Source organism: Centroberyx affinis, unplaced genomic scaffold, assembly GCF_046629955.1.
Source record: "Centroberyx affinis isolate AG114_WGS23_722 - 3 ecotype Tasmania unplaced genomic scaffold, CSIRO-AGI_Caff_v1 ptg001103l_1, whole genome shotgun sequence".
NCBI lineage: Eukaryota > Metazoa > Chordata > Actinopteri > Beryciformes > Berycidae > Centroberyx > Centroberyx affinis.
The window spans coordinates 373,040-517,218 of NW_027279646.1; the positions used below are offsets into that span (position 1 = coordinate 373,040).

The 144,179-nt window shown below is 39.7% G+C and overlaps 4 protein-coding genes across 5 annotated transcripts; 1 reads left to right on the plus strand and 3 right to left on the minus strand.

Annotated features, from left to right (window-relative positions):
* Positions 1–10,341: 10,341 nt before the first annotated feature.
* sntg1 (syntrophin, gamma 1) lies at positions 10,342–24,002 on the plus strand. The gene is made up of 17 exons (XM_071523681.1): positions 10,342–10,368; positions 11,837–11,971; positions 13,045–13,101; positions 13,314–13,371; positions 13,456–13,499; positions 13,905–13,946; positions 14,263–14,365; positions 14,992–15,074; positions 15,362–15,492; positions 17,324–17,453; positions 19,870–19,908; positions 20,638–20,754; positions 21,356–21,427; positions 22,009–22,161; positions 22,345–22,437; positions 23,584–23,694; positions 23,820–24,002. Exons 1-17 carry the CDS (start codon positions 10,342–10,344, stop codon positions 24,000–24,002), a joined length of 1,578 nt encoding a protein of 525 aa, XP_071379782.1.
* Positions 24,003–26,809: 2,807 nt separating this feature from the next.
* On the minus strand, positions 26,810–34,687 carry pcmtd1 (protein-L-isoaspartate (D-aspartate) O-methyltransferase domain containing 1). Its single transcript, XM_071523663.1, has 6 exons — positions 34,496–34,687; positions 31,397–31,862; positions 31,078–31,180; positions 30,617–30,788; positions 29,925–30,048; positions 26,810–29,561 (listed from the first exon to the last, which is right to left on the minus strand). Exons 2-6 carry the CDS (start codon positions 31,701–31,703, stop codon positions 29,188–29,190), a joined length of 1,080 nt encoding a protein of 359 aa, XP_071379764.1. The 5' UTR covers positions 31,704–31,862; positions 34,496–34,687; the 3' UTR covers positions 26,810–29,187.
* A 4,726-nt stretch (positions 34,688–39,413) lies between these two features.
* st18 (ST18 C2H2C-type zinc finger transcription factor) lies at positions 39,414–80,509 on the minus strand. Its single transcript, XM_071523672.1, has 24 exons — positions 80,471–80,509; positions 79,299–79,458; positions 60,645–60,760; positions 57,813–57,864; positions 56,924–56,954; positions 56,383–56,570; positions 51,420–52,136; positions 50,412–50,546; positions 49,429–49,519; positions 49,242–49,334; positions 48,910–48,942; positions 48,423–48,664; positions 47,822–48,021; positions 45,553–45,798; positions 44,441–44,553; positions 43,694–43,756; positions 43,296–43,364; positions 42,984–43,046; positions 42,180–42,260; positions 40,466–40,687; positions 40,226–40,314; positions 39,945–40,048; positions 39,705–39,851; positions 39,414–39,554 (listed from the first exon to the last, which is right to left on the minus strand). Exons 1-24 carry the CDS (start codon positions 80,507–80,509, stop codon positions 39,414–39,416), a joined length of 3,435 nt encoding a protein of 1,144 aa, XP_071379773.1.
* A 6,301-nt stretch (positions 80,510–86,810) lies between these two features.
* rb1cc1 (RB1-inducible coiled-coil 1) lies at positions 86,811–106,252 on the minus strand. Of its 2 annotated transcripts, XM_071523665.1 has the most exons (23): positions 105,907–106,252; positions 104,654–104,786; positions 104,429–104,555; positions 104,120–104,290; positions 103,670–103,872; positions 102,977–103,391; positions 102,697–102,867; positions 102,406–102,590; positions 102,010–102,196; positions 101,520–101,601; positions 101,321–101,385; positions 101,103–101,206; positions 100,547–100,673; positions 97,834–99,770; positions 95,765–95,951; positions 91,216–91,324; positions 90,614–90,923; positions 89,432–89,483; positions 89,258–89,305; positions 88,711–88,769; positions 88,366–88,493; positions 87,963–88,033; positions 86,811–87,743 (listed from the first exon to the last, which is right to left on the minus strand). In XM_071523665.1, exons 2-23 carry the CDS (start codon positions 104,722–104,724, stop codon positions 87,666–87,668), a joined length of 4,887 nt encoding a protein of 1,628 aa, XP_071379766.1. In that variant the 5' UTR covers positions 104,725–104,786; positions 105,907–106,252; the 3' UTR covers positions 86,811–87,665. The 2 variants fall into 2 exon arrangements, with proteins under 2 accessions (XP_071379766.1, XP_071379767.1); XM_071523666.1 differs by lacking the exon at positions 89,258–89,305.
* Positions 106,253–144,179: the final 37,927 nt, after the last annotated feature.

Below are 144,179 nucleotides of genomic sequence, written 5' to 3' on the forward strand. Positions count from 1 at the left end.
AGTTGAGGAGAGAGATAAGGGTTTTTTCATCACCAATGCAATCACTGGAATGTACAAGTTGTTGTTGATGATTGTTGTGTTGCAAACCTCTGGAGACGTGTGTAGCCTATGGGTGGCATATTTAACTTGGAGAACAGCAAAACAAAAACATCAGACAAGTTGACAATACTACTACCACTAATAATAAATGTGGTGGCAGTGGTGATGATTGGCGGAGATGAGTAAAGTTTATTTTCTATGTAGGCTATATACATATTTTAATATCCATTTATCCAAATATATTGCATAGACAAATCTGTGCCTTCACTGGTGCAATGCTCAAACCAGGAATTGGACTGAAATGCATCCTGCCATCCACATTGTTATTCTGTTTGCTTGCCAGAGAACGGGGTTTCCTAATGCAGTAGCGTATGGTGGAAACCACACGTTTCCTTGCCAATAATGCAATAAGGTATTCCTCCTTGAAATGTAAATCTAAGTGTAGTTGTCTCAAGGTCAGACTTGATAGCATAATCTCATTTACCACTGCTGCTGAACTGAATGAGGAGAGGCAAACTTAGCAGTCTACGCCCCCTTGTGTTCAACTCACTTGAATGGGAGAGGTGTAGGTTATATATCTAAATTAACAAGGCAAAGGAAAAAAAAAACAAAGGCAAGGCTTAGCTGGGAATATTGAAAAGCAGCTCCTGGAGCAGTTGGATTGGCTAGGTCAGCAGATATGAAAAGCTCCTTATGTCTGGGGCAAGCTTTAAGTTAATTGTGAACTGCTTATCTTATCTATAAAACATAATTGCAGATCATGAATAGTTTCCCTTTGTGCCTGGTTGGATTATAAAGGGAAGGGAAGGTTATCTCTGCATAATAACTCTTGCCTACTGTCACACACACATAACGCTCCATAGAATGAGCGTGGCATAACATGGCAAATAGGTTGCGTGAGCAACAGTGATGTTTTGTGGTAAGCCTTGTGCACTGAATGAGATATTATTTTGTAATCAATGTAGCGTACCCAGCAAACCATATCAAAGGGAAGCAGAGCATGCATGGCCAGGTAAAAACGGGCTTCTCTGCACTTCGCATGCCACTGAATTCAATACTGCACTCTGCATTCAGAGCACAAGGATACTGCAAGACTGACAATAATGAAGGCAAGTAATAATTTGGTGTGCTGACTCAAATCATATCACTGATTCTAAATAGCATAAGTAGTTGATTAAGACCATAATTCCTTAACAGAGAGGAGGTCTTGCATCCTTGGCCCTGTATTGTGGCACGGTAGCGTACTCAGGGACTTCATTTAGCTACACAAATTCACCTGAAACCCCAACTCTTTTAATTATCTGGTCAAGAACAGGTAAGAAGTTTTGTTGGACACAGCATGAATTGCTCAGTAGAATATCCAGCTGTCTGTATGGGGATGTCAGGTTGGAGAAGGGTGCAGTGAGGTCAAGTCCCGCTTGTTCACCAGTGGGTGTGTGACTCAAGTGTGTAATAGTATTACGAAGCCTTTGCTGAGACCTGGCAACACCTCAAAGAGATATTAGATCCATTATAGGGGCGTACATTAGCCATGGTTTGATAACCACAGTTAAGCCATTATGGAACAACAGGACTGGAAAGCCTTGCTCCGAAAAGAAATACAGAAGGATTACTGTAGTTTAGTGATGTGTGAAGTCACTGAGCATGCCCATATATTATCTCAAAATCACAGCATTCCCCTTGGCGTGGCCCATCAGACGGACCTATTACCTATCCAATGTAGGACAGCAGATCACCCTGAAAACAGCTGTAGGCTGCTGGGACATCAGGATTCAGAGAGCAGAGGTACTGATCCTGCTGTTGGTTTTGACCCTTATTATCAAGCCTCTCACAATAACAGTGTTGATCTGGGTTGATTTCCAGACTGTGAATAAGCTGATGAGAGGAGCATGTGCGCTTACTTATCCCGGATAGGTTTATGAATAAGCTGTGGCTCAAGGACTTTCTCTGACGTTCATCTCAGGCGGCTATCACAGAAGATCCAATAGGGAAACGGTGGGAATCTTAGCTGGCATGATAACAGAATAGAAAATGAGCTGCACCTGCTCAACCTGCGCAGCTGCTCACGCAAGGGCCTCAGGGAAGACTCTCCATACACTGAATGCATCTGTAGCCTAATGTGTTGAGGATCTGCAAGTGTGTGGCTGTTCAGTGACTACACAAACTGAGTCATGAGAGCCTGACTGTGCAACAATGGGAAAATTAACCCGTGCTTTAATACCATTTAGCCCAGGAAAGTTAAGCCTTCGAGCAAACACGCCGTTGTCCTCTATGCATAACTTTGAAATATCCGTTTAGGGGAAGATAAGGTGAAACAAACTCTTCTCAGTTTTCCTTTGCAGTAACCTTTTGTCACATTTGCTCTGCATGCTGACAAACCTGGGTAGGACTCCCGAATGAATTCATAGGACCGCAGTGCACGCAAATATAATTGGCCTCAAACCACGCTTTGTAAAATGTATCATTGTGTGTTTAGCACGGATATAATGTAGGACATAGCAGATGTCCCTAAAATACAAAAAAAGTAAATTCATCTAATATTTATGGGTACAGAGTTGCGCGGGTGCCCTGGGTAAATGCATAACTGAGTCGATTGACGCGTGCGTTGAAACAAATCGCATGTGATTTCCAGCTTCAGTCATTTTGGCAGCACGATGCAAGAGAGACATGAAACTGGAGCCAGTGCCGGGGATGTCGACGGAGAGGAACCGCTGAAATCGTTGCTGCCGAGGAAATATGGAAAAATCTTGTTTTCCATGTAAGTGCGGGGTGTTTGTCGGTTTCTGCACATTGCTACAGTGGTAGTGGACCAGGATGCCGTGTGGGCGATGCTGCCACAAGGGATACATTGTGATTTTGCAGAGATGTTTTAGCAACCGTTGCATAAATTAAATAAGAAACCATCTCATGAGGGATTGATGTTCCGAGTCTGAAGGGATCTAATAACACATCACCACCTGTTACTAGAAAATCAGGTAAGCTTCACAGACCTTTTCGCTCTTACATTTACAGTGCTTCATAATACAGTGCAGTTCGCACGTAGGTGGTTAATTATTATGAGCATATATAAATAAAACGAAACATTATTCCATTTACGATTTACTTTTTTGGTAATGTAATTTGCCTCCATACTGCGCATCAAGATTTACGTACCAATAACCTACAATGATCCGGTGAATAATAAAGCCTTACAACCTATAATAATCACGTTTGTGCAATGCACTGTGGGGAACAGTTCACTTATGATGGGCCTGATGATGAAAGACCGTTTCATTATTGTATGATTTGCATGAAATGTGTGCTTGCAGAAACCTATACATTGCCTCAGTACTGGAATAATATAGGCACCCGCAGTTCCTCCAGCCAGCGCCGTGGCAGCCCTCTTTTCATCCATAGGGATATTCAGCAACGTTAAAGTAGCCTATACTGTAGCTGCACTGCCAGTAATCCTGAACACACTTTATACATGGGCTATTTTAAATCTTAGTGAACTGGCACGCGCCGCTGATAGCCCACTAGATCAGTCCAGTTCCTTGTTTCTCGATCCTCCGCAGCTTCTTGGAATAGTAACCATTAAGGCAACGTCCATCTATGGCAACCTGAGGAGTATTTCACAGCCCACTGTTCCAGTGTGTTTTATAAGCCTTGCAGAAAGCTCCTGAATTCCCAATGGCTTCACAAAATTTATGTTGGTTCTGTAACTATAAACTGGGGTTCAGTTGTGGCAGGGCTGCATGTTTCTTTTCATTGTGGGCTGAAGGTGAAATAGGCTATCAGTGCAGTTTGTATTTAAGAAATGTTCTGCCCACTGAGAAATAGGAGTCAGACTGGCAGTGCCTAATATCTCCTCATTCTTTCATCATCATTATTTCAGGTGTATTTCTTCAGCAGTGCTCCAGCATAGCAAGTAGTGTTCGTATACTGTGCGAAGAATATTGAGCTGAGCTGAGCTGAGCGGGTCCATTCAATGGTCATAGGTCAGGAGCAATCTGTTTGATGTACTGGAGGTCCCACTTCCTACAGAATGAAAGACGTTGACATGTCATTGACAATTTTATGCCCCCAGCGCCCAACCCTTCCCCCATTCAGTTTATGTCCTAAATCAAAGAGCAGTTTGGCCAAGTGACAAAGGTCCTTTGTCAGAAAATCGTGCCTGAGTGAAATGTGTCAGTTGTGTCTGGTCAGTGTGTCAGGCGGGGAGGGAACCAGGCGTAACTTGTTTGACTCCAACTTCTTCTGGCACATGTACAGTATCTGGATCAGCTGATATTGGAGACAACAGTGAAGGAAACTGTCAGGAAGTTTTACCTTCTGTCGTCTTGATCGATTGAGATACATGGTGATGACAAGAAACAGTGACTACACTATTCAACAATACACAGTTCCCCCCCCTCTACCTTCCCTACTTAGGTAATTACTTATCTGCTGCTTCTGCTGCAAGTGAATCCCATTGGATTGTTTAAAAATGCTGACTAGATAAATATCTTAAAATATCCAATTGGGATAGATTACCCTAAGGCATCTTTAGAAACGGTGAATGTACACATTGACATTAATTATGTATGTTAACACGTTCCAAGTGCTGTTATGCTCCCCGATGTCACCCAGCAGCTCGATCTATAGAGCTGTCATCAATATCCATAGAGTACGCTGATGTTTCAATCTCAATATTCAGCCTGAAGCATCAGTACAGTTTTTTTCACTGGCATGTGCCCTATTCAGTGACCTATTTTGGCCATAGTTTGAAGTGCTGCGCTCAAGGCAATGCTCGCAGAACTATTCCTTAACAATGGTGGCAGAAAAGCATTGAGAAGTGGCATGAGCAAACAGAAAGTAACAGAAAAAACTGAAAGCAGGATCACACAAATATCATATTTTGAAAATGCATGCTTGCTGCATGCTGCAAGAGCTTTTCTTATATTTAATGAAAACAGTTAGCACCCTGAAACAGAGCTCTGTAACATTTTCCTCCAGCTACTGTTCCATCTAAAGGGCAGCTGGGAGAGTCTATAGTATGTCACTGTAACGCTGGCCACAGACATCTTCATTACAGTCCAGCCCCAGAGCCAGGCAGCGGAGAGACAACCATATCACACCTCATATTTCAGTGGGTGTTTTTTAGAGGAATTGGTTTGGTCCATCATCCATGCAAACTGTTCCAGATGTTGAACGGAATTCATTGAGGAGGTGCCATATGTTTTCGTTGCCGTTTTAATTAAGCAACAATTGCACACATAAAAGCGACTGTAAACATTTCACTCAAAGTGCAGCAAAGTATTGGTGGTTTTTGCCACAAAGTCACTGTCATGCAGAAGGAAAACCGTTAGTCGTCTGGCTTAGCGGAGGCTGATGGCTAATGAAGCGAGTACACACCAACTCTCATGGCGGGGAAGACACGACTCTCATTTATATGCCCCTCATATAGCAGCCCATCTGATTTAGAGGTTCAGGACTGCAACACAGACCGAGGCAGTGAAAGCCACACGTCGGTTATTGCTGACCAGAGAAAAGCAATAAGGGGTTAAATGATACATAGTGGTTTATGTATCATTTAAAGATTAGCTTCTACCTCCACCACTGGATTTCAGTCAAGGGAAAGCAGTATTTCCTGGATGCTTTACAGTCTGTAAGCAGCCAGGCTGGACAATTTTAGGTCACATTTGATTAATGTGGATAGTCTGTTTATTCGTTAAGCACTGCTACCTTGACAGCCAACTACAGTAGCTGCCTATTAATTTTTGCTCAACCTTGATGGCAGACAGTCTTATTCACCATAAATTGCAATATTGTGTTTCTTTGGAACATTTGCAATTCATGCAATCTCTGTATTGTAAATAGCTCCCAGCAGTAATTAACCCAGTTCCCAATTTTGCTTATGATGGTAAAACAAACTGTATGACCATCACAGTGTTTGTTTACTTAAAAAACAGTTTCTCTTGTGAAATTGTCAAGACTTGGGAGCATTTATAAAGCGTTACGTATTCATATTTTGAAGGCGATTTTCCAATATATAGCTGCATTTTGTCCCTGGAAACAACTGACCTCCCCATACAGATTTAACTCAAATTCAATTTAAGTGTTACTTCCTTATTATTTAATAAAAAAAAAAAGCAGTTTTAAGCCCAAGATTTTCAGAACTTACTGTATATCCCTTTGATAGTAATTTGTTTCTTGTCAAGCAATTTGAATTCATAAATAGTTTGTCCTAGCATCTCAGATATTTTAAGAGTTCTATATTTCCCTACTTTATATTTAGTCAATGAACAGATTGTGTCCCCTGTGTAGCATCATTTCAATCTAGCCTACCCTTCCAGCAATATGCTGAGGTTTTTAATCTTTTCATGTATTCCATGCACAGCATGATGCCATTTCCAGGCCCCAAAGTCTTCCTCAATCAGGCTATTTAAGCCTAGTTGGGTGCACTGCAAAAATGACAATATTTATTTTTTTCCATGCTACTGCACCTTGTGCTATTTTCTGCTGTAAAAATCAATTAAGAGAATGAATGTTGTGATTCAAGGTAATGTAATGACGTGGCGTTCATTCACTGAGCCTAATTAAGACGCTCATGTACGATAGCATGCTTCGCTTGCCCAAGCCATTAGCATAAGACTTAATGCCAATATATCATATGTTAAGGAAATAAAATTAATTGGACCCAATTAAGGAACCAGTCACCAGGAAAAAAAAGCACTGTAAGGTTAGCTGAACTCTAAATTAATCTTAACAGCTTTTTAACTATAGTGTATCTCTACAATACACTGCTTACACCGATCTCTGTTCCTCGAGATCCAGTGATATAATAGGGAAACTGTTTGTGAAATGATTCTCTCAGATTTAAGCTGGCACCCACCTGATATCTGGTGGCACTCTGTTGCCAGAAAACATACATCACAATCAGGAAGGTCAGGAGCCTGCTCTATAAATGTGTCAGTCACTAATTTACTTCTGTACCTATCATTCATGAGCATCTGGCATGGAGAGCAGCACTGGCTGTCACTGGGTCTCAGGTATTGACTGAGAGGTAATAAAAGGCTTATATACGATTTTTGACAAATGCTTTAAAAGAATGCAAAACTTGATATTCTTGAGTCTTGCCAGGATGATTGCTTGCTAGAATAAGTACAGAAGAAGAAGAAGCAGTTCTGGATGTACACAAATGAGGCCCTGTTGGATGGAAGATGTGCTTGGTAAATACGATGCTGTGCAAACAGTTGCGTCCTGAGATGAGCTCATCCAATGCAGCGCGAAGATCAAGTGTTAAGTTTGTTAATCTGTCATACAAATTGCCAGGTGAAAAGGAACGTGCATGTCACACAAGTGTAAACACTATTTTTCAAAATGAAGCCGTGTGACGAGGAGTAGGAGTAGCATAAATTGATAACAATAGAGGAGGTTGTCAGCCCTCAACAACAGAATTTTAGAGTTCATTATGTTCTCACACATGCATTTGGCAGATCCTATGAATTTCTGTCAGCGTAATGGAGTTTATACTGAACATGAATCGTTTTGAATGCAGGGATATTTAAATACTAACATTACAATATCAACTACCATCACTTGTCAAATTAAAAGCTATACTCCAAGGCACCATGTGTTCCAGGTCACAGAACAAATGTAACATAAGTGAAACCCATCTCAATTTTAAAGTAGTAAAACTACATTTGCTGCGGCACACTCTGCAGGCAGCTGCTCCACCTGCTAGGCAAAATGGCCATCCATCATCCTGTATGGGCCACAGCTGTCCTCAGGTCTAAGAGATGGAGATGTCACCATCACAATCTACACATCATCCAGGCAATCTAACTCCGCTGCTCTCTTTCACTTCCCTGCCATTGTGTCAAAGACGAGAACATTATTTGAAAAAACATCGCCAGGCGAATTGGTAGCTGTGAAAATATCTGATGGCGTAGCAGTGTTGCGCTGACTCAACTTAAAAGGTACAAAAGGTTCAGCCTAGTTAATCTTGGATTCTTGCAGAAAAGGGAGCTGCTCGCATTTGTCAGGATGTACATGAGGGCACCTGCTAGGACAAAGTGCTCATCTTAGAGCCGCAGACACATTTTTCAGCTGACCACATGTAGACATTCATTTTTAAATAGGGTCCACAAATGGTGCGAAGATTACTCTCACATCCATCAAGGAGAGGTGGCTTGTCTCAGACAGGGCTCGCCCTAAGCATAGACTGTAGGGTGGGTGGAAAAATGATTAAGATAAAATTGTCTCCACGTCAAACTGAATTTCCAAGTCAATTCAAACTCAATTTTGAAGTCCTAAAGTCAGTTTAATGATGTTTGATATCATTGGTGTAAAACAACCAGAAGACTTTTTGGACTTTTAGCATCGACTTTAACATATTGTTTCACCTGACTCCTAATGGTTAGGCAAAGACTTGAAACTTTTGAGTATTTTAACTATTTTAATTTTGTTTTTGTGCTTTTGAAGACGTGGTGAATCACTTGCCCTGGTTCCTTGCCCTGGTTCCAGATGGGATGCCTCCCTAGTGCCTAGGCAAATACATTTGCAAATTTCATTAGGGCTACTCTTACTGTATAATCAGAAGTCAATGATTTATGCATGAAATTTTGCTTCAAATGCATATAAGTTTTTAATCCACTAGAACAATGATCATAGTGGCAACACATGCCACTGCGGCTCAACAAAAAGGTGGCCTTCAGCCAACAATGCATACTAACAAGGAGAGTTTCTCAAGGGTGTTCTATTGAAACTTAACAAACACTTTGGAAATCATTTGTGGTTGGCATACAAAACGCAAGAAAACTGAAGAATATAAGTTGTCTTTTGGCATTCAAACACGAGGATCCACTGGTTTTTAGAACTGAGGTATCTGAGAGGATCCTTCATCATGGGCTGAGCGATGAAATTCACGCTCCCTTATTCACTTTTGAATCTCTTGTTTTTGTACTAGGTTCTTATTTGTGAAGTCAAAGCTTTGAATTGCTTCTGATTCAACATCCCACATAGTTATGTTGACATCACACATACCACTGTTTTCTAGGATACATCTTTTGAATCATAGTCAGGAGCATTTAATCACCAATATCAGTATATTACATGTAATACTATGCTCTGTTATTACACTTTGTTTTTATTTTGGTAAAAAAGAAATAATGTAAATGTTGTGTTGTTTGTTTTTCAGCTCTTGCTGGATCTCAGCAGCTCCTCTCCTGCTAATGGATCCCGCCCTTAACCAAATTTAGGATTGGAATAATACCTGAGCTGCATCCTCATATTGCGGCAGCACAGCCACCGATCAGGGACTGTCAGGAGTAAAACCTCACTACAGGATAGCCTCATTCTGCTCTTCAGCACCGGCTCCACTGGGAATAATCCTTGCCCCGTACCCCTGCAACAGCCACAGCCAGCTAGGAGAGTTGACAGCACTGCTCTCCCCCCAATCTGACAGCCATGATCTGGGAAGGTCCTCTGCTGCGGGTTGGATCAGGGATCAACTCACTACTAGATGGCTAGACCTCTCTAAAGGAAGAGCTGGGGGCTTTTCTATTGAGGTAAGACTCTGACTCCCTCTCCATCACATGTTCTGTTATTCAAGTGTGAGCCATTTTCGTCCTACATCCTCTTTACTCTTTTTATAGAGTCAAGGGGCAGTCATGTCTGATTGCAACTGAGTGGAACTGGTTTATGTAAACTAGGTATGTGCGGCTCCTCTCACATAATATTGCTTGCGACTAGCCATCTGTGAAGAGTAAGTGAAACGATTTGAAATGTGTGTGTGTGTGGTGCTTATCATTCTAGTTTCCCTAATGTTTTACAACCATACTACCAGGCCTGTTGCACCTTTACCATGGCTTGCTCTCCACAGCTTCGCCTAGTTTGACTGAGAGTTTTAATGTGCTTCCAGACAAGGTATCAGATATGGTAACGCAGTTCATTTCTGGGAGCAATGGATTCTATATTGAAAGATTTATTAGGATACCTGGGTTCTCACCTTTGCTAATGAATTATTTATTACCATTTAATGGTCTCTAGTTTTCTCCCGAGATTGCTCAATGGGGATTTTTGTGCACCGAGTTGAGTTAAGAAGAAGCACATTCCAATGAAAAATCTATTTCTCTGCCTTCGCTAAGTTCCTATAAGAAGGGGATTACTATAATGAAAATAGGCATACTGCTAACAGTGGTGTTTATGTTTATATCAGTTCTACAGTTTTGCTGCAAAAAGTCAGAGCCATGTCACTGCTAAGTGCTTGCTTCCACACGCTAACTCAATCCTCCCCTTTTTTTTTTCCCCTTGGCAGTTTCCCTCACTGCATAGTAGCACATGGATTTCAAGACTTCAAATGAAGAGGTAGGATTCAATAGATTCCTTTTGTCACCACAAGTATGACATTGCCATGTCATGTTCAGGTGGCGGTACGTGTGGGTGCTTGGACAGCATTAAGTGTCATTGAATGAGATTTGATATCTGAAGGCAAGTGGTTAGAAAGAGATGTCCTTGTTGCAAATACGGCGCTGTCGGCAGTGTGAATTGTCATGCACGCAGTATCTGATTGGAGCTGATGATGTAGATAATAATGGAGGGGATTAGGAAGGGGGAGTAATAGTAAAACATAAAATGGGATCAGAGATAAGGCCAATTATGTACAGTACAAGCACTACAACAGGTCAAACAATGCTCAACCACATGAGACGTGGTCTGACCCGGCAATGTACAGTTATGGCACTACTGCCCTGATTTTGCTTGGCTAATGACTCTCAGATGCACACGCTCTTTCTTTTTCCCTCTCTCTCTCTCTTTCCCTCTCTCTTTCTCTCTCACAGACACACACACACACATACAGGCACACACACATACACGCTTCTTCAAATAATGTGAATTAATGCTGGTGTTATTTCATTTCTCATGGTGCAGCTGCAGGCGTAGGCTCATTTCTTAACCCGAATAAGATGCCTTCACACGTTCCTCACTAAGGGTGAATGATAACGTGTTCTGTCGACTGACTTTGATTTAAGTTTCACCTGAAATTTGAGATATTCTTTCTAAGAATAGCAACCATGCAACTGTCTTGTTAAGTGATGACTAATGTGTCCTAGGTGACAAGGATGCTGACATTGGTGCTTCTTTCTATTAGTAATCTTGTCAGGTGAAGGTGGTTCTTTTATTTAGACCTTTCTAAGTCAAGGGCAGGACAGGCATTGCAATTAGCTAGGGAAGAAAAGGCTACGCAGAATGCAAATGTATGCGGATTAGCATGTTTTAAATGGATCATGGGAAACGTACATTTCTCACACTTACTTGCTTGATGCTGGGAAATTCAAATATAGAGTGTACATGATCCCAATCACTTAATTTCACAGGTTCTTAATTTGGCATCATCCTCAGATGTACACTTTGAATAAATGAGGTGATGAGCAATCCATATCCCTAATCCTTTTTTCCTCAGTGTGGAGCTCTATAGGCTTGATAAATATGAAGCACACCTTGGGCACAAATGTTAGCACTATACACATAGATAACCGCTTGTTTGAGAGCGAATTAGTCATAATTTGAAACCATAAATCATTCATTTTCAGGTGTTTGTGTCAGAGTATGTGTGTAGTATTCAGAGCCGTGAATAGGAGTATTTGTTTCAACATTAGCATTAACAAGCCAAGAACCCCCCCAAAAAAATGGAATAACACTCATCACCAAAGTCTGTATCGTAATTTCCATGTTCATCATGCAACGAGTATCTTCAATGACATTTCATTTCATGGCCAGTTAATTCAAGTCATGATGGAATGATGAATGATTTCATCTTTTTGATTACTCGCAGACAAAGACTGGGATTTATTTGCTGCAAGAAGGTAATGAGGAGCCGTTCAATATTCGACTGCACTTGGCCAAAGACATTCTGACCATTCAAGAGCAAGATGTCATCTGTGTGTCAGGAGAGCCTTTTTATTCCAGTGTGAGTAACCCAATCTGTCCAATAAATACTCAAGGCTGATGTCATATACTTCTCTCTCGCTCTCTCTCTCTCTCTCTCACACACACACACACACACACACACACATTGAAATCAATAACAGACTATACAAAGATATTGATGATGTCTGTGTGTGCATGACCAACCTACTTCAGATAATCTATAGCTTGTGATTCAGTCTTAGTTATTAAATAGCGTTTCACTTACTGGAACGTGACTGATACTGTAGTTTGCAATGCTTGGCAACAAGTCTCACTACTGATAGCACTTTTTTCTTCACATTAATAAACGCCCTGTTTCTCAGATGAACCCCACGGAGTTCCCAGTGCGTGACCTTTCCCAAAATGGTAGTATTCATCATGTTACAGGGTAAAAATCTCCAAAGACAAACGGCGTAGCCCTTGCGTCCGCTGAAACATGATTAGCAATTAACGAAAAGGGCGAAGACATGCTCATACAACCTTAGCATGTGATTACATCCCTGTTTGTCCTTGTGCATTCTGGGCAAAAATGTTCAATTTCAGTGACCATTTTTAGCCTGCTTTTACTCACCACTGCTAGTTATTTTAAAAAGTGGGTAAAATGTCATCTTACATGTTTTCTTAAAGTAGTGAAACTCTAGTGAGAAACAATTTTGTTTGCTTTTTGTCTGGCGGATAAGAATAATAGTCTGCAGTGATGCTCACCATTCACTGATTGATAGTGTTGATGAATAGCTGTTATCAGCAACATAGGCTGCTGTGTATTGATTCTTTTAAATGTGCTTATAGAAACAAAGAATGTGTAACTTTTCATTGTTCACATTTTTGTGTAAAACCGATGCAAGAGGTCAAATTTGCCTGTTGGTAGTGTCATGGGTAATTCGAATATTTGTGATAGTAGTGCTATTGAGAGAAAATATTATTTTTAAAATCTATTCGGTGTGCAGCAACACAGCTAATTTCAAGTGATGCTGTCTATCATTTTAATATGTTTGACAAAATGACCTTTTCCCACTCGTCGTTGAGCATCACCCTGAACTCATTACTTTGTTATTCTACCTGAATCTCTTACAGGAGAGAACTGTAACGATCAGAAGGCAGACGATCGGAGGGTTTGGCCTGAGCATCAAGGTAATTTAGATCTCAACTGATTAGGCTGCTCCTCACAACTTTTTTTTAAATTCACTGTCACCTAAGGTTATTGATTCTTTTTTTTTCTTTCTGTCCAACTGCAATAATAGCAATAGCTGGGGGGATTCAGTGAAAATAGAATTGCTCTCCAGTATCTTTGTTTCTCTCTGTGTTCGTGATTCCTTGGTAACTCAATTTCATTTCTTTCCCAGGGTGGAGCAGAGCATAAAATCCCCGTTGTGATATCAAAAATATCAAAAGAGCAAAAAGGTAAACTCGCATTTTTTGTAAAAGTTTTTCTTACCACTTCTACCCCTTTGTGTGTTTTTTACCAAAGTGATTTTCTCTTGCCAGCTGAACTCTCTGGGCTGCTTTTCATTGGAGATGGCATCCTTCAGGTAAACTGATCAAAAATACCAAAAGTCACTTAACTGCTTGTTTACACATCTCATCCTACTCTGTAATGTGATACATAATATTTCATGTGACATACAGTATATCAGCAGAATTGTGTTGAAAAACTAGGCAGCTCTATAGGTAAATGTCAAGTCCTTTATTTGTTGCATACATCTTGCAGAAAAAACCCATCTCATCTCACTCAGCCATGCACTGCTGCAGTCTGAAACATTTACAAGCTAGCATTAGACACAGAAACTGTGGATGTCACTCTGTTGTTTACAACGTTTAGTGCAGATAACATAACAGCTATTGTGCTTGCCTCATTAATCATCATTCTGAAGATAGAACTAACAGTATGATGCCAACGGTATTATTTTGAGTAACCCCATTACTGTTGTTTCTAGATAAATGGAATAAATGTTAGAAGCTATCGCCATGAGGAAGTGGTAAGCTGTCATCTGATATCTCATATTTTACTTACACTGCAACAGCTCTCCCAACAGCTTATCTTGACTCGCTTTCTGATTCCTATCTGTTGGACATGTAAAACCAATATTTTCTGTTTTATCCCTTTTTAAATGTAACAGCTCCAAAAATGTGTAAGGAGCATAACTCCAAGTCTCTGTAAATCCCTTATCTGGGCTTTCCATTCTTAGCTAGGAACTGGCACACCATGTCTCATCCAATACATCACAGCAAACAATCAGCAGAAATCCTTGCTGTTTTAAGCTGCAAATATTTTTCCATGTTTATCCATTCCAGGTCCAGGTTTTGAGAAATGCTGGCGAAGAAGTGACACTTACTGTTTCTTTCCTAAAGAAGACTCCAGCTTTTCTTAAATTGCCCCTCTGCGAGGATTGCACATGTAAGAAACCTCAAATACTGACTCCAGTATTAAAGGAGTTTATGAGCTTCAGACCTGTGTCATTCATCATTACTGCTGTGTCAAATAATTTTTAGTTTATAAATAGTTTTTATAATGTCTATTATTATCCATCGAGGTTTGGTTGTCGTGGTGACCATAAACTGCATCCTGCACAGCCACATGGAAACACAGAAATCTAAATTCAGTGGCTATGTTGTTGGACTTAGAAAGATGGTAATTGCTAATGACAGAAAAACAGAGGAAAAACACACAGCTTCACAAAAGGTGCTATCTAGAAACGGAGACTGAACTGGACAAAACAGACATGCTGCATTGTGGTGCAATTGATTACCCTTGCATGTGAGGTCATCAGCCCCTCATCAGACATAAAAGCTTTTATAAAACCCAGCCATACCCACATATAGGCCAGACTGACTGGCCATTTAACCAGTCAACTGCATTCAAATAGAGCTAGAGGAATACAGTGCAGCAGGACAAAGTAACACAGTTTGGTTGATGACTGTAATTCACCGCAGGTACTAATCATGAAATAGATTTATGGAGAAGTTGCTCTGGGTTTTGAGGATTTATTGGAGATGTGGCTTTTTGTGTGTCCCTACTTTCAGGCATTCCCAGTGACCAGAGCAGTGGGACGTCCTCTCCTCTGTGTGATAGCGGCCTACACTTGAACTACCATCCCAACAACACGGTAGGCTCTCTGTGCTTCATGCATTAGGCTGCTCTTGACTGACTGACTCTATAACTGTCCTGTAAATATGCAGCAGCATTCCCAACGCCAGGAAGTTGTTTCTATGCGACTGATAATCGAGGATGCTCTATCTTTATCTTTATCAGCTTCCTCTGCAGCGCGCTCTCTCCCTGCCTGTGCACCTGCAGCAACAGGACTCAGCTCCTGACATGTGTCAACTGTTTTGAAATGTGTGAGGTGAGAAGTGATGAGCTCTTCTTCTAAACTGCCTTCCCGCTCTCCTCCAGGACACGCTGTCCTGCTCGTCCTGGCCCACGTCCCCGGGGCTCCGCTGGGAGAAGAGATGGGTGGACCTGCGCCTTATTCCTCTGCTCCACTCGCGCCTGTCGCAGCACGTCCCGGGCTCTGACGTCTGCAGGTGAGCCGGGGGACCTCATCTTTGTCAAAACGTGGCTCTGGGGTCCATTTTCCTGCACTGTCACTTCTGGTGAAGGGTCACTGGCCTCCGTTCCCCCCTGTGAGGCTCTTCAGGGCAGCGGTGCTAAGATCACTTACCTTCTTAATACTGAAGTCTTTTTTAAATGGAGCGGTCTGCCTCTTATAGCAGACCACGATGCTGCCTGTGTGTAAATACTGTATTTGGAGCTATTTACTATATGCCGTTTCAAAATAAGAAAAAAATGTAAACAATTCTGCTGTAAAACTTGGTAAAGTGATCAAACTGAATAATATAACATCTTGAAAAAGGAATAAGAAAGGAGCACTTCTTGGATCTGAGGTAGTAGAAGACAGTAAAAACTGGTGCTTTGTGGTTAGTGGGTACAATATCTAAAAAATATATACTAGGGATATTTCTTGCCAGTCACGTAAGGCACATACACATTTTCTTTGGGGAATTCATGTCTTTATTTCCTCAAGAGTACCTTACGTGACTGGCAAGGAATATCTCTAGTATATATTTTTCATGAATTATGTAACAGTTTTGGATAATGTGAAGATGGACTGTGAGTATCAGACAAACTGGTCACTTATTTTACTTTTTTTTTTTACAAAAGTTCTGTTCATCTACCATAGGACAGGCCTATTTAATGCTAACTGATTAAAGTAATAACTCATGACATTTTCATATAAATACATTTCTCAAGTCAAGTGGAAGTGTTTGCGCTCTTAACAGAAAGGCTTACCAAAAATGTAAGTCAGGTGCGTAGGACAAGCAAATGATCAATGGAAGCCCGCACACTGCCAAAAAATACACAAGAGGCTCCTCAGATGTGAAAAAAGGGAAAATATTTATTTACATTACACAATACAATACCATACACCATTTTTGTTGGGCACTATGTAAATATATATTTTCCCTTTTTTCTCATCGAAGGAGCCGCTTCTGTAATTTTGTCAGTGTGCGGGCTACTTCCTTCAACCCATTGGTCATATAAATAAATTTGACACATTAATGTAATACAATACAAAAGCTTTTTCATATGCTTTTCTAAACAGGCCCGGTAGCTGTTTCTCAATGTTATACCAAAATTTGTTTCCCCTAAAAAATGTGTTTCCGTGTGATTTCAGACCAGTGTAGAAAATAACCTTTTAAAAAATTTTTGTACATTGTTAACCTATCGCTGGCTTTTTTAAACAGCAGTACAAAGTTGTTAAAAACATTTCACAAGATTATAAAGAATGACTGAAATGAAATGACTGAAAGTAACCTACCAATTTGTCTCATAATGAATGGAGCTCACACTTGTTTGTGATCTCGTTATCTCAAACCACAAGTGTCCATTGATTCTGTAAGAAAGTTGTCAGGCAATACTTTAGTCTACTTGTCATTTATTAAGAGCATTTCCCCATGATAATTTCCTTAGGGTACACAAATTTTGGCACAGCGGTGGGAAAAATACTCTGGTGTACAGGAAATGATGCATTATGTATTATCAGCAGCAGCAACAGAGGTTTGTTTTGATTAAATAGAAGAAGAACTGGGTAGTTAGCATGAGCAGCGATAGGCACCATGGCTGAACAGACAAAGCAACTTCAACAGAAAATCCAATGAAAAAGACGTCACAGTACTGGACACACTGTTCGATTGACAGGTGATCTCTGGGCAGTGCAGTGCAGAAACACCACAGCAAAGACCACTTGTCACTAAACATGTCACCCAAAAAAAAAAAACAAAAAAAAAAGAGAATCTTGTGGATTACCACTTAAATCACTTTTCCTAATCTTTTGATTTGTCCTGATTCTTTTAGGAAAAATGCTTTTCAAGTCATAGCTGTGGATGGGGTTTGCAGTGGGGTCATTCAATGCCTCACCGCTGAAGAATGCTTGGACTGGCTTCAAGCAATAGCAAGCAACATATCCAGTCTCACCAAGCACAATGTAAGTATGAAACAAAATAGTACCTGACCTGTTAGGTCTAAGACCCACGTGTGAACTAATGAGTTACTGGGTTGGGTGTTAACGTAATAGAATTTCAATTTACGGATCGTCTAACTATACCATTGCAAATGTCACCACATTAAGCCCATGCAAACGAAGGTCTTTTCACACTATGAGTAAAGCACACACTTACTTCTAAGAGCCTGGGGTCACAATAACAGTGTTAGCACTTGCGCTGTACAACATTTACTCCCTCAAGCTAAACCCATGCACTTGTATTATCTATAATTCATCATAATATATTATATAATAATGATACCAAGAGGCAGCAGGCAAAAAAAAACTTATATTGTATATTCTCTTTGTGTAATTTCTCTGTGTGAACATATCTCAAAGCTCTACCAGAGTTTGTTGGGCACAAGTTGTTCTTGTTTCCAGATGGGTGGTGCTCAACAAGGGGGCAAAATGCAGAGATTGCTTACAAACTGTATCTTGTTTAGTGGCCCATACGATAGTCAAGAAAATCGGCACATTTAGCCACATTTATTGGCATGTGTGGGCGTATTGCTTTTCTTTCCTAAGCAACTTTTATGTCACTATTAGATACACTTACAGAGAGTTTTAAGAAAGCTAATTCTGTTGTTAAGCCACCCTCCGGAAAGATGTAATCAACAGTCTCTTTTGTCGGCGTACCACATGATATGAACATGGCACAGGGCAACCAGCAGTTAGAAACAGAGAGCTGTAATTATAATCCGGCCATTGGGGGTGGCTGTGTGTGTGAGGGCTGTGAGAGTGTCTCCAGGGGGTAATGGAGCTATGGCTAATTCGAGTGGACAAAGTGAGGGACATACTAAGCATAACACTGATGACTCATTGCCAGAATGGCGTGAACAATTCAGAGGTTATTTCTCACAATGGCGTTGGCATTTACCAAGGTGTGTGACCGAGCTTGCGACCTAGATGGAATTAGGATATCTGGATTTCTAAAGAGAAGGACAGATTTCGGAAAGTAGGTAGTCTGACTTTTTAAATGGCTGAAACATCAGTGAATTTCTTATCTATTAAACCTGCAATAAGCGATGTCAGACCATACGTTAACCAATCCTGAAACTAATGTGTGCTATGTGGAGATTTCATTGAGACGTAATGATATAAACCAATATCCACACAGCAGCCAGCTGTGTTGCTGTTTTCACCTGTTTTGTAAAGCTTGTTGTCAGATTCCGAAGCTGCTCCCGGTCCATTCAGTAGCTTTTAAATTTTGTTGTTTAAAAGCAGCCCTCACCCACTCCCATCCCTGAATAAAATGATCTTAATGGTGCAATCGGTGAAGAGAGCAAATAACCTTGTTAAACTAGTAAACTTGCTACCTACCTCTTTACTGGTCATTGTAGGACATGTAACCTTCTGCAGGAAGTGCAGAAAGTTCTGGAGAAAGTTCTGGCAACGTGAGGCTGGTAAACGGCGAGACTTCTCTGTAGGTACGTTTAGCTTAGCTATTAGCATTTATGCACGGTGCTTTGTAGTGTTTGTCCTTAGTAGGTCTCCGTAGTCCAGTGGCTTTGCTGTGCCTTATTTACAAACGTGTTGCGGTTTCCATCACCCTCTAGTGGTCAGAAAATTATTGCAGCTTTAAACAGGAAAGCAGGCAAATTATATATATATATATATATATATATATATACATTTTTTTATTTTTTTTTTGTGGTAGACAGCCAGTCACACCGACTTTAAGTCAGTGTGACTGCTCACAACAACCTATAGCTGAAACTGTACAAACCCGCTGTCATGTGTCCAGTAATTCTCCCAATCCACCTCATATCCTGACAGTAGTCAGGCTATTTCATTTTCAGGTACTCCACTGAAAAGCATCTTGTTTCCTCCCTGGGCCCACAGTGACATTTCAAAATAAGGAGCTGTGAATTGTTCTTGCTTCTATAGGAGGACAGGAGCTGGTTTGGAGGATCTAATTTGGTGTCGTGTTCCTGAGAAAGAGAGTTATATTGATGGTATGGTGTGGATTAGGAGGGACTGATACCTGTGATCTGAGCAGAATGTTTTAATTTAAAGCCTCACTGCTCTCTCAGTAGTTTCCCTGCTTTTATTACCACAGAGAGAAATGGATTTTTTAGGAAGAGCCTCAGGTCCTTGTGGAAATGACTCTATCTATCCCATTTTGTAATTTGCATACATTGAATAAATGAAGTAGTTTTAACAGTATTCCTTCAGCACTGTGGGGGAATACGGACATGTTGGATGGGCAGTGTCGCATAGTTTATTTGTCCTTAGAAGGATTGTCAGCCTGATTGTGTGTCCTAATGGGTCCAAAGTCTAAATTGCGCCAGTAATTTGTGTCTATTTGTCAGGGGGATATATTTTAATGTGTTATTGATGTTCTTGTTACATTTAACAGGTGAAGAAGATAAATCGAAATTTTCCAGTTAACCAGCAGGTAAGTTGTTGTTTCAACAAATAGCTGAGCTCCTGCTGCTTCTTTTGCTTTTCATTTTCAGTTGGATGCTACAGTATGCTTTCATTTGTGTATTTGTATAAAAGCTTTGCTGTCTTTCATGAATGCGCTCCCTAACATGGAAATCAGTCTAACCGGGTCAATCAGTCAAAGAAAGGACTGCATCTTGCAACTATTGCAAAAGAGGGAGAATGTTTGCATCACGAAAGTCCATCCACTGAGAAATCATCGGAAAGCAACTTAAGCTCCTTCACTCAGTTAACTGGCAATGTCTTCCCTCAGTCTAGACATGGAGAGCCAATTTGGTGTTTTTAAAATTAATTCAGCCGCTGCTTTCTGCCGCATGACAAAAGTGTGAATTCACTTGACATTTCATTTTAGCAATTAAACTGCGTTAGAACTGACTGCTTGTCCTGAATCTTTCACTCACTGGGTTTGTCATCCATCAAAATGTCCACACAGGAAAGCAAGCAAACGTTTTACTCGAGAGGCGATCACCCTGACTGTAACAAGTAGCGATTTTGCGATATGCTTGATGCCTAGAATGTTAGTTATGGACACATTGCTCTCTTTCTCTCTACATCTCCCACTCCCTCTCCGCTCCCTCTTTTTTTTCACATGGCTGTTTACTTTCTACCTTCTTAACCCCTTTTTATTACATGGCACATCTCTCTTATGTTTTCGTCTTTCTCTCTTTTTGCCATTTGACAGATTATCTACATGGGCTGGGTAGACGAGAAGGAGCAGGACTCCGTTCAGGACCGAATGTATTCACCAAAGTTCCTCGCTTTGAGGGGTTCTTCACTCTTCAAATTTTCGGCACCTCCTGTAGGTTTTCACTTGATCTTTATTGGTTTCACACCAACTTTTAATCATAAAAGTTCTGTGTTTGAATTGATATTGCCCGGCCCTGCAGGGGTTTCTCACACAAGTGATGTTCCCTGTTGATGGACAAAATGTTTTCCAGCTAGCAAATGGATGCGGTTCACACAAAACCATTTGTGCTGCATTGATCTTTCTCTTGATTGATGATGATCATTAAATCTGTTTACATTTTGCCAGCCATTTAAGTGATTGTGACAAGAGGGTTAAGCTATCAATGTTCCTGAATTAGAGATGGGAAATGATTGATTGATAAGTGAGATTGTCTGTGCAACTTGAATGTGCCTGTGGTGAATATAAATGGATATGGAAGTAGGAGACTTTACAGTGTGAGGATGAAAGTTAAGGCAATTCAACAATCATTCATCAATAATTATTTGTTTTAAAACTAATATTTCCAAATGAGACAACTGTACAAATAGATACAACAGACCAAATATTAGTTTCAGGCCAGTTCTGCTGCTTTATTTCCTTTTTAGCATCAAAGCAAAGCTATTCAGTAATATATTTACCAAATGTATTAAATCACAGACCAACATTTTTTCAGGTGACAACATGGGACTGGACCAGAGCAGAGAAAAGCTTTACTGTGTATGAGATAATGTGCAAGGTTTTAAAGGTAAGGCCAGCCATTTTTTTGCCCCAGGCATCCTTTTAAAATTTAGGGGAGAAAATATCAGTCTGGGTGTCTTTAGAGAATGATATAAAATAGAAACTGAATTTGAAGAACTCATATTTTTATGCATTCCTCTCCAATCCCACAGAGAAGATTGTATTCTTCATTCTTTGCAGGTTCTAGGTCATTTTGAATTTGATTGTGAAAAGTGAATTTCACTGCAATTTATTATCTAGGAGTCCCCTTATGGCAAATTTCATTCATATAGATTCAGACAGTAAATCAGATACAAGTTGACCTTAGAGAGCCGTGCCTTTTACACTGCGCCATTTGGCTTTAGGAAAGCTACAGTATAGCTGCAGTAAAAGATTGTCTGGTTCTGCATATGCATTATCTTCATACAAGTGTTGAGGATGTACAAGTATACAAATAAAAGTGTGCTGAAATGTTGAAGCTTTAGTCTGCAGGCTTATCCTGAACTCTGAGCACAACAACAAACTGCATTGCTGTCGTTTTGCCTTATCTCCGAGTCGCTCTGCTCATCTGTACTTGATCAGCATGGCAGCCTTACTGTGTTATCTTAGGATAATGACCTTCTGGACAAGAGGAAGCACTGCTTCAGCGTCCAGACGGAGAGCGGGGAGGACATGTTCTTCAGCGTGGAGCTGGAGTGTGAGCTGCTGATCTGGGAAAAGGCTTTTCAGATGGCCACTTTCCTGGAGGTGGAGAGGATACAGGTCCGTACCTGAACAGTGGGTAATGTGAGGGTAATTGTGAGGGTTTTAATCTGCCATGTGGTTCCAGCCCAGTCGTTTTAGTACAGAGATTGATTTTTCTCATGTGACATGTTCAGTAGAGCGAAAGAGGCCTTCCTGTCCACGTACCTCTGGTGGGTAACGTCTTGTTCTCCGATTCTACAGTGTAAAACATATGCCTGTATTATGGAGAGCCACCTTATGGGACTTACCATTGACTTCAGCATGGGATTTGTGTGCTTTGATGCTGCCTCAAAGGTGAGTGGAGGACTTGTTTATTGTCAATAAAAATATGGAAAATATGGATCCTTTCAGGGACAAAATTCATACCATGAAAACAGTATTGTACATAGTCTGATGAAACTAATCATGACGCTCCAGCATTCTTTTTTTTTTTCTTTTTTGGTGCTACTAACTTATTCTGCACTGTGTGCATTTTGGGAATATGAGCACATTTGTTTTGACGGCTGGTTCCCTCCAGCTCAAACCTCTCACTCCTGCCTGCAGTTCATTTTGGCCTTTCCCCAAGTCTGAGAGCCATGCAGACTACTCCACTGGTACACATTATGTGGATGAACAGGACACAAGCACTGTCATATTGTTCTCTGGGATTTTGGCCCTAATTCCTGCAATAGGAAGCAACAATGTCCCCCAAGGACTATGACAATGCTGCCAGTGTATTGTGTACAGAGACGAGTCCAAAAAGCCACAATCCATATGTAAACTGCAATCACAAACAATAGACATGGTGGGATTACTCAATAATTTAAAGCTGCTATTGGCAAGTTTCAAATACAATGTTAGACTTCAGTTAAAATTCAAAACAGGCACAAACATCCCCCCTCCCCCCTCGCTCTGCTCCGTCTGAACTGTGCCTGTGCAGGCCGAGCCTCCAACCACACAGACATGATATTAAGTGCTTGTGAGTGTGATTGACATGAAGGATATGGGGATATCGCCCCGTCTGTAAAGGCGAGCCAAGGAGAATATTTTTTTGTGAAGAACTGCAAAGCGATGGCACTCTGAAAAACTCTCTCGTAACATATAATGAATCACTGTTCTGCTTTAAAGAGAATTCAAATGCAGCGCAGTAAAGTTTATTATTTATGGCATATTAAACATTCTGACTTATGGCACCTTTAATGGGATGTGGTGTTACAGATAATGGGGTGTTACAGTAATTATTACAGTAGTAGTAATGCTGAGATATAGAGATATATAGAATAGAACAGGTTGATCTGTTGCCACATTTCTCATTTGCTCAATCTGCATTTTAACATGGATTATTCATGATATGTAGAAATTCAGGAATAAGAATGAAATATATATAGATATACAGTATATTCAGTTGTTTGAAAGTCAGAATCATCTAATCATCATCATTTCTACCCCTCTGCTACACAGGCAGTACTATGGAGATACAAGTTCTCCCAACTGAAAGGATCATCTGATGACGGGAAAAGCAAGATCAAATTTTTATTCCAAAACCAAGACTCTAAAGCTATTGAAGCTAAGGTAACAAACTTACAGAGATGTATAATGCTGCCAAGGAAAATGTTAGTCAACATGGATCTCAAAACAACAAGGTTAGGATAACTGAATTACTTACGTATGACTTCAATATTGATTTTCTGTTGCAGGAACTGGAGTTCTCGAATCTCTTCGCCGTGCTCCATTGTATCCATGCTTTCTTTGCTGCCAAAGTTGCTTGCCTGGACCCGATGTTTGTGGAGAGCCAAGGCAGCGCAACGACCACTGGGATCTCGTCTCTTACCAGTATCTCATGTAATTCACAGACATCTAAACTCAAATACGCCACTTGACAGGCACTGCTCCCTCCTGACCCCTTCCAAGACACTGCACTTAGTCATGACCGTGGCCTAAAATGGCGGACAGGAGAACTGGAGTGAAATGTGAGTTGAAATTCTGAAGGACAACTGTATACACCAGTGGAACTGTTTTAATGAAAGACCTCTTCTGGAGAAGTAGGATTTGATATTTTCAAATTAACGGCGGACTCCTGGGATTTCTGGAGTCATTGTGGACGTGAACATCAAACTGTACTTTGAATAACTTCGTAGCCAACTGAAATATTCCAGTACCCATGGACACAAAGTGTGTGTGAATCTAAATTGTTTTTTAATCAAATTTGTCCTTCTACTGATCCTCAGACGTCCTTATAACCAACACATCACAAAGGCAAGACATTTGCTTTTCTATAAAGTTTTATTGAAGCTTCGGTGGAGTCCTATTAAAACAGAGTTTGTTTTCCTTATCAGCCAGAATGTTACTTGAACTTCCCTAATAAAATAAAAGAATATTTCTGGACACCATTTCTTTCCACATAAAAATTAAGTGAATATTGATGTTGATGATATGGCATTGTAAACTGCAAGTATGATCACGCTTTCTCTTTTTCTTTACGTTTTTGTGTAGCTGAGGTGAAAACTCTGTTTCTTACACATATCTCTTCAATTAAGAGTAAAAACTTATTTGCCAATGAAACATAATTCAGCTCCACTTAAAGACTAAATGGCAACATCAATCTCATTTTGCAATGCAACAACATTTCTTTTCATTCTGACCAAAATTAATTAGAAGTTTGCTGGCAACAATAGTGGATGAATGAATGGTTTAGTTGTGTATGCGGGTATAAGAAGTAACCTAATTTCTTTCTCTCAGCATATGAAGTATATTTCCACCTTTGCCTTTGGAGTTATTATGTACACGTGTTGGGGTCAGAATACACCCATTCCCTCAACTACTGCTGTGTCAGTGGATAGAATTAGCCCAGATGCTGTGTGTAAATGTAGTGTTTATTGGTATGGGTCAAGAGTGACACTTTGATGAGAAAGGTGTGTTTAATCAGGTCCGCCATAATCTTACAATACTGCTCTAAACATGATTAGAAAAATACACACTTTCTGTCATGTTTTTATCGTTATTTTCCAAATCTTGATTATGTAAATAAACACTGACATTCAAATGAACTCAAAAGAATTATGAATTATGGCGATTACTTGAGGGATTAGTTGTTGGGATTATGGCATTTGATAATTTGATGTGCACCGGACAATAGATGGCTCATATCCTCTTGCTCTCGTCATCATTTACTCTATGGACCAATTTAGAAGAATAAAACGAGCTATGGTGTATTTTTTTTATTTTTATATATTGTTTTGAATTCAGCTTGTAAATAGTGAAATATGATCAAAACTTTTCGTTGGCATGTCCACGTGACAATGAGGAACACATTGCAAGGAAAATAGAAATATGTAGCATCATGGCCTCCAAAAGGTTTGAGATGCCCCATCGCCACTCTGCGCTAGACTGTTTTTAAATGTTGCAGAGTGGCAACCAAAACTCTAACATATTCTCAAAGACTTCAGGTCAATTATTGCAATTAGTCATGCTCTTACCTTCCATTTCCAAAGTAGAATTCAAAAAAGGAGAGGGCCATGATGGGTAAGTGAACTCAAGAGGATAGAAAATTAAATGGGGTCAATGAAGTGCTTCGTATGTGCTAGTTAAGATGACACCAGTGTCACAGGGAAAGTAATGATGGTGCGGTCTATGCAAAGAAAGTCTGAGTGATGCGTTTGTGCTTTAAAATTATCTTGGTCGCATACCCTTATAACAAGATCTAGAGAGTGAGTTTGATTTTATTTTTTTGCAGATGTTTTATTAACAAATACGCTGTGTAATAAATTAATAAATAAGACCTTTTATAACATGGCTTACTTGTGATTAACTTTATTTTGGTTTTACATCCTGAAACTTTCGTCTATAGTAGTAGCCTGGCAGGTTTTAATATTTCTGCACATTAACGCCTAATAAATCATGGTCAAACAGTTCTTCATTTTACACAACAGTAACCATCAAAACATGCATCATGCACCCATGATATTCTCACTGCAGCCTGTAGGCAAAGGCTGAGGTCTTTAGGTAGGAGACTAGAAACTGGTTTTGATGTGCAGATGAAATAAGAGCCCGTCTGTATCAATGGGCTGTTTCTAACTGCCTGGTCATTTTGATTGGCATATGAATAAACACCTGGACTACAGGTGGAAGTGGGAACTTTTGGTAACTAGGTTACATGGCATCGGGTAACTAGATGAGATGCAAGTGTCGTTTATTTGTTCATTCCATGCACACAGCTTGTCACTCATTCTAGTAAAACCTTCCTGTGGATCAGCAGACCACACACTGCTGTCAGACAACAAATGCAGCTTTCAAAAGTTGGTTAGAGCATCCCAAGATGACAGGATGAAATTCCCTGAGATTTAACCCATCATCTGGCTGGGGATCGTGCCATGTACCAGTGACACCATGGGGTTGCATCCGGCCTTGGACCTTTGTCACATGTCCTCTCCCATATCTTTCCCATCTGTCTCTCCAGTGTATACTATCAAGTAAAAACAGCCAAAAAAAAAAAAAAAGTAATCACAAGCTTTATTTCTGTAAGATGCCAGATTGGCACTGTTTCTACTCCACTTCTACTTGCCAAGTGTGACTGATTTGACTCCTTGACCATGTTAGACATACTTGGGCAGGAAATCCATCTATCAAATAAGATATCCAAGAGCAGTTAAGTTATAATGATTAAAAGAGGCAGAATGTGATTGTGACCTTTATTTTTGTGCCAAACATTTACGGAGGAACAACACATTTTCAAAATGAACTGCACACTCTATGAGAAATCAACATAGGCCTGATAAATAGCAACAGAATAGTTTTGGCTCTTTACAAATTAACTGAATATAAGACCATAAAATTGGTCGTGAATTGGTCTTTACTGGGTGCCATTTTTGTAATCAGTCCTATCCACATTACTGTAATCATAGCAGTCCCATTAACTTTGGTGCAAGGCATGACCTGAGAGTCTAGGTTGAAGGTCCCCTGCTTTCAATTCCTAATGTGCTCTCTAATTAGCAATTATATTTGCGACAATGGTTGCGTGCCAATAATTTGTCATCTGAATTTTTTATGGATACTGTACATATCAAATGCGACCAAGTTGTTAACTGGTAATTATTAGCAGAGAAATTACTGCCATTATTGCTGACTTGAAAAGCTTTCCACTGAGTGTAAAAACCTTACAGAAAATAAATGTTACCTCTTCACACACAAAAACAACCAATAGAATAATCAGCCCCGTTTTAAAACAAAATATTTTACATTACACCAGAACAAAATGAAGACCTAGAGCACTAATATGTATATCTATTTAACAGACAGCAGTGGAGATTTGATCTACAGAGTTCCCAGTGTCAAGATACAGTACAGCAAGAGGGCGCTACAACAAACCAAATGTAAATTAAACCTTTATGCATAACCATATGATAATCATACATATATATCACTTTTATATTGAATAGAATTAATATCAACAACATTCAACTCAGCTTTTGGAATTCTAAATTATGCATTCAAAGTAAGATGAAGAAAATTCCAAGTCTGTGACAGTTGTAAAGCATAAACAAAAACGTGACATCTATCAATGGCGTGCTTTTCTTTTTTACTTGCGGAATGTACTGTAGAAACATACCATCGTTTTGGGAAAATTTACTGTGCCAGAGAAAAACAAAACTCACAGAAGTCCTAATGTGATGGGGTATGTTGGCACTTGAAAGCCATCACTATTAAGGAAGTTCTGTAAGCAAATTGTACTTTGATACACACGACTTATATCATCACATATCCAGTCCACAATACAAATTAAGCCAAAAAAATGGCACCTCTTTTTCAATCGAGGACTGCAGAATAAGGTGCTTTGTTGGACACTTCTACAGTCCAGAATACAAAAGGCTTCAAAATCCTCTGTGACTCTGATTTTGCATTGCTGTGAATAAAAAAATGTACTATATAGAATTTGAGAGGGTTTTTCTTTTTTGTCTCAAGGCCCTCTAATTTATCAAAGTTCTTTAAAACATTTCTTCACTTCAGTTCCCCGATCACCTGGGACATCACCTCCAGTGATCAATGATGGGATGTGAACCAAAGTGAGCAACACCTAAGACTTATATATTCATGAGTGCAGAGTCATTATTGACTTGAAGTCCCTCCCTGAAACATCTCCCAGTTCCCTCTAAAAAAGCTGCGAAAATGTGAATCACCATTAAACATCCTAATAATTCAGCCTCATCATGACTCTAACCTCTGATATGATTAAACAATTATTATTTGTGTCAGCAAAGGAAAATAAAGAAAATGCAGAGGGAAGGGGTATTTCTGATGGATGGGCATTCAAGGGCTGCAAAACTGCTAATCAAATTAAAACGCCTTATCATATAAAGCCTAATGTCAGCTACTTAACTCATGTTATGTTCGCAACCTACACAAATACTGCAGTTACAGTTAAAGATGCCCTGCAGAGGAAATTATAAACCAATCTCTGATCTCTAGTAGGTATAAAAATACCCCGACTTCAAACAGAACATCAAGAAGAATAATGACAGAAGTGCTCCATTCATGATTATGCAAAGATATCTTAGCTTAAGTCTTGAACTCAAATGGGAGGATGAGGCTCTATCTGCCTTTCAGTGTCCGTTCAGCATCAGGAAATTGCCAGATATTGATAATGTTAGTTTAAAGCTTCTAGAAAAGGTGCAGTAAAAGTTTTGATCTTAGCATGATCATATTTTTTTAACAAATATAGTAAGAACTTTGTTTTTTTTTATACAATTTTTTATCTGCAATACTTTTGCAGAGATATCGACATTGTCATAAAATCTGAATCTCAAAACGGGTTTCTGAAAGGATTTCCATTTAGTAGACTTTTTACATAGGTTTTTGATATACAAATCAAAAATGTCAACATAAACTAACAAAGAAACTTTGTCATGACAATCATAACATTATTATCCAATATTATCTATGAAGTCTCTCTCCAGTACAGTTTTGCCATCAAGATTAAATGGAAATAATGCTACATTTGTACTGAAAAGGGTGAAGAAAAGCATTTCAGCAGGTGCTGCACCCATGGAGAATGGATACCCAGTGAATCAGTCATTTCTCTCTGTAATACAGCAAGTACGCCTTCAGCGACTCGGGCAGAGGCAAAGCCATTATTTGGTCTCTCAACACGTTCACTTGCTTAAGGATTTCAATGTCGCCAATGTCTCTTTCCTCTTCCTCCTCCACCTCCTTGTGCTCCTCTTCGGCTGGCTCTTCCTCCTCGCTCTCCACAGTTTGGGGTATCAGCTGGTTACCTACAAAAACGTAGGTATTGATGCGTCGCCGTCGGCAGCGCCTGCGTTTACGCTTCTGCGGGACTCTTTGCACCAGCCCTTTGTCCTGACTGTCCTCGTTGGCCAGGTTTCTGAGAGTGCGGCGTATGTAGATCCGCGACAGATCCTGAAGGCTCCTGACAGTCACAGGGGCTGAGGACAAACAAAGATGACACAGACCTTCAGGGCAACACATCAAAAAAAAAAAAGAGATAAGAATAATCCAAACAACTGTATCAGTCCTTCAACTGGGTCAGCATAAACATGCGAGGTTAAAAAAGGGAAAATTGTATCTTACTATTTCAAGGAGAGGAAATAATTGGAATTATGAACCAGCTGCAGGGCAGGCAAATGTCGCTTTAAGAATGGTCTTATCACATCACATTGAATATTCTGTCTGACTTAAAATATTGCCTACTTTACACTTCAAAAAGAGTTATATATAGTAAAAAAAAAAATAAGATTTTGAGATGTTTTTTTTTTTTTTTTGCTGACGACAGAGGACGGAGAACTCACGCAGCTGGACAGCATCAGGCTTCTCTCCATCCGCTCTGCTCTGCTGGACCAAGGGGGCGAAGGACACGGCCAAGATGTTTTTACTCTCCCATGAGCACTGGCCGGTCCTGGTTATCTGGGTCAGCTGCACACAGAGACAAAGAGCTTCACATAAACTGAACGCAACACCGACTAATTATGAAGAATGAAATACCGTACAACAAGCCGTCAATTTGTTTGACGCATGTGCCACTTCAGAGAGCGTAACGGGACGCTGGCAGACAGATGAAATGGGCGACAACATCTGACCAGAGTTTTGCTTCAGTTTTCTTCAGCTGCCTTAAGTTGCCCAAAATCCTCGACCCCGAATCTGTCAAAATCTTTACCCTCCTTTCAGGATAATGTTTCCTGCTCTTGCCAAGTATTTTCTCCACCAACTTACCCACATTTTCCGCATGCCCTCTTACGTGCCCCGCAGTATCTCCATATTCAAACGTCTAACATTTTATATAAAATGTATTTTTCATGCAGCACAATTTCCTTATACAGTTGCTAAAATCCAGGGGCAGTTGTGGCTCAATAATACATGTGAATGTTGCGTAACAAGTCTTGCAGGTCAGAGCTATTTCACTGTTACTCCTCATGGGCCAGCATTATGAATATCAATCATGGTGTGTTTACTGTCTATTATTCTGATGCTTTGTGCCACTCACCTGATCCTCTATAGGCATCACCAGAATGCCTCCGATTTTGAGCAGTACTTTCATGTAATTTTCATGATCCTTCTGCACTCCTGCACCGCAATAAATGCGATCATATTGGTGACTGTCTGTTGAGATTTCAAGGCAATTCCCCACCACAAAGACAGGTTCACAGAACTCAAACCTGCGGAGTGGAATAAAACGCATCAGACAACCATGGAATATATTTTTCCCCTCTCAGGCTCATCACCGCATTCGTGAACTGTGAGCAAATTATGCAAAACAAATGAACAGAATTAAACGCAGTCAGATGTATTTAATTTGCAAGACAAAGTCTTAAGGCGAACAGGAGTAAAATGTTTGAAAATTGGCAGGCAAAATTGTTACTAGCGCTTGTAGATTTGAAAACATGTACTCTCTTCCATCCACTGTAAACTGAAATATTTACAGCATGTCATGAAGATTGTACTCACTTATCAAAGCTGTCACTATTCTTTATGAAATCATCCAGTTTCTCTCTCGCATATTCAACCACATCCTTATGGAGCTCAACTCCATGGTTCACACCGAATGGCCCTTGAAAGAAAAAAACAACAACAACAACATTTTTGTTTAAAATCAATGATAACATAGCGTTACGTGTCCTAACACCGCCTATCGTGGTATCATCAGTGTCCACTTCTAGGCTTATATTTTCACTGTAAATTTGTTTACCTAGATTTCACAGAATATCTGAACACTTCCCACACACGGAAAAAACACACACTGTGAAAAAGCGGACATCACGCTTACCTATGATGAGGCCAACCATTGTGCTCAGGTAGCCGGTCCCGCTGCCCAGGTTGAGGAAGGAGAGTCCCGGCTGCAGCTTGAGGGCCTCCATCACCTCAGAGTATATGCACGGGGCGGACAGGTGGATGTTGCCGTGCTTCCACGCCAGGTCTTTGTAGGCATTGTCCCGGTAGTCGTCCAGGTAGTAGTCGCCGCGGTCTATGGCCCGGAAAGCCTGCTCCACTTTGTCTGTGCGAATGTACTGGGCCTCCTTCAGGTTATCAATCAGGTCGTCATTGTCCTCCCCCGCGCTCACGGCTCCCCCCATGGCGAAAAGAAAAGGGAAACACAAGGGCAGAACTCTTACTCAGGATGAGCGATGTCTTCTCAGAGTGGCATGGAGATGAACGGGCCGGCTGAAGGATCCTGCCGCTGCGGCTCTCGTGAGGTCAGTTCAGACCATGGCCGTGTCCAGGCACCAAGGGAGCTGAGAAAGACAATATGAACAAGTTATGGCAATAAGCCTCGCAGAGAGAATACACTATCTGGTTAGACCTACAAGGAGAGTGCTGACATATCACTTTTCTTCCACAACTGAGGATAGTATTTTGATTTTTCACAAATGTCAGAGAAACAGGCGGGAGAACGAAAAAAAATGACAAGCTACAGCAGTGTTTTTCCATGTAGTTTTTCTTCAGGATTCAAATGTCAGCCGTGACGTCCCGTTTTACAACTCCCTTGTGTGAAGCTGAATGAAATACGTAGAAACAATATCAAATTAGATACAATATATTAACCAAATTGTTATTTTTGAACACAATCCATTAGGAAAACATGTAGGCCTTGGCTTAATTATTTCAAGTCCGATAGTATGATTTGTGGCTTTATTTTGGCTTAACTTCAGCACTCCACCCCATCATCACCACCCCAAACACACACTCCTTATATTCTTCTTTATTCCATGTATATATTCTTCCTTAGATAGGATATAGTGGAGAACACAGATATAGGCATATAGCTGTGACCCTCTCTGACAGAGATTCAACTCACTTGTGTGTAATAAGCTACTGGCTGTGAAACACTTCACTATAAAATCCACATCATAGTAAAAAAAAAGGAAAGGCCCTAACATGCTGCTTTTTAAACATTTTACGGATGATTTGATAAAAAAATATCCAGCACCGCCACAGAGTTAGATGAATGGGTACGGCTGGAGATGCAGCAGAGGGAGACGAGTCTTGAATTCCCTCTCTGCCTTCTCAGCATCTCCACATCTGACTCAGCTAATAAAGATTAAATTCAGAGGTGACTTTGTAGTGGTTGGGGCCCGGTGAGGTAATTTTCCATTGGCTCTTTCTCACAGGCAAAAGAATCATTGATTCGCTCACCATCAGTGATAGTACAGTGGTGTTTTTTTTGTCCTAGTTTCTTTTTTCTTTTCTTTTTTTCCCTCTGACCTCCCTGTAATGCATAGTCCTTTGAGTTTCCTGCAGCAGAAATAAAAGCCAGCAAAATGGGTCAGGCGAGGTATTTTACAAGCAAATTGCTTTTGGGCACTGCAGTACAGTCTTCCCAATGATAATCCAGTCTTAAAAATAGGGGTCAATATTCACTCATTCCTCTAAGACAAATCAAAAACAACTAGCTAGGTAATAGTATTTCTTGCTTTAGTCAGGCTAGTGTCACACAGCAAAATGCAGCTTCCTAAACAGGAGCCCACTGGCTATTTACAATACATGGGGTGGCCTGGGTTGACCCCACATATGGAAAGAGCACCCATATGCCATCTCAGGACATGACTGGCTATGAACTGGATAGGGACACCTCACTGAACTTGCTGGATGACGAAACACGTAACAGATCCTCAGGCAACACAAGACCAAGTACACTGCTGAAACTCAATAACAAGGGCCTGATCTCTTGATAGGACTGCAAGATGTACACTGCTATGCATCAATGGGCAGTTTGAGGTAAAGTGATAATCAAGAAGGTTATGATGATTTGCATTAACCCAGTTAAGTTTATCAGGTATTTTTCAGTATTTTCAGCAAAGAATCTGGTGCTGAAGTCAAACACAGCAGAGCATTTCTCTGTGCAGAGAGATTTTTTTTTTGGCAGTGGTAACAAAGGAAGTGCACTCTGTGTTCTTCACTGTATGTACTGGCTTTCACAGATGTTTCTTCATTCCCACAACTGACATTTCATGAAGCCAATGAGCTTATCAGCTGATCATGTGCTGCAGTTGCCACACAGACAGGAGTCTTTCAGCCAATCGCCTTGCTGAACACTTTCTTCGCACTGCGTGTGACGATAGAAACAAAACAAAAACAGATTTTTATGAAATGTTGTCAAACGTTACTCAAGGCTGATTCTTAATCGCCATTGCCCGTATGTGTTAGAAACACGTGGTAATTCAGGTTATCTGTCACAAACTGACAAACGCTGAGAATGTGTGTGTCTTTAACCAGCTTTTGTTCTCACTAGTCAACCAAAACACAGTTGCTGGCCAGCTCGCTGCAGTGCGATTAACCTCAATCTTTAGCAGTAACGTTAGCTAGCTAAACCGGTTTGTTAAATGCAGGCTGAAATATCAGCACGGCAGGGTTTCGCTAATTCCGCTAGCCAGAGGCACAAAACACCACAAAACAACACTGGCTGCAGGGGAGCCGTTCCGCCTGCTGTAGTGTTAAACTCCCCAAGCTCGCGGGCTAAACAACATCAAACATCAAAAGGGAAGACGTACACAAAAATATAGAAATTGTGCAAACGTTGGTCAAAGTGACAGCTGGACTAATGTGTGTAAACCCCGAGCTAACTAGAGAAGTTAGCTCGCAGTCTTGGACACGTTAACCTGGCTAGCGTTAGCTTGTGCGCGGGCCTGAGTGCGCCATCATCAAAACAGAGACAAAGCAGGTTAGGCAAGCTCGCTGTATAATGTCGTTACATAGCTAGCGCAACGCAGCCCGCAAGCGATATGTTAACGGTAACTACTCTCATGTGTCACGCTAACATTAGCTAGCGAATAAAAAATGTTAATATGCTCTTGCACAAATAAACTGCCTAACGCTAAACCATAGAAAAACGTTACTTAACTAAAATAATTAAAAAAAAAATACTCACAACGCCGTGTCGCATCAACTCAGTCCGTTTAAACTGGATGCACTTCGGATGCAATGCGATGGTCAGTGACAGTGGATGTCAAACGATAACAGCCGATCTAGCAAGTGCTAGTTAGTGAGCTAGTTGGGTGAAAAGACAAACTAGTGACGAACCGCTGTTTCTTGACGCTGAAGTGGAAGAAGAAAGAACAGCTGAGAGAGGATGTAAACACAGGTCACGTGGTGTGCAAAATGTTGTTGATGGAAGGAAGCGCTGTTGCACATACTGCAAGCACTCTATTTATCTATCTATCTGTCCATCCATCTATCTATCTATCTATATATCTATCTATCTATCTATCTATCTATCTATTCCTTCATTGGTAGCTCAACTGATAAACTGATCACTATTGATTAAGTTTGACAAATCTCCAATGTGGAGAGGCAATAAACTGCATCCTCTTTCAGTGTAGTAATAATCTGACAGGCCTACTGTGAAAAGCCTGCTCATTATCACTGCCTTAACTTTGCCTTAACAAGATAATTACATTATAAAGCTCCTGGAGACCTTAACTCACCTTGTAACCATGCACATTCTTCCCTATAGGCAAATCCTAATTTTAGCCTGCAGCTGGTTTCCAGCCAGCAACGAAAGTGTAGGAAAGCATCACGAGTTTTTATAAGGAATCTGATGTGGACAGCAGATATGCTATAAGCAGGTCAAGGCTAGTTTCTGTCAACAAGGTTGTATTTTTGTTGTGGAGTATTTGCAAGTTTCTTCAGTGGCCTATATATTACCTTTCAGTGAGCTTCACCTCATGTTACAGGAAAACCCCACTTCTTGCTTCACCTCATCTTAAGATAGTCACCTACTTTTAGTGAAAAGGTTGTGTGTGCAAAATATGCAATCAATTCAAGAAAATTATGTATTTTCAAACCACACAGCTTTTATCCTGGAATCAATCAGGGCAAGAGTAGAAATAACCAGAGCAAGAACAATTGAACAATCAATCTCTTTGTTCAACATATATGGAGGTGCATCAGAAATGCAATTATAGGCTAAATTGAACACGTACTTCTTGCACATTCATAGCGAGGGCAGTAAAGTAATATTTTCATCCACAGCACTTGTGTGGATGTTGGATTCCAAAATTCAAGAGTCACCTATACCGTTTCACCGGCCAAATTGCTTTTTAGAATAGAAAAGAGCCGGGGTGGTTAGCTGCCAAAGCGGCTGTCAACAAGTCAACAAACTTACCAGCAACAACCAAAATTCATCCAGTGACTTGCTGATTTCACACTCTCTTATAGTATATAGGTAGCAAATATTTAAGCACTTTTTGCAGTGTAAGCCTGGGGTTTTCTTCTTTATCAAGAATTTGTTTACCTTGTTCCTCACTAATAGGTAGATTAATCATGTCAACATTGAGGTATTGAGACCCCCTGGGTATTTAGTCTAAAGTTGTTCAAAAGGTCTTTGATTATATAACCATGATCAAGAACTCTATTATATATAGAGAGTAAACAAGGATACATACTATTTCATTTGAGTTCATTCAAGTTCCTAAGAGTAGGGATACCTGCTAATGGAGGATCATATTACTCAGTCATGACCATAATGAACTTGATATCAGTCAAGAATCAAACAAGACCAGCACTTCTACTCCAAGTAACGCTTGCTTTCAGCATCAAAATCATTATGTAATATGTGACATTATGGATTTCAGCTACTCTGCACTTGTAAGTTCACATAAAAACAGGATCCTCGATTTGGCCACTGTTGGTTCTGATACTAACAAACCAGTAGCTGGAGAGAGATAGCAGGGTTTGCTGAGGCCAGAGCCCAAGAATGTGTATGAGGCCGTCAAGCAACTTTATATATCTGCAACCCCCCACACCCGACCACATCCACCCACGCACAGCATCAATTTAATGTAGATAGGGCCCTGTGTGACATGACAGGAAACAGAGAGTGCTAGATTGAGTGTCAGCCAACAGTCTCATATTTTGACAGAATGAAATTAAGTGATTTGAATGCTGTGTCCTTGTTTCCCCCCACAAACCGAGCTTCAGTTTGGCTCGTAAACAACCTTTGTTTCACTTCATGGCTAGTGCCACCTTGAACACTGTGACTCTCATGTCCCACTTAAATGCTGTTCAATGTCATGTCGAAAAGTTAAAAACATGCCCAGAACATGTGCAGAAACATGCCTTTCAGTCACTTTCACATGATCTTTGAACCATGTAGCCGACATGGTGTAGCATCACGCTGAATAGTGTTGTACAGGCATGTAGTGGAGGGTGAACCTAAACCTAAACCACCTAAATTGAGTTTGCTTACTCTGTGAGACTGACATAAATCTCTATCGCATGAATTTATAGTATACATCATTGTTAATAGTATCAAACTGGGGGAAGTTACATTATGATAAGGTCTTTTAAGGACAAATATATATAGTTTTTATTTTTATTTTTATAGTTTGTTTATTATTAGGCCTATATGAATATCACTGACTGGACTGGAGATCATGACCTTTTTTATTTACGTCTGCATCACTGGTGTAACATTACTTAAATAGAATATTTAAAAATAGTCTACGTCTAACACACACATATACTGTATATCTATATATAATACTGTATTTTGATCCCTGTCCTCAAACAACTCTTGGTCTGCACTTCCTGGTTTTCTTGGATTTAATACCTAACTTTCACCACCAGGTGGCGCTAACGCCTAAGGAAAGCTGATGCCTGTACATTCCTTGTTGACTATAATGAGGTTTGGTGGCTTACTATGGGAAGTCAACCTTTATACTTGAGAAACCACACAACCATTTGAAAAGTTTATTTCTACCATACACAAACTGTACAACACAGCGCATATCTGCTTATTATGAAATAGTAAAAGTAATAGGAAGTTTCAATTTACAAACTACTTGAACTGAAAAAGCATTACATTTTAATGTAAAAGAAAAGAAAATACAATACAATTTCATATCATACTAATATCGTTCCACAAAAAAACCATTTCACATTACAAAACATCAAATACTAACAGGGAAAAAATAAATATTATTCACAAAACTTCCTGAGCAAACAATGTGTGGTATAGGAATTAAATATAAGAAATTATTATAAGGATTATTAGGCTTAAAGAATGTTTGATTCAATTTTTAAAAGATTAAAATTCTTTAAAACATATTGAGTATTTGGATAAAACACAGGGTCTTACATTTTCTGTAATTTGGCTCTTTTGCTGTTACATTTTTTCTTCTAAATGTACGGTAGGCTACATGTCTTTGATTTCCTTTGCAGAAATGAGAAATATATTGCTCAAATGAATTACTGTATCTTTTTTTTTCTCTTGGAGTTAACCTCATGTGAAATTGAGACATGTAAAGTACAGTGATATGACTACAATGTCCCATTTCCTTCTTTTTTTTGTTGAAGTCTAGGGCAATATGGTGAACTAAAATACAAAATAATTGAAATACAAAAGTGCAATTGATGCAAACAAACAACTGATTAGCCAACAAATATCACTTGTCTTTACGATTTATTTTTCTTTTCTTTTTTTTGCATTAAATGATTGAAACTGATCTGCAGGTTGTAGTGGCAGTCAGCTCAGGTTTTCAAATAGCTACTTTTCAAATCTGCCCCAAGTTTTACAGGAATCTTCACACTGTAAGACTTATCCAAACGTAAAGCCTTGTGAGCAATTTAAGATAAACAGGAGTAAAATATCAGGACTGAAAAACGTAGGAATAGATGTTTTTGTACGGTGGCGTTACTTTTCTTATAATTCACTCCTTGCTTTTTTTCTCCATGCGAACAAAAGTTAAAATAAACACCAGACTTTTCAATCTCAACTGTGATATTTCAAAACCTGACTTTGAGATTACAGCTACTGAGACAATGGAATTTAAACAGTCATCAGGAACATTTCCTCCTATGAAAATAATTGTACTGTATAATAAATTAGACACCATCCACATAATACTGTCCTACCACAAAACATAGTACTCGTATATTTTTATGGATTCATATACATTTAGGCACATACTATATGCACACTCTCAGGTGTGTGCACAGAAGGCAGTTTAATATCTATATATTTCAAGAAAAAGAAAGACATCTTGACAAAGTGGATTTTGATTTTCTTAGTTCTAGCGACACGTTATGCAAAGCAGAATCTGACATTCAGTTCACTGAAAGAAATTGTCACTGAATGATGTTGCATTCTGCTCGGTGCCACTTCCTGGTTGCATTCAGCCTTTAACGTTATTGGTTAAGAAAAATGTACAGTACAGGTGCATTGCATTTTTTGATCTCTGTGTTCACTTTGTCTTACCATACATTCAGTTTCCAATAAAGAATAGAAAGCAAAAGCAATGCTTAAAAAATATTGATGCTTGGTAGTTTTGGTAGGTTTTTACTTTGAAGGGAGATCCTACTCATGGTCTGATATAAGTTTTTCAACACTAGATGGCGAAAGTATGCCATGAAATTGGAATGTGCTTCTATGTAATTTACAATGTGCAGAAAGTCAACAGATTTATCAATATTAAGCATTTACAATCATAGAAATAAATAAAAATTGAGGAAATAAATACACTGATGAACAAATATAATAAATAGCGATAATATAATAATGACATGAACACATACAGATTCAAATCAAGCAAACCATACAAAATAATTAAGTGCAAGAGGGGTAAAAATCTCACCAGGATAAACATATCAAGTGAATGCAGAAACGGTAAAAGCATTACAAATCTGGCTGGTAATTTTCTCAGTGCAGTGTATTTACGGGGGGAAACGCCGAACACATTTCCAAAAGCCTTGTCTTAAACATGCAGCCAAGCCAGCACTCTTCAGTAAAATAGAGCTATCTAGTGCCATTATCCCAAGTCAAAGAAACCTCTTGGTAGCTCTACAGCTTAAACATGGATGCCCTTAATAGCCTGTTTGATATTATCCAAGAGGGCCTTGCACTCTGGAGAGTATTCATGCTCCGAGTTGTTGTACATATCAGTTAATGTGTTCACATAGGCTTCAAAATTATGCTCACTGATGGGTCCCTGCAACAAAAACATGTTTGACTATTAGTAAACAAGCACAGCAAAATGACATTTGATAGAAAATGTTGATTTCTTTCAGGAAAGGTTAGAAATAAATGCAAAGGTCAGATAATGAGTGGAAGTGGGGACCGTGGTCAAGGCTTACTGTACCATTTGAGGCAGCTGAATGTCTGTTAGACTGTTAATGAGAGCTTGGCTAAGGCGGGCAAGCTCCTTCAGAAGGCTGTCGTTGTGCTGTTCAATCATCTTGTTTTCCTCTTCAATTGTCTTCAGGTTACATTCCATAGACGAAATCTGCTTTCGGATAGGAAAGGAACTCGTCAAATTGAGCGGGCCCAAGTCTCAAAGCTGCGTTGTATTTAAAACAAACTTCTCAGTCTAGATCCTTACCTGGGTTTGGAGCTGCATCATGTCTGCTTCTATTTTCAGGTTGGACTCATTCAGTTCGTTTATTTCATGATCCAAGTGCTGGACGTCATCTTTGTTTTCAACACCTTAGAGGGTTAAAAGAGAGAATCTGATTTATAATGTTCAAACCAAAAAATCTCGACTCATTCCTGAGAATCAACAGCTGAATTCCACTTTGGGATGCCAAGATAAACGTTTTCGGCTAAATGAATTACCATACGCTGTAAAACACTCATACCACACACCATGTCAGAATAGCTTACCACTACTGGCTTTCAGTTTGATAGTCATCATCTCCTCTCCTGAGTGCTTCTTCTTGATGCTCTGCGCGTTCAGCGGGCAACCAGACAAACTAGTTCAAAAGGCAATAAATGGCAATCTTAGGTGGGAGAATATGACAAACTTGAGGATCAATAGAGACGGTGAATGGGAATAAAGGCGCTATTGTGAGAATGCAACATGTCGACCACCAGTATTGTTTAGAGATAAAATGGAGGCCTCACCTTCTGTGAGTGACAAACACATTGTTGGCATGTCCAAGGCCGTTGCAGCCAGGCAAGGGGCAGTGGGGCAGTTCCTGTTTATTGGCCTTCCAGGCAAAGGGCAGCCCATTGATGGACGACTCCTTCTGTCTCTTGGCAGCAAGTGGACAACTGCCTGCGCTGCGGTGGGATGTGTATTTTCCCGATATATGGCCCTGTCCGTCACATCCAATTACTGGACACCTGCCAGAGAGACAAACAAAGAGTCATATTTGGTACATTTTGTTGAACGCTTGCATATTACGCAGGGTAAGTGTGGTTTGGTTGATTCACACTAGATGATGTGAAGTGATTTGTCACTTAGATTACATAGGGACAATGTTCTTGTCACTAACTTGCATTGCAAAGTAGCCTGCGTCTAAATAAAACTGAAAAACCACACTTTTCCCATGCCACAGACTGAGCAAAGAAATTTAACTGCACATAAAAATGACAATTATTTAAGTCTTAAACTACAAAGAATATTTTAAAAATGCTGAAGCCAAATCATTCTCTGAGAAAATCTCTCAATAACTAGACCGGAAGATTTGTTTAACCATTATCTTGATTAATCCAGCCAAATGCTGATTAAAAATGAAGTCACCAAAAACTAGAGATGGACTCAAATAATCGTATTAGCTATAAGTTACTAATCAAGTAAAACTTTAGATAGAACTAATGGTCTGTTGAGTGCATACATTTTGATGTTACAGATGTTTGTGCTTGAAAACATAAGCACAACTCTTGCTGAATGTCATTAAGAGTTTGTCAGTTGCATTTCCAGGTCTGTTTTCTGCAGGTCAGTAATGGAGTGACATGAATTACGGATAATTGTTATGTTTCCCCTCATGTGAAAGAATGTAATTTTGAGGTTGCTAACCCTTTCCCTTATTGATAAAGGTGAAAGGTCACCTGAGATGATACAAATGGCACACATACTGTGGAGTGCTGCTGCAAAAAGCCTGTTTCAGCATTTTGTTACTCGACAGAACAGCAGCACTTAGAGGACAAAACAACACCAGTCCCATTACTTACATCTACCACAGGTAGGTAGCTTGATGCAAGGCACCAGGACAATGGAGGCATGCCATATGGCCCACTATTTACAATAATCTAGGGACATTTGCTACCCTCCCCCTTTCTCTCCCTTTCTCTCTTAATGTGTATGAGATCTATTCCAGTCTAATTCCTAAGCTCATGCCCTTGCATTAGTAATTAAAAAGAAAAAATCAGTGTCCAGATGTATAAGTAAACAAGGGCTCATATATCTGACTTTGGATTTAAGCAGCAAATCAATTACATTATTTTTTTTTTCCAATAACACTTTCAGAGACAACTGGAGTCTAGAATGATTAAGCTTCAACTGAGCGCAATGGCATAGGAGCAATTCAACATTTTCTTAATATAGTATAATTACGAAGAAAGCACTCAGTGAAGAGTGATAAGCCAGATATTCCATTCAGACAATAGCAAAAAACACAAAAGCCTGAAATATCCCCCATAAACATGTTGCTAATCCTTGGAAAAATAATTCACTAATGTTACGACAAGAGAAATATTATTTTCTTTGTTTAACTTAATGGCTTCCAGGTATAATGCCCTCATGCACAAAACCATGACACAGTTTCATGATACTCTCCGCTTTATTTTTGAATTCCACAAAACATGACAGCATGGGATGAGAAGACTATCTTACTTCATTTCTTGCTCATCTTTTTCATCCTTGTTTGGTGTGAGCTTCAATCCTCCCTTTCTGGCACGTGGACATCCTGACAAACTAAAAAAATGATTGGAGAAAATATGGATGAACATTACTGAATACTATTCAGGGCTGAAGCTAAAATAAATCTCACTGTCAGGTGTGAAGTTTCTAGAGTTTCTACAGCAAATATTTAAGCAAATCTAAAAACTCCTTCATTCTCTGTTAGATATCTGCTACTTACAGCTTTAATCATCATAAAAGTTCCTTATCATACCCGCATTAGCACATAGCAACCTATCCTTTTTGCTGTAAAGTGGTATTAAATAACTATATTGATATACTAATTATGTAAAAAATAATGTGTATCAAACAGACTAGGCCATTCCTCGTGGCTTTCAGTAGTTGGAAAGTAAACATAATTTGGATTGAAAGACAATAAATAAATGAATAACTAAATAAATAAATAGATAAATAAATTGATAGACAGATAGACAGACAGACAGACAGACAGATAGATAGATAGATAGATAGATAGATAGATAGATAGATAGATAGATAGATAGATAATAAACTATAATAATAACAGATAAACATTGAAAATAAAAATAAAAATGAATGAATAAATGAATGAATGAATCCAGAGTGCAGCATGCTTGCAGTATAAAGTGGGACTTCTATTGTTGCTTCATCTGTTTGCATTGCTTAGTGTAACAAAATTTGTATCATGCCTCTGACAAATGTAATTCCTGCTCAGTTGCGATGTGTGTGTTTCTCTGCATTTCTGGTCAGACAGGCTACCTTCTGTGCGAAGCGTAGTTCCCAGTCACATGTCCAGATCCATCACAACCAGGTGTTGGGCACCTGCAGGTTGAGAGACACAGAGACCAGGTGCTTTTTACAGCAAAGACCGGGGCCAATGGCTTCATGCTAATATGCAGGAAAGTAACACAAATACTTCACACGTTCACGTTAGGCAGAGACAGAGATCATGCATAATGTATACTGCGCAAAAAAAGGACGGCGTTGACCCAAGATGAAATACAAACAAGCTGCCTGCTTTAACGTGAACGATCCTTTAACAATTGCAGGACTTTAATTCAAAACACATACTTTAGTTCCTGAGAGTTGGCTGCCATCAGTGATTTGAGTGTCTTGTCAGCCAGGGGACATCCAGACACACTAGAGAGGATAAAGAGCTAACAGTCATTTCAATGCACTCTTTGATCACAGCTGAATTCAAAACTGAGGGTGATCTTAATACAATGCAACAATGTCTCAATACATATTTATACAGATTATTCTCAAACACAATTCCACTTACTCTTCATAAAATCTCTCCATGTTAACAATAAAAAAAAAAAAATGACAGAGGATATAATATCAAATCTTACAAGCTATTTCGCAAGTTTTAAACTGTAATGATCATCACAATTAAACAATCAACATTGTTTCCCCTCGTCCATATATCTACTAGCTGGCGCTAATGGGAGTGTAATTAATTACGGTACCTTCGATGTGATGCATAATTTCCCGTCACATGGCCGCTGCCGTCACAGCCTGGGGTTGGACAGCTGCAGGGAACAGAAAGCGTTTAATACACAGATTACCTCGCACAGACTTGCTAAGCTTGTGCTGAATCTTTTCTGTTACACTGAGACCTTTTCATGGACACCGAGGTGAAGAGTTAGTACAGCGGGAAATTTAGTAGAAAATTATTATATTGCACAACATTCAGTTTAACAATATCTCTGAATGTCGTTTGGAGAAATCGGAGGTGTGCTGTGTGCTGTGTGCTGTGGGAACTAGACAATCCTACTTTCTCATGTGGGGAGGGGGGTTTTAAGAGGAAACCCAGCAGTGCATGCACTCTAACTACAAGAGTCAAGAGTTGTAAGCTTGTACAGGACATACACGTAAAAAAAACTCACTTTCAAATAGATACATTTCTTCTCCACATGAACCTGCAGGCATACCAGTCACAGCGATATGTGATATATCACGGATAATAGGATAGCTAATGATGATGGGACAGAACATGGACAGTGAGTTTCAGTGTGATTCGACTCACTTGTATTATACTGTCCTATTTAAGCAAAGGTCTGGTCTGGAATTACACTTTTGTTATTAATACTGACCATCTGTCCACTGACCTTTTTAAAGGGAAACTCACATTATGCACAGATGACTGAACAAAGATGCCTCAAGATGTGCACTCCTCCCCTTTTAAAACAACCCCAGTGTTTAACGCAATGTACCTCATTAGCTCCTTCTTTGAGTCCCGTAATAGCAGCTTGGTTTTGGGGCTTATCATGCTGGCGTCTCCTTGATAGTGTTGGTCCTCCAGGGAGACCTCATCAAAATCCTCCTGCTGAGTAACAAGGGAATACATCTCCTTAACTGTCACACATCCTGTTCAAAATTTCAGACCTGACCACGATCTGCAATGACCTAAAAGTGAATAATCAATCAAAAGCCCCCACATAATACTCTTAAAACACAAGCCCTGGGGTTAGAGAGCAAGGCAAACCGATTATGCTTAAGGATACTTATACTGTAGGAAAACCATACATCCATTTAAAGTCATACTTAATCCGCACAGTATTTATGATGTATAGCGGTGACATTTAGATTTCCTTTTTTTCTCAAAGACAAGACTCTGTAACCACCAGATGTTGTGTATGATTGAGAAGCAGGTCAAATGTGAGGCCTCTTGATATCAACTACAAAAGAATACCACCTGTGAAAAAAATAGGAAAACCCACCCCCAAGCCCAGATTAAGATTCCCTTGGGCCTCTGGGCAAGAACGTTCTGTGGAGACCAGATTAGCCCTTGTTCCCGATGTAAATATATTTAACAGATTTTATAGATTTACAAGATCTGAGAGCAGAAGCCACTGCTTTCTCCCAGCGTGTTGTTTTCATGTAGAATTTTGTTACAGAAATGTCAGATATGTAGTTGTTGAATGTCATTTCTTGGGCGATGAAATTTCCATACCAAGCAAACTATTCATAAGGAAGCGTATTTCAGTGCAGTAACATTGTGCTCTGAGAACTTATTTGGGCAAGTTTTAGCTCACCTAATGGGGAAAAGGCAACTGGATGCTCACACAAGTCACCATGATGTTACAACCAGCCATACTTTCCTCTTTATTCTTTTAAAGTTTCTTAACGGGAAAACTATTAACTTTATTCTTAGTCTTCTTGTCCCTTGGATGTCTTCACTAACTTTATTTGTGCACCTTTTGTCCCTCAAATTCTAATTACATAATTTACATTTCTCCTGCGCTTAATGCATAGCTTAAATGTTTTATTATTATTTTCAAAGTGGCGGTTGTTCATGAAGTAAGTTGTGTAGTTCTAAGTTTACCTCGTTGTCCTGTAGAACGGATGCTTTGCTGAAGTTGATAGGGATGGGAGTCTCCCAGCTGTCCCTGTCACACAGCGGCTGGTAAAAGGCCGGGTTGATGAGCACACTCCCGCCTTTGGCCATAGCGGACTCAGGAGGAGACAGCGGGTCTTCCGAAGGCACCTTAGTCTGGGCTTTCACGTTTTCCTTGCATTTCTTCATACTCAAGTCCAGGGTACCATTCTCATCCACCTCTATGAGCATGTCCTAAAGGTGAAGAGGCGCAATCCTTGCATCAGTGCATGTTACAACTTAAGGTTACATGAAATAAAGTGTGTTTTAGATGTGATTCCAGTCAGTGCTACTGTATGAATCCAAAATAATCTGAAAAGTTAGAATAGAACACGTTCTTATTTACCCTTAAAGAAATATAAATAAAACAATGCAAATGTCTCATTAACATGGTCTCATTGCTATGATAAACACAACAACTTTTCTCTATTAACATGAAAAATGAATTGCAATACACAGCAAACAATCAGTGTATTTAAATAATACATACAGTGATTATCTAACACAGGACAAAGTACCAAACTAAGCCAGCGTTAATTCTGCTGAACACAAAAAAAATAAAAATAATCACTGGTGTGTAGTTTTTCAGTGACAGCTGTGTCATCTGTTTTCTAGGACACACAACCAAGATGGCAGCTGGGGGTTGCTGGTTTTAGGTCATCATTATTATAACAAAAATTAAAAAGCTTAATGTGGCATAAGTTTCCTCACTGACAGATGTGTTACTCGTTTTGTGGTGAAATGCAATAGTATGACGACTTATGGCTGTTTTATGGTATTAGAAGTTTTACCTCATTAAATGTTGAAATCCTTTCTATAAACAAAACCAATTATTCACCACATATGTCTCATTAAACCCTATACATCATTATTTTTTTGTAACAAACGGGAGCCTTTCAAATTAATTAAAGGGGATAATTTTCATGAACATCGCATGTGGCTGTCCACTTTAATTATCCAGCCATTTGATGTGTGTACCTAATCAAAATAACACCAGTGTAAACCTAAGGGGCGTGCGAGACTGATTCTCTTTCTCATTTTGTGATTTGTTAACTACTTAACGTCCAAAGCTGCAACCGAAAACCTTTGTTATGCATTATAACTTACAATTTATGGGATTTTGCTATTACCGATTAATTAATGATCTAATTTAGGCCTCTCCCAGTGTCGATAAAGTGGAGTCATCTTGTATTCAAGTTCATAAAAGCCGGCTTTTTGCGTATGTTTAGTGGCTTTCTGTGAGTGTTTGTGTCATATTTCCAAGTGTAACATACATATGCAGAGACGTTAAACCATCCAACTACAGATAACACTCTAAATATGGCCTTTTTTTGCGGACTTGAAAGCTGTTCTTTATTTTGTACATCTTTCCAAGACAACTAAGCTGTAAATGAGAACAGATGATTAACTTGCTAACACTGTTTTATTCATTCAGTGGGCTGGTACCTGGTACAGGGCCACATTCTCAGCTCAACAAGCTGGGAGACAGAGATCTGTGCTGTGTAGGTGTGGAAACCTTGAATCATCTACAGTACAGTGTGCACGTATATAACCCACAGAATGTGATCAATATTATGTACTGATGAATAAATGCTAATAAATAAGAATATGACGTGAGTTGAGAAAAACTTTGCAACAATACTATGTTGGAGAAAATGTTAGCAGAAAAGATTTAGGATCTGGGAGGTTTTAAGGTTTTAAAGCAGTGCACACATCTCAGAAGAAGAAGAAGAGCTTGGATTTTGAGTGAATTAAAGATTTCAGATAATAACTCCTTTAGCTGATTGGTTTAATCCATTAAAAGGCTTTTAAAGACTATCTGGTGTAGACACAGGCTATGCTGGATCATATAACTAGGCAAAATATCCTCTACCATCTGCAGCATGCAAGATGCAGTTTCAGACAACAGTTAAGGGTTTTTGTACATGCCAGCCGATGTAGAAACAAAATACAATACCACATGTTTTACAAAAAAGATGAGTAGTTGTAATTGGGAAAGAAGGCTGATTGTATTCCTTCTTTTGATGTGATTACACAAATTTTCTTTTGTGTACATTAAAGCTTTATGGAGTGGAAACCTCCTTGTTTTTCTGCCACCAGAGAGACAAGCTCCCTTTGCCAAATTCTGTCTTTTGATGTTTTTCCTTTTTATACACAAATCAGAGTTCCTTTAAAATGACCACATTAAATACCTTTCCAAGTGGTCTAATTTGATTACCTTTGTGGAGGTTGCCAAGGGCCGGCCAGTGACAGCCTCCATGTTCTTCCGGTAGCGGGTGGAGAGGTTAAGGATGGCGGCGGTCGCTGCTGTGGCTTGGAGACCGTCTCCTTTTTTGAATTGACTTGGTGGGCTGTGCTGACCAGAGGTGGGCAGGCGGCCACCTGGAGCACCAAGGAAGCCAGGATACTGCTGAGGTGCTAAAAGACAAATAATTACCAAATAATTTGGTTACTGAGAAACCAGATGATTTACCCCAACTTAATCCCTTTTTACTGATACACACAGGTTGCAAGTTTATATTTATCTGTTTCAGGATCAACCACTGATAAAAAATGAAAAAGAAAGAAAAAATGTTTTTTCAAAGAGTTGGTGTGTCAGTCGACGCAATCCGTGTCAGTCCACAAATTGATAAGCATGACCTATACACATGGACCTCTTATTTGTTGTGGACTGATAAACTGATATTACTGTTGTGGCTGAAAATGTACATAAACATTAACTACAATGCTCCATACTTCACTCATATCTCTAGCCTCCATAACACATTGTTATGCAAACGACTTATTCTTTTGAGTCTACTAAAATGTCTGAAACTCACAATCAGGGAAATGTGAAGAGATGTCCTGGTCCTGGTTGGCTCCCATCAGAGGCTGTTTGCCGAAGACCTGTGCATCAAAGCTAGCGTAATCAAAGCGGATTTTGCTGTACTTGTCCATGTCCTTGGTGAGGTTCGTTTGCAAGGCCGCTACTGGATGGGAGAGTCTATAGTTTAACTGGTTCATCTCAAACTTCTTTATCAAGCCAATGGCTCTAGGAGGAGACAAATTGGAAAAAAAAAGGAAGATATTGTTTTATTGTGTGAAAAATAGCACAAAAAGGTTGTGAAATGAAGTGTCAAACAAGTCAATATAAGGGGCTAGAAAAGTAATAGGCATTGTTTTAGAATCATTCAGGGATGCCAATGTCTTTGTCTACATAGAGTCTGGGATCTGATGTGTGTTGTAGATCCACAGCCAGGTTGCCAGACTAATTAATATAGTAGGAGTGGGCATCCTGCCCGTGATATATCCACAGGGAACAAAGAGTTCTGCTCTTTTATCATCTCTAATAGAAAGGAACTCACAGGACCAACAACCGTTGCTTTAAGTGAGAACGGAGAAGTCTTGCCTGGAAAGCTTGAAATAGAATGTGCGTTCTGCTGGGATCAGTGAATAAAAATACCCCATATTCTCTTTGACAATAATAGCATTTACCGCTTTCTTACATAACCTTAATTATGCCTTTAGAACTTAAGCTCACCGCAGAGTCACTTATGGTTTTTGCATAGCCTCTTTGTAATTATGTTTCTGCACATGTCACCGTATTGATAGCAGTGTTGTGTTTTCAGGAAAGCCTCTACTGTTATCTGGCGTCATACCTCGGCGAGCGGTCAGGTGTCTGTCTGCATTTTGGGCTCTCATCCTGAGGTTTGGAGACTTTGACTGCAGCAGCGATGGGGCAGCCTGAGAGACTAGTTGGGAGGAAATCAAACACATTAGCCTAATACTGTAACTAATCTATGAACAGGGTACAGTTTTCTAATGGCTTTGCTCCTGTGGATGTACCTCCGGTGGGTGCTACGGTTGCTGTTGACATGGCCTCTCCCTGTGCACCCAGGTGTAGGGCACTTGAGGACGTTCTCATGCATGGCCAGGACTGTGGAGACAAAGACAGACAAAGAGGAGATAAGACAGTGGGCTCATATGTCCAGAATGATTTAATGATTCAACATGTGTACGACAACATGGGTGCAACATAATCAAGCTGAAACACTATAAGATGGTAAAACTAAAAAAAAAATGTTATGAGAAGTAAATATTTATCATTTTGGAAAAAATTGCACAACCTATCCATACATTTAATGATGATTTATGTAACTATAGTACATTACAGAGCTATAGAGCACAGATCCTATAGAGACAGAAACTGGAGAAAAAAGCAAAAGGTTCATTGTGTGAAAATGCTGCATGGTAGCCTGAAATGTAAATAGCTTAGTGCAAAGAGGAATATAACAAGACAGCTGATTATATTCTTCAAAACATCCACGTTGTTAAAGGTCCGCTCTGTATCCTTAGAAACTTCTCTTCTGTGCATATTCTCCAATTAGTTTGTTGGAGTTGTCTATTTATTTTTGAATACTGCGTTAGCTAGCCCTTTGATTTGCAAATACTGCCTGCAGTCTAAGAGCACGCGCGTTTTTGAAAAAGTTAATTACTTTTTCTGTTCCTTTTGTAACATTACTGTTTAATGTTGAATGTTTGTTGAGTTATATTGAAATGACTTAACAATCGCCAATTCGAAAAAAAAAAAAAAAAAGAATTCAATATTCACACATTACAACACATTACGAGGGGAAAAAATCCTTTAAGTTTATTTGTGAAGTTTCTTACACATCATTGAATTGAACTGAGAGTATAAGCAAGGCTTTTTTGGTATTTGCGCCCGTGCTAAGAGGATTCCAGTAACTATGGCTGATTGTAAATCCTGAAATTGTGACTGTTTTAAAGCATTACTATATATTATCCAAAATATATATCCACAGACTTACTCTCTGGGGGAACTCTGACTTTATGCGGACACCCAGACAGACTCCTATGGTGGGGGTACAGGCCAGTCACATGTCCAGTGCCATCACAGCCGGGAGTTGGGCACCTTATATCCTTCTTATCTGTCCGAGGGGAATCTGTGGATACAATAAAAATAATATCCCATTGAATATAATGAGCCTTTGATACAATTAATAGCGAGTTCTGACTGTACTTCTGCTTGAACTTAGGTTTTCTGCTTCAATTTGTATGCATTCTGTCAAGAAATGTAGAAATGAGTGGTGGGAAGTTAGTGGAAATATCTCAATGCACTTATACTGTGCTCTATACATCGCAGTATGTAACATATTGTACATAAGTCCATACAGATTGCAATATCATGCAAAGCCAGACACTTTTTTATGAAATGCCTCTATTAATCTGTCATTTTAGTTAAGGCTGCAGTTCAACACAGAGCATTCACTTCTTAATGCCCATCCATCGAAAGATTACATCTAGGATTACACATTTAGCTGCAGTCATTTGAAGAATCAGAGGAAAACATGAGAGGTACTTTAGGAGGATTTAAGACTTATGGTCATGGTTAAATATCCAGTTGATTCCTATCAAAATCCAATATTCTGAGTAGTAGCAATTCCATCAGAAAATTTTGTTCTTTTTTTATTTTAGTCTGGTTATTTATTACTTCACTTGTTGCCAAAATGTTTTTAGTACTTAAGAGGATTTCCTCTCTCTGATTTCCCCCTGAGTATGGTTCTTTTATTCCTTTAATGTTTTTGAGCACCCAATCATCCAAATCACAAGTGGTTTGTCTGATTTATACTGGATAAACACACACAAGGTTCATTCCTGAATTTAAACACTGATAACTGTTCATTCTTATGACTGTCTGTTTGACTTCAGATCAACTTCACAAAAACAGTCATGAGCCAAAAGATAACAGCGTATCAGAATACTTCAATATATCAACATCACTACTGAACTTCTAGAAATCTATGAAGTATGAGCACCTTTTCCACCCTGATAAGTCAGTCTGCTGTCCATCTCCATCATTCTGTGGTGCCTTCTCTCATTGGTCATCTGCTCCATGAGGAAGCGGTCCATCTCCCTGTAGGCGTGGTGCAGGACCTGTCTTTGCTCTGACTGCAGGGCGATGGCCTGCTCCAACAGGCTCAGGTTCACTCTCCCCCGGCCCATTTCCAGACCTCTCTCCTGGAGGCCCAGCGCCCAGCCCTCCAGCCGGTGTGGCCTCTCCGCCTCCGCTTCCCCCTCGCTGTCCTCCTCTGCGGGGAGCGGCCTGTACCGCAGCGCCTCGGCCTGAAAAATGCTGGTTCGACCCATCGGACCGCATAATTCTGAGTCAGGGTCTCCTCTCATGTGGCCGTTCCTGCCCGAAAGGTCTTCTGAGGCTCGAGAAGGACTGCAGTTGGAGCCGTTCACCTTGATGGACAGAGACAGAGGCTCCCACTCTGCTTCCCGAATGTCTCCGTACGGACTCTGCGGTGGTGAAGTACATGTAACACTCATCCTGTCTTGACTTTGGTCTTCCTCTTCATTAATGAGCTCTTCCTCGTCTTCATCCATCAGAGGTTCGGATGGCTCTGCCTCACACTGCGGGGAGGCATCCGATGTAACTTCGGACCATCCAAGGGAATCATGGGACTTTGCTGCTGCATCATGGCAACCATTTCTGTTGGCCACTCCATTGATTGCGTTCAAGTTTCCATCTAAAAAGGAGAAGAAAACACTTGTTATTCTATGTGCTTTCAAGCCTTAACACAGCAGACATGTTCTTTTGTGACCCCTCCGTCACATGCAGGATAAGAATTGTATGTCCTTGGTAATCTTCTGCAAATCCATTTAAGGTTTTAGATTTTGTGTCACTTTTTCATGAATAATATCTTGAGAAAAACATGTTTTTTAAAATCATCAAGAGGATTTGCAAGAACACATGCTGCAGTGGAAATGGTAATCATAAAGTCAGCAGTTGCAAGATTTCCAAGCAATTCCTCAAGTATATTTTAGATAACATATATGACCCTCCTTTTTTCCGAGTTGAACATGAGACCTGGAGATGAGGGACGCAATTGTTTTATTTTTCCTCAATGTCTCCAATCAGAGCAACGAGCAAATATAGATTTAGGACAAGATTATGGACGGATTTACACTGCTGTGGACAGTGAACATCAGTTTTTAATTAGTTATGCGTATTGTAGTTGTGCGTAAGTGTAAGCCAAGCAGTAACATGAAGTCATTTGAACAAAAAACTCATTTGAAAACACATATTTGTTTCTAGGGATAAGAGCAAGGAGAGTGGAGAGGATTCCTGAAAACACAGATGGAGAAAGCAACACAAATGAAGATAGAACAAGAAAAAATCTCTGTAAGCTGCTGCTGTGGCTCTGCAAAAAACTAGGTCTGATACGATGAACATTTTACCTCTGTATGGCAGAACTTTGACAACTTGGTTTAAGAGAAGCCAATCACGCACTTCAGTCATCAAATGTGAAGATAATTTTGTTAGAAAATTGTGATAGGAGCATAAAAGCCAATAGTGTCGTCTAAATAATTGCCTTTCTTAGCAAAGATGAGCTACAGAGGCTGCAAAATACAACAGCTGAATTTTATTCTTTAATTCAGTTGTTTAAAAAATGATTTCCTTTTTAGTGATTAGCTGAAAAAAGAATGGTTGTCACAATATTTACTGCATTGGTTGTAAAACTAAATTGAAAACCAAAGTACCAAAGTTTGCTGTTCAGTTTGTGGTGGATAAGATTCATAAAGTGTTTTCTAGGGTATCAATTGGGTTTCACTATCATTTACTGTGTTCTAATGTGTACTGCTGTATATGACTGGCTATTGAAAATGTCAAGGCAATAAGACCCAGCAGGAGCAGATTTGCCCGAAACAATAACTGATCTACCAATGTGTATAAAAATATGTTTTTCAAAGTAAAAAAAAAAAAAAAAAAAAAAAAAAAAAAGATTTAGCACTGAAAATTCCCATGTCTTTTTTTCCTATTGACCTCTGAGATGGGGGACTGAGAATCTCACTATAGTATCTGCAAAGTAAGAGTTTATGTGGGTTTTGCTCATTCAGCTTCAAGACAGTAGACAATACTCTATTATTTCAGGGTAAAAAAAAAACCGAAAAATTCTTAAAAACCCAATATGGACCATTTAAATGCAAGATGCTGCAGGAGAGGCTTGGCAGACAAGTTAGGAGGACTTTAAAGCTCTGCAATCATTTTCCAACACTTCTTGTCATATATCTTTTTTTTTTTTTTTTTTTAGAACAAAGGCTCTTTTCCACATTGGAAATAAACTTTTTTTCTTCCAGAATGATGGCTTCTGATGAAACTACAATATATAGCTCATTACTTGTGCTGTTTTTTAAAGTCTTTTGGCCCAGCTCTAGTGAGATAGAGGCAAGGTCTATATGAACTACGTACTATAATTATTCCAAATTGCTAAAAAAGAAAAAAAAATCTTTTCATCATAAATTTTACACTCATTTGGTATAATCTCTTTGCTCCAACTTATTTTGCTGAGTGCTCTCAATAATTTAATTTGCATTGACCTTTAGCCTTCTATTTTTCAGTGGAAATCCAGAAATCCTACGAGCCACAAGACTGTGTGAAGCATCATGCATGGAAAGTCTGATCACTGGATCAGACAAAGAGGGAGTTTTATCCCTCAAAATGCATCTGAAACGACACTTTATTAACGCCACTGATTATATTAAGTCATGGTCAATGATTAACAATGGAAAGCTATCATCTGGATTGATTCGACAAAATCTCTCTTGATCCTCCAAAACCATCCAAACTTATGCTCTATTAAGGCTCTTTGGACTATAAGGGTTTTTAGCTTTAGTAGACTATACTGTAGGTCTATCCTCTTAAGTGGCTGCACGTCACAGACAAAACCAAAAGTGGGATTCAATAGGTTGAGAAGATAGACAGAGATAGATTTTGAGAATCAGATCACACACTGCTGAGGATGATACAGATACAGGCATTATCAGAGTAGTTATTAATGGGCACAGCACGAAAAATTTAATCTGCACCAAAAGAGATTTAAAATCTGTGACATAAATTGTGTGCCACTGATAAAATAGCATACTGTCTTTGGAAATATATGGCTTTGTTGCCTATTGTGCGTAATGGAATTTGACATCTGCTTTATTTAGCCTGGTTTCATAAGCATTTTGATTTGACAACACTACTACGTTCAACGGGAATTTATTAACAAACTAAAATGTGTTAGTATCAATTCCCTGCTGGGCAACATTTTTTATTTGAACAGAGAAGACAAACCCTGTTCACTGAAAAATTGAAGTCAGTTACACTTAGTTACATTTACCAGGCAGGCAACAAGGACTTGTTTTTCATCCAGATGGATTCCCAGGCCTGACACAGCCACATACAGTCACAGACATACACATGCAAGTGCAAGCACACAGACGCATACACACACATGCATACACAGACACACACACACACACACACACAGAAGTGAAGTGAAAAAAAGGAAAAAGACGGAGGAAAAAAACTTGGATCCCTCCGGTGGTTTGTGTGTTGGAACAGGTGAACAGTTTGTACTCCAGAATAGCCATTACCGGCACTCTGCAGCAGGGCTGGAGTTGGCTGGAGTTGAACGCAGTGTGGCTCGACCAAACGAGAGGCTTATTTTTCTCTCTTTTTGTTAAAATGCAGATATGACCAGCCTCCCACTGCAAAATTCTTAGTGCTTCCAATCCACTTTTCCCATCATCCTGTTTCTACAGAAAATACCCCCCAAATCTGACAGTGATGGCAAAATATGTTCTGACAATGTTTTATCAATATCCATGTGTCCATTTGACACTCTTCAGACATTGCAACTTGATATTATAAATACATGCAATTTTTCATTTTGACAGTATTTTGTTTTAAGGCTAGTTCATTGAATATCAGGTTCAAATAAAGAAAGATATAGTCAATCAATTTTGGCTGATAAAAGCAAAAGAAAAAGTATATAGAATGTAAAAAAAAAAAAAAACAACAACAAAGGAAAAACTGATGGGGCACAGTGAATTACTAGGATAATTGTAATGTAATATGAACCCAGGAAACAAATAAATTCCATTTCCAATGAATCCACACAATTCAGTGAGCTACTCTCCTGGTCCATTTAACTACACACATGTGTACTATAATGAGCTGTAGACATTATGCCTAATTATGTATTAGACTGTGTTAGAGGGCCTAACAAAAGCTTTTGAAAGGGACAATTACGTTTGTTGCTTAGTTACATCGTTAAAAATATACCAAATCAGTGCAGATTATAGTGGGTGAGAATGCACATGTAAACCACGGGTATTGTTGCCAAAATGCACAAAATTCAATTCATTAGAAAAAAAAAACATGTTTGCCCGTGAAAAAGACAGTAGTTTAAGTGAAAATAAACAATTTTCAACTGTTGTTGATGAAATGTTCCTGTGTCTGAGTAAAACCCTACTAGTAGGAAAATAGTGGAACATCAGGCAAAGGCAATGTCTTCCTCACCCGCAACTCATTTGCTTCTCACAATGTGCAACTTCAATAAAAATCTATTTAAGAAAATGGAATAACTTTAATTTAAATCGAAGTGAGCCGGTGCACTCACCCATTCAGTTTTTCATTCTATGGATTCAATGGATTTGGAATGGCTATTCAAAAAAGACAGATGAGGGGTCTGAAATCTGGCCTCATCAAAAGGGGGTAAAGCCATGCCAAAAATATCATGGCAGATCAGCTGTCAAAACTTCAATTTGCGGACGTGAGACACAACTAATGTGGACCCAGCAGTGTAGTCTTTCACTTCCAGTGCACAATGACTGCGGCTGCTGGCTGATGGCAGAGGGAGGGAAATATGAATGCAACAGATGGGATTTTAAAATTCAGCGTCAATTGTTCATCAAAACAGACAAAACAACAGGACATCTGTTTACCTGCTGGAGTGTCAATGTTCCTCAGCTCTTCTTTGTCCTGTGGCGGTGCCAGGTCCTCGCTCTCCTCTTCACATGCCTCGCTGGGGCTGTAGTGGCGGGGCTTCATCAGCAGGGACTTTCTCTTGTTGACGGGGGCACCCTGCACCCCTTCCTGGGCACTCCTCTTCCTAGCCATGGACCCATATGGACTGCAGGGAGGAGGAGAATGGACAAAAAGCACAGTGGGGTCAACAGAGGCCTCAGTGGTTCGTCTGGCTCACAGTTGGCTCATTTGAAAGTTCCAACTATCAAAATGTGAGGGCTTGAAGCAAAAACTAGAGTGCTGATTACTAAAACTGTGAAAAAGTCAATGATGTATTTAAAAACAGAGGAGATATGAACAGATCCATCCATTCACTTACATTATGAGGATAAAAGCCTCTTATTTTATCATATCTGTGGTCAGGAAAGTATTTTCTTTTCATTTTTGTTAGTATTTTCTGATGAAATTCGAAGTGATTCATTCTGTGTTCATTTTCACAAAGACGTCATTAACTTTTACCTGGGAGTCTCAGTGATGCAGTCAGCCAGCACTGTAAATAAAGACCAAGAAAAGACAGGTAAATAGTCATGTTTGCATTTCCACTACTGTGGGTGACTCAGGCACTGCATCTGTCAACAGAGACATACTCTTGATCAAAGGTCCAGGCTCTATTCTACAAAGTACTCTACATGTTTATTTTACGGATAATATTGAACAAAATGTTTTTTGGGGGATTTACCGCCTCTGCTAAAATTGTTTTATTATTATATTATTGTTTTATCCACCTTTAACAGAAGACTTTATTCTCTTTTACAAAGCCATCAGATGTAATCAGTGTAAGGATGGAGAAGTGGTTTCTTCATTGATCTGAAAAGCTTTAAATTCAATCTGCTTATTCTCTGGGAGACCAACAGTAGCTCATCCTCTGACAGCGTTGACAACATGATCTAAAAGGGTAAATCAATTTTCCCAGAGACCCATGCAAATCTCATTCACAAGTTCCACCCTACTCCCATGAAGCACGACCAATAATAACACTTCCATGAATTTCCCAGCCATAGTAATAGCTCCAGCGTGAGCAGGCAGGCCTCACAGGCCCTGAACACTTGCATAATGACATATCCAGTCTAGAGGTTTTCAATCACACAATATATACACACTCCTTAACTAATTTGAGCCAATGTTCCAATTTAATGAAGTTATTCCCCTCTGAATAATGAAATGGCAGTGCAGTGCTCTTCAAACTGGTAAGATAATATATAAAACTGACAGTTACAAAGTTGGATTGTTGAACTGATACCCCTAACCCATAGTGATAAGTGGATGGAATGTGTGTATGTGTGTGTGTGTGTGTGTGTGTGTGTGTGTGGTTAAAAAGCAAGCTAAAAGTGAAAGCTGCTGTACTCACCTGTGCTACTGTTACATGTTTGCAGAGTTTGCTCCTCGCCCTCAGAATCCATCTGTAAATAAAGGATGCAGAGTACACGTCACAGAATAATTGATTTTTTCGGATTTTTTTTTTCATTTTATTTTAATTACCAGGATTTGGAAATGCCCTAAACACGCTAGATTATTAGTGATTTTGTCAAAAATGTGGAACCACCCAGAGCCAGAGAGTGTTATTATATCAATGCGTTTGCACGAGAACATTACGAAACGCTACCAAAATCCAATAATATGCAAACGCATGTGATGTTAGAACAAAAAAAAACAAAACAAAAAACAAAACAAAAACAAACTTCCAAAGGTGAGAAAAAATGTACTGATACAAAATAATGACATTAAAGTGCAGACAGCACCTCACAGTATGTGTTTAGACAAAAATAGTTGCTAAAATCCATCCACTCTCCCTGGCTGTTGCTTGTGGATCCCAAATAAAACCTATTAAACATAATTATTCCAGGCTGATGGTGGTGTATAGTGGTCACAGGCCAGTGAAATCTGTGAGTCATAGGATATGCTGTTACTTTTCCCTGGTAATGGGAAACATGACTCCTCTCTCTCGTTTGCTGTTGTGATTGAAGGCACTGACCTGTCATACATTTATAATAGGGGAGCAGGTGTGGCAGTGATGGACCTTAATTTCCTTTAATAAACCTTTTATGTGCCACACTCTTAATGCCACGCCGGGCCCTCAGAGGTCCTGCTCATAATAGGTTCATTACTTTTGATTACTAGAGCCTATTGAGACAAACAACTCCCAAACACTATAGATTACATTCTGTAAAAACTAATGTACCTCATTAGTTTGTAACACTTTTCCACACAGACATGCTTCAACATTTTGCATGGGTTGGTATAAATTTGCTGTTCTCGAGAAAAAAAAAAAAAAAAAAAGCTAAAATTTGCTCTTACATGCTACAACCTGAGATTATAACACAGAAATTAATCAGAATTCAAATGATGTTGTCGGTGTACTTATCTAAATATCACCACTGACTCACTGTACATTACCCATGGGTTATAGAAGCACTCCTCATTATGTAAATCCACTTGATTTAAAAACACTGTCAAGTATTTTATCATAAAAGTTTTTTTTTTCACTTACTACACCGGACTAATCAATGTTTTACGTATTACTCTAGATTAATTATGGTTAATATGTTTTTAATGACAACAGAACCGCTAAAATTCATTTAAAAAGATAAACCCTAATGCTATACGAATCAATATAGCCTTTAAAATGTGAAATGGGTGCAAATCATCTATTTAGAGTCTGTCCTATGCCTGTCCAACCAATGAAACAGATATCAAAACCCAGAATTTTTATGGTTTTGAAGGTGGTTAGGGTGCATGTTTAACTAATGTTCCCTGATATTTTGACCTGGAGCTGCTGTATATCCAATTTCACATATCTGACAAGCAAAATAAAACCTTTCTTATGTAAACACTGCGTCTCTGCTTTTAAGGGGCGTAGCACATGCACTTTTGACATCGTGACGACAAAAGCTATTGAAGGCTCTTGACAAACCAAAAGCTACGTCTAATTTCTAAAACAAGGAATCACAAGTAATGGGACAATAAGAAAAGCCTGAATAGATGCTTGTGGTGTAATAAAAGGTACTCTTGACATGGCAACATGGAGAGCTTGTATGACGCTGAGTGTTTACAAAAGCAGAACAAATAGATACATTCAGGGTCGAATGGGAGCTTTTATTTGATATTCGCTCCACAATCTGGCTGAGAACTTTGTATACTGTGCCTTTTTCTTGACACTAAACAACACATGGATCAATGTATCATACATTTTTCAGTGTATGGTGATAGATTAATGAAATTCAGGATTTGGTCATACATATAAAGCAGTGGAAATAAAAAATGGGTAACACTTTACTTTACAATGGCCATATTCCAGTGTATTAACCTTTGTATTAACCTATTGAAAAGTAAGTAACAATACTCTCTACTACACAATCTATTTCCAAGGGTGTAGCAACAAAAGTACAAAGTATTCAAACATAATATAATAAAATAAGAATGGACAAAGGAGCTCCATCATTTGAAGTGTTGTTCAGTGATGTTACAAGGTTTTCCCTGTTTTCTTTACTGAAATAATGTCATGTTGTGTCTTACTGAGTGCTATGGCAATATGTGTTTCCACAGTATTTTGTTTCATGAGCTATCTTGGTGTGTTTTCTCTGTATTCAAATTGTGTGTAGCTGCCAGCTAGTTGCCTAAAACTATTAGTAAGGAAACAATGGGGGACGTTGGAACATCACTTTCCCAGATTAATTACGAAACATTAATACACTGGAAAAAGGCCACTGTAAAGTACACTGTTACAGAAAATTCTTGCTATTCCATCTAAAGGCTTTGTAATGAGTAGATGCAGAGAAAATATAGTAATCTAAACTTTTTATTAGGGTGACAAGGTCTCAGAATCAGAGACTACCTTCTGCGAGTTAAAAATTCAACCCAGAGAAGACTACCTGACAACTAAAGGCAATCATCACTTTAGAAACAGCAGACTCAGCAATATGATTTCCAGAGTGTATTATCCAGCAGCCACCCACAGCTCTGCATAAGTAAAAGCAATCTCAGTTTGTGATCACCATGGTCAAAAGAGCATCGACACTCCACCACTAAACATGCTACTTATCCAAAACACTGTTACACAATAATTTATCTCTTAGATAGACTATTTTTTTTTAGCATCAATGTTATTTTGGTCCAGAGTAATGGGAAGATATTACCACTTAATATTTAGAAAGCCAACCCTCATTTGTTTGAGGATATTTACCTTTGATTGTAGTTTTCCGAGCACTCTGTAGGAAAAGCTGCCAGATCCACTCTGTCCACCTTGGTTGATGCGTTCACAATTCTTTGCTCTCAGGAGGTGATCATGTAATTCATTCTCTGTAATAAAATCACATCAGACACATAAATATATCTATATAAATTACTGGTGTGGCGTGAATAAAACTGTATCTTACAATTTACTTTTTTACCCATGAACAATAATACATGTCAGGTTATGGCAAATCAATTGTATCTCCCCAAAGCTTCTTTTTAAAGTTTTTTTTTTTTTTTTTTTTTTATCAGAAGAGACATGCGAACATGCAGTCAGAAAAAGGTGGAGAGAACATTTTAATACCTCACAAGGAATAAGAAACACGATGCAAATTGATTGCTTGACAGAGATCAAATTGCTTGCTTCTAATTAATACAAAACATCCAAGAGGGAAAACAAGGATGAACACAATGAGTACATTAAGCCTCTTCACTTCACAGATCTTATTACGGAATTATTTATTCCTGTTAGCTTTGAGAAAAAAAAAAAAAAGAAAAAAAAAACGGAAAAAAAAACACACACATCTTCTTAATTATAGCTCACAGAGCATTTCCCCCAGAAAACAAAACTAGGGGAGGGGGGGAGGTGGGGCTCAGTGTCATTAGCATAAGAAAAAAGACTCACTACTATTTGAGCTGGTTCGTCATCTGCTGAATCATATTTATGCACCCCCACCCCCCACCCCACCCCAGCCCAACACAAATAATGCATCTCAGAGGACTGTTTTCCTGTGTATAGGGCAGATTTCTCAGGGGGAATGGAGGCAGCCTGATGCTAAGGGTCCATGTGATTTTCTATGTGTTAATCTGGCTGCTAGCTGTCCTTGAGCCCAGCCCATTCCCCCTAACCCCATCTGCTAGCGTTCCCACCACAGAGGAGAGAATGGGCTGTGACTGGGGGAGAGAGAGAGAGACCTTCCTAGTCCAACAATCATGAATAACCATCGCCTCACACCATTATCAGAAGGCTGGATCCAAGTTGAGATGGTGGAGAGGATACTGAAACATTTGCGAAATACCCCTAAGACGCTGCTGCTATTACTATTACCACACAACTGCTCACACATTTTGTTGCAGTTGATGCTATTATTATTATTATTATTATTATTTAATTTTTTTTACAATGCCTTATTAATACCGCACAGCTGCTGTGGATATTCATCACTGACCTTGAGTCTTTGTGCCCCCTTGTTCCCAGCTTATCCATGCACTTGGGACACTCTCATGTAATTAACACAGACATTATTGTGATAGAGTAAAACTCCATGGTGCTATACTGATACTTCATCTTGAAACCAATAAAGCGGTGCCAGTGCAGCAAAGTAAGATTCTGGAGACCATAAAATTAATTACATTATTTACATTTCCTTTAGATAGGGGTACAGGCGAGATGATAGAGGCAAATGAGATTACACAAAATAAGATTTCAAAATGTCAGTACCGCACACTCACCCAACCAACTGTTATGATTAGATTACTCTTTTAATATAATTACTGTCTAAGGCTGTGTGTGGAAACAATGCATACATAAAAACAGGAGCTGTGTCTTAACTGATCCCCATCCTTTTCTCCATGAGCCTTTTTCTCTTAACCTTTCTTCAGCAGTATCATTTTGAATTATGGGGAACGGATGGGCGCTCTGTGCAAGGTCACTGTCTGGTGTGTATTCACCCCCCCTGCTTGTTTTTGTTTCCTCTTCCAGAGGCATACTGAGTGAAGGGTTAAAACTGGAATGGATTTAATTATGGAATGAATGGAATTATAATGCGCCTGCAGCAAGTTTTCCTCCTTATTTATTAAAGCAGCTGATGGGCCAGGTTTGATGAGCCACTTCTGGCATAATTGAGTCATCACACAAAGAGGGTTCCTCGCATTCAGAGTGGTTTTATCAGCAGCAAACAGACCTGATTACTGGCAATTACACTCTGATCTAGGGGAAGGAGAAAAAAAGGGTAAATGTGCGGGGTAACTTCTGTGTTTATAGTTTACCCCGGGAATAATTTTCACATTAATTTTACATGCTAAGTGTTTTCTGTTTATGCATAATAAAGAGCAAACGGCAAGAGATAGCACAATTTACTTTCATATTTCCTTGTAATGAATGTCTGAGGATATGGCGAACTGATCACGATTTATATGTAACATAGGAGAGGTGTGAGGTTTGTTATCATCCACTGTGCTTGGAATCAGCAAAAAACATAAAAGTGTGTCCAGCTGAAACAAAAGGTGAGCTAGCTGTAATATACTTGCTGGAAAAGTGCTCACACCTAGTCTGTGGAAGCAAGTGAAATTCTATACAGAAAAAACACAAAATTGCTTTTGACACTTTTCATTGAGATGCAAATTGATTCATGGTGAGTAAATTAAACTGCTCAGAGATTAAAATCAACTTCTGCTCACAAAGTATTTAGATAAACAACTTTTTCATTATTTTTTTTCTATTTGCGAGGTGACGGGGGAGCCATCAGACGCCCTCTGCCTAAAAAGCTAGCAGCTGGACATTAGAATAACAGCTAAGATAGGTTTTAGGAGGGGGAGGGGAAAGAGAAGGGCTCTATGATTTCCAATTCATATCAAAGCTTGGCCTAAAATGTTGTGGTAATTATTATTTTATTTTAGGATGATTGATTATTGGTGAACCTATATAAGAAGATTTCATATTTTCAATAGTCCTATCAACAGTCCTAGATAAATTTACTACCGTTGAATGCTTTAAATATTAGCCAGGGTTTATTTAATATTATTATAGAAAAGACCACAGAAAAACAGTAAGATCACGTTAGCTACAATTAACCTTTATATGTATTATGTTATATGTGTCCTTTATATATAAGGGAGCACATCAGGAGGAAAATATAAATCGGAATGAAAATTAATTTTCCAGCAGTTTGCAAGCATTCCACCTTCTTATGGAGCTTCTGGATTCATAGAGACACAGTCAAAATCTTGAAGTCAACTGCGATTTCAGATATAACAGCCTCACAGCTACCCTGACGGCCAAGCAAAGTGTTTGTGCCTTTTGCCAAAGAGTACTTTTATAGAGGAGCGTATTGGCATCTTATCACTTCTCCAAGACAGAGATGCTTCAATAAAAGAACACAGCTCACAGAATTCTTAACAGACAATTAGGAGCCTGGCTAGCCACTATCGCTTCAATGATTTGTTATGATGGCATAACTACAGGGGAAACTTGTTATTGGACGGAGTTAGCAAGGCTCCCATAAAAGAGTCAGATGGTGACACCTTTGCCGAGGTGATTTATGAATCTTGTAATCGCTTTCCAAAGTCATCCCAAAGCCTTCCCTCTAAATTGAGTTCATCTGGAGCCGGACCACACAGAGGCACCAAGTCCAGATTGTTTCTTCTGACATCAAAGAGCCAATTTCTGTTTTTGACCAAATTTCTGGTGCTTTTAGTTCCCTTATCGTATGAAAGGGGACTAGATGATATGCTATTTTATTTGTGAATTTCAATCCAATTAAGAACACCAAAATATTGAGGCAAATAAAATCAGTATCTTCTTGCACTACTCTATGCATCAATAGCATAATAAATGAAACAGCAGACAATTTATCCATTGGCTTGTCTCCAGTCTGCCAAACCACTCTCAGGTTAGTTTGAATCTTTGAATTTTGTCATGAACATGGTTTTTCAAACCTGACTAATTTGGGGACAGGTGTTTGGGGAGAAAGAAGTTCCAGCCCTGGTGTCTGTCATCTCTACAGAGTAATCCTGCCCATTGTTCCTGCCCAAGGAGGCCCTTTCATGGAGAAGGTTGCATGAATGCTACCAGGTGGTCGGCAATTTGGAGAAACGTAGTAACCGTTCAAGCTAATCCCCCGTCACAAAAGGCAGGTCTCCAGCGCTCCGGGGCTCTCCAGGGCGAAGGGAAAAGTTTACCTCGAACACACAGTGTCTGAAAGGAGTCAGGGACTCTAGCAGTGATTCCTAATCAGATTGCGCTGAAGTGAACAGCTCGCATGGCAGCTGTAGTTTTCCCAGGGTTAATTACCTTTCACTGCTCTCTCTAAATGAGTCAGCTGTTCCTGTCATTAAACAACTCCACTCTATCTCTGCTCCTCTGTCCTCCACACACATGTGCACGCGCGGGCATACACACACACACCTTTGCTTGTTTCTCCCCATATTTAAAAAAGCATTAAGTATGGTCACAAAAACTAAAGACCAGTAGAATATAAATAATTAGGATAGCATAGCCACTTTGATCATTTTACTAATGATGAAGAGCAGTCAATGGCTGTTGAAATAGAGGTCATTGTCCTTTTCTTTATGCTACAAACATCGATTCATGTTTATGCAGATGGGAGGCAGTATTCCCAGTCCTACTCTCCTACCCTGTTAAAGGAAAATAATACCAATCTGTCAAGGTCTTATTCGAGCGAGCCCCTTTCTTACTAATTGAGTATATATAGGAAGCAAATGATCCAAATAAACTCAAACATACACATCTATGTTCACAGACACACACGCACGCACACAAACAAACAAGCGCACACGCACACACACATACACATATACACACGCGCACTCACACATGTACGTGCGCATACACACACACACACACACACACATTTACACCCACACACACAAAAACGTGCACATACACACACACAGAGTTCAGCTCTGATATAGTTGTGCTGTCATCAATTCTGAAAAATCTGTCTGCTTACTGAGCTCAGTGGCTCAGGATGTTGGGGGAGTTTTAAGTGATTTTTGCCACTGTGTGGTAAAATCCCTTGGCCACCTGGATTACAAACTCTAGTCCTTTAACTCATGCCAGTATAAATCCGTGTTAACTCGGATTTACCTCTGGCATATGAATTCTCAATCTGCGTAAGCTTTGTTTGGAATGAGTTGAACATAAGTATTTCATGCGGTAAAGATGCCCAATGGTGAATTCCTATTTCACTGAAATATACACTGGAAAATACTTAAGAACTGTTATAAATCAGTTATCAGCATAACTAGAGCAGCCTTAAGCAGTGTCCTATTACACTAAAGAGGTAAGGCCCATAACCCCCGTTCACAACCAGGTGGAAGTGTGCAATACTGCGCTGTGAAATCCATGTAACCATGGCGATGGATATAAACTCAGAGCTGTACGCTGTGGTCAAGAGTGTAATCAGATTCCTTATAGCAAGATTTTGCTTTGCGTATTGTCAGACAAACATTATTTGCTCAGTTGTTCAAACACATGCCCTGGTCTGATACCAAAGCGATCATGATAAAATAAAATATGGCATGAGCAGCCTGGAGGATCTAAATTAAGCATTATCCAATATCCATACAATCTCTCACACTCGCACACACACACACTTGCACACACACACACACACACACACACACACGCACACACACACACGCACGCACACACACACACACACACACACACACACATACACACGTACACACACTGGGATAGCAGAGTTAAGCCAGACTATTTTGTACTTAAAAGGTTAGCAGGGCTGTTTTGTGAGTTTGATCCATGCTTGCCAAATCAGCAGATGGTCCATGAATATGATTATATGCATCAATAAAAGGAGTAATCTTTAACAAAATGTAAATTTGACTTAAGTCCAGGGTTTAATATACACGATGGACTTTAACCCACTTTCCAGTCTGACAGTAGAGTATGATAAGCTAATGCACTTACAATTATGTATTACAGCGATCATTACTGATGTTCAGTAGCACTAGTATTCTGTATGTTCACAGAGGCAGAATCAGAGGAAAGGTACAGATATCTGTGCTCAAAATGTGCATGTTTGTGTATAGCAACAGAATCTATTCACATGTGAGTGACTATCTAAATAGTAAAGTAATAGATACAAATGCCAGCCACACAATATGAGTCGTACATGCTGTAGTTTCTTAACTGGATATTCAGCAAGAGCCTCTCTCGTCTTGTCTTACTTTATTCAAATTTTCAATACTTTTCAGATAAGTCCTTGAACAGCCCAGAGTCAAGTTTTACCGAAGGATCAACAATTAACTACTTTTCAGAAACATGCAATATTAACAAATACACAAACAAAAAACCTTTTAACATTCTGAATCCCAAACTGACTGTAGAACCAATTGGCAGCTCTGCTACAGCGAACTAACATAAAGTTCAAGTACAAGCCAAGAAAGTGGTTAAGAGAAAGAAATGGAGAAAAGAGTGTTAGCAGCAAGTTACAAGTTACTAGTCAAAATAAAAAAACAACAACAATGTAATGGTCTTATTCTCTGTCACATTAGACGGCATCTCAGCTAGTGACAGCTTCCTAAGAAACAGGAGCAACCCCTTCAATGAATCTACTTATCTGTTAAAGAGCAATTTACTCTGAGGCTCACAGCACAGCACATCCTGAAACAGACACAGACTCACTTGTTCACAGTCTCCTACATCTAAACGCAGCCGTGTTAACATCTCCGACAGGGCAGAATTTTTAGCTTGACTTACCATGCCCCTTTTAGCCTTTGTTTTGCATTTCATAGTGACATCAGGGAGGAGACGGAGTAGAAGGAGACCGAGGTGGGGTCTAGGGTAGTCCAGAGTCTCGCTGCTGCTGGAGTGTGTGTGCAGGGACACTGTGATATTCACCCGAACCGCTAAGCTTTTTTTGTAGCCTTTGTGTCATTCACTTACCAACCAATCTCATTAGCTGCTGGGCTACAATGGGCTGAATTATTTTCTGTGTAAATACACCACATGGTGACCCTCAAGGTAAGACCTCTGAAGGTCTTTTTAATCACATAAAAGATGGATTCTCCCCCCAAAAAATCAATGATTAAAGGAAAGAACAGATTGCCCCTAAAAAAGAATTGAATTCAATAAAACTGTCTTTTAGACTATATTCAGTTGAGAAGTGAGGTTGATATTTCTTAGGATGTAACGTGAAGAAAGTGTTTTGTTGTAATTAACAACATGGTCATATATATGTGTGTGTGTGTAGCCTTGACTTACAGTGATGATACCTTGATTGTATACGTAATAATGCATGTCAAATAATGATATGTATATGAATTGGTAATAAGAGGATGGATAGATGGATGGATGGATGGATGAATGGATGGATGCTCAGTTCAGAACTGCTCATACTCAGCCATTTCTTTTAAATTTTAAGGGAATCTGGAGATAAATTATGTGACAATAGCCAATCAACAGACATAAAAGACTACATGTTTCAAAATTATATACAGATTCAATTTTTGCACCATTTCCCTGATGCTGTGTTTCTAGAGCAGAACTATGATTCCATGTAAAATGAATTATTGTAAGTACTTGAAGTCATGACAGCTGTCTATAAGCATCAGGGACATGTCTATTGGCCAACTTGACCCTTGTTAGAAAACAAAACAAATACAAAAAGAGAATACTGCAGCCTGGGACTGCCGAGCCGGGTCACTGGAGATTTTCCAGACAAACGCAGCACAGGGGAGGGGAGGGGAGGGGAGGAAGAATAAAAAGGACAGGCTCAGAATCTCATTTTAACAGACCGCACACAATCTGGGCTCCCACAGAACTATCTCTGCCTGACCGCTTTCTATTTATCCCTTATCAGTGTTTACCAACCGCTAGTTTTCTTTCATTCACACTGTGAGGCAGTTCTCTTACTATCAGTCAACAGCTGACACCGTGGAACAGCCTCAAAGGCAAGAGGAAGGGATCAAAACTAAACCAAAGCTGTTTAAACAATACAACAGAGGAAATAAATTCATAAATCCTAATTCTTCCCAACCCACAAGGGTACAAGCAGATCCTTTATAGTTAGGCCAACAAACAAAACCACAGCCAATGAGGTACATTACAATCAAGGTAAATTCAGAAATATATTTAGAAAAAAAAAAAAAAAGCGGAAATAAATTCCATGTAATATTAATTGGGAACATTTCATAGTCCTGCCCTGTCAAGCAAATATAACTATTCACTAAAAGGGATTTTCGGTTGTAATTTATTATCTTTTTAGAGAAATCCCACCTGATTCATCCTTGTTCACATTTTTAGATTTAGACAACATAGTGTTAAGTTAAATATTTTGTCTGACATAAGACACAATCCTGATATTTTTATGATTTCAAAAATTCTGTATTTATCACTAAGTGCCCAGTTTATCTCTATTGATATGGGTCAAATAGTCAAAGAGTCTGGTTAGGACTAGACAACCAACCACAGAAATTCATTAAAATTAGAATGTAGGCCTAGATAATTGATATTGTAAGGATTACTGTTATCATTATATAAAATTCTATATAGATTTTTTTTTATATTATTATATTATATATATTACATTATGGGTTTCAAAATCATATATTATTTTTATGGTGATATATTGCAGCTAATTGTTGAAACCGTATCCACATGGATTATACAAAGACCTAATTTTCAACAATATCATGCACAGTATGGAGAGACAGTTTAAAAAAAAATCCAAATTATATTATTGAGACCTAACATAAATCCATGTACAAAGAAAAGATTAAAAAAAAGTTTCAAGGTATTGTTGTTCACACTGTTGCTGTACATTTGCAGTAGCACAACTCATTCCCATTCGCACACAAAACAGCACTGTTTTTCTGAAATACTGTTCAAAAGTTAAGTAATTAATTACATTTATCCTTTCACCAGCTGCTCAACAGCAGATGGATCATTTCTGAAACCTTGTTGAATTAAATCCACATAATTCATTTTCCTGGATTAACTAAGTGAAGTTTGAGTAGGGGGGAAAAACAGGTAACACAATGCGTATTAGATAGACATGTATGCTGAGCTTTTTCATGCGATTTGTGGTTTCCAATGTGTGCATCCGACGGCAACTTTCATCCATATTTGACTTGTAATTAAACTGAGCTATTGCAAAGCAAAAGGTACCAAAACCTTGAATAACTGAATTTTTGTGTCTTTGTGAGATAAATGGAAATAGAGGGAAATAAAATTTTTCCATCCAGCAAGTTTCTGTGTGTGTTCGAACTAAGCGAGTAAGTTTGTGATACCAGTTGTGTTCATGACAACACGGTCTAAGTTAGTGGGCAGCAGGTACCATGGACAGTTCCTGTTGGCAGCCTGGCGTGGAGGCAAACAGAGGCAACATTAGTGTGTTGTGTAGCAACTAACATCCCTTTGCTTGGAAAAGGAAGGGGGGGGGATGAATCTAAGTGGGCAGAGAGGAATAATGCCTCTTACTTATCACTGCCTCACCATACATCCCTGTCAAAGCTACTGCTGCTTTTGTATTTAAAACAAAAGTCTAAACAAAAGTGTTAGACGTTATTCCCTCTGCTCTTCATGTGTCATCATCTCTAAATAACTTATCAAACTTTTCAAAGGATTATCGTCAAGTGATACTATTGCATGATGTTGTGTTTTCATATGCATTTTATTGCTCTTTCAGAAATGTCTTGTTTGTTGGGAGATGAGAGCTGACTGAAATAAGCTGATGGAGTTATGATTAAATGGAGGCTAAAAAGCAGAGTGTCAACTGACATTTTTTTTTACCACTGAAAATTGGTAATGTCTGAAAATCTCCAAATCTCTGAAAATGTTTTAACCCCCATGATCACAGAGTATAATGTTTCTGAAAGGCATGGCGACAGATATGAATGCCAAATATAACAGTTCATATTAGTTTACGAAAATATTTTAGAGCTATAGACTATATTGTTTAGTTACACTTGTTCAACGAACCAAAAGCGCAAAAACATGAACAGTAAAAACGCAACAAATCTCAAAAGACATTAAAGTTGGGCTTCTTTTAGCAGTAATATCATGAATTGTGCCTTAAAGTGAGTTCATCTCCTAACCTATAGGCCTAAACACCTGAATGCATTCATGAACTGCTCTCATTTAAAATCAAAGCAATTCTAGTTTTGCTTAATAGCAAATCCCCTTAAAGTTGATTCTTAGCCACAAGTGTGTGCTGCAAGTTTTTGGTAAATGATGAACTTTTCTAACCAGCATCTTTCCAACTAAATCAATAGTTGCTCTGGAGACCGTTGAGTGCTTTGGCTCCTCAGAATTTGTTCAAAGGTAAGATTTGATGTGTAACAGAAAAGCTCACTTCTGGACTACTTTACTATCATACTACATTCGGCATTTGCATATAGTTTTCAAACTTTACCAGTGTTACAATGCAAATTACAGAAAGCCAGAAAAGGATGCAATAAAATACTTCAGTGACTATTCAAATATGTTGTTGGAATACAGAGTCAAAGTTTAAGTGCATTAGGCTCAGTGGTCCTGTATGTACAGCTGTCACTGTCAAAGCCACCCACAACCTGACAATGCTTTGTCTCCACACACAATACAAGCATGTGTTCTTCTAAGACAAGCTTATACTCCACACAAATGCTGTGAATTTAATCTAGGTAGACAGTATCTCATGCTATCTGGATGATCAAAAATAGGTCATGCCTCTCAAAAAACAGTTTGAGCCATTTAATCTCCTCTCAAACTGTCTGAAACCTGGACAGAATCTGCATTTGTTTTCCAGCAATGTTTTTTTTTTTTAAGAACACTGACGTATATCACGCAAACAATGTTCATCCGTAAAATATTTTCTAGATATACTCACATACATTCTGACATAGTGCAAAAGAATTGCCAGTGTAATTTTATTTCAGATACTCATGTAAAAATCCACATTATGTTAAACTCAGTAGCTGAGTAAATCAAAGTAGTGAACAAGCACATTAACTTTGCAACACTGGTACATTTCAGCTCTTGTTTTGGATTTTCATATGACAGCATCAGACAGCATGAGCTAAAAGGCTTGTCTTTCACACATCCGATCCTAGTATCAGTGACAATAAACACTGACCAAATTGACAATATATTAAATAAAAAGAACTTTGACACAAACCTAGTTCTGTGATCCAAAAAGTTTGATTTTCCCCCAGTCTCTTGATAGCTGAGCTGGTGCTGTGGCTTTGAAAGGTAGTCCCCAGGAATATGACATACTGTGCCTTTGACAGCCTCGAGATAAGCACCTGCGTTCGGGTCCCTTTTTACGTCACACCTCCCCATTCACAGCCCTTCAACATGATGCACATTTGCACATCAACAGCCACCAACCCCCCTCCTCGTTCTACTCCCACATCCGCAAAACACACAAACAGGCACACAAGAAGGCAGATGCATGCACTAGCTTCTACTCATGCGCGCGTACACTCGCACAGACACATGCACAGACGGACACAGACACCACAGATTCATGTGCGCTTACGCTCAATCACACACAGGCACAGATACATACGCAGGCAGTCAAACACACACACACACACACACACACACACACTTGCACTTACACACACAGGTGATTTATTTCTTTTTTCTTTATCAAGCCTTATTCCTTTATCAGTCCTTATTCTATGTGTTTAAAAAAACTTTCTCTTGCTTTGTCATAAGACTAGGGCATATGCCCTCCCAAGCTCCTCATACATCACTCATCATGCAAATGAGAGGGAATGTCACTCCTCAGCAGCAGATGGCCAGGGATGATAACAATGGCTCAACAGACCAGTTTCAATGTCTGCGACTTTATCGCTACGGCAACAACAACAAAAATAGATGATATGAAATCCTTGTCTGTTAATTCGATTTTACCCCTTTTGAATGTCAGTACCTGTCAGTCTGTTTCATTTCTCCTGGACCATTTGAATGTAAAAGCTTTTGTCCGAGATTTTCTGTCACAAGAAGTCTGGCTATCAGTAAAAGGCAGAGACCTGGAAATGATTTTTGGTGACTAAGGAAGGCTGCTGCCTAGCAGTTATTCAAGTAATTAGGTGTAATTCCTCCCTGTAGGCCATGTTAGCCTCCTGAGTTAGCTCATGCGTTCGACAGGCCTGGATAGAGAGAGAGAAGAATAAAAGAAGAAAGGGGCCCCGAGACATCACAAATGCAGCTTTCAAAAGCCCCAGCCAAAGTGATGTCACCCTGCGTCCTGCTGACTCCTGTTCATACAAGCCCCCATAGCAGAGAGTAAACAGTGGAAGCGTTTAGCAAACAGGGCCAGATTACAATGACAAAGGCAGCCACACTTCTGGGTGGAGCCTGGGGCGAGGGGGTGCAAGGGGGTGGGGTGGTGTGGCTCGGGATTTAAAATAAGTGATACCCATAAGGGGCCCCCTCAAGATCCAAAGCGTAGCCCTTCCCCAGCTGATGTTGGGGCCACCCAAACATGCTTATCTCTCGGTTATGTCCCCCAGTCTCCAGGGACTGACGTGTGAACACAATGTGTAATAATGTATTTTCAGTGCTTTTTTTTTGTGATTTGTGCATTTGGTTATGCAAGGCTGGGGACTTGAGGATGGAGAATATCATTACTTAAGGTTTGGCAGTTGATCATCACCTTGTTTAATGCCTCATTTGAAAGTCTAATTTGTAACTGTCTTCAAGAGCCAATTCATGGTACACTGTGAAAGAGACATACAATGAGACTAGACCTGCTCCATTTTCCCTTCACCATTTGTGCTTGATAATGGTCTGAAAATATGAAAGTAAAGAACAATCTATCTAGGCATCTTATCAAATAACGAAAACATGTTCTTTCTTCGCTGATGCAGACAAGCTCAGTGTAAAGACACAACAACAGGGCTTGTTCCAGCTGATTATTTCATGTCCTGAACTAGACAGCAGTATTGCAGGAGGAGGCCACTGCAGAAAACACAGACCCATCAAAAGGATCAACTCATGTAAAGCAATCTTGACAAATTGTGAGAGAGGAACATATTGAACACAGAGTAACACGGACTCTCGTTTCCCTTACACACTGCTGTACAAATGTGTAACATTTTCTTTTGGCCCTAACATCTGTGGAAATCTCTTAAAAAAAAAAAAAAAAAAAAAAAAAGGTCTCATTCACAGCCAACATAGTACATAAACTAGTGTTTTGTCAAGCTATTTCATCAACAGAAAATGTGGGCATAACTGGAGAGAGCTGATGGAGAAATGAAAGAGTGGGTTGGATAAAATTACATGTCAAACAAGGGTTCACATTTAAAAAGTCCTGCTCATATTTGTAGAAAGTGTTTGATTGCATTTAGAAAGGTATTACAATGGGTCACATCTGTGTGTCTAAAAGCTTTTTGCATTCTGCTGCAAATTATGTAAGCAAAGTGAAATGTCACAGCACCCCTTTGTTTTGAGCACTATACCTTCCTCCTGTGAAACCTACACAAATATGTTTAACTGGATTCTTCTAATGCACTGTAAGATCAAAATGTCACCAGTATAACTTCAACAAATCCGTCCCTCACTCACACCCCACCCCACAATTTCAACAAAGCAACATGAGTAATTTCATGTGGCAGCCACTGCACCCAAACAATAATGCATATTCACACTATGCCATTGAATATGATAGAAGTGTAAAAAAAAATCTATATTAAACTGTGGTAAATTTTAGCTAAAATGCTTTAAGATTGGTCTAACATGACACAAATGTCTCTTCTTGGTGGTAGTGCAACCCTATCCCCATGCCATTGTGCAACCACTTGATGCCTTGTTCATCACAGAAAGTCACATAAAAGGACTGAATTAAATTTTAAAAATCAATTTGCATATGCAAATACGAGTAACCAAACATAAGTACATGTTGTTGATATGGCTCCAGGATGTAGAACTATCTTTATGTTGATGTCAACAGACAGGGAATATTCCTTTGAAAATACAGTACATTTTTCATGGGGATCATTATCTACACTGCGTGTCACTGTGTCTCAGTTGAAAGAAATGATTAGATTACTTCCCAACAATCCCCTTTGGTGTGATTTGTGTGTGACCGTGGGCAACCTTACAATATGTTTATTCAGTGTCCTTTGAAGACACTTCAATAATATTTCACTGCTTTATGGACAAATATAGGATGTTCTCTATCTCTGCCTTGAATTGAATCTTTGGATCTACGGCCTTGGTTTTACTTGCAATGTCCAAAGTCACTAAATCCTCCAGTTATGGGTTATGAAACATTCGGACGGTATCCATAAAGTGATAAAACAAGTAACAAGCCAAATGACTGACCAACTAATTATGATAAGTTTACTAGATATGATAGATTGATTGTGGTGGAAAAATCACAATCAAGATTGTATGTTGTGGACATAAAACACGAAAGATCACTAGTGATTCCTAAGATTTGTATTTATGTGGTTGAATTTGTTACCGCATTCATATGTTGTTAAACAAGCATTTTCTGTCTAAACATAAACAAGCAATCACCTATGTAAAAGTTGGTCATATGAAAAAAATTACCTATTAATCAGCTTGTTAGGAGAACCTAAATACATTTGTCATTAGTGATCACTACTGGTTTTCTGCCCTCTAATGTGAGCATCTAATGGCTTACACTTTAGAAATCAATGCTTGGCTGGTCAGTCAAGGTCTGTCTTTTGTAGTTCACAGGCCTTGAACTCATTGTGTTGTGTCATTGAGAGGTTAGGTCTAGATCTGGGGTCTCTAGGGGTCTCTTCCCGTCTTTTCTACTCAGCCAGGCAGACAATGAAACAGACACGCCTACATATGGCTAGATAGGAGCTTGGATGGGTAGCCAAAAAACGAACACCTAAACAATGGTAACAGGTGTGTATAATGGCTTTGATAATGACCTTGGTGATTATAGTAGTATGTCTAGACACAAGTAACAGGAGGCATTTTGTCTGGACTCAGAACTCTCACTTCGTCTTCAGCAGCAGATTTCGACTGGTTAGTCATTAAACTAAAAAAGAATCTTACATTATTATGCACAGGAAACTGGCAAAATGTTTTACTGTGACACTTTTTAGTTGAAGCATCAGAAAAGTTAGGTCTGTCATCAGGAATGTGTGCTTTCCTCTAAGTATTTCTTGGGCAGTTTGCATGACAAGCCAAAATCATCATGACTATTCAGAGATATGCACTTGAAATAAAAAAAAAACAAAAAAAACTCCATTAATGCGGATGGCTTGCAATTTTTTTGATTGCGCCAGATACAGGAAGCTTGCTGACATGAAACAAAATGCAAATGCCCTTTGAGCAAAACAAAGAAATTGATTATGAAGTAAGTTTCTTCAGCACAAGTAGCTCGCTTTGAGTGATTAATGGGGGTGGGTCATTGATTTCCTTTTGTTTAGATCTTGGTTAACTTTCTGGAGACACAATTATAATTTGTTTCCTAACAATAAATCCAATCTAGCTTGAGCAAATTAAATTTCCCTATGGCCTCTTCTGAGTCATTTTACATTTGAAATGGATTGCTATCAAAAGGCATTGCATGTAAATGTCTGCTGTTTCTGTTTATATTTATTAAATTTCTGATTAGATATTGTTTTTCTCGAAATATTTGAAGGTGAGCACCTCATGAGACTGGAAAGGGCTGTTTACAGAGATCTGCATGACTTGTCAGCCATGGTGCCAAGGGTTAATCTTCAGCTGCTCACTTCAAAAGCTGCTCGTCACACACAAGAACATTTTTGATTAGCCATCTATCCATATGAAACATTATGTCTACAGGCCATATATTTATTATCTGAGAGCACACGACAAAATGTTGGGTATTTGTTGAATGAGCATATACTGTCTATTTTTCTGAACCTGACTAAAGGTTGTTGAAATGTTTCTGAGTTATCAGTACAATGCACTTTATATTTCTATACATATTTGCAAGTCAAATTGCAATGTTCAGACTACTTTATTGAAAGGCTTTTGCCATTTTCTTCAGCTTTATAACTTTGAAAACTTCCACAGATCCAGACATTTATACTTCCTGATTTCTCGCATCATCTCTCCAAGATAGTGATAATACGATTTCTGTGTTTTTCGCTGTTGAGAAACAAACTGGATTATGAACAGATCACTACATAAACAGCTTTCTAAAAGGAGGCAGCTATTTTAAAAGAGGCTGAAGAAATGCAAAGAGGGATTTAAATTTTAATTTGAATTTATTCCAGCAAGTGAAAGGTTCTTTTGAGAGGGGATTTCAGCAAAGATGATGGTATTTAAAAGTGATAAACAAGCATCTAAACCTCCAGTGGAAAAAAAACAGTCATTTTGCTTCTTTCTAGTGTAGGGGAGGAATTGGGCTTGCTATGGCCACATCCAAAAAATAAGAATAAGTAATAGTAGTAATTAAAATGTAAATAAGTACGATCCATGGAGATATTTCAACTGATTTCTCTCATAAATTGTGTAATTAACATTTTGTCTTGACACACCTTATGACTGGATGTATAGCTGTATGTCCTCAGGTGTAAATTCATGTTCTCTGTGTACCTGGCATAACTCAAAAATCTCTCACACCTATCACATGTAATTTAAATCTCATGTATCAACATTGGAGAGGAACGTCAGGCAAAGTTCAAAATTAAATGTCTAACAAATTAAACATTGTAATAATCAGATGCAGCTTGGGATAGTATCTGTAGATTCTAGTGATGCTGGGGAATTACTGGATGAGTGGTTCACTCTGGGCTTTGACAAAGATGATTAACAAGGCTGATATGCTGTCACCTGGTATAATTATAATATATGGATTATCATGATCTGACTTTTGGCTCTCTAATGTTTCTGTTCTCTTCTGGATGACCACTAAACTTAAGCAGAGAAACCTATGCCACACAAGAAAGACAAAGAGTTACATCATTTTGTTGAACAGTTAATCCGATCATGGGCAGTGTTTGTGCATTTGCTATCTTCGGAAAATGCCAGCAAAGGCGCTAAGTAAACCTATTTTACAAGACTCCCTCACAAGGATACAGTGCCAGTATCGGGATAAAATTTCACACAGCGGCATGGCTCAGTCACATAACCTAAGCAGGCTTAGGAAAATGGAACACTACAAAGTATTGCACTTTCTTCCTGTATGTCTGTTACAGCATAGAAAATGCTTGGATGACTGATTTGAGTTTCAGCATAACAGGGAAAGTGAACTGATAGCTGAATAGCATGTGGATACTGTTGTTAATGCTCTGAGTTGTTTAAAATGGTAGACTATGGAAGTGTGCACCTGGCATTCTGCAGGCTAGCCTGGCAACACTCCTCCCTTATAATTATAATGAACACACAGTAATTCAGGGTTGAGGCTGAAATACGAATGATGTCCTCTGAGACAGCTTGTTTTAATGGTTATGCAGAAGAGATCCTAGAAGTGCAGATGGCAGATGCAATGCCTTTGATGCTATTTACAGATTTTACACTACAAGGTATGGAAAGATCCATAGTGTGAGGCCATATTGCTCTTTCGTGGAACTGGATTTGACATTAGACTTGCACATGAACTTATGATGAAAGCTTAAGGTATATTTTAAAGTGTATTTACTGTAATGTTGGTAACCCCTCCTGTAAACTAGCAAGATAGTATAGTGGTAAAGAGAGACAATAGGTCCAGTAAGGACTGCATGGCCTGTTTGTTTCATCCAAATACCCCACTGTTCTTACTTTGTCCACATAGGGGTGCATTTGTTCTGAACTTGGGCCCTAATGTGTCTATTCATTTCAGAATGCTGGAAACCAGATTCATTATGTTGCAAAGACAAACATCTGTAACTGTAAGATTGTCCACATTATGCAGTGTACAGAAGAATATAGAAGGCTGTAAATTAAAAAAGGACCAATGCAAGTGAAAATCTTTTTTCTTTTTTTTTTTTGCAATTACAAATAGTAGGTTGAAAGCCATATCTCCATTTAGTGGAACATTTTCACTCTGTACTGTGCATATCTCCATATGTGTTCATGAACAGTCAACCAGCAAAACTGTCTCCCCCAGGTATCCATAGTGATGTTATTCATTTGCTTTTATTTTGAAAGCCAGATCTCACACTCATACCTCTAACGCATATAATGACTACAACAATGTGAACCTTGATTATTTTTTGTGTCCATGGTTGCAAATATTAACAGGCAAATGTACCTGTTTGTATATATTGATAAATATAGTCTAATGTCAGAAATTGAATGTTACTGAACCCAAAATTAACTATATGTCCTAAACAGCGAAAATATTCTACCAGAGTAAAAAATTCACTTTAAGTACAATATACTGAATATATCTCTATCCCTGGCACAGTCCCTAACCTACATAAAAGAACACAGAGCCTTTGAATCAGCGCAACATTGTGATACAAGAGCAGGTATTGAAACAACAAAAATGTTAACTCCAAGAAAAAGTTTTGCCGCATTAAAGTCACATAGGAGCCACATTAGCATGTGAAAAGAATAAACAGGAGCATTCTCAGTTACACACTCCACCTGGCTGCTAACCAATGTCCTTGTCAGAAGTCCACCCACCGCACTGGCTTACACTGAAAGACCTCCTGGGGACCGCAGTGACCATTCACTCGGTTCTCTCTTTTTCCCATGCACCTGTGACTGTTTTTGTGTTTGCTATTTTTTGCTTTGTCTTTTTCTGGCAACACTGTATCATTGGAGACACACTTTGCCTCAAAAGGAATTCTCCTGCCCAACAATGTGGTTTGTTTGTTCACCGGATATGGCAGGCCACAGAGTCAAATCGAAAAACAAGTCACCACAGTAATAATTAAAATTGCCACAAGAAAAATAAGCTGAGAGAGACAGGACTATGCATGGACTTGAAATAAGAAAATGAGGTACTTTTACCAACTGGTTTCTTGCCTAGTTGTGCGGCTTCACAGGTGCAGTTGGAAAGGCTCTCCTCCTTACTCTCCTCGGACGGCTCATCCGGCTTCTCCATGGTCCTGGACCTTAGAGAGCTGCTTTTCCATTTTCCAAAGGACTTTGCCACAATCGCTTTGTCCGCTCCTTTCATTGTTTTCTGTAAAACACATTTACAGCATGACTTCCCAGGTTTATCCCTCTTGTGAGCCATCTGCCCCCTTTTTTGGCTCTCAATAAACCTGGGCTCATCTTTCCCAAACCCAAAGTAAGAGAGAATTAGGGCATTGTGTGCATATGCATTCTCTTAAGCATTCCAGAAAATTTCCTGATTGCCCTGGCATCTTTTTTAGAGAGCGCTTGGACATTGTTTTTCTCCTGACATTTTGCAATCCTGTGTGGAGAGAATGGTACTGATTGAAACAGTATAAAACAATACTTTGCAAAGTACCCACACAGTAAACAGTAGATGGAAACTGAAAAAACAAACATGTTTTCACATTTAATCCAACTTAAAGGAAATAAAAATAGCACATTATGCCCTAATTGAGTGCTGTACAGTCCGCAAATACTATTACAAGGCCGATCAGGATTAGCAGTGGAACATACCTAGTTATCTATTTCTGAGTGCCAAGACTGCTAGCAGTGGGCAACTAAATTTCAAAAGCTGGCAAATCCAGTTGTCTCCTAAATACAGAAAGTACTTAAATCCAGAGCTAACAGAAGAAAAAGACGGATAAAGGGTGCTCTGCATATCACCGAAAAGCTTGTGCACTTTTCAGAATCACTGGCTAGGTTAAACAAATATGCTAAGTAGAGATCAAAACAATCCTTTGATCTGCAGCCTAGTTTCCAGAGGAATGGCTTGGCTGTTGTTGTAAATAACTTGTATAAATCTATACCATTTGCCTTCAGGTAATATCAAAAGTGCCAGGGATTCACAGGCAAATACCTTGTGGTTAGGAAATAGATCAGATAAAAGCATATAAATATTTTAGCAACACTGCACTGTGTCATTGTGTGTATTATAGCTAGAGTTTTTACCCCATATGATCATTTTACTTGTGTAGTTCTACAGTAGATACATTTGCACACTAATAGTAGGAGAAATATCTGACCATTAAATTACATTCTACCTCTTTCTATTTTGTAGTTGGGAAAAATGTTCCTACCTCCAGCATCCCATTCAGGTCAAACACAGTGTAAAACATTGTGTCAAACTTCATACAAAAGAGGCTTGAAGAATTAGAATGCAGAAGCTATGCAACTTGCTGACTAACTTTGCCCTCTGTTTTGATCGGGCACACAAAGAAAAACGCTGTCCATTCAAAACAGACAGCATAACTCTTTTCAGAGAGGGGGGACCGTGAACAAACGAGGCCATGTCCTGAGCTGCAGTCAGTTTCCCATCAGGCTGCACAGCGCACGGTGAGGGCCACAGGGACTGGGACCGGCTGACACCACACTCTCAGGCAACAGAACAACTTTTGTGCACACTATCCTCCTCTGGGGCATTTTTTTTTCTTTTGACCCAACTTGGACAAGTGTGCTTTTTGGTTTGCAGTTTGCTTTGGCGGTTACCTCAGCTGCTTTGGTGATATTCCATAAACATGTTTTTAGTCTTTCATGGCAAACACTAGTACTTCTTGTTGCAAACTTAACTGACAATAATAGCTTTTGTTGCAAACTAAATTGATAGTAGTTCACCCCTTAAAATACAACTACCCTCCTTTGACAATTACATAGAATATCATAAGCATGAAAATACATAGCATCCAAAGGATTTCAAATAAATTACATAAGCATCTTGTCTAGATTTTAAAGGTCATTCCCAACACACTACACTGTTTGAAACTAAACACAACATTCAACCAGATATTCCACACTAAGACATAGACAGATACTAGCTTACTTGCTGAAACTCTGATACTTAGCTAGCTCTCTCAGGTCAACATGCGGCTGAAGTTCGTCAACAAAGCAAGCAGACTATACCGAATTGTTTAAATAAAGTTTCATCGACATTAAAAAAGATTACTGTAGCAAGCTTTCAAACATCATAGATATCATAGATAGAACTGCCTGCTATGATACGCAATCACGTATCAGGCTATACTAGCTAGCAGAGCAGTTAAATGGGATGGAGATCCAGCAGTGACATCATATCCTAAACATTATATTGCCTATTTCTCAAAAAATGTGCAAGTGTTAGACTCAACTGGCCAGAGTGCATGTTCTTCTTCTCACCTTTTTGCACATTACAAACTTTTTAATAATAATTTTTGAGAATGTTATGTTCATTGAAAAATACATCACACCAGGGTTTCCCTTTAATGTTTACCTAATAATACAATAGTATTCACTTGACTGTGGTATTGTGTTGGCTGCAATAGTGTCCTATGAGTACCAGCAGTCACAGTAAGATTTATGAGAAGAGATCAGGTATTAAGATTAAGGAAGGACAAATTGCATAATTCGGTTCAGACAAGTTATTTTTATGCCTGAGGGGAGCATTACAAATCCTTAAAACTCATCATAGGTGATTGGAGGATACCATAGTAGCTTTATCGAGCTTCTTTGGAGTCCTGGAAAAGCGATTTTGAGAGAGAACAGAATGTACCATATTCTTGACCCGTCTGCCTCAGATGCTTGCTGTATATGGAACTGAATACTGGACGTGAATTGTATCATTCTCTGTGTCAACTTGTTAGATGGCAGTTGCTGTAGTGGAGTGGTGAGAGCGGCACATATGCATTATAGGAGAAAATTGTGAAATGACAGATTCCGGGTGTGATACTGAGGGAATGACTAACTAATAGGAGGGGTGCTCCAGGCTGTTAGCTTTGAAAAGCAGTTTGCACATTACTTTATCTTGTCAATCAGATTCCTGGAATGGAAGAGGTGACTGATAACTTGAATTAATTATTTTCTTATTGCATGCATGTGTTAATTCATGTTAATTTATGTCCCTTAAAGGCCCAAGCCAGGATATCCAGAGTAAAGCGCCACCTCTGGCACCAAGATCACCACGCTACTCTCTTTGCATATTTTTATTTAATCAAATGAAATAATTTTTTCATTCTATTGAACGAAGGACTGGTAGCCAAATACGATTTTTAAATGTATTTTGAAGCTGTACGGTTTATGTTTGTATTTGTCAACAACATAGATTCAACATGAACCAGTATTTACAGCTATGATGGGATTTGAAAGTTTAAGATTATTTTTTTATCAGCAAGTTGTACGCTGGTAAAATGTGTACATCCATACATAAAAAACACAGTTTTCAAACTAAATGATGCATCACAAGGTCAATACTCATATCACCCAAAAGGCATTTGCTCAAAATTATTTTATACTGCATCTAATTTATTGCAGCCATAATAAAATAAAAAGGATAATGTATTTTATAGACATGTAGTTGACCATTCAGGGCAAGGGTTACATGCATAGATTTAGGTTTTGCACTGCTCTTGATCACCGGGAAATTTAGAAACAATTCACCACAATGCATAGAGCACAGTCTCATAATTGCATTTCAATAACGATCCTTAAACATTTTGACAAATCCAACTTCCCCTGAACGCAGACGATGAGAGGAAAAACATTTCTCTGACGAGAACAGAAACAGCAAGAAGTTCTAACAAGGAAAAGCCTGCCAGGTGGCGAACTGGCTGCACCAACAGAACGCACAATCTGTCTGCTTCTCCTTCCAAACCATTGACAGCTGCCATCACCAGCCTTGCACACTCGCACTCAGTGGCTCCTCAGCTCCCTGCCCATCCCTCTTTAGTGTTTCCTGCTAACCTCAGAGACAGGGTCACCTGGCCCCCTAGTTGCCCGTCTGTGGGGCCCTGCTGGCCCCCTGGAGACCTGCCTGCATGGGGATGCATGGCTAACAGAGGTCTAGCAAATCCACTTTAATATGCAAACCAAGGGGCTTTGCCTTTGACCTGAAACCATAGCTTTTCTAACAGTGAAAGCCAAAAATGTTCAAGGGATATACAATTTCTGAGTTTCTACTACTACTACATTGCTGCTCTGTTGATTATTGATAAAGTATAATCACAGACACACAGCACAAAGTCTTGTATTTGTTCAACCAAGTAGGCCATTTTCAGTTCATTAAAGTAATATGTAGCATGATTGAATAAGATTGTGTTATTTTCATGACATTTGAAAAAATAATAATCTACATTTTGACCATTTTTCCTAAACATATTCCTCCACTGAGCAAACCTAAGCACACAGATGCACAGAGGCTAAAATGAAGAGTGTTCCACAAAGCTAGCATTGCAACTGGGCTAAAAATAAAACCTGGCAAAGTTATTCTGATCCCTTATTGGTCCCATAGTTTGATTTCACATTTAGCATTTGCATTCCCCTCCGCATAAACATTTCATTCTTCCCTTCCTGCAGTACAATGAGACTTGAGTGACTTTGGCAGCAGATTTTGGATCGGTGCTCCTGAATCCACCAGTGTATGTTATCAGCAGGTAAACAAGCTTTCGAACAAAGCCATAATGGAACTGCAAGCGGCATAAAGAGGCTCATCTCAAAAGCTATACAACCCATCAAAGCTGGTGTCATTTCCTCAACACTGCACTGCAGCTGGAAAATGCATGGCTGTTAGTTACAGTTTAAATCGCCTGTCTATTTTCAGACACTTCAGAACTATTTGTATTGATTATTTACTTGTCAGTAAGCAGCCAGATTACCAAAATAAAACAACAGATTTTAATGTTTACTGGATTCTTTGCTGTTTTGTTTTCTGGTAGGAAATCAAAAATGGTGTCATGCACTAAATCAATGGGATTTGCAGTATAGGGTATTTGAATAATTATTTTCTACTGAAAATGAAATAGTTCTATCTATATTTGGAAGGATTACCGATGGCTCTGAACTTAATGTGAAAATAATTTGCCCTTTAAATACATAGTTAAGCTATATCCTACACTTTCTGCTCACCAGATGCAATCTTGTTAACCACACGCTTGGATGCTTGTCACCAAACTTTCCACATATTTGCCTTTTGGGTACAGCTCAGCTACACAACTAAACCTACGCACTCTCCTCCCAGTGAGTGGAGAAGCCTCAAAGCTTCTCTTTCATATGCTGCATTATCTCTATGGCGGTAATTATCCATAAAACTATGCCATCAGATGGTGATGATTTCCAATATGAACCCAATAAATGTGTTTAAAATTTGAATTATCATATTTATGTGGATATGTGTTACTAATAGTGATTATGTTCGTCATGTGGGTAGAAAATCAAGCATCCTTATATTGCGTATTCTCACATATTTCTCAGACATTTCATCACACATTTAATCTGCCCCTGTCTAAGGTTTTCTACTGAACCTGTAGTCAAGGCAGAGAGGGGACAATAACGGATGGGATTATGAAGCATGTCTGTTAAAGCATGTCTGTTTGATCATCATTCTGTTTAGGTGAAGTTCTCTACTTGGTCTCTTCAGTCCCTGACAGCAGATATATAACCTAATCTCTTTCCCTAACCCTTTTCTTAGACATGAATAGGGTGGAAATGTGATGGCATTAAGTCGATTTACTCCTTGGTTTGCAGTTTCAGCCTTAATGCCTCTTGGCTCTTCTTCAACACACTCATTCCATTTAGATTTTGAAAATATAAATGTTATGTTAAGGCTTTCCTATTTATTTTCATTTATCCATCATTTGAAGTTCATGCATATATTTACTCTACAAATAATGCTTGTTTATTTGCAGCCCCATCTACTATAGTGGCAAAGATATTGGAAAATCAAATACAACTTGTGTATTATCTTGAAATACAGAAGATATCAGTGACAAAGGGCAAGATCTGAGACTATATGACATTCTTTGTGAGACATCTCTTTGACATCATTTTGATATTTCACATTTACTCATCTAAACCTTAATTTAGTGCCTGCAGCATATGTTGACATGCAAAGAAAAGCCATTATAATGCCTCTTTGAAATTCAACTGATACCATTTGAAAGCTTCAGTAATATCCCTGTCCTTTTACAGTCGATGGAGTATGTCTGATGATGAATTTATTCTGTCATACATAAGTAAAAAAGTTAAACTTACCACTGAACTTGTTGCAGCATAATGATGATAAAAGAGACTAATGTTCAGCTTCTGTGTGCTGATTTATTGTTGATAACATCAGTGTGGGTCTGTGTTGAATTTTATTTGGGATTTTCTACATAACCTCTTCCTTCCAACAGTTCGACAGACTGTGAAACCACTTGAATCATAGGTAATCAACATTTGTCGAAAACAAATCTAAGTGCAGTCCTATCAGTTGCCCATAGTACTGCCCTCAAAATCTGCGAATTACAAGGTGCAAGGTGCAATCAATCTTGCATAACAAAAACAGAAATAAAATGCACACCACTTTGCAAGTTAATTTGCTGAATATTATATGTACTGTTTATCGACAGCAAATGTAATGATACAGTACTGAAGATTAGTCCTTGAGTGTTATAGTGCGGAAAGAAGTTTGACAGCAAGTCAAAGGCAGTTTTAGTGGTGGAACTAGCTAGAGACTACACATGGCAATGTTAAATCCCATTCAGCCTGATGAGAGTGACTCCCAGCAGCACTGAGCTCAGTGGGGGGTTGTAAACATTTACACTAAGAGCCTGTCCAGTGCACATGGTTGGTGCTTGCCAGCCACCTCGGTATCGAATGTTGTGTTGCATATTTTGTCATTCAGGCCTGTCCCGAAATTGTAGGAATCACACCATCAATTTATGAAGGAGCCATCCAAATGTGACAACAGGCTTATGCTAAATGGAGAAAATAGAGCTAAACATTGTTAAAACACCCCTAGACCCACATGGTAGAGAGTGCTCGGCGGAGAGCTGCTATGCTCCCCGCTGTGAACTGGGAAAGTGATGTTGGTGGGCTTCCTTCTCCATGAGGGCCGCACCGTTCTTGGGCCCTGATTTGAAGCCTTTTTGAAGTCTGTTTCCTGCAACAGTGTGCCAACATCAACTAATGTTTCCACAAAAGCAAAAATTCTATATCAAATGAATGTACTTTTTCTAATTTGTGCTATTCCATGCTGATTTCTGAATCCCCCAGAAAATTTTAAGTGTCATTAAAAAACTATTTACTATAAATGCCCTGAAAGACACTAATGTGTTATTTTCTTATGTTCACCAGTTCCATGCTATAATAAAATAAGCTTTTATGAGTAAATACGGAAATCTAAATTTCAAGAATGTCAGCTAGTCTTTGATCAAATTTAGCAGTTGGTCACTGTTGTATTAAATGAGTTTTTGTCCATGAAAGTGTGACGTTTTTTTTTTTCCCTAATGAGCATTCTAAGGTTGAGTGCAATGGTGTCATTTACATTTCTGAGTATTAACCACATAAATAGAATGGATTTTTTATAGGATTTAATGGATTCCATTCCATTTCTGTGGTATATCAACTATAATCCTTAGATGAGGCTGGAGCAACAAATCAATGAAATGGCCATCAAGATATAATACAGCAGAATATGTTTGGGATCAATCCTTTATTGTTTCAAAACTCTAATATCTTTTACAATACAGTCATTTATTGTTACATGTGTGATTTGATGGGTAATGTACAATGTCTTCCAATAATGAAACACAGTCACAAAGTATTCCTTTCTACATATCAATATTCTATGATAGTGAGAAGTTTGTGCTGTTATCTTTTTTTACTTAGTTTTGACAGCTCAATTACTTCCCTTTTCAAATCAACAAAAGCATTGTTTTTGAAAGTGCATTTCAAGGATTGCAATGACGACTGTTGCCATCAGTCAGCCATAATGTACATTTCAGTATTGACAGAGGGCCATACTGCTTTGTGAGTAACAAACAGCATTAACTACATTTCCAACTACAACATTTATCTGGATAAGTAAATCAAAGAAAATATATCAATATGCATGCCATGAACATTCCTCCATAAACATTTATAATAAATGTATATTTTCATTTGAATTATGTTGATAATGACACAGTATTTTCCACAAAAGGACAAATGCTGATAATGAGAACTAATATTTAACATCCAAATACTTTTTGTTCAATTTACACACAGGTCAAATGGCTTTATGCCACAGTGTATAGGGCAATGCCCTAATAAGGTAATAGCATTTGGTCCACAATAACAAATCTGGGTTTAAAAGAAAAAACAAAAAAAAGAAAAACAAAATGTGGTAGCAGGTGGGATCTTGAACTGAAAGCCAAAACAGCATGATGACGATCTTCATTCTTTCGATTTTTCGGGTCATTCAATTTTCAAGTTATGATTTATGGTGTGAAGATTCAGTTCAAAAATTTTAAGCAATATAAATATACATTTTAGCTCATTACTTGGCTATTATACTTTTCTGTTCCATGGAACAGCTTTCACTCTGTAGAACTTAGTTCCCAAAGGAACTTTGAACCTGTTCTGGGCCTGGAAAAGAGACAAGAAAAGAGCTTTATGAGACAAAAAGAAGGTTCCAATTATGTCAATACACAAACAATCCATGTCAGACTGTCACTGACATGGATTAAGTAAACCGGCAAAAAAATAGGTCTAGGACTACACTTAGCCCATGTCAGTATATTTGCTCTTAAATATCCAGTACATAACATAAGTTAGAAACTTATTAGAACATGAGGTTGTACAAACCTTTTTTGCCTGGCAATATTCCTTCTCCATCACCTTCCCAAGAACCCATGGCCGTCTTGAGGTCCCTGATGCTGAATAAAAAAAATGGAACTCATTAAACCAAAACTCAATGAACACTATGAAAAAGATTATATAAATGACTGTGTAGTCAACGTAAGGCTTACAAAGAAAATTGTAGCCATAATAAAACATAAATCACCCACAGGACAAAAAAATATTTTTGAAAATACATGTACACATACAGTACATCATTCATGTTAGATAAATGAACTCCATTTATACCCGACATGCGAAATCCATTTTAGCAACAAACAATGATACCTATTTATTAGTAATTCACTAAGCAACTGACAAGAATGCTTGTCATGATCACAAAAGGTTAGGGTCAGAAACTGAAACTGACCTGGTTTGAGGTCCAGTGCAGTGAGAGACTCTGAGTGGAGGAAGTAGAGGGTGGGACCGACCGTGAACAGCACATAGTTGTCATGCCTTTCATCAAGGATGATGAGGACCAAATCGCCTACCTGGAAACTGAAACATAAAAGATGGACAAGGAAACAGAAGAATGATGAAATTGGTTTCTGCAAACCGCTGACAAAAAGAGAAAACACATTAAGGCAATTATATAATAATGTGCATAATTGTACCGTATTTAATGATAGTCAGAGTACTAACTAAATACAAAAACAGCCAAAAAAAGAAAACAGCAAGACAATGTTAAGGTACTGTGATATTTTTATTTACTTACTCTCTGATGGCGATTTTCTCTGAATGGCGTGATGACACAGACGACATGCTTTGAGACATCTACAAAGAAAAGGATTAGGGAAATGTTACAGATGTTACAGAGAAGGGTTGACAATATTGGTTATGGATAACTTTCTGGAGGCTTCGTCTTAATATCTGTCCGAGTTGGCATCTGCTGGAAATACATTTCTATTAATTTGTACTAGTTTTCCCCTGTTGTTAGCATTAAACTTAAACCTATTTAATTTAATTTGCATCCTTCTGTGTGCATCATGCTATATGACCACTTTTGAAAAAACTTTTCAAATAAGAAGAAAAAATATATTTTCTATAAAACTTCTGTAGCATGTACTTTTGTGCTGCAGGTCTGCAGTTTCACTAAAATGCATAACTTAGCGCACTCTAATGATACTCTTCTTAAAAATCCATTTATCTACAGTGAGCTCTTTGGCCTCCTGGGTCAGGATTTTACTCTTTGATGCTACTGCCACCTAGTGGAGCTGGAGTTACATAGCCCCTTTAAAAAAGCAGTGATGATAACAACTGACCAGTCTTTGACTGAGGCGCTTGTTTTCTTCTTCCTTCATGTGTAAAGTCTGCATGAAAGTATAGATAGATTAGAAAGATTGACAGATATAACAAAGAAACAAAAAAGAGGTGTAGTGTACAGGGCTATCAGTTTTTTACTCGTGCAGTGAGACAGATGCAGTGTGTCTATTTACCCTCTCAAGTAAGAGTATCCGCTGTTTCTCCTCTGACATCAAGATGTTATCACTAGAACGAGATAATATATTAGATTACTAAGAAATGTCATCAAAATTGTATTAATTTAAAATTATGATAATTATCATGGTTTATTATGAAGGTGGACATTGATTCAAATATGACAACAAAACTATGAGGAAGCATAGTTGTTTTTGTAACTACTTGTGAAATGCTAGTTAGGCTGCAAATCTTAAATTCTTAAATGAATAATAACAAACAAAAAAACTTACACTGTCCAATCCTAGCCTGCCTTCCACTGTCAAATGTCCTCTCTTTGTCCATCCATGTTTGGCTATTTTACACTTGGTCTTTTGAAATCCTTCTTCAATTACATAAATTCATCTTTCTGTCTTGGCGGTACTGGCAACCAATTTCATATTCATATGAATAGAGATGGTTAAGGCCACATACTGCATATAAATGCAGCCCCCTTCAGGTCTGACATAACTTTGCTTTGGGCATGGCAACATATGTTGTAAAACATGACATACGTTGAAAATAAAAACAAAAATGGAGAACTGGAAATATGTTTTGACAAACTTCACAACACTCATGGTGTATCATTAAACTGTAAATATTGGTTAATCTAACAATTTCCTATGGCTAACCAAAGACCAATGGCCAGTTGTGAACCAGGACAACTCTCTTGAAATGGAAAAAATCAAACCAAAAAAACAGATAATCTCATATCTATGAGAAACTCAAAGATGACATGCCAATGACATGTTTGAATCAACATTGAACATTTGCACCTAGATGTGCTCCACCCTTGTATCAGCATTAACAGTTTTTAAGCAAATGCATCCTTAACCCCACAGTCACTTGTTCATGAAGCTGTACGTCAGTGTGACATTACAGATTAGGGAATGGGATATAGCCTTCTTTTGTGTATGGCTTTAGGTAAAAATTATTCTACATTGTACAGACTGAATGCTATTGTGTATTGTGGCATTCCCCTTTAAATTATAGAGACAGTTGAGGTAAGTAGCAAATTATTTAAAAATGAGTACCTAGCCAATTTGTTTTGATAATAGTCTAAAATATTTTAAGGGAGATTAAAATCACTACAATATCACTATAATTATCAAGAGCACACATTGTTTATTGGACAGTAATTTGTATTTTGGGTAGATGCTTACTGGACTGTCACCATGCTAGCCTCCACTGCTGAGTCGACATGTTCATCATCACGAATGGCTGCCACAGAGGCCAGTCTGTCCGTTTCAGATAGGGGCTCGGAGGAGGAGGAACAGGCCCCTGCGACAGGCACGGCCCTAGCTAACACTAGGGCACCGGCTCCGGCTTCTGAGGCCTCCTGAGCTGTGGAGGCAGGAGTGAAGAAGGCGGAGGAGACCAGGGCGGTGCTGCGCAGGCGGTTCAGCTCCTCCTCCAGGTGCTTCTTCTCCTGCATAACGCTAGCTCGGTCCTCTGAGAGAGTCTCTATCAGAGCTGGAACCAGACAACAAAAAAGAAACATTGACACTCACAAGACAAAATTCAAGTTAAAACCTAAAAAAATTACTATAAATACTATATCTTTTTAAATATGGCAGAAAGAAGTAGAGACATTCAAAACAAGATAAGTGGTAATTTATACAGTATAGCATTCATGACACTACATTTATAAATGTGAACATACAGTACATAGATTTTTATTAAAAAATACACAACAAGGGCTTCTTCCATTAGACATTAAAACATTATTACCCTCCATTCAAAGCACTCCGTGTACGGTACTCACCTTTGTCCTTCTCCTGTTGCTGGGTAACTTTCCGCAACTTCTCTGTGAGCTCATTGATGATCTGCTCCTTCTTCAGCTTCTCTCGGGTTAGAACAGTGTTGAAATTAGTCTAGGGGGACAAAAAAATAATTGTTCAGGTGTGACACAAGCTGAAAGACCATTCTTGGTCAAAACAGAGAATCAAGCAGATTGGAAAAAAAAGGAAAGGAAAAAGGATTCGGAAGGACGAGCTGCAACAGGTAAGTTCTAAAAATGCAAACTTTGAAGATTTGTCTTGATCAACTAGCACCCATGTGAATGAAAATTGTTTTCTTTGCCATTCTGTAACGGATTTTCCCCATTCTAACAGTAGTTAAAGCTGCATTATGCAAGATTTTTATGTAAAAAAAAAAAAAAACACCTACTCTATCAGCCTAAATTACAAAGTGGGCTGCAACAGAGAAGATGGCTCCATTGCCCCAAACTGAGATGCCATAAATTCGCCCTATTTCCCAAATGAAATTCTGGCGTTGGGAATGGTCACTGGCAGGACATCAAAACTTAAGAGCAAAACACAAAACTTGTGCCTAACCAGCAGTAAGTGAGCATTCTGTCATTTTGCATTCTGTCTCGCATCCTTTTGGTATCTTTCGATATAAAGTCAGTTCAAATATAGTTTTCTTGATTCCGATTCAGCTTCCTGACACACATCTCCGAGCACAAGGGACTTTTGTTCCCTAAGTGTCGACTGGAAGGCAGCCGCCTCCTCCAAGGCTGCCAACAGTGGGTTAACACTCTTCACTTAGCAAACCACAAGCCATGTGGCACTGTGCCGCTCATCTCCTCAGCCAATGATCGGGCCTTATTCACCCAACTTGGTAGAAGAGTTGCAAATGGTGTCCTAGCTAAAAGTACTGGACTGCACAGAAGGTTTAGTACATCCGTTTGCTACCTTGCAGACAACTACTATTGGATAAAAGCAGTGTATTGCAGCCTGGCAGGCCTATAGTTGTTTACAGTATTGTCATATTTGGATATTTAAAAGTGAGGGTAGAATATCTTGGTAGAATTTCTCTATATACTTAAGTATGTTTACATGCATAATCACTACAGTGAGGTATACAACATGGAAATTCTTTGGAAGAAATCTTATAAATGATCACTCTTTTTATTAGCTGGCCAGCAAACTAGTTAGCCATTAGCCACCAGCTAGCAGTTCATGAGGCCAGTTTTAGCTTGATTTATCATGTTGATATGATGTTCACCAACATAAAACAAATTACATGATTTGCAACTCTTTTGCTTGTGGTTGGCTAAGTGAAGAGTGGGCAGTGCCAATGATGCCAGCCTTGGAGGAGGCTGTCTTCCAGTTAGCACTCAGGGAACAAAAGTCCATTGTGTCTGGATGTGTGTGGTTTTTTTTAAATAACAAAAAATCAATAGGATATATTATACCTCATCAGTTTGGGTCTATGTGCGGCCCTGTGTGTACATACAATACTTAAATCCCCCATTTGCCTGGCTTTTAAATGATGTTGGAACATTTTTGGGTGCATACCGTTTGTTGTGGGTGTGGCCAGCGGTGAGCTTGGTTGTGACTATCAAATGCAGGGAAGCCACAGCAACACAACAATGGCGGATAGCAGTCAAATAACAAAGAACAGCGAGGCTAAAGGTGTTGCAGACAAAGCCCTTAAAAAACACAGCAGTTTTCTTTTTTATTGCCAATTCCCTTTGTTCATTGTCTGCTTCAACACCTGTTGTGGGCTTTATGCATGCCAGTTACCTCAGCCTGAGGGGGAGGAGGGTGTTAACAAAATACTTACCGTCTCAAGACAAAAAGTTTGATATTTTAGTTATTTTACAATATAACTACAATATATAATATAAAATATAATTCAATAATAACCACATTCTGTTTCAAGCAACTGCATTCAATTGTGCCTTACAAATTCAATTTTTGAATTCATTTATTCAACAAATTATTTTTTCTTAATTCAGTGGTTGAATATGAGCATAACAAATGGCGCTAATCTCTTTCTATAAACATGAGCGTGCTGTGCGCAGTTTACTGATGTCACGTTACATGATTTCTGGGTATTGGAAGTTCTCAAAATTCAAACAAACAGTTACCTCTCGCTGCCGTTTGGGGCTTCCAATATGGGAAAATTGCATAATGCAGCTTTAACTGGGAACTGGATCAGGAATCTCTTGCTGCCCTCTATTGAACATAGGCTTAAAATGGCTGTAATTAACTTAAACTCAATTCTAAAAAGCTTTGTCTCTCAAAATGGGAGGATTTCTATCTACCGCCCCAGTTTAAAGACAGGACTAAGATGTACTGTATATCTGTGTGAGTGTAATACGGTTACAACTGTAATCACTAGTAGGCCAAATCAAGTTTATCAACAGAAACAGAAACTGAAACTGACTGATTTTGCAGCAGCTTTGTTCAAAAATTGCAATGCAATTTGCAATGTTTGTTGGCATTGTGTGAATTATTGAAAATTGCAGGTCAGCAGCAAAAAATTTTGATTTAAAAAAAAATATTTTTTTTAATCTCAGTAAACAAGAAAAAGGAAAACATAAAAATAAGAAAATAAAAGTTGTGCCCTCTCTCTTTCACTCACACACACGTCTGCATCTCTCCACCTTCCACTCTTTCTGTCTAGCAGCACACACACATACAAACATAGCATTCTTCCAATTTGACCATTTTATACAGAAACACTGCGGAGTGGGCAAATTGCAAGCTCTCTCAATTATAGCGAGGATTGGATGAATTTGCATTAATTCTTGTAATCACGAAATCCTGGAGGGACTGCCTAATTCTTATTGTTATAAGTTTGGGTTGCAGCAATCATACAACCATAAACATATCACACTTTTGCCAAATGAGGCTCACCCCCCAAAATTATAGAAAATAGTTGATTCCCACTGAAAATTATGATGCTTTATATAGTTCACTTTTACTTGGCTGTTGGGAGATGATAGAATATTGCTTAGCAGGGGGAATATCTGTGTATCTGTGCAAGACTGACAGTACCAAATCTTAGTTTTCAGCATGCAAGGCTCTAACACACTAATGACTATTCCATTGCTTATAGGAAGTGGTCTAGTTCTTCCATTTACACTGTGTGACAACTAGATTATCAGTCAGACAGAGTTGTTTCAGAAAAGCCCATTTGATGTAAAAAAAAAATAAAAAAAAGGAGGTGAAGATTGACATTTCCAGCAGTATCGTCACAATCACTTTAAAAATCACATAAGTAAGGCTCCAGTTCTTAGCTACAATGTCTTCCTGACTGCTATTATTTTTATTTGATCCCTAAGAGTTTGAAGTTCTGTAGTTTTTCCATATCTGCCATGTTGGGCTGTGCAAACACAGGGAAGCATTTCCCCCTCTGACCTGTGATTTGTGAACAGAATTTGCACTTCAACAGAAGCTCCTACACCTTTTAAGAAACCAAAAATACATAGTGGCAACATGATGCTGATTTTACTAAACTGTTGAGAGAGATTAATAGAAGCCAATGGAGAGATAATATCAAAATGATGCAGTCACCCAGTTTAACATTTCCTTCGTTGTAAATTATAGGACTTGCAAATTATTGTGAGTGGGACCACTGCTATCTAGTTACATAATAACTAGTCTACGCCATTACTTATAACTGTGTTTGCAATGACCCTCATCTTGAGCAAAACCATCCTGCGTAAAATTATACTGTCTGCTTCATTTAACCCGAGTGGGAGAATATTTTCTCCAACTCCAATTCCTGATGTGCAGCACTCTTCAGTATATCACTCCCTCTTGCGTTCATATTTAATATTTTTCTTAGTCATACCAAAAATGCTGCACATTAACATTCAAAATTGTTTGTTTAATTTGATAAGTTTGATGTCTGTGATTATATGATGAAGAATAACTGATCACTGATTATTCATAAACCCTTGTGACATGAATATGGCTCTGTAAAATGAGTTTGTAGAGTGGTGTATGTAGTGGAGTGTTTTAAATAAGACCCCAGAGAAGAGAGAACATGTTTGCATTTGTGGATCAGCAGTATGTTTACCAACAATGTCTCTCCCTCAAGCACGGTCACATACACTAGTGTCATATTGCTGTTCTGAGTACTTTCCTATTTGTGCAAGGTCATCACAACATTCTGTGTGCTATAATTATGACAAACACACACGCACAGACACACAAACACACAGCCCTACTTTCTAGAATGACTATGGCTGTATCTGATGCACATTAGCCAATGAGAAAAAAAAGCTGCGTTGTTTCAGGTAGGCTACACAATAATTGTGTTTGGCATCGCTAGGAACACCACATTATTAATTGCGACAACCACCACCAACCAAAAAAAATAGAGAAAAAGACTAGATGCAAATCCACTTCAACAGAAATCCTACAGTTGTAGCCCTCATGAGGCATAGTTTTTTTTTTATTTATTTACCCTTTGTTTAACCAGGTAATCTCATTCAGATTAAAAGGAAATGTCTTTTACAAGAACGACCTGGCCAAGAGGTTTTCCAGGCCATTTAAAACCAAAGGAACACGAACCTGCTGCTCGGCTATGAGTGATGTCTTGAGGTTCTGCATCTCCTCATTTTTCCTTTTCTCCAGGAGCTCCATCTGGGTCTGCAGGGAGGCCCTCTCCTGCTGCAGCCGCTCCTGCAGGGCTGAGTCCAGAGAGAGAGGTGCTCCGGCTTCTGCATGCCCCTCAACATGCAGGGACAACCCTTCCTCCCTGAAAGGCATAAAGTAAGGTAAAATACTGACAAAGCCTGCATGTAAAGTCACGTCATGTCAGTCTATGCTGCACATCTGGAGAGTATGCTTGCATGTGTGTTGCAGCTTCTCGGCGAGGAAGTGATTTGTTTAGTTTTAACTAGTGGTAATAGTATTTGCCAGCGTTTTGTCTCTAGATTTGTGGTGGGATAGTTTGCTACTCTGCCCTGCCTGCTGTGCTGCCATCAGAGCAGCTTGCGCTCTGGATTAACATCACTACTGTCACTCACCCTTTCGGAGCCGATTCTGGATCTGGACTAAGCATCGATGCTGTCACTCACCTGATGCTGCTCTGCTTGGGATCGGATGAGTATCCACACTGTGTTCTGTCTGCCTATCTCCTGTGTCTGGATCATGGTTTTGAACTGCCTGGCTTCGGACTGCCTTGCTTTGGCTGGTGGATCTGCTTGCGCTAGATTCATTTACTCTGCCATCCGTGTTGTGTTGGTGACACGGAGCTAGCTTAGCTGCCTGCTAACAGTGCTATGTAGTTCGCCAACAGTCGTCACTCACCAAGAATTTCTGAAATAACTGTTCTGTCTGTTCCCTGTATTTGGATCTTGGTTTAGGACTAGCTGCATGTTAGCCCCAGCTGGCTACATCCCTTCCCTCTCCCTTCTCTTCTCTCTTCTTCTCAGCGCCGTTACAAACACAGCGGTTCAGGCGCTAACCTAAGCCATCTCAAACAGCTGGCTAGGGCTGACACCAGTTGTGGGCTCTCCATTCTCCCTTCCCCTGCCCAAATGGCCAGGTTTTGCCCTCCTCAACACCCGTTCCCTCAATAATAAATCACATGACATTAATGACATAATTCTTTTCATTTCCACTCTTATGCTGATGACACCCAGCTCTACCTCCAAACTAATCCCTCTGACTCCCTCCCCCCTCCCTCCCTTGCTTCCTGTCTCCATGAAATCAAAGAATGGATGAACTCCAATTTGCTCAAATTCAATAGCAATAAAACGGTTGCAGCACCCAATACTCTCCTTCAAAAAACATCAGCAAGATTCCAACAAAACTCTGGACAGGCTGCAATATGTTCAAAACTCTGTTGCCAGGATGCTCACTCACACTAAACCCTGGCATCACATCACTCCCACCCTGCAACAACTTCACTGGCTCCCTGTAAAATACATAATCATCTTCAAGATCCTCCTCCTCACCTATAAAACACTACATGGCTTGGCTCCACCCTATCTAGCCAGCCTGCTCCACCCTTACACTGGATCTCTGATCTCCTCATCATTCCCCATACCAGGCGACGCACACTTGGAGACCGAGCCGTCTCTGCTGCTGCAGCCAAACTTTGGAACGCTCTTCCCCCTGCCATCCACCGCTCTGCCACCATAGACACTTTAAAATCTAGACTCAAGACCCATCTCTTCAGTCTCGCTTTCCATCAGCGTGCGTCTAGTCCTGAGTAGCACTGGCCCTCCACCCCCTGCCTCTGCCCTTTTATCCTCTTTGTCATTTTTGCAATTTTAATGCAGCTTACTTGATTTCTGAACTTGATTTTTCTGATTTTTGAACTCTTGAACTATGTAAAGTGTCCTTGAGTCTGAGAAAGGCGATAAATCAAATGTATTATTATTATTAGATAGATAATCAGGACATGCAAGCATACTCAAACAGATAAAAAGTGGTAATAATGATAGTTAATTCTCAATCAACAGTACAAGTGGATTAGCATAAACCAGATCTTCTTTCAGGGTGTAATTTAAATTCTGTAACTAAGCAATCAGACAATCAACTGAAGAGGTAGAACACTAAAAAACAACAGTAATGCAATACCAATAGCTTTAGTATGTGATGTGCCTCTGGTATTTGAATCAAACAGTTACCTTTTTGAGGATTGTCTCCCGTGAAGCTCATTTTCAAGTTCTCTAATTTTGTCTAAAAGTCTCTTCTCCATCTCCTCCTTTTGCTGCTCTAACTCTTTAAAGGCATCTGGTAATGCAACCTTCAAGGCCTCTTCTTTCTCTAAACTTTGCTGGACTGCTTGTCTGTCCTGCTCTAATCTGTTAGAGAGCAGGTCATATTCTGTCTGCAAATTGCAGATAACAGTCCTCAACTCTTGCTCCCGCTCCTGGAAACTCCTCAACTGCTCTTCTTTTTCTTCATGTAGAGCAGCCGCTTGCTGGTCTAAGTCCCACTGGAGTTTCTGCTGCTGCTCAGCATGTTTCCTCTCAACATCATGGGCTTGCTGCTGCAGACAAGAGAGCTCACTGCGCAACAAGATAGTCTCCTCCTCATGTCTGTCCACCAGCTCTGAGATGCAGTGGTCCTTTTCAATCCGCATTAGAGTCCTCAGCTCTGCTAGGTCCACTTCATACTCCTCATTCTTCACCTGAAGCTGTCTTCTGAGATCTACCAGCTCTTGGCGAAGGACTTTTGTCTCAGCCTCTACCTGGACCTTCACAGCCTCAGCCTGCTGCACCTTGGCCTCCTCAAATAACAGCCTCACCTCTTCAGTCTCTGACTCTTTGAGGGCAAGCTCCACCTCTAACTTGCAGCGTAGGTCTGCCAGCTCAGCAGTACGAGCTTCCAAGTCCTTGATTTGGCTGTCCTTCTCTCTCAAGGCCGTAGAGTAGTGATCAGCTGCCTCACTTAACTTGGCCCTATTCTCTGTAGCCAGGTGCTCCAGAGTCTCCTGGTTTTCCCTGGTGAGGGTCTCCAGCTGGGCCTTGTGTTGCTGCCTCATTCTGTCCTCTAGCTCCTTTAAGTGGGACTGCTCAACCCCTTCCAACTCCTGCCGGATCTTTTGCTGGCCACGTTCAATCTCAAAGTGCAAATTCTCAAGCTGGCTGGTCAGGGAGTCTCTGGAGGTTGAGAGAGTCTTGATTTCTTCAGCTTGATCATTGATCTTCTGCTCCAGGTCTTTAATCCTCTCTGTCTGGCTGGTCTCTGCCTCAACCCATCGCTCCCTCTCACTCTCGAGCTGAGTGAGTTCTTTCTCTTTACGCTCCAGAAGCCCTTCCAGGTCCAGCATAGCATGTTGCACATCTTTGACAATATTCTGGTTGAACTTGTTTTCCTCTGTCAGGGTTTCGACCTGCTCCTCGAGGCCTTGCCGAAGGGAAAGGAGCTCACTTTGGTGCTGCTCCCTCATCTCTAGTTCATGGGTCTGGTGGATGTTGTCCACAATGCTGCGTACCTCTATGGTCATGGTCTTGAGGGCAAAGCCAAAGTCACGCTGTTCCTTCAGTACCAGACCTCTAAAGTGGTAGAGGTCATCCTTGACACTTCTTAAGTTGGACTGGGACTCCTCTGCGGCAGATCGGTACTTCTCGATAATCTGCTTCAGAACAGCCAGCTTTGAGTTCTCCCTCTCTAGTGTTGTGGTATCCTGCATACGCTTGTTGTCAATAGCATTGATGACAGAGGAATACAGCGACTCCACCATCATTTCAGGACTAGTAGGGTCACTGATGGGGTTGGGGGAGATCAAGTTCTCGTCAATCACAAACTCATTAACGGCAGACATGAAGTCAGATTCAGGGCTCTCTGCCAAAGAATCAAGGTCAAGGGAGCCCTGCTGAAGGACTGGGTCCATGTTTGGGTGGCCGATGGTTTCAAAGTCAAAGGTTTGTGCGTCAATGCTGTCTGGGGACAAATCCTCTAACGGGGCGGGGACGGGAACATGTAGGGGCTGGCAGGTGGGGCCATGAAGGCTGAGAGAGGAGGGGGTTTTGGAGGAGACAGGGGTTGTGGTCCCAGGTATGCCTTCAGACTGTGGGGTAAACGCAGCTGATCTCTGAGCACTCTGGCTATAGGATGCCTGGAAGGACAGCAGATGAAAATGGGAGTGAGAGGACATATAAGTAGGTCACTCAAAGATCAAAGAGAACCTACAGATTTGAATTTGAGCTTTGAATTTGAATTTAAAGGGTCTCTGTGTAATTTCTGCCTCAATGCTGACCTCTATCATTCAACGATTGAATAACAACAACAAATGAAAATAAGAGACATGGCTTGGCCCCTCCTCAAGCCATGCCAGCTGCTAACGCCCCATAACCCTCTCTCTCCCCTCTATCTCCCTCTCTGCAAGCAAGACCAGCATATTCAAATAGAAAGGTAGCGGATACCCGTAACCCAACACATGTAGCACTGTAAATAAGCTAACAATGTCAAGTTTAAACAAGATAAGGTAGGAGGGCCTTCAAACAACAACAAAAACACAGCTTTGGCCCACTCCTGTGTTTCAGAATGCAGAAATTTCTGAAGCAGGTGTGCCATGAGTTCTTTACTTTGTTTCACTCACTATCATTCAGCAACCCCTGCTGATATTAGGTAGTCAAATTATGCTACAGGAAAACAGAAATATTACACATTGAACCTTTAAGTAAGAAAAACAAAACCAGACTTTGTGTAAGATACATCCATGGATCTGTAAAAAGGGCTGCTACAAATAGGGAACAAGTAGTTAGAAGTAATCCTAGCTCTCCTACATTTCCCCCACTACTATTACTATCCTACCATGCCTAGTTTTATTGTAAACTGTAAACACTGTGTGTGATACAAATAAATGTATTGTGTTATTGAAGTTGTCATTACCCTTTGTTCACTTAGTAGGTCAGTAATGGTTTGAGACATCTCATCCACACTCTGTGCAGCTTGGACTAGCTGGTGAAGCATCTCTACATGCTGATTTAAGGGCTCGAAGTCACACAGTGTGGGAACCCTGAGAAACAAATAAATACAAAGAAAAGTCAAAATCCAGAGTGTCAAAGATAATTGTAATTGAGGACAGAATGCTCATAACTGATAAATTATAGCCTTCTTTCTATACTACAAACAGTTTAGGGCTGGGCACTTTTGGTAATTTGACATCAAGATCAATTTGGGTGTCATATTTCGTTTAACAATACTATTTTGACACATTTCTATAAACTGTGACTTGATTATGCAATAGAAAACAGTGTTGTGTTATTTTACATCAATTTTCTTCTAAATGCAATCCCACCAAGTTCATTTGATTTAGAAATGCCAATAAAATAGCACAAAAATTGGTATAACACAAGTATAATTTCTCAATGCCCATACGCATATTATTATGAAACTGACATGGTGATATCTGAAACCATTTGAGTGACTGAAGACAGTGACTTACATGAGGAAAGGCTGCACCTCTGCAGGACAACAAGACTTCAGGTACTGCAGGTCGTCAAGTGAGATGTCTGGAAGCTCATAGTCAAACCTTCTGGGCTTTCGTGTCTATGAACGATAGTGGACAAAGACAGAGAGAGAGAAAAAGAGACCTGTTAAATAAAACACAGAGGAAATATGAAAATTCTGACTAGTTCAAAATGGTGTTCCATTCAAACTTACACAAAATGATGTGGGAGGCCATGAATCAAGTCCTCTAAACAAGCGATTTCTGAGGAAAGACTTCCCTGAAAAGAAGAAAAGGGAATACATTATAAAGCTCAGCACTTGGTTGGAATTGGTGTGCGATTTCAAAAGGTACGTTGTGTTCTACAGTGACAACTCAAACATCATCAACTAGGAGCTCTAAAAAGAGACTTACTAAAGAGTTTCCCAAACGTTTCCCTTTTGAACTTTTCAGCCTCATAGAGTCGTTTCCCATCCTTCACAAGCGCACAGGCCCACTGAAAGAGTGAAAATAAAGTTAAGATTTTACAGCAACATAATAAATTTCTCTTTCAGTTTCCACTTTCAGCACTGGGTGCCAGTGTGGCTCTCTGAAGGGGCCCTGAATGTTACTGAGCAGGTATATGGCCATTTTCTATTATGAGTTTAAATGTCAATGTAGGCAAATTTTTATTTTCTGTCATCCCTGGGAACCTCTTGCTCGTCCCCATAATAAAAATACATTAAAAAAAAGTTTGCCACTTAGGACCAAACAGTTTAAGGAAAACAAAAAGGGAAAAGGAAGGAGAAGCTTTCTATTGCAGCTTTCTTGCTGTTGCTGAACAAAGTCAGTTTTTCCTAAAAGTATGAGCCAAATCAATGTATGATTACTTTCCGAATGACCACAAACAGCATCTGGCACTGACCTCTCTGTAGTGGCGTATAAACATCTTTCTCCTGACGACTTCCACCACTGCCAGGCAGTACATCTGGGGCACGGTGCTGAGGGCCTCCACCACCCTCACTCTCTCCATTAGCTCTGTCAGTAGCCTGAGTAGAGCCTGAAGCTTCTCCCCATCCTGGTCTGCGTGAAGCATTACGTAGCAGCACCATCTAATGCAAAATCATCACATGTGGTAACCTTGAGAACAAGTTTCTCTTAACTGTATTTGCATAATTTGTTTTTACAAGCTAGACTGGATTCAGTACAATAGGCTGAAATACCTATGATATTCAAGGGATCATTGGCAGTGTAAGTGGTGAGTTATTGAACACAAAGAACAAGGAATAAATGATAGAGAATAAAATGGTTTATGCTTTACTTGAGTCGGACTTGAAGGTTGTTTGCAAGTTCTTGTTTGGCAGTGGTGCACTTCTTTTTGATGTCCAGCAGCTTCCTGTGGTTGTTCAGCATGATCATGAGCTGGTTAGTGTGACTCAGACACAAGTCAGGCAGAACAGATGTATCCTTCAGGTTTTCAGCCCGCTTCTGATTGGCCAAAAATCCCTGGTAAATCATAAGAGATACATGTAAGCATTATTTATCCACCACCCACAAAAATTGGTAAATAGTAAAAGCATTTTTAAAAGTGGAGATTTCTTGTTTTGCTTACCTGAGCAAGTTCTTTCTGTTCATTCACCAACTTCTTACAACTTGCAATCATTTGGTCTAGAGCATACAACCTGTCCTCAAGCCCCTTGATGGCTTTCATGTTTTGATTATCTAGTTTGGCAATTGTGTCTCGACAATCTGCCAGGAAGGGTTGAATGATCCTTGGGTCAAGCTGAAAGACAAAACATTTTAGTAAGGATTCTCAATATTTTTTCCCAAAGTTTATAACTACATATTCAGAATTCTATTTTGATAGGCCTATTCACAAAAGAGTGACTCACCCTGTTGATGGAGTCAAAGCATTTCCTCACAACTGATTCCACATCATTGGGCCTGTCTTGTACATTGATCCAGTCTAGTAGTGTGACATTGAAGGAGGGAGGGTTGGCCAGCTCTGGAGTGTCGTCCTCCTGTAGGGCAGCCCTCAGCCCACCACTGTCAGTCATTTCATTTGTTTCCTGTTCTTCAATCGGTTCAGATGTGGCTGCACCCGGAGCAGAGAAAGATGCAGGTAACTTAGTGGTCCTCTGTGCATCAGCAGTGCAGAGCACAGAGTCAGTGGATTTCTCCCCCTCCGTCTCATCTGAATCCTTTCCTGGGGTTGAGCTGGACTTCTCAATGCTCTCTCTGTAACTATGTCTTGTTAAACATTCCAGCAGAGGTATCTTGGCCATGACAGAGACTGCTGTCCCTAGCCTGCAATCATAAAACAGAATACATTAAGACATAAAGTTCAGCTTCATTTCTTTGAATTCATTTAATCATGAGAATTTCTCAGAAATATAACTTAATGTTATTAGAAAAATAACCTAAATTTGCTAGGATATTGATGAAAACATTTGAACCAGTAATAAAGTCACCAAATACAGCAATTAACCGCTAACAAGCATACAGTATTTGGTATTTGAAGTTCAAGACAATCTGGCCTGATTAGCACTGTGCAATATATCATGTTCCTTGGGGGCAACACTTACTTTGAGAGTTTCAATTTAATTTCCTCCAAGTCGTGTTGATAATTTGCGTATGCAGTGTCAAATTTCCAGAGCAACTTCTGATAAGACAGGGTGCAGTCATCCAGATTAGCCATAATAGCAGCCCAGCCTTGGTGTTGGAGGTGTTCATCATGAACCAAACGTTCACAGAAAGAGCAAAGTTTCTTGGCAACTTCAAACATTTCCTAGAGGGGCAAAAAATAGTCAAGCCAAGTTAGAACCATCCCATAGTTAATGTGTTTGTTTAGAATGCTTTTATACTGTAATTAAATAGATCTGTGTAATTTAAAAACTGGTGTGAGCTCTCTATCACTGATCTATCTATATCAATTTCAACAAAGGTAATGCAAAATGTTAGCAACTCATTCCAAAGCAATGACTTAAGCTTATGTCTCCTAAGGAAAGACAGATTTTCAAAAAGTAGATAATTACCACAGCAAGTTGTGTTCGCGAGGCAACGGTGTGAAAGACAGCTGGCATCATAAGAGACTCTTCCACCTTAACCTGAATCTCACTCTCAATTGAGAAGGTGGTTTTGGGGATTGTTGGATCCCGGTCACACAAGATCATCTCTTTGTTGAATAGGAATATGGGGTTGGTGTCCTAGACATCAACAACAATAACAAGACCTCAGTAATCATAACATTACAAATGCTACCTCTGTGAAAAAAAAAAATCCCATTTCAAAACCATAGTGGAATTGTTAAATAATAAGAAGCGGCGAAAGGGTACAAAACTTACAGTGCCAGCACTGTAGCTGCAGACTCGCCTCTCTGCAGCCATACACTCCCCTCCATTGACAACAAGGACTTGATGTTGAGTTGCAATCTTATATTTGACCTGGATGGCATGTTTAAGCTCCAGCACACTGAGGAAAAATAAGAATAAGATTTATTTAGGAGAAATGGCCAAGATACACTGACCACTATTCTTGACTACTATACAAATACAATGCCAGTCTCTTACGTTTGGACAGCAAGCTCAGTGTCAAATGTCAGTGTGCTGCCATTGTTGACCTGGAACACATACAACTTCATGTTGAACCTCCCAGAGATCTTCACACTCGCCTATCTTGCTCATTTAGTCATTCAAGGCCACCCTGAAAAAAAAACAAAAAAAACACACACAATTAAAAAAGGGCATTAGAAGCATGATAATCCCAGTGTATACACTGACACGCAGGTCTGCCTTATTATCATTAAAAGAGTAATGATAAGAGGTGATGTTGCCAGTTGGCATTATGGCATGAAGGCTGTAGGGTTATTTTATTACTAAAGTCAGGTGTGACTGTTGGCTCCATCATAGATGATAAGCATGATAGAGAAAGCCTGCTACTGCCGCCAGCTGCTTACCTAGATGACTTATATTACTGGCTTTCACACAAAATGCCAGTGATAACAGTTAGGTGGAAGGGTATTGTACGCTGTCCTTACAACGTCCTTTCTACTGGATAATTAGCTAAGTAGCTGAGTCACCATGTTGATGGTTACTAGCTGCTATCAAGTTTTTGACCTAAATAGAATCACCTATGAAGCTGACCTAACGTGAGAAAAAAAGTGTTGTTTAGCAAGCTAGCGAAGATAGCAGCATGCACAACAACCATCTGATCTGCCAATTTTCCTTAACTGCCTGGAAAACCAAACATTTGTTGATGTTTATGTGGAGAGTGGCGAGCCAGGAAGCTAGGATCAAATTTAGACAGCTATCTGAATATATTGCCACCAGTGTTCGCGTTATCTGGCCGCTAACAGTTGCTAATGAGACAATATAAAGTAGATAACTAGCGGAGTTGCTATCACAAATTTAAGTCATATTAGCGCTAATTGCCTTTAGACTTCAGCTAGAATGCTGGCCTAGGCAACATTCAGCGTTAACTTACCCGAGTTCTTCAAACCTTTATGTTTAGCTTACTTGGCTTAAGGCTGGCTGGTTAACTTGGCTAATAACTTCGGCCTCCGGCGAGTCAGGGTGCCAAGGCAGGAGCCACCAGCAGCTGTTAGCAAGCTAGTCAATGACACCCGCCGACTGCGCTCCCTGGTTGTTAGCTAGCTAACATTAGCTGTCAAGCTAACGCTATGTACTGGCAACGTCGATGATTTTGACAGATGTAATTTGACTAGCTAAACTAGCCAACATCACCTGCTAATGTCATACTCATGTGGATATATGAATATCTTCCCCTGTTAAATGTTTAAAATAAATGGTTTCTTTGGTCTTACCTGTCTTTACTCGCATCTCCCAGTTGTTGGTCTCCACCTTACCTTGGCGAGTTTGCTAGCTGACAAGCTAGCAACTAGCTAGCTAACCTGCTTCAGCTTGGCATACATGGAGCTAGCTTGGCAAGCTAGCTAGCTAACGTTAGCTAGATTAAAACTAGCCTAAAATATAGCTAACAGCCGTGGCCAGCTGTGTTTCTTTACAATCGAATCATATTGCTCCAAAATGAATATCTAATCTATTATGCCAACAAGCTAAACTCTTTTTACTCGAGATTGTGTAATACACGAGCTTCAGCACCAGTTGTTTATCTGAGTAGCAAGCTAACAACGCTAACACCCTTTTCAGTAGCTGTGTCTGTTTTGTTGTTGTCGTCCGGTGATGCGCGATTCGTAAACGATCCGTTCAGTAGAGCTCCAACTGAAAGCCAGCACACCTACAGTTTATAAATGAGCTTGCTTAAGTTACTACTTTTATGCTCTCTGAAAATGTCATACTTAATACTCAGTTCAGATTTGTATGCTTAGTTTAAACTTAATTTTATTTAAAATAACCCAAACAATCAGAACAGTCAATATTTAGCTACACTATAAATTACTAATTTGGCTCATGGTAACACCACTTTCAGCATAAAGCAAAAGATTTTTAATATTCCTCAGTCACCAGAATTCTGTAAAATGTAAACATCTGTAAAGTTGTGAGAATGCTCTTTAGCTACAAGAAACTCTTTATAAGCATCACAAATATGCTCTATCTTTAATATTTTTTATTTTATATTTTCATTTATGACTTCATTACCTTTGTATTCATATCCTTTAAAGATTTTTACTCTCTGGTCATTCACCTTAACTAGGATCTTAAAAAAGATCTCTTTTGGTTGAAACGGCAATCGATCAATAAATATTTAATGGAATCGGAATGAGTGTGTGGCTATCTTCCCCTTTTGGCTTCAGTACATTTTTATAGCCAGCACCTCCCTCATTGGTGTGCGTTTTTGTCTTTTTGCCAGATCATTCACCTTAACCTCCATTCTTTGCTGCGTCAATGACACATATTGCCCTTGGGTATCAATAAATTAAATTTCACCTTATCATATTCTGCCCCTGCTCAGCTTGTGGCTCAGTCAAATGAACAAATTAATGGAGAGATTTACTTTCTATTGATTAGGTTCAGAAGAACAGACTCTCACAACAGAGTCAAATCTTCCATCAGAATATGCCTTCGTCACTGTACTTTTTCTAGGTGTATTCTGGGAAAAAAAAAAAAAAAAAAAAACCTGTCCAGTGTTTTGCTGCAACATGAGAAGGGGTGTGGTTAATGTAGGCTGCAGTGTGTAGCTGATTCCTATTTTGCTGCAGAGTAGAGATAATTTGGTGGTTCTTCTCACCTAGCTCTATATTAAATATTTTTTCATTAAAACTTGCATCATCCCACTCTTTCTGGGAATGCTGATGTGCTGGTAATAGGCTACCCTTGATATGTTTTCATTTCAATGGGTCAAGAATGGTGCACCATGTTCTTTGGACATAAAGGCTGGAGAAAATGACTGTGCTAAACATATGGCATTTCCAAAATAAAAAAAACACCAACAAAAGGTTACCTTCGCAAAGGTTCTGGTTATGTGCTAATTTGAGATGCACCCTGTAATGGAATAAATTCCCCACAAAATATCTGAGGCTTGGCAATTTCTAACCCAGAGCAGATTCTCATCTGTTTCAGTACAGTGGGCAACTTGACACATCAGAGGGGCAGGGACATATACATGCAAAGCAGGTCTGGAACATCTAACTACATAGACAATCACAACAGTTACATTCTTAAACCATCCTAATATGTTTGGGGTAATTTTGACCCCAAACACAATAGCCTTATAAAACCAGAGAAAATATAAAAGGTTTACACATATTTCCTTTCTCTTTGTTTTGATTGATACTGAAGGAACTGTCCCATGCATTTTTTTAATCTTAAAAAACGTTCCCATGCTTTACGGCCCTAACATAAGACAAAGTTTTATCAAGTTTTTATAGAATCTTATCTCACCTGAAGATTTTCTGCCAATGAGGTCCTGTCACAGCTCTTTGAAAGACTATTTTGGTGACTAATTTATTTTTTATTAGTGTTTTTTTTTTCATTATTGACTAACTGCTATGTGTTACTTGCTGATGTTCTGAAGTGTAAACTTGGGTAACACTTTCAATTACAATATTTTTTTGTTGGTTTAAACTGCTGGGGTCAATTTGACCCCAAACATAAAAGATGTCTGTTAATTTTAACATAATGGGAGGGTTAACTGTTAATTTGTACTGACCACAGTTACTGGATACGAATTGCCCTCACTCATCCCATTTTGCATCCCCAGTTCAATCCAGCTGAATGCTTTCTAGGAGGACTAACTAATGACTGCTGATGGGAGCCATGGCAGGTTTATACTTGATATCGTCTGCTGCCTGAAAAACAAAGTATTAATCAGGCGTTATTGGGTGTAATGTTACAAGATGGAAGATCATAGGTGTCTGATTATTTTGCAAATTAAAAGAGAAGATTAGGGGCAGGATGTCCTACCCTGGAAAAAGTTTGGGTTTTTAAATCCATTACACATTTTGCAGGGATTCTACACCATTTCCCTTGAGGAGGGCAATGTTTTCGATTCTGTTTAATGCATGAGAGATCAAACTTCTGTCAGTGAACTCTCACTTGGAACTCTGCGACCCAAACAAGCAATCTATAGTCCAAGTGCAGTTTGAGGCTCCATTAGGCTGTCTTCTCTTAAACAAACTAACAAATGCTTGTGGACAACACTGTGAATAAAGTTTTATGAGGCCAAAGACATCAGATAGGTCACTATAGGTCACATGCTAAGTTATTTCAGACAAGGAAATGAAATGGTAACAAATGTACTGTATGTTGCTTTGTTTTCATGCTCTAATTACCGCATATAACATCATATATGACCTCAGTCAGAATCGTAACAAAAAGGTCTCAGGTTTAGGTTTAGGTTAGTATTAGTATTAGTATTAGTATTCATATTATTTCACCCTGCAAAACATCTACAAATGGCCCTGTAAGACCATGTTGTAAATTTTCATATAGACAATCTACTGCCCCAGACATTCACTCTGTCATTTGAAACATGATTCTTCAGGCTGCAGTAATCCTAGAGGTCACTTTAGATAATTTGCTCAGTCCAACAACAACAGCTCTGATCATCCTCTAAGTGTTTTTGTGACATCTACGATCACCACTCATTCCTGCCAGAGCGAAAAGAGTTACATTTCAAATCATGCCCTATTCCAAGACAATCTTGTCCGCAGTGTGCAGTAATCTGCAGAGGTTTTTTTTTGTGGGAAAATGGAAGGTTAAAAACAGCAAGTGGTGTGTCAAAGAAAAGCATGGTTAGATACAGACTGTTCCCATTTCCAATAAACCCCCTTTCATGTTTGTGTAATGATGTGAAAGGTCAGCGTAACCCTTAGAAAATGGCCACGCTCCATCTTCTAATATAGGGCAGTAGGGTTACATGGTGAATAGGAAGGCAGTCCTTCAACCAGAGGATCGGGGTTGAAACTCCTGTATTGGCAAGTATAGACTGCGGAGGTGTCCTTTGGCAAGACACTGAATCCCCATCAGTTCCTTAAAACTCACTTTTTTGTACTGGCTTTTAATACCTGATTCATTGCTTTTATGTTCTTTTGTTTTTACATTTGTGTGTCGCATGTTGTTTTAATTCCATTCTTACTTTGTGTTGTTTTTCTGGTTGTTAATCTGATGTCTTTATAAAGCACTGTGTAACTCTGTTTTTAATAAGTGCTGCATAAATAAAGTTATAATTATTATTATTATCAGTTCCTGGGTCCCGTATTTTTATCTGTTGTTGTCATCGTATTTGAGTTAACACATCTATATTGGGTCACACTATGTATTAACACTCAAGACACTATGTGACTTGAATGCTCTAAAAAATAAACATGGCAATAGATTTTAGAATGCTACAACTTGTTCAGAAGCCCACTGTAATCAAACGCAGGGAAACTGAGTTGGTGAACAACTATAGCTTCAACATCTTGATAGCAAATGCCTCGAGACAAATACAGATGCAATCTATAACAAGATACGGCAGTGCTTGTTTTTCCTATACAGAAAATTAACTCCTTTAAAGTGTACGCTGAAATGACGACTTTGTTTTATTGGAGTTTAATTGAATGTATTTGAATTGGTTTGGCAACTTGAACTTGAGCGATAAAAACAGACTTGGATTGTTTAATTTGCACATGAAATTATGTTTCTATATGTTTCTTCTGCATGTATAGCACTTTGGATTTTGCCCTTATGAGCAAGTTATTTTTGCACTTTATTAAGCTGTTGACTGCCTCTCTTCTCTTACTAACTGATGTTTGTGTGGTTTATGATGTGGTGATTTGTTCTGTGTTTTGTGTTATGTGTTTTTATTGTAAACCCTGTCTGTAAGCCAAAGTTCCCTTAGTGCAGTACCTGACCTCATCAACAAAAGTTGTCATATATTTAACAATGTTTTATCTACATTTCCTTGTCAGCCAGCATGGCATCACTGATTGCAGAACTCCTGAACTTCTGTACTTTCATTTAATTGCTGTTCTAATTGAACAATGTCATTAACTAATGAGGCAATCAAGCTGAAATTGGAAGTGGGGGTGTGAAAAGCTCCATTTTGTTCACCTTATGTGATACTAGGGGCGATAGCTGTTCCTTTTGTTCCATTGCTCTGGTGCTTGTGTGCAAGATGACCAACTATAAGAATCTAGTAACAACGTAACTTCATTTCATTCAACATGTGCAGTACATTGCCAGTAGATACTTCTATGAAGTCCTCTGTGGTTGATGAATAAATATTCAATGATTTGAGACTAGTTTATACTACATCAGTGCAATGAAACTACTTTTAGAGCCTGTTTTTTCACTCCATCTTGTCTTCAATAAAGCACTGTGATCTCTCCTCAGGGTCAATGGATGCTGCCTGAATTAATGAGAGTGCAAGTTAAGCTCCATTTGAATTGGCTTCATAGGAGGGCATATTAAAGATTTACATGGAAGTTTTAGCCACAAGAAGTCGTTAAGAAGGGTGGAAGTCAGCTTGAAGATTTGAGTTTGGTCTTCATCTCTGCAAGTTAAAATGGTGATCAATAATTCAGACAGGTTTCATAAATATTGCCCCTCCAGAGTTGTCCTAGGTGCAAATGAACAGCCACTGTTGATCTAGTATTCATGGCAGCTCCCAGTGTCCTAGGGCGGCTCTCAGAGGCTTTCCCAGCTCATTTGGAACAAGAAGCTAGACCGATCAATTGGGAGAAAAGACTCTTAATCTGCTAAGGCCACACTGTAGCTGTGTCAGACAGACTCAAACTTTACTTAAACATAACTACTCAAAGTGGAACGAACTCTTCTATCTTTATTAAACAGAAAATCTCTCTCTCTCTCTCTCTCTCTCTCTCTCTCTCTCTCCGTGTCTCATGCAAAAAAAGTGGATATCACAAGTGGGCATGCACAAAATATCTGACCCATAATATATAAGGGGCTATCCGATATTCAGCAAAATCTCTGTCAATGAATATAAATCCTGAATATCCTGAAATAATAATGATAATCCTGAAATACAAAACAAGATTATTACATGTGATGTTCTAAGATTGATATGATTTAGAGTATATGATAATGAGTCAACATGCTGTGTTGTATAGTTCATTAAACCAGCTTGGTCAGCCATTTGCCAAAAAGGAAAGCCCTGCAGACTACTCATATGTCATATCCCTTATGAAACAAAGAGCCTGGATGAAATGATGGTCCTGACAGCAGTGCCAACATTGTCATCTGTCAATACATAAACGAGCCAGAGAATTAACTGCATGATTCATATAATTGCATAGAATGTAACGCATTGAGGAAGGCCTTCAGGCTGCAGATATTCATTATTTCATGAGAAACATATTCATCGTAAGGATTAGAAACTAATATACAGTATCTGAGTATTAGAAATGATCTTGCAACCCCACCAAAAAAATAATTAATTTGCTATTTAATATTTAATAAATGCTTATTACTTTATGTATAACCAAAACAGCCAGATTAAACACTATTGCTAAAAATGTTGTTTACACTATTGAAAATAGAATATAACAGGATTAGTTTGATAATGTGTTTCCAGGGGGGAGTTCCAAATTTGGTCAACAGATGGTGGCAGAAGGCTGAGGATAACACATGGTTTGGCTGTGGGAATGTGATGTTTGTTGCACAAGTGGTGTTATCAGCATTACATAAAGAAAGGTATGTATGTCTGCTATCATCATTATATACAGAGGTATGTATAGAGGTATGTCTGCTATCTTCATATTCTGTTGCTAGCAGTGAGGCTCACAGAACCTAACGTTCAGTCAGCGTCTACCTAACATAACTTCAAAAAATTCATTGCTCATTAATTAACCATATCTTAGCCATAAATTAGCCATATCTGTTAGTGGTTTATTCACACATAGGTAGGTCTACCTCCTCAAGAAACAAATGTGAGGGGAAAAAATTGGAAGCAAGTTGTTCATTTGGCACAGAATCAGTCATAGAATTGTGGAAACCATAGAAATCAATGAAATATTGTTGAAGACAGCAGCTCCTTTTTGCTACTGAAATTAAAGTTCCTCAGAAGTAGAACTGCTCTAACATGGAATAAAAGAAGCAAATGAGGTTGAAATTCGTAACGCCAGTGATCACTGAGAGCATTACTATTCTCAAAACAATATGGGATGTGAGCAAAATATTCCACTGACCAAGCAAATTAAGCTTTCATTATTAAATAAACATAGAGAAAAAGAAAAAACTGACTTCCTGAAGCATAAAGATAAGCAGTGAAAACAATGAGAGACATTTTAAATGTACTTGGAACTGCGTAGTATTGGTAACTTTGCTTTTTTTTTAATGGAAAATAGAAATGGTTCCAGCACAGCACCACCATTTAGCAGTACAAATTTACTGTTTATGAAAGATATGACAAGTCATTGCTTTGATTGCTAGTACAGATATTCTCTTATTTACCATCGGCTATTTTTATGTGCTTTTGAGATTCACTCTTTGGGAAAAGCAATATTAATCTCTATAGCTAAGTTGTGTCTCCAACACTGGGAACCAAAGATGAAAAAGCATCACTGCACCACTTCTATTATTAATGTGTGAGAAAAGAGTTTCAGAGCTCCAGGCTGAAGGCTCAGGAAAAGTAATAATTTTGCTGCATTACATTCGAGAGAGTTCAGTTTAACTTTTAAATTGTTTCTGTTTGGTTATATTCCTTTATCAAAATGTCTATTGGTCGAGCCACTGAATCTGAAACTGGAAAAATGACAACCATTTTTTTTCTCTGACTATATTTGATTTGTCATAATCTCCAATTCCAGATACTGCTGCACCCACAGTGGAAACTAAATCTGAGTTTTCTGTCCTCCATAACAGCTGCTCTAGCAGCTGATGCGGTGATGTGCATTCAAACCAGTAGATGGCTCTGTCTCTTCCCTACCAGTGATCCACTATGATCCATATCACTTCTTGTGAGATTACTCCATGTAAGACCTTTTTAACATGTAGTGATAGTTGAGGAGTTGTTCATGCTGAGAAAGTTGTCATAATGTGACACTCAAGCAGTGCGTGTGTCTATGGTAACTAGACTGATAGATGTGTAGGCGCACTCAGCTACACCACTGCCTTTTTTGTAGTTTGCCTCAAGTAAAATGTTACTTATCTGATGCTTATTATTTAAATGAGGGGCTTTGCTTTATTGTCTGGACTGGGTACATATGTGTGGTGTATTTCCAACAGATGGCACCTCAGAAACTTGGAAATACTAAGATAGAAAAAAGTCTACACTGCATTTGACAACTGTGGCTGTGTACCTCACATATTCAAACAAATTCACCTAATCAGTCCTAAAATATGTTATTTTAAGTCTGTTGTAGGCTAGATTAATGGTTTATCAGACAATGATGGAGAAAATGTATTGTTTGGGGGACAATAAGAAGATATTTCTGTTAAGGGGAAAAACAAGTGCCTGCCTGTGCATCTATAGCCTATGTGTGCGTGCACGTGTGTGTGTGAAAGTGCTGTTTGTGTATGTATAGCCTATATGGGCTAGGGTAGCTTGGGGCTTTGGCCTTATCGAGACAACAGACCACCAACAATAAATGACATTCTTAATGTAATTGAGGTATCTAGTTTTATTTCTTCCAATAGCCATTTTTTTGGTTGCATAACTGTCAGGTAGGTTATTATAATGATGTGCACGTTGCGTTTCTCTCCCCCTCCACCCAATCCAATCACACCCTCCCCCATCTCAAGTACAATTACGTGTTGGGTGACGTTTCAGCATGCGGAGGAGGGCGCTGGGCAGGGACCACTTGGACCAAAGAGGACTAAACGCTATTTCATTTCAGCGCAGAAACAACGCATTCAAGGCAGTGGACCAGGGCGCCTTGCTGAAGCCTAGCCCATTGTCTCCTTCAAACAGAGCAACTAAAGGAAAACGGGTTTGACCAAACCAGCGGTATAGCCCATAAAGGAGTGTCTAAGTGGTAGGCATTGCGGGTTTGTAAGCCACAGAAAAAAGGGCCCTGGACAGATCTAGCCAAATAACGGAAAATGAATCACAGTCAAGTTTTAATAATATGAACAAGAGCCGCGTTTTGTTGCAATTGGCGACCAACTATTGATGCTTCTGCGCCGATCGTTTTCCAGACCATCAATTCGCGCGGACTTCTTTTGTTCGCACCGTTTGAATCCTAAATTCTAGTCTGCATATCTGTGTTGCCGTTGTAAAGAGTTACTCGCTCCAAACCAAGATGAATTTCCAGTCGAGCGTCCCAGTGTCCGTGTCCGGTATCTCGCAGCAGTCTCAGCCAGCCATGCCCACTCCAGGCACGGTCCCGGCGCCCGTTCCCGTCCCCGTGCCCCAGTCCATCCCGTCCCAGTTTGGATCCGGATCTTCTGCGAGCTCAGGCGCCGGTCAGTTCGGTTCGGGGACTGTTTCGGGCCAGGCTGCCCAACCCGGCCCAGCGGGTTCCCAGTTTGTTTTGTCCAACTCAGCGGCCATCAGGGCTGAGATCCATCGGTTCGAGTCTGTCCACCCGAACATCTACGCAATCTACGACCTGATCGAGCGCATCGATGACCTGGCGCTGCAGAACCAGATCCGAGAGCATGTAATCTCTATTGAAGGTGAGTAGGGGGGAATCATAGTCATGGTTTTCTTTAGTGTTGGTGCCGCTCATTCATTGAGGGTAGGGGGTGGTAAGTGTGTGTGTGTGTGTGTGTATGTGTTGGGGGGTGGGAGGGGGCATCTCCTGTTATGCACAGTGTTAAGATTGTTGTCATGGGCGCACAACATAGTGTCAACAATCACACTTTAGCGGGGGTGGGGGTAAGTGGGGGCGTACAGGCGATCTGATACCTCTGTTCAAGGCATTAATTGCCCTCGTGTAGTGCAGTGTGAGCAATAAAATGTTCAGTTGCCATGACAAGAGCCAGCCCATGCAGTTGTAGTCAGCTCCCCAAAAATGGTTCTGCTGCTTGATAGGGATTTGCCAAAAGGAAGGTAATTCTCTCATCTGATCCACACAAGTCTGACCTCCAGTGTGCTGCAGAAGGTGTAAACTAAGATTTTTTCTTTTTTTGAAGCCATGTCAGCAAAGCAGTGATAGGAGGCTACTTTATGTGAAATCGTGTTTTACATGAAACTGATGATTGCTCTGAACAATGAAATGACACACTATCACTCAGGAAGCTGAGTGATAGCTGAAGCTGACCAAGAGAGGAGAAATGATGGTGTACTACTATGGATAGCAGCATTATGGCGTCAGTGGTTTTGTTACTCACCCACTCAGCAGGCATATTGTTGGTCACATTGAAAAGCCTTGTTACATGTCCAGTATTTTAATGTACACACGTGTATTTTTATACATGCCTGGGTTTATTTATGGAGGGATGGCAGTGAGCGATATGAAGATTGTAAGCCAGTCATCCCCATGTGAGAAGCTACAGCAGGTAGTCAAAATCAGTCGAAGATGATACACTGTCAGATACTAGCATCTTAAATTATATTACGATAGGGATTCCCATTATGTTTCTCCCATGCCACTTATCCATCCATTATATCCAGCAGTGCATGTGAGTCAGTGGTTAGTATACTGTCCATCAAAGTCAGCTGCCATGGGTCTTGAAGAGGATTATGACAGCTTTCTACATGTTTCCACCAGTGGTTCAATTCCTGAACCCCTGTGCCATTATCTGCATTTAGAGACTATTTCCTAGACACAAGTTGAAGGAATCAAGTTGCAGTTGGCCTTGACAACAGCACTCATGCTAATCATTAATGTATGCCAGCATGTGAAAGTAGTGTGTTTCTTGAGTTTGAGAAAGAAAATGGTGAAATCAGTGAAACCAGTTTGACAGGGTGGTTGTTGGCAGAAGGAGTAATTTTACAGTAGAAGAGCGCGGCGAGGAATGTAGGTTAATCTCTTCAGTAGTATCATGTGTAAAGGTGTAGATTCATAATTGGTGGGCATCTGGATTAAGATTGAATCATACAATGCAGAGCAAAATGTATTATATATTACAATATTTATTAGTATCTAAAATTGTTTGAATAACGGTGAACAAGGGGGAAGCAGGGTGATGTTGTGAGTAGGGAAGGCGTCCTTCACCCTGGAGGACCTGAGTTCAAGCCTCCTTGTCGTCAAGTGTTCGCCTTGCTGAAGTGTCCTTGAGCAGGACAGTGAATCCCGACCCTGACCCTGTGTAGGAGGGCAAGCAACAAAATAATTTTCCTATGGGGATCAACAAAAATGCTATTGGTATTATTAAAGGAAGCAAGGACATGTGAACTGCTGTCCTTAAGAAACTTGGATGTTAGGGGTGGGAGGATATGCTTATCTCACGGTCAGATTCGATACGCAATATGGGGTTCATGATTCGATACAACCACGATACAGTGTTGTAAATAAAAGTTAAATGACGACAAAGTATGAGTGTGCAGAATTAGGTTTATTTCAGAGACACAAATCTTTCTAGCAATGGCCATGGCTGGCCAGAATGTAAACAACAATTTAAAAATGTCATTACAAATTGCAGATAATGTAATTTGGATGGAGAGCTTGTGAAATTGTGATGGGCAAGCTGTCTGATTTGTGATTACTACAGCAGAATAAAATATAGCTAATATCGCAATTCATTTTTCTGCCCCACGATACGTATTGTCACCTTTTTGTATTGAGATATATTGAATTTTGATATATCGTCCCATCCCTATTGGATGTGTTACTGTAGGTAGGGTTGTCACTGAAAATGTTCACAATATTTTCTTTATCTGTAGAAGAAGTCAACAATGATCGTACTTTAGGATCTTCAGTGTCCCCATCGAAGAGCCAGGCTGCTGATCCACAGACATTTTAGACATATTTTATAGTTATGCTTTCACTGATTCTTGAGATCAAGCTCTATGAGTTTCAATATTTAACTTTTATTCGAGTAGTAGTCACTATAGAGCTTTAAGAGTCCTCACAATGTGGGGGTATGACTTAAGCTATGACTAGTCACATTCATTAGATGTAATAATCCTAAATAATAATCGTAAAATAACTGGACAATAAAAGTAAGAGCAGTAAAAGTTATAAAAAGACACAGTATTAGAATTTACATGAATTCAACATACTGATTGATTTTTGCAGTACATAAACACGGCCATACTGGGTTTTGTTTATCCTGTTAACTGAAGTAAAATCTATTCCACCATTATGCTTCTTCCACCCCTACATTAACCGGAGCAGCACAACTAGAATAGCATTTATTTCACAGGCAGGTATAAGGCAGCAGCAGCTATTATGAAGTGTGACCCAGAATAGCCCAGGTTCAGGACACAGCAGAAAGAAAATGAAAGTCATCTTCATTTGAAAATAAACTATCAAATGGTGGGCCTTTGGTGCCTGTGTGTTTTTACTTCTTTTTTGATGCCTAAGGAATGTTACATAATTCTATCAATGAAAGCTTGTCTTTATGCAATATCTTGATAAGACAACACTGCAGCCTTTTATGTGTTATCTTTAGATGTACCTTTTTAATGGGGAAAACTGGTTGCTTGGTTCATTCGAAAATCACTTTTGAATCAAATATCTTGTTTGTTCTTCCTAAAAGATGAGCAAACGCTTTATTTAGAGGACAAGCCCACCCTGGGATACTCTTACTCTGTTAGATATCATCATTCGGTGATGTTCAGTGCATTCCAGGAGTTATTTTGGTGTGCCAGTTTCCCTCAACCTGCCTTGTCTACTTCTACTTCAGTTAGTGATTTCCTGCTTTTCCCAGAATGCCTTTCAACATGCCAGAGAACAGGCATGAATTTTGTTGCTTTCAATTAAAGATAGGCATATGGGCAGCTAGCTAGCCAACTAGTTTGTGAACATTGGGGTGTGTCTATGATTGTGGCTGTGCCTCTTACTCATAATGCAACATATCTTGTGACTGCATTGCATTATGGTCTATTGAGGCTACTGTCGATTGTTGAATGTTGGTCCAAAATGGTGAGTCGAGAAGAAGCTCTTGCTCTTTGATACTGAGGGGCTGACACCAAAACCTGATGTTTACTGTTAATGTTTTAGCTGGGCTGGAACCATCTCAATGTGACGTCTCGTCTTCTATGTTCAGCCAGTCATCTGTGGGAATAAGAACAAGACTAGATGTCCCTAGTGATGGCTGGGCTGTTGTGGCCACGCCTCCAGGCATACACAACTCAAAATGTTAAAAGATGTTAAGGCTAATTTATGGTTCAATGTCAAAATGTTTCTGTAGCTACGCTGTGGGTGTCTGCGGTGCTGGCATAGCCTGCAGGGCTGCCACCGTAGCTTACATGTGCTTCTCCAAAAATCTAAGTGTGCGTAAGGCGATGCAAGACCGCAATAACTGTGATTGGTCTGCTGAGCCGCTTCGCTTTTTATCCCTGTTTTGTGAAGTAGTAAAAACTTGACACTGCCATCTAGTGTTTCGGCGGTCTACGTGCAGATCCACCAACGCAGAACTTTAAAATGCTGAACCACTGTAGACACCACAGGCAAGCTACGGCGTCACTTGGACATAGAACTATACTGTATATCATCATTTAAACCCCAGGCCAATGTGAGGTGGTGTGTCTATGGCCCAGCCCAAAAATACATCACCAAACAACAAAATGGGCCCAGAAATGCAAAGTACATCACCAATAGCTGTTTTTTTTTAACAGTGTTAAAGGGTTTTAGGGTGGATCTTTCCTTTAAGTGCATGGAATGGAAAGTAAAGGGATGTTTCTGAACCCTGTATATAGGCATGTGTCATAAGGCATAACCTCCTTTCACCTTGTCATGAAAACATTGCATTGGCTTTGAAGTACTATCTTAGCACTTTTGAATGAGATGCAATGCCCTTAATAACTTTTAACTTTGAAAGGCTTTGAAGAGCTGCAACAGGAGACGTTGGTGGACTTGTATTCACCTGCACTGTAGCACTGCAGATCTGTTCCTCTTCAATCTTGCATCATTGCAGAGTCTGTTGCTAAGGAACCAGTGGCTCATGCCTTTAGTTGAAAATGCTGGAGAAGGAATGAATAGAAATCATAGCCCTTACAAAATGCAATCCCATTGCCACTAAGGTTTTTCTGTTGTTTTGTTGATTAATATGAGCTTTACATGATGTAGCCTACAGGTATTTTGCTAAAATGTCCATGTGACACACCATGCTGGCAACACTGGGCTGTTAGGTTGTTTTGCCCCTTGCAGTGTTTGATATTCAGAGCACTAGTTGGTTTTGGCAAACCAATTTATACTGCAATCACAAATAACAGGGACATAAGAAGAGGTGCTGCTCACTTTTCCGTTTTGTAATTTTTTTTTACCACTTTTGTGAATACAGGACAACTGAAGCTATTCTAACTCGAAAAAGAACAAGAGCAAATGTTTGCAAACACTGACTGCAATCTTATGGATGGCAGAATCGGCCACAATTACAAATCAATGATTGAATAAATAAATATATCAAATAAATAAATGTGTAAGATAATATACAGAGGAATCTGTCTTAAACAAATACAATTAAACGTAATCCAATAAATCAATTAGTAAAACTATGTGTAACCACGAAAAAGTAAATACTACATTTCCATATCCATTTGTTTCCCTACTTATTTATTTCAGTATTTATTTATGTATTTCCTACTCCATAAAATACTAATAATATTTTTCAGTGGGCGACACTCAAACAACTTCACTTACTGCAGGAAAAGCAGGTAATCAGGGGAAGCATCATCGTTCTCTGCAGCAGTGGCCAGATTCCCTAATTCTCTGGATAATCTCAGCATTAATCATCACACACAGCACTTGGTCTGGCCAGTCTTCTTGGCAGTGGCCAACTTGCAACCTAATTGTCAAGTTATGTTGACAATGCAGTGGGACTTGAAGTTTGTTGCAGACAAAATTGTTTTGTTGTCAGCCAAGTAAAGCAAATCCAATCGAGCAATGCACCATGTCAATGACCAGCCAATAGTGTGATAAACACCACCCACATGCATTTGGGTGAGCCTCATTATCATAGTGGGGAGAAAAACAGAATGTGGAAATAAATCACTATACAGATTTTTTTTATTGTTAATGCATTGTATTACTCATTTATTAATTTACTGGTATTTATTTATATATTTATGGATTTCTATGGATTTCATTTTTTTTAACATTATGTATTTTGTACTTATTGACATATTTGTTAATTTATTAATTCATAGACATCATCACAGTGTTGCAGTCAGAGACGATATGTGATGTGCATGACTGGGCAAAATGGTTTGCCCCTCACATTGAGACAGAAGGGTCAGGAATTCAATTACACCCAATTAAAGATATCCTTAATTTGACCTCTGATCTTACGCAAGTGAGAAATTATAGTCCTGATACATATATAAAGAGTGAGCTAGGTAAGCTAATGAATATCCAGCGTTCTTCTGGCAAGATATTGGATACCATGTCCTTTCTGCATAATTAATTGTTTGGAATAGCAGATAGGTGCCCTCATTCAGAAGTAAGACCTAATATCAGTTGTAAATGTATTTCCTGACTCAAAATTCAATCAGGGCCTAAGAAAGGAGGTTGGTTTTGAAATGACAGTATTACTATTTACACCATGTACCCTCACAAGAGTTGGAAATTGGATTTGATCAGGGATTTACTTAAGGGGCAAAAAGTGTTAGGTTTTGGTGTAAAGAAAAAAAAATCCAGATCATTGAGATACAGAGACAGCTGCTGAGATTGTATCTGTAATGTGATTTCAGTTATATTTTTAGCTAGTCATTTCAATGTGGAGGAGTGTTCCATTAAAAAGACTACGCCCTGGGAATAGTTTTCTTTGGTTCCCTAGTTTCATTTGCGATGGGAGTTCTGATTGTAACCCTAATTTATATTCTTATCAAGTTTATATAATATTCCCTAGTTTTTCTAAGGGCTTTCTGTAAGTAATTGCAGAGATATGGCGTACCAAACCACCTATACTATTATTGTAATCAACATGGCTTGTATAGATGTTATGCAGAGCAAAGGGATAATGGACAGTGTCTTAATGGTTTGACAATTACCTGCTATTGTAGCCTCAAGGTGGCATTGTGCTTTCTTGTCGTGATACTCACAGCAGCTTATGATATCATGGCACCAGTGATTTCTGGACATGATGCTGCTATGTGCATTTCATGGGTAATTCCTACAGCTGTATTATGTTGACATTGTTGTGATGCTATCTGCTATCTTGCTTCCTACTACCACAAGAGCACACAATAACACTGACGTTCACAACAGTGAATACAGACCCGACAGTCCAATGTCAGAGCAAGGGCAGAGTCTTGCTACCCAAATCCACTGCTACTGAAGGAGGCTGCTTGGGATTTCAAGCAGGGACTAATAAGCCTGCACTCACTTCGGGGTTTGAGTTGAGCACAATGGAACATTGTGTACTCAAATAGCAGTAGAGACGACACAGAGAGATACAGAAAGCACACAGGCTGAAGCCTCAGAGCGGCCGTTTGGCATTGTGTGGCACCTAAGCAGCTCCCTGGTACACGCTGCATCTCTCTGCTCCTAGTCCATTACCTAGGAGAGCATGAGCAGAGAGCTCATCTGCTCATCATGGGTAGAGAATGATGACAGTGCATCTTTTCCATTGCTGTTAAAATGTGATTAATTTCCTAATGACCACTGAGATGGAAGTACAGTGAAATTGCTTAATTAACACAGTTTTCATGGACTGCAGTCATATATTATAGCAGAGGTCATGTGCAGTCCTGTTTGCACATCAAATACTCTTAACTTTATGAGTTAAACTTTAATAATCACACATGGTAAAAATAGACACATAATCACAATAATCACAATTATTAATCAGTAATTAAACATGAAAAACCACAGGCTGGGTTCACAGAGGTTTTCGATTGAACTGTATCAATATTGAGGTTGAGGTGTGTGTGTGTGTGTGTGTGTGTGTGTGTGTATGGGGGGAGGGGGTAAATTTGATTTGATGAACACTGATGGGCGTATAATAAAGGCGGTGATCACTGCAGGCCATCTGTGTCAAGAAAATGCTGCTGCTGCTGCTACTCCTGGCAAGTGAAATGTGCTCATTATATTCCAAAACAGTATCTGTGAATACGGATTAGAAACAGTTATTTGGTGGAGAGTTGGGGATGTCAGTCAACACCGCCACCTGTGTCTCTTTATGTTGCGTTTTCAATTTCGAATGCTGTTAATGTGGAATGTCGGTGTTTATAGAGTAGCTCAGCGAGTATTTACTAGTTGTAGATCTGTGCCTAAGTAAAGCCTCACATAAACACATCTGTGAGGCATGGAATAGGCCCAACCCAGGCCTTTTTTTCTTATATATTGAATCACTAAGAAAGCACAGATTGGACGCAGTGCACAATAAGAAACTGGTATCTTTAGAAAGAGGCACTAATTGTCCATTTTCCATTTTTTTGTCATTCAGATGCATTTATCTTAAATTCTGGATAATTTTGCTATCGGTAAATGTTTCTTAAAGTAAAGAGAAACACACAGATTACTTACAAACAGAGTTTACAGTTTGCTTCTGTACAGATAGGAGAATGATCCAAGAACTATAGCTGGAAAGAGCTTTACCGTACCTTTACTGTATATCTAGTGTCAGAGGCCTTCAGCACCACTGTCCTGTTTTCATTTGGGCCTGTTTATGTGATGTAACAGGGATTAAACTGAACACCTGAAATCTGCATGAAGCCCCCGTGTCAGTCAGTCGCAGATCCTCTGTAGCGCTAAACTGCCTCTGTGTCGGCCACAGCGAGTGTCAAGTTTCAGCCATGTTTAATCCTTGAGAGGAGTGTTGAAAAACATTTCGCAGCGAGTCTACGTCACCGCTAGGTTTATTCTCGAGAGTGCAGTAGTAACAGACTTTCCCCCTGACAGATGCATGCCAGATAACAGGGGCTTGCACACGCCTCGCTCTCAAAAGACTCCTTGTTTTGTCATTAGGCTTTACAGTCTGTCTCGTCTCCAGCTTCACAACGCTCATTACGTTCCCCCATTCAAATGCGTTTAGCGCTGGACATGACTCTTGACCCCCGGGGCAGCAGGGATGAGCCGCGCCGGCGAGCTGCAAACAGAGCAAGGGTGCGAGAGGCCTGGGAGGTCCGCGGGGTCAGAGGGCCGCTCCTGCCTCGGCCCCGCTGTCCTCGCTCTGCTGCAGCACCATAGCATTGGCTTAGTGAATGTGACGCTATCCTCCGCGGCAGAATGTCCGCCATTGTTCCATTGAACAAAGGCTCCCTCTCTCTCCATTGAAGGACAGCTAAATTTTTCCTTGTGTTGTGAATGCAGAGGGGCGGGGGGTGAGCTGGTCAGTTTTTTTTTTTTTAAAAGGAAAATGTAGAGTGATACACTCACCCTAATCTCTCCCTAGCAGAGACTTGAAGGTTGTTTTGCCTTGTCATATTCTGGTCTTGTTAATGGATAGTGTGGAGTAGCTCTGATGTGATGCTTTATTGAAGGGGAGTGCCATTGAATTTCCGAGCTCAATTAAGTTTATACTATTCCTCAGAGCGGTTAATTTTGTATCACTGAACTTTCACTACACAGTAAGAGAGAAGTGTTTGTCCCACCCCTGCTTGAATCTGTGATGTCACGGCATTAAGCAGCTTCATTTCCTTTCATAAACTGAAAGCCAAACTGCCATGTATCTCTTAAGAGGACTTTCTGTGGATATGGGAACATAACGTGATTGAGATTGTTTATTGCTGCGAGGAAATTATAAAGTTAATTTAGTTAAAGCTGGTATGATGTGCTCTTTCCAATTAGAAATTTTAAATGATAGTGAACTTTGTGCGACATTAGACACAGCATGCTGCACTATATACAGTACACTTACATTAACCATATATACCCTTTTTTCCATCCTTAATCCATCCTTAATGCCACATAAGGATGGATTGTCTTGTGATAATTATAATTCCCTTTTGTTGACAATTTCTTTTCCGAAGGGAAGACAGTGGTCAATTTAATTTGTCCTAGGGTTTTTTTTTTTTTTTTGTTTTGTTTTTTTTCAATTTGTGCATCATCCATATCCTATCGTGGAAGTGCTCATGTTTCCTGCCAGTGGGGTAGGGCTGGAAGCAGATGGCTGCTGACAGAGGAAGGGGCTTTGGAAGGCAGTGAGTGAGCAACAGATGGAAAGGCGCATATGCCTCCAAGTCCCCTCAGCCTGCCAGCAGTCCCGTGACTAACTGTGGGAAGATCCAGGCCTCATCCAGGTTGGGGATGGATGGAGGATCATGGTGAAGAATGTAGTATCCTTAGAATAGGAGTGGTGATCTGAGACCAGTTTGTAAATTTAACTGTGGGAGGATTGAGGCCTTATCCAGGTTGGGGTTCGATGGATGGAAGATCACGGTGAAGAATCAACTTGGACCACGGGGGAATTTTCATATAGTAGTCTGATCTGAGGCCAGATTGTCTCTGCAAGTTTACGCGGCCATGTGACCTGAGCAGCGATCCTGAATCACTGCTACATGAATAGGAGCTTCGTCCAGTCTCTCTGAAGGGAAAAGTCATACTGAGATATTTCTGGCCCTCGGGGGAACACATTTTCTTCGTTGAGGAGGAAAGAGCCGGATAAAGGAAGTGTGGCATATGTGAGGCCATAATGCAGTCGAGTATGACGGCATACGCTGTGCTGGTTATTGCTTTGGTGTTAGGAGTCGGTTACTCCCACTCTTTGAGAACTAATTGGGAACACACAGTCTATTTAAAGGTTGCAGGGCTGTGGAAATTAAATCAAAATTCTTAATAGCTCAGGGACATGTCACAGTTTTTCTGCATCAGTCAATTCTCAAGGACTTGCCTTTTTGAGTTTGTTTGTTACCATGCCATAAGTTTGAAAATAGCTAGAGGAGTCACTCTTCTACTATGTGAATGGATTCCGTTGAGCTAAGTGTTGAAGGACTCTGTTGTTTCCTCTCTCACATTATTGCTACCACTTCAGTCCGCCTGAGTGTGCTGAATCCCCCCCAAAAAAAGTTCTGCAGTTTTTTTTGTTTTTTTTTTAAGTCACTGTGGAAACTTCAGGGGTCATTTTGCCAAATAAACGATAAATCTGTTTTCCTGAGAATAAAATCAGTTCCATAATATTTCACTCCTGCTTCAGCCAGCCCAGGGGTAAAATCATGAGACACATTTGTTGTTGTTTGGATTGCATTAAGGTTACATGTGTTGTGCAGCAGTATGCCATTTGCTTTCTTATTTGGCTGTAAATAGAATAGGGATCCTTACTGTACAGCATATATTACCTCTTCTCAGTTTCTTTCCATTGAACTGAGAATAGTTTAAGAGTAGTCAGTACTATTTTTTTTCGTCTTCGAGGTTAGACCACTGTCAATACAGCTTGTTTAACATGTGCCAGTAGAGTATTATCACCCAGGTCCTACATTCCATTTGTAGATGTCATTGTTTTGACGGTCTTTCAACGCGTCCTCTGGCATTGTGCTCGCTGCCTTCAAAGGGCTCGCTCAGGCAACATGCCAGATGCTTGTTTTTCAGGTGTCCTTTTGCTGATTGTGGGGAAAATAAATATCAAAGTTGAAACATGTAGCAAGAATTGGTATTTGCTATCATGGACTGTTGGTTTTAGCAAAGATAAAGTTTTAATCTGTGTGGTAACGGCTCTTAGTCAGCTTCAGTCCGGATAAAACTTTAGTATTTTGGTCGCTTGTTTGGTGAATCAGAGCTGCTCTCGGAGGGTTTGTTGTAAAGAGATGTTTTATTCTCAGGGAATCACTGGAGAGGAAGTGTAATGTGACCCCCATTACTGTTTATACCCCCATTTCCTGCATTCCCTGACTGGAATAACCCAAAGTTGTTCCACTGCTGCGCTCCCCCTGGCCATGACCCAGGACTTGTGTCATGTGGTGGAGTATGTGAACCTCATGTACTACAACCCTTGTAGGAACACATTCACGTTGCCGTTTTGGACCCCACATCTGAGGGGTTTCCAGAATGGCCATTCATTTGTTAGCGCAGGCCCGCGCAGGCCATTGGCTCCAAGCTGTGAGTTTCTGTTTACTTCCTGTAGCAGTCAGTCTTGGCTGAATGTGGTTCACTTCTTTCATGTCCGGATTGTATTTGTTTCTCTGTCGGGGTTTACTTTTCACCCCTTACTTGAGCAGTTAAGTTTGAATGGACACTTCCTCAACCAAACTCTACTATGAAGCACTTGTGCATGGGCCGAATGCTCAATTATGCATTATATTACTCTGTATTTGCCCTTAAGATAACTGATAACTGCATTAGTAATGAGACTGTATTCAGAATATGGCTTTCATTACTATAAAATGTGGGAACATTTAAAGTCTGAATCATTTTTTTTTTATTCGTCATCACACATGCATATAACAGCTTGTGGCAAGCAGAAAACATAACCATGATACATTACACACGTGTGGTTTAGGCTCTAAGTTTATCATTGCACTCTAAGCCTTCATATTATAACGGTTCCAGAGGCTCATTGGTTAATGTGTGTGTGTGTGTGTGTGTGTGTGTGTGTGTGTGTGTGTGAGAGAGAGACAGAGAGAGCCTAATGACTTCAGTGCTGCAGTATTTTGTAGACAGATGCATACATCATGAAAAATAGAGTATAAAGAGATTTGCACTGTGTTAAACAAGTAAAGCTTCTGGCAAAAAGACAACACATTTTTCACAGAGTTCAGCCAAAAAATGTCTAAAGATGAAAAAATGCCAAGACACAACAAGAGAGGAAAGCTAAACACCAGTAGGCAAATGTAATAAAAATGGGAGAAGTCATTCATTACAGTGATATCTTTAATAGCCTGCCAGTTAGGAGAAACGTTACTATGGAGATTTGGGGAAAAAAGGTCACCAGAATGCTACAGCGTGTGCCGAGTAGCAGTTGGTCCCTTTTTTTTGTACTGATTTTCAAATGTTCTCTGATGCAGGATTTCTGACATGAGACGGTGCTAAAAACCGACTGACCGCATCGTCTTCTGTGTGAATGGATACTCTGCTGCAGTGCACATTTGAAGTAAGCCGTTGAGAGACTCGCTCAAGGCTGTATCAATGCAGCTTCTCAACTAGACCAGTTCGGATGATGAGATTCTCCTCATCGAGGAGCCTGGCACGAAAAGTGCAGTGTTCAGCAGCCTGACACTGTTCTCAGAAGATGAGCTCTCCTCGATTTTGTGTTCGCATACTGGAACGAAATGCTGGCCTCGGATAAAATATTGTACGGTTAAAAAGGAAGAATTATGACACTTGTGTTGCCACACAGTACATCTCAGGACCTGCTGTGCTCTTGGGCCCATTCTGTTGTGAAATTGGACCAACTGGTGTCTAGAGATGCACCCTGCTGCTGCATTAAGGCATGGACAACCATTCGTATCCATTTTGCAAGACATTTATTTTGTCAGCAAATTGGTTTGTTAGCAACGCTGTGTTCTGTACTTGCAGGGCGCTGTGCTATTTGTCCAGTTGCAACTACTTGCACAGAAATGATGTATGCTTAACGTGAGAGATAAACCATATCACTATTGTTTGTGCAGGGTCTCTAAGGATATTCACACAACTAAAATGTGGCTTTTCACATATTTGGCTTTTAGGAGACCTTTGGCTGAAAAAGGTGCATTTTATTGTGTCAGAATCTGGCGTTGAATCTAGCTTTGGCTTGAAAATTTGGCTTCTAATCTGAGCCCAAGCTAATTCAAAGCCGTATTCTGTCTGTTTACATAACAAAATAAATCTTTCTGTGGTCTCCCCATAGCCAATAGGGCTTTTATTATAGCAAATAGGTCCTAACATTTAGTGCGCTGGTGAGCGAGAGTTGGGGGATGATTAGCACACTGCTTTGAAAACAAAACCTTTTGCCACACTCACCCTGATGGATTGTCAGATGTCAGGTTTGGAAAAGGCCATCTGAGTGAAATCTCAGTTTACACTGTCTGGACAGACTTGGGGCATTTAGCATCAGCCTCCTGTGTCCGCAACCCAGAGGAGCTGTGCTCATGTCTGAATCCAGCCTCAGTCTTCTAGACAAAGGGATGGGGAAGTGAGGCTGCAAATGCATTGTTGTACGTTTGTAGTGTAAGAGCTCTGCTGGTGTATCTCTGTCAGTGGCGGAGGATAGTACAAATCTGTTGGTGGATGGGTAGGCAGTGGCATGCGTTATGTAACAGCCAAGTAGTTGGCCAGAGTAGCTCTGTGTGTGTGTGTGTGTGTGTGTGTGTGTGTGTGTGTGTGTGTATGCGGTACTTTATGGAAGTGTGAATTTCCCCACACACATCCCCCTCGCCTGGATGGGTGTCTGCTAAGTGAAATACCCTGAGGAGATGAATGTAATAGGAGTTCAGGTTTGTTGGGGGTAGGGAAGATGGAGGGGAAGAGAGGGGGGAGTCTGTTGTATCTGCAGCCTCCTTTCACCCTTCTTGTCTGGCAGGGCCAATCCATCCTTAGTTTACAACCCCCTTTGCTTTTACTCCATCCTCACAATTTACTCCATCTCTCTTAAGCTTCAGCGAAGGTAAACGTTCCTATATCGTGCTGACTGGCAGCTTGTACCTCTTTGTTTGCAGTTGGCCCCGGACTAGACATCCTTATTTCTGACAAAGAAGAGATCAGATCTCATCAGATAGAGCGCCCTGAGGACAGGTCAACCAGAGGCTGTCTAAGCCTGAACTACTAGTCTGGCAGTATCTGAATAGATGGATAATATAGCTCAGTATTTGTTCTCTGCAGCATCCAGAGGTTAGTCTGCAGCTCAGAGCATATCAAAGTGTCATAATAATGCTTATTACATCTGGGCATTCATGCATCAGGGTGAATCTGAACCTTACCTTTTTAAAGCATATGATTTCAAAAGTACGACTGGTCTAAGCTTTCACAGGTGTGTGTGTATGTGTGTGTGTGTGTGTGTGTGTGTGTTTGTTTTATTTTCATTTCATTTTTCCCTTTAGTTTTCTGGATGTAGATGTGTCTTGCCGGCCACAAATGTCTCAGTGCATCTACTTGACTGCTGCATCAGTTGTGCAAGCTATTATATAATGTACTGGTGTGATTTAACTGGTCTGCTGATGATTCATTGAAAATACTTCTGGTTGCATATAACCCTAGCTGAGCAATGCAACACCTCAGCCTGCACTGACTCAAGGACAAGGGTAGCTACTGCAAAGCCAAACATGGAATGGTTTTGGATGCCTGTGAGTTATTGGACATACAACCCAGAAGAACCATTGCACACGTGCATTTTCTCTCGACTTGTTGAAGTTCTTTGGTTTCCTTGGTTGTTCTGAACCCTAGTTGAACCTCTTGGGTATTTTGTTCTCTTTAATGTACACCCACGCTAAGCATTTTTGTTGGCCATCACTTATCCTTGGCTTATAAAGACATTTATGGAGGTGATTTCAAATGTTCTCAAAACATTTTATCTGGTACCCAGTGTCAAATAGATTCTGCCAATTCATGTAGCAGAGAATCACAGATTCCCCTCTACTCGACTGGGTTTAGAAGTCAGTGTTTAAGACCTGTGTTTACTGTAGCTGGATGGTTAGACAGACACCTACTGTAAATGCACGGCAGTGACATGAAATTTCCTTTTTTGCTGTTATATTTTTTTGTTCTGATTGACATTGTTCATTGACATCCAGTTCTGGGAGGACAGGAGTCCAATTTTCTCTTTCTATCAGGCCTGGGTCTGGCAGGTCAGATAAAAGCACAGGGGAGAGGGGATAGTGTCGATGGGATGGATAGAGAAGCAGCTAACTCAATTAAGCATATGGTCGTCAGCAGATTTGGAGGACTGAAGATGGAATGGCACAACCAGGATTAGCTAAACTCAATAAGGCACATCTCTGATGTCCGAGATTACTTTGAAGTCGTTTCATTGATCAGCAATGTTATCTGATATCACAATGCTAAAGGTCAACAAAGGGTGGTTTGATTTTGCTTAGTTTTGCTTGAAATTATGAAAGGTTCTTGTACTTTGAATCTTTATCAGAAAATTAAACTGAAATTTTATTTTAGGATTTTCATTTAATGTTGTCATTCAACTATGACTGCTTTGCCACACAAAGCCCGCCTTGACTGCATTGAAAAGATCCTTGAAACACACAATCTGTCGCCAGGCGTTGACATCTTTGACTTAATTCTGACATTTGACAACAATTCTGAAATGCCAACCATATGGAGGACTTGTACTGGATAAATCATATCCTGACAACTTGCATCTCTTTGTGATGACCTCATGAATTATTAATTTCATATTTTGACATAAATTATTCAGCTCTTTTATGAAGTTACCTCGGACAGATTGCAGTGTAATAAGTGAAGCACATTAACTATCAACAAAGTGTCAACAAAGTAAACTATCAAACTGTGACACTTTGAACCCCACTGGTCATTACAGTAATGAAACAACACTTGTCTACTTTTCAGGGTATCGCTTGGTTAGTCATGTATTTAAATTTGCAGTCATATTGTTGTATTTGTGTATTAAGACGTGTTTGCATGAATGTTAATGAATAACATGTTTATGAATAACAAATCTATACTCAGTGACCCATAATATTTGGATCAATATTGTATCAATGTTAAGTTTTGGTATATGGTGGGAGAGCTTAGGAGTAATCGGGTTGGAGTGCGTCAGTAAGTATGCTCAGGCTTATGAACTACTGCACTGGGGTATATAGGCAAATGACTGTATAATTTATTTATAATGGAAGACACTGCCTTATTGAATAGCCCACTGAGTTCTGAACTCATTTATAAGTTATTTAAGTTATTAAAATCTATTGAAACTATTTATTGATGGTCTTTTCTTTCCTCCCCCTCATGCCCTCGCTGCCTTTGGCACATCCTGATGGATTCCCAACATCATGCAACTCTGCAGGTAAGTCAAATACAGATCACTAGGATAACAATGCATGTAACTTTCCACACACTCAAGAGCACTGACCATATTGTTAGATATCAGAATGTAGAATCATGAGAGTTAATTAGACACACCAGGATGATGAATTAAATATATCTGTAAACGGAGCTATATATGTGGATTGACTACAATTGCCACAAATGGAGGCTCAGCTAGCCTGCTACATGAGGCTAACTCTGATACTCCATTTACACCTGGCATTTCATGTGAATTGTATCCAGATGGTTTCCGGATGTGATTTATCCAGATTACATTTACAATCATTTTCAAAAATGCATCTTTGGCAGCCAGAAAGAAATCTGATTGCCCTCCCTCTGCGCTTTCCCTCGCAGTATGCAAATTCCTCTTCCTGAATGTCGGCCTAGTTTTTAATCATCCCTCCTGTCTATTAGCTAACTGTTGGGGACGTAATGTTTTAGGAGGAGTGTAGAGATTATGTCTGTGGCTTGGAGAAACATTTCCATTTACACTTGGCCAACTTGGCCAAAATGCATCTCAATCAGATTTTAATCTGTCCCCAATACGTCTTGGGTGCATTTACACCTGGATTTTTATGTGGAAAAGTGCAATTGGATTGCTATCCGATCACTCAAGATGCATTTTAATGCGCGTTGACCTTACTTTGCCCTGTGGATCCTCAAGCAGACGTCATCCTGCCCTCTCACTCTCAGCAGTTCTACGTGCCAGCTGTTAAATTAAGGCTCGGGTGTATCAGCACCTGGACCAAGGCTGTGTTGTGTAGCCTCGGCCATGATCTTGACATCCTGTGCAACAGCAGGTGCACTGAGGGTCACAGACCTGATAAAGCCAAGAAATACTGATGCCGAAAATCACGCTTTTCCCTGAATTCATATGCCCAAAGAGTTTTACTTACTCAGTTGATATGTGAGGCCTTCTTCTGCTCCGCACTCAATTATCCATAAGCCCTCTAATATGTTGACTTGGCTGACTTGCCTTACTAATCTGTTGAAGAATAGAGAGCAAATAAGGGGGAAATATTATTGAAGCTGCTGCTGCGGGTGCACAGCAGCTTCTTCACTGTATAGGTTTTCAATGTATTACTTCTGACATATGCTCCATGAAGGGAAAAGGAGCATACAGCCCATGGCAGGTTTCAGGCTGGGCAGTATCGGTGCTGTATTAAGAGGTCTGAAGACCGAGGGGGGGCGAGTGGATCTTGCGGACTCTTCCAGAGCACGGGGATTGCTCATGGCCGTAACCTCCAGAGAGGCTCCCAGATGTTGATGCCATCCTCTCACTTGGCCTACTTCTCTGCCACTCGCAGCACGCAGCAATTTGTCCAATCCGCCTGCTCCTCTTCTCTGCCTAAGCCAGGCATGTAATTATTGTTTACGTTTTGGCCTCGTTGCAGTGGCATGGAAGACATTCTCCTTAGCCAGTAGTGCCACTTCACACTCGAAAGGAACCCAGTGTGTGTCAGGAACTGACCGCGAGCTTCTAATTTGACCTAACTCTGTCATTGCTATTCAATCATTTGTCATACCTGACCAGTACTGCTGATATGGGTGACAGTCAGATAGTAATCCAGAGAGAATGTGAAATATAACATTGGCTTATTTTCAGTTTTACTGCATTGAATCGTGCAAACAGAGGGTCATCATATACATATACGTTTACTTTATTTGAGTGTTGTTTGTCCACACTATGCACTATTCAGGCAGTGTTTTTCCCAGTTCTGCCTACTCAGTGTTTGTGATTATGAGGGACAAAACAGAAAGCAGCCAACAGTAGGATTGGAGACCACCACACTCTCCCTTATCAGCACTATCCATTCTTTTGTCCTTCAGTTGTTTTGCTCTGCGAGCAGCTGAGCATTCCCCCATCCAAGCCAGTACAACACATCCTGTGTGTTCGGTGGTAAATACTTATACTGCTGTAGTTTATGTATCCCTTGGTTTAGGATGTAGTGAAAGTACCTTTGCATCTGTCATCTGCTTACTGTGAGATCAGGTGACCATGAGCCATACGACACATGTAGGACATAAGAGTGGAGGTTTGAACTGAAACTCAAATATAGGTTCTGATTATTATGTCTGTTATGCTAACTCAACAGTTCAGATATTTGGGATTTAAACTGAGTTAAGTACAGTTGTAATCTAGTGAATGTGAGGAAATGCAAACATAACTCAGTTTGCTATCGATTCTTTTGCTTAAAGGAAAAGGGAACATCTTCAGTAAATAACATTTATAGGTTTCTGAATTAAACAAAATATTGAACTTTAAAAATAAAGGATGATACTTAGTTCCAAAGTGGCCCATTGTGGTACTGAAAACAGGAGGTACACCTTTCAGGGTGCAGAAAGAAGATGATGCAGGGGAGGTGATAAGAAAAAACAATTGAAATTAGGCTGTAATCTTTGATGTCATTAAGAGACCAAAATCTTGAGCTGACCTATTGACTTTTAATTAGAGCTTTAATATCCATCCCGTCAGAGTTTTTGCAAATGTAACCACTGCGCTGTTGCATGTGTCAAGAGATGCCAGGCTCCCTAAAACAATCCCTCGAACTATTATAAAAAGAAATTATAAAAGGTTTATAGAACAGGCATTTCTGCACGATATACATTGGTGGTGACCAGGGAGAAATTGGTCTGATCACAGACGTGGACATTGCATGGAATTATTTTCATTCTGTTTTCCTAGCCACCACAAATAAACACGCACCACTTAAAAAATATAGAATCAAGGGAAGAGATAACCCCTGGTTTTCTTCGGAGCTCTCTGATTTAATTCACGATCGTAATGTTGCATGGGCCAAAGCCAGAGAATCAAATTCTCCTTATCTCTGGTCTAGAGTTCGATATCTCCGCAATAAATGCACTACTTCCATAAGGAATTCTAAATCAGAATTTTATCTTAACTCGATCTCTGATAATTTAAATAACCCATCCAAATTTTGGAAAACCATTAAGTCGCTTAATCCTACTGCCTCTGCTTCTCTCCCCCAACAAATTAATCATTATTCTCTGCCAATAACGGATAAGCAAGGCATCGTTGACCTTTTTAATGAACATTTTGTTTCTGCAGGGTATTTGTTTGACCGTATATATCCTAGTTTGAAATCTAGTGTCTTGGTAAGCCCTCCTACTGCTGATGGCACTTCAGATTCTGGTTTTGTTTTTGAGTGTATTTCTATAGCTGATGTCCTCAGGCCTCTTACAACCGTAGACCCCAAAAAGCCCTCGGGTCCAGACGGCCTTGACCCTTATTTATTGAGACTTTCAGCAGAACTGATAGCTGAGCCGTTGGCCCACATTTTTAACATTACCCTCTCTACCAAATACCATCCCTAAAATTTGGAAGGAGGCCTCCCACTGAGCAAAAGACGTGATTTCAACGTCGCGTCTATGCTTTAGCTCTCATATAGCCCAGGATCATTACGGCTATGTATAGACCCATTTTAGACCAAGCAGTAAATACATTATTACAATGAATAAACATCTGTAAATACCAAAAATATGCACCAGAGAAGTCCTGTAGACTAGCCTACAAGATAATTATCTGAGCACAAGCACAATTTCAACATTGCATCTATGTGTAGCTCTCATATAGTCCAGGATAATTTTGTCTATGTATAGACATCTAATAAACTTTCACATTTCAACCCCATTTAAACTTAATTTAGCCTAGACGGCTATGGCCATTTAGACGTGTTTGACGTGACCTTGGCAACTACCTTCCTATTTCAAAGCTTTCGGTAGTTGCTAAGATCATAGAATCTCTGATAAATGCCCAGTTAAAGGTTAAAGTTAAAGTGGTTTGCTGAGCTCTGTCCAGTCAGGTTTTAGATCAGGCCATAGCACAATAACTGCTGCCTCACAGGTGCTAAATGACATAATACAAGCTCTTGATAACAAAAAACATTGTGCAGCAGTATTTATTGACTTATCCAAAGCATTTGACACTGTCGACTACACAATTTTAATTAATAGGCTCCACAACATTGGACTGAGTTTCAAAGCAGTCAGTTGGTTTGAAAACTATCTATCAGACAGGTCGCAGAGAGTTCTTGCTGATGGTCAGAGATCATCCTCCAGGTTAATTGCCCGGGGCGTACCCCAAGGGTCTATTTTGGGTCCAGTCTTGTTCACTATTTACATAAACAGCATTGGCTCAGCTGTGAAAAACTCAAAAATCCATCTGTACGCAGATGACACAATTGTTTACTCTTGTGCCACCTCTCTGTCTAGCGCTGTCCAGGACCTCCAAGAATCTTTTAATTCCATTCAGGATGATTTTAACAATCTCAAATTAGTCCTAAATTCTGATAAAACTAAATTTATGTATTTTTACATAAATGTAGCTTGTTGTTCCCAACATCTCAACCCTTGATGGGAAGTGTATTGACCAAGTGTTATCTTATAAATACCTTGGAGTCTGGCTTGATGCAAAGCTTACGTTTAAAACACACATAGACAACCTTGTTAAAAAACTCAAGATTAAACTGGGTTTCTATTTTAGAAACAAGACATGTTTTAATTTTGCTACAAGAAAAAGACTTGTCATAGCTTCATTTCTCCCTATGATTGATTATGGTGATATTCTTTATATGCATGCCTCTGCTACCTCACTTCAGGCTATAGACACAGTTTATCATGGAGCTTTACGTTTCATTCTGAATGCCAAATCACTCACTCATCGTTGTCACTTGTATGAAAGTGCAGGTCTGACCTCATTATATTACCGCAGATGACTTCATTGGCACATTTTTATCTACAAACCTATCATAGGGCAACTCCCTGGCTATTTAAATAGCCTTTTCAAACGTCAAAAGTTCTTACAACTTGCGCTGTAAGAATTTACTACTTTTCACTGTCCCTCGCCCTTCCACAGAATTTGGGAAGATGGCTTTTAGTTATTATGCTCCATGGTCCTGGAATCAGCTCCAGAAAGATGCAAACCTGGATCACTTCATCCCTCTAGGTGATTTTAAAAGTCTGTTGCAGTCTCTAAAAACTGAAGTTTGTAGCTGTTTTTCTTGAGATTGTATACTGTGTAATTTGTATATTTGTATGTATTCCTTGTAATTTTATATTGTGGTTTTGTGTTGTATTTTTGTAACATCTGTTTGCTGCTCTCTTGGCCAGGGCTCTCTTGCAAAAGAGATGAACATCTCAGTGGAACTCACCTGGTTAAATAAAGGAGAAATAAATAAATAAAAGAGCTTTAATATCCAAATCAGCTTTATTTGATTGTATTGTCAATTGTTGACTAAGAGACTAGGTTTAACTAGTGATGGCTGGGCCGCACTTCAAAATGTTAAATTGGCAATATGTTAAACCCCACAGCGATGTATGGTGCTGTGACTACAGCCCAGCCAAAAAATGTCCAAACATGACCCTGGGTCGGTGTCACTGAGCCCATAAAGTCGGTTTTTCATTCGCTGTTATTCACAGCTTCAGAGTTTGTCTCTCAGGACACGGCCAGGAGTAGCTTTGCTCTCTTGTTCCTAGCTTTGGGAGAGACTTGTTCATGATCGCAGAGCCACACTGCACTGCCCAAGTTCAAACGCCATACGTAAATTCTGTCTCAGCTCTTCAAACAATATTTGTGAAAATTGCTTCATTACACGTAAATGCACATCGTGATGTCGTGTGTATCAACAAACACAAAATGACTACAAGTAAAGCCGGCAGACTTCAGACTCGACAAAGGCAGATGGTGACGGGAGGCTTTTGTGATCCAGACAGCCCCGCTCTTTTCTTTCCCCAGTCCCGTCGCTGTAATGATGACAAAATCAGGGACATGACAAAGGAGCGTGGACGCAGGCAGGACAGAATTCATTCACTGCCATCCTGAAGAGTGGCTCATTGCTGCTCCAGTTGAATGGAGTTATGTAAGGACTGCAGCCTCATACATAAACAGGAGAGTCATAAATCAACCTGCACAGTCACAACAGCACAGCAACTTTTTCCCTGTGTTGCCTGAGTGGTCCTCATCCCCTCTTCCTGGCTGTCCTCCTCTTTGTCCTCCTCTCCTCTTTTTCTTACTTTTTCCTTTATCTACCCCACTGGAGGAGATGGGAATGATTGGTGGATGATGGTAGTTTCATGTAATTCAGGCTACAGGTTTATGTGTAGAAGGTTATGATAAGAGGGTTCTGTATATAGAGCTCTTAGAATAGATGAAGTATTCATAAGGATAATGATAAAGATTTGGCAAGGGAAACTTTGTAGCTTGTCCTTTGTTGACTCAACACTTTCCTTCACATTTTCTTCACTGTGGTATGCACTGAGCCCATAATTTGTAGTCTTACAATTTTTTTGCAAGACTTGCCACTTTTCCTTGTCTCATCAACTTTTCCAAACAAAAGGGGAAGTCTCCAATTCTTTGTTTCCTACCGTTTTCAAGCATTCTTTCAGCATCACATAACAGAATTTTGGCGGGAGCATCTCTTGAAAGTCTTCCAAAACTTTGAGAAAATAGGAGCTGACGCAACTCTTTCCACGCTAGTTGGATTTTGCATTTCGGGCCAGATGATTCGCTTTGCCAATCTCGGAGTGTGAAATGTGCTGTGATGCGCTCTCTCCTTGTCTTTCGCTCTTTCTATCTATTGCCGTCTCCCTCATTCATTCTTTCACACATTCTATATCTCTCTCTCTCTCTCACTCCCTCTCACACATGCACACAAGCACACGCAGATTCACCCACACTCGGGCCCCAAAATGAGATCCATTTTTGTTTCCAGATTTAGTTTTCACTTCAGCTTTACAATAATTATTGCAACGAAGCATAAGTCAAATCTGTTTTCAGTTTTTTATGTTGCAAAGAGGGGATTTGTTTTTCGTAAAGAAAGGATTTGTGTGCTGTTGGCAAAATCACTTAATCTGTTGCTGTGATAGGATTTTACAAAGCAATTACAGTGGTACAACTTTTCTGACTGTCTGGTTTTCCACTTCTATATGGTATTGAATAAGACATTGACTTTGTAACAGTAAACAAAACATGATATATTCTGTATATTATTTTCCAGTAGTGTATTTTCGCCTCGGTCATCGGTCTTTGGCTGTGCCTGACTTTATCTCTCTCAGTGTTTGTATAGCATACAAATTACAACGCTACCATAACATCATGTCATGATCACTAATAAGCAGCTTAACACCTTGCTGAAGCACAAAGACAGGGGAGCATCCGGTCTCCGTGGCCTTGCCTGGCGTCCGGAGGAGGATGGGGAGGAGGAGGAGGAGGAGGAGAGTGGGACTCAGCAACCGGATGTGTAGTCAGGAACCAGTCATCACTCTCTTCCTAATCTCCCTGTTCACCCCCCCCAGTACCACCATCTGGAGAGGATGCCAGGGACTGGCCTGGTGGCAGAATTAGACTCACGGGCCAGGAGCGCTGCCAGGCTCGAGAGGAAAATCCTGGAGGGAAAAGGCCATTTTGCAGTTCACACTTGTCTGTCCTGCGTCCTTGCTCTCTGGTGCTGGACAGCGGCCCGTAGTGCTGACGTAGACCGGCCTGCCTCCCAACAAGACAACATCTAGCTCATCTCGCATCCAAATCGTGTACATGAGAACAAATCCCCTGGTTGGGGCTTAGTCACTGGCCTTACAGAGAAGCATCAGCTTAAGGCAGCCTGAGCTTCACTGAATGCACTCAAACTTTCGCCAGCAATATCTATTAATCGAGCTGTACTATTCACCAATGCAGTTATTCTGTAATCAGTAACTGTTACGCTGGGTTCTCTGCAGGTTTTGTTTAGGCATACAAAAAGGCTCTTTCTTCTCCCCCCTCCCTCCTCTGCTGTTAGCACCTAATTTAAAGCAGTTAAGGTCAGATTCGAGGTAGAGGTGCCTAGTCTCTTTCTTAGCTCTATTCCCCCAGGAGAGCACTGAACTGCAGAGTGCTGTCGTTCTCAAATTAATGAGAACGCCGGTTACCTGCTGACTGCTAATATAATGAGCCCAAAGATGCATCGAGTGCGTGTGCTTGTGTTTGTATTGTGTACTGTACTTTATCTCACGTTAAATGTGCCCGGCGTGTATGCTATCACTTCTGAATAGACGCACTCTTTATTAATAATGCTATTCTTGCTGAGGATAATGGAGAGTGCATCAGCTACTTTCAGCTTTGCCCCTCTTGTCATTCGATTCAATACAGGTTGGCTAATTGGTGATGGTGAGGAGAGATGGAGAGTGAAGTAATCCACTCTCTCCCCATGGTTACCCAGCTTTTATGCCTATAGCAAGCTACAGTACAATAAGGAACATTCATCTCTGACAGTGTGGTTGGTAAGCCAGATGGAATTTAGGCTGCATGGAGAAATAATTTTAGCTCACTCGCCGGGCTGCTGGTGCCAAAACGTCTGATAATCTCCTTTCCTCGCCTCCTTTCCTTTATAACTACCGTTAGCCGAACTAGCTATAATAGATCGGCGTCCACTGCATTGCTTTCACCTTTCATATCCTGTCAGCTCGGTGGTCAGGAGGGAGAGGAGACGAGAACAGGAAGTTATAATAGGCCGTTTGGGGGGGTGCCAGTGTTTGTGTGTGTTCACAAATGAGTGGCCTTGAATGAGAGCCAGGAGTCTCATCCCATGAGAGGAGCTCCTCTCCGCTGATGAACTGCCTCTGATGAATTCCCTCCCCCTGCAGTAATATGGGTCGCGGTCATATGGGATACTCAGATGGTAACACAAATCAATCAATTCCAACACGATTCCCAGTTTCACTCCCAGATAATCCGAGGTAGAGTTTTGTTGTGTGAGTGCATCTCTCTCCACCTCCACCATTGTACCGTTTCAAGATCTTAAGTCTTTAACAGAACAGATTTTGGGATGGAAAATTGTTGGTCTTACATAACTTGGCTGCACTTTGTTTTCATATTTCTGTTCCTTGGCAAATTTTCTCCTTCAGAAACTCATTTCTTTTCACATGCAGCAGCATTAGTTGAAACTGTGGATTACAAACTTCTGCCTTAGCTCAGGAATAAATTTGATTCTTGTCTAGACAGAAATATACAAGGAACCAGTACAACCAGTAGTTGTCAAGGCAGGACTCGTATGTATTGGAGAAACAGGGAGTTGTTCTTTTTTTCCCATACAATCAATACAGTTGTTGCTATGACCTGGGGGATAAACAGTACCTGGCTTTGTCCAATAGACTTGGCAAGCAAAGAGTGTTTCAGTTTTTCATTTGCATTAAATTATTGGGACATCGCTGAAGAGTAAACATTTTCCCATCAGAAAAGCAACAGAAATACAACCAACAGGTACAAAGCCTTTGTGTGCGCTCATTTCTTTCGGATCTATTCAGCCCTCTAACCATGGCTATAGTAATCAAAGGCCTGGCATATTGCCTGTACTGTATGTGTATTGTTTGGTCGTGTGGTAGTTTGTAAGAAACACAGCGTGGAGCAATATGGTTTGTTCTCCCATAGTGTATCTTTGGTCTCTCAGTGTGAAAGCAAGGTTCCCTCTCTTTCTCTCTCCTACCTCCCTCCCACTCCCTCTCTCTCTCTCTCCTTTCTCTTGCTCTCTGCGAGGGTGAACGTGGGCGGCTGTACAGAGCATGACAGCAGCGCTCTGTTGAATGTAGGCTAGAGATGAGGAATAAAGAAATACAACACCCATGGAAATACTGAGACAGTCAGCCACCAATGACATGTTAAAGGTGCTTGTTTTGCTTTAAGACTGTGGATGTGCATGATTGAGCTTGCATGGGAAGAGTTTTGTGCCAAAATGAGAGCCACCATTTGAAAGGAAACATAATGATTGATAGCATATCATTAAAACAAATCATGGTGTTTTTTTAAATGATAGTATATGTAATGTAACTCTTTCATTGACATTGGTTGTACAGACTGTATGCTCTATACTTTTGAGATGTTGAATGGTGAACTTGGATATATAGTATTTCGGAAATGATCCCCTCATATTCTGTATTAAGATTTTTTTTTTGTCGCCATATTTTGTCTGTGTTCACGCCAGGCTATGTGTGCGTCACATTTCTGTAAAGCCCGCATTTCTATGTTCGCCTTTATGTAAGCATCCTTTTTCTTCTGCCGTCTCCCCTCCTGCTGTGATTTGTGCAGTGAGGGGCTAGGCAACAGTGACACTGATGAGTACAGCATCAGCCTCCAGCCGAGTATGTGTGTGTGTGTGTGTGGCTGTCTGTGCATGTGCATCATAGTGAGTTTGCCTGTGTGTCACGCCCCTTTGACAGAGGGCTGGCACTGATGAATGCAACAGCAGCTGGCCTGAGCTGAACGTTACTTGTGACTCTGACTCTCTCTCTCTCTCTCTCTCTCTCTCTCTCTCTCTCTCTCTCTCTCTCTCTCTCTCTCTCTCTCTCTCTCTCTCTCTCTCTCTCTCTCACTTTGTTTCTCCCTCTCATGCAAAACTAAACACAAGATAGACATTTTTCCAATTTTCTGTCTGGTGTTATTTCTTGACAGAGAGGAAATGGTATTGGTTGGTCGGATGGCTGTGTGCAATGAGGAAAAGTGGGTGTGGAGTCAAGGCCGCCACCTATGCATATGCACTCATATACACGCACACACACACATCAATCATGTGATAGACAATTTTATGGTATTGGTTGGTCGGATGGCTGCGTGCAAGGAGTAAAACTGGGTTTGGCGTCTATGCTGCGTCTAGGCCTTTTCTCATGCATGTACACGCCCACACACAAATGCGTGATAGACGATTGTTTTGTACTGCTCGATACTTTTGTTATTTCTTTACAGTAGAAGAAACAGGCAATTAGCAATGCCCATAACTTTAACTGTGAGCATCTTGTATGTCACAAACATGTTAATAAGAACCATTGGCCTGTTGGTCAACTTACCCCTTAAGTGATGAGCACAGCATTCTCAGTAGGTCATTTGACCCAGTGCTCCATGCTAAACACCCATGCTAACACACAAATGAGAACTAAACTTTAACAGTAAGCCATTTTAAATTATATGCTGCTACATCTGGCAGTTTTGTGTAGGAAATTGGAAAGATTTACACAAAATATGAATGCACCAGACGAGACTCAAAGCGTTTTATTTCCATAGGCAGTGACCATGGTGGGTGATGGGTGACTGTGTACAGCTAAAAATCACTGCGCAGTGGATGAATACGTGGTTGCTCACGTGAAATAGTTCCAAAAATAAGCCATAGCTACAGCAGCTGCATTTCGTTTTTTAAAATGTATATATTTGCAGACCATATAATAAAAACTACTTCTAACAACTTAAAATTACTACATGGTCAGTCTTCTTACTTTGGATAATGCTTGTTATATGATCACTTAACATAGTGTTTGCTAAAGTGTTAGCATGGAGCACAGGCTCAAACGATCTACCAAGGACACATGATTTTAGTGTCTATGTTTTCATTACTTAACGTGTAAATTTACCCAACAGGCCAATCTCCTGAAAATCTTGGTGCTTCCCACTAAGCTATACAACTGATGTTATACCATTTGGTTGTGATATCGTACCGGATTGCCTGGCTGTTTATGTTTGATAATTCTGCTCTTAGAAAGCTCTTGGGTTGCAACACATAGACCATAAACCTACAGTAAGTGGTATTCAAATGATACTCATCTATCAAAGCTATCTGCTGATGATCTCTAATCACTTTTTCCCGCTCATGGCCTACTTTGTGAAGATGGAAGACTTCTTCGAATTCATTAGTTCATGCCATCCCTAAGGCTAATGGAAAGCACTGTTTAGAAGGTCCGCTCCCCCTAATTTTACTTGTCAGATTCAGATTCTGTCTGGAAAAACGCAGAGTTAAATTTCAGTATTGGGTTTGCTTACAGAAAGAGACAAACAGATGTAGAGATAAATCCATGAATGAAGGGATGAATGAAAAATCAACCGTTGTGCAAGTAAAATACAAAATGGAATTTGTCTTGACACTTAAGCATGCGCAAGGGCTTTGGGGTTGCCTAGGCAACTGGTTGCCTGTGGAATGGATGGGCCAGTGGGCGTGGAGTCAACAGGGGTTTGTGGGCCGGTGAGAGCGGAGGCAGGCGATTGGCACGCAGCACATGCCACACGGGGGCTAATGCCGAGCAATATGACCGTGGTCGTGACCCTAGCCCATCTGCTGGGAATTCAGGAGGGTCACAACAACGTGACATGTTGGAATACACACACCCCTGCTTTTGTGCCACCCCCCGTGACGGGAAGCTGTCAGCGGTTTGAGAAAACATCACATGTGTAGGGAACACCTGGTGGAAAGGATTGTGTCTTGAAACTTCTTTTCTTTATCCCCCTACTGATTTTTAAACTGCTGCCTTTTGTCGGTCTGTAGGAGGGTTAGGAGATAGCGAGGTCATGTGCCCACATGGCATTTCAGATCAGTCTTACTTGTCATGAGGTAAGTGTTTTAACTGGTTATGCTTTTACAATCCTTTTCGAAATGTTCTGCAAAATAATAACTCCATTTTTACAATGTTGACCACGTCTCGGTGTGCGGTGGCATTTGCTGTCAAACAAAATTATCATCATAATAGTTCAGTTCAGCTCTCTTTCACACACACACAAACACGTGTTAAGTGCTCCGAGTCCCTTTGAAAACTACTCTATAGAAAAGATGCAGTTATTAAAGGTCAAGGATCTTGTGGTTGCAGTACCTCAATACACACAACATTTATCACAACACTATTGGTCGTTTGTGGTTTGTATGAAGGGCTGATATTCCTCTACTATAAAAGACGCCGGGTCCCGCCTGACCCCATAGACAGGAAGAGGATAAACCTGCTGGAAACAATGAAAATCGCCATAGGTAAACTGTTTATTA

What these genes read in the sequence shown, in the direction of transcription:
- sntg1 (XM_071523681.1), top strand. Translation starts at nt 10,342, where the DNA reads ATGGATTTCAAGACTTCAAATGAAGAG. An exon ending in ATTTTCCAGTTAACCAGCAG is followed by an intron (nt 19,909 to 20,637) that starts GTAAGTTGTTGT and finishes GCCATTTGACAG; the next exon opens with ATTATCTACATGGGCTGGGT. An exon ending in TGGAGGTGGAGAGGATACAG is followed by an intron (nt 22,162 to 22,344) that starts GTCCGTACCTGA and finishes CCGATTCTACAG; the next exon opens with TGTAAAACATATGCCTGTAT.
- pcmtd1 (XM_071523663.1), bottom strand. Translation starts at nt 31,703, where the DNA reads ATGGGGGGAGCCGTGAGCGCGGGGGAGGACAATGACGACCTGATTGAT. An exon ending in AATGGTTGGCCTCATCATAG is followed by an intron (nt 31,181 to 31,396) that starts GTAAGCGTGATG and finishes TTTTCTTTCAAG; the next exon opens with GGCCATTCGGTGTGAACCAT. An exon ending in AATAGTGACAGCTTTGATAA is followed by an intron (nt 30,789 to 31,077) that starts GTGAGTACAATC and finishes TCCACTCCGCAG; the next exon opens with GTTTGAGTTCTGTGAACCTG.
- st18 (XM_071523672.1), bottom strand. Translation starts at nt 80,509, where the DNA reads ATGTTTTACACTGTGTTTGACCTGAATGGGATGCTGGAG. An exon ending in CCTTGGCAACCTCCACAAAG is followed by an intron (nt 45,799 to 47,821) that starts GTAATCAAATTA and finishes CTTCACCTTTAG; the next exon opens with GACATGCTCATAGAGGTGGA. An exon ending in ACATTCAGCTGCCTCAAATG is followed by an intron (nt 39,555 to 39,704) that starts GTACAGTAAGCC and finishes TTTTTGTTGCAG; the next exon opens with GGACCCATCAGTGAGCATAA.
- rb1cc1 (XM_071523665.1), bottom strand. Translation starts at nt 104,724, where the DNA reads ATGAAGTTGTATGTGTTCCAGGTCAACAATGGCAGCACACTGACATTT. An exon ending in CACTCATAGCCGAGCAGCAG is followed by an intron (nt 91,325 to 95,764) that starts GTTCGTGTTCCT and finishes TTGTCCCCCTAG; the next exon opens with ACTAATTTCAACACTGTTCT. An exon ending in GCTAGCATGGTGACAGTCCA is followed by an intron (nt 89,484 to 90,613) that starts GTAAGCATCTAC and finishes ATCTCGTTCTAG; the next exon opens with TGATAACATCTTGATGTCAG.